Genomic DNA, 144,179 nt, shown 5'->3' on the forward strand with positions numbered 1-144,179 from the left:
CCTTTCTCAGATCACACGGATGGAAGGTGAACATAGAAAAAAGTTCTCTGTTTCCGTCAACAAGAGTTCCCTTCTTGGGAACAATAATAGATTCCTTAGAAATGAGGATTTTTCTGACAGAGGTCAGAAAGTCAAAACTTCTCAGCACTTGTCAAGTTCTTCATTCTGTTCCACGTCCTTCCATAGCGCAGTGCATGGAAGTAGTAGGGTTGATGGTTGCAGCAATGGACATAGTTCCTTTTGCACGAATTCATCTAAGACCATTACAACTGTGCATGCTCAAACAGTGGAATGGGGACTATACAGACTTGTCTCCAATGATTCAAGTAGATCAGAAGACCAGAGATTCACTCCGTTGGTGGCTGAACCTGGACCATCTATCCCAGGGAATGAGCTTCCGCAGACCAGAGTGGGTCATTGTCACGACCGACGCCAGTCTATGGGCTGGGGCGCGGTCTGGGAATCCCTGAAAGCTCAGGGACTATGGTCTCGGGAAGAGTCTCTTCTCCCGATAAACATTCTGGAACTAAGAGCGATCTTCAATGCTCTCAGGGCTTGGCCTCAGCTAGCAAAGGCCAGATTCATAAGATTCCAATCAGACAACATGACGACCGTTGCGTATATCAATCATCAGGGGGGAACAAGGAGTTCCCTGGCGATGAAAGAAGTGACCAAAATAATTCAATGGGCGGAGGATCACTCCTGCCACCTATCTGCGATCCACATCCCAGGTGTGGAAAACTGGGAAGCGGATTATCTGAGTCGTCAGACATTCCATCCGGGGGAGTGGGAACTCCACCCGGAGATCTTTGCCCAACTAACTCAATTATGGGGCATTCCAGACATGGATCTGATGGCGTCTCGTCAGAACTTCAAGGTTCCTTGCTACGTGTCCAGATCCAGGGATCCTAAGGCGACTCTAGTAGATGCACTAGTAGCACCTTGGACCTTCAACCTAGCTTATGTATTTCCACCGTTTCCTCTCATTCCCAGGCTGGTAGCCAGGATCAAACAGGAGAGGGCCTCGGTGATCTTGATAGCTCCTGCGTGGCCACGCAGGACTTGGTATGCAGACCTGGTGAATATGTCATCGGTTCCACCATGGAAGCTACCTTTGAGACAGGACCTTCTTGTTCAGGGTCCATTCGAACATCCAAATCTGGTCTCCCTCCAGCTGACGGCTTGGAGATTGAACGCTTGATTCTATCAAAGCCTGGGTTTTCAGATTCTGTGATAGATACTCTGGTTCAAGCCAGAAAACCGGTAACTAGAAAGAGTTACCATAAAATATGGAAAATATATATCTGTTGGTGTGAATCCAAAGGATTCCCATGGAATAAGATAAAAATTCAGAAGATTCTCTCCTTTCTACAAGAAGGTTTGGAGAAAGGATTATCTGCAAGTTCTCTAAAGGGACAGATCTCTGCTTTATCTGTCTTACTACACAAAAGACTGGCAGCTGTGCCAGATGTTCAAGCATTTGTTCAGGCTCTGGTTAGGATCAAGCCTGTTTACAGACCTTTGACTCCTCCCTGGAGTCTAAATCTAGTTCTTTCAGTTCTTCAAGGGGTTCCGTTTGAACCTTTACATTCCATAGATATTAAGTTACTATCTTGGAAAGTTTTGTTTTTGGTTGCTATTTCTTCTGCTAGAAGAGTTTCAGAGTTATCTGCTCTGCAGTGTTCTCCGCCCTATCTGGTGTTCCATGCAGATAAGGTGGTTTTGCGTACTAAGCCTGGTTTTCTTCCAAAGGTTGTTTCTAACAAGAATATTAACCAGGAGATAGTTGTACCTTCTTTATGTCTGAATCCAGTTTCAAAGAAGGAACGTTTGTTACACAATTTGGACATAGTCCGTGCTCTAAAATTCTATTTAGAGGCTACAAAAGATTTTAGACAAACATCTTCTTTGTTTGTTGTCTATTCTGGTAAAAGGAGAGGTCAAAAAGCGACTTCTACCTCTCTTTCCTTGTGGCTTAAAAGCATCATCCGATTGGCTTATGAGACTGCCGGACGGCAGCCTCCTGAAAGAATCACAGCTCACTCCACTAGGGCTGTGGCTTCCACATGGGCCTTCAAGAACGAGGCTTCTGTTGACCAGATATGTAAGGCAGCGACTTGGTCTTCACTGCACTCTTTTGCCAAATTTTACAAATTTGATACTTTTGCTTCTTCGGAGGCTATTTTTGGGAGAAAGGTTTTGCAAGCTGTGGTGCCTTCCGTTTAGGTAACCTGATTTGCTCCCTCCCTTCATCCGTGTCCTAAAGCTTTGGTATTGGTTCCCACAAGTAAGGATGACGCAGTGGACCGGACACACCAATGTTGGAGAAAACAGAATTTATGCTTACCTGATAAATTACTTTCTCCAACGGTGTGTCCGGTCCACGGCCCGCCCTGGTTTTTTAATCAGGTCTGATGAATTATTTTCTCTAACTACAGTCACCACGGTACCATATGGTTTCTCCTATATTTTTCCTCCTGTCCGTCGGTCGAATGACTGGGGTGGGCGTAGCCTAGGAGGGACTATATGGCCAGCTTTGCTGGGACTCTTTGCCATTTCCTGTTGGGGAAGAGATATTCCCACAAGTAAGGATGACGCCGTGGACCGGACACACCGTTGGAGAAAGTAATTTATCAGGTAAGCATAAATTCTGTTTTCTAAGAAATACCAAGCAGAATATCCCTAGATTAATGGAAACTATAGAAATATACCGTTCATTTTTGGGTAACAGAGTAAATATCAATAAAACAAAATTGTTATGGTTAAATAGGCAGGGGGAATCTATTAGGAAAAGCCAGTTTAAAGTCGTAGATCAAATCATGTATCTTGGTATTATTCTAAGTAAGAATTCAAAACTATGGTATGATTTGAATTTTAAGCCAATCCTCTAAAAAGCTATATGATCAGCTTACTGTTTGGAAACACTTACCAGGAAAAATTGGATTAATAAAGATGATCTTATTTCCAAAAATATTATATAAACTACAGAATCTTCCTTTATTAATAAAGAAAGCAGACATCAAAATATTTAATAATAAGATGACAGAGTTTATATGGGGAAAAAAGGAGGAGAATATCACTTAAAATATTATCATATTCGAAAGAATATGGAGGACTTGCACTTCCAGATTTAGGTAAATACAATATAGCGTGCCTAGTTAAAATTGCAGCCGAATGGTTATAGATAAAGAATATTATACAGCTAAATCTTTAGAAGAGGAGATAGTGAAACCATACTCATTAAAAGCGTTACTGCATACACAAGGAAAATATATGTCAAAGGAGATTAAAAACTTCAGTACAGTTATGGGTATTATTAAAGGCTGGCAACAATATTGAAAAAAACTTAAAGTAGAGTATGCAGTGTCTAATCAATTAACAATAGTAAGCTACCCCCCATTTCCTGAGGCATTAAAATCAGCAGTGTTTCATAGCTGGAAAAGGAAGGGACTGATATATATTAACCAAATGATACATTTTAATATGGATATACCACAGATTAAAACCTTTGAAGTAGTAAGACGTGAATTTGATTTACCTAGTCAGGATTTTTACGCCTATCTACAACTAAGGAATCTAGTTAATAAGTTGTTACAAATTCAGAGGAAGGAGTGGAGCTGGTCTACAATTACGGCTAATTTTGAATTATGTAAGATGGGAGATTTTTCCATCAAAAAATGGTATAAGGATTTAGCACTTCAAGAGGGTGAATTAAATCTGCAAATGATTGTTAAAAAATTGCATATAAAGGGGTTAACAGAATGTAGTGAGAAATATATTCAGAACAGCATCAGTAAAATAAACAAGATATTTATCTCTACCAACTATAGAGAAGCACATATACTAAATCAAACATATTTGACACCTTCAATAATAGCAAGATGAAACAGTAAAGTCAAAGATAAATGTGTTAAATGTGGTAGCAGTGGTGCTGATATTCTCCATTATTTCTGGGGATGTACAATAGTTAGACAATATTGGAACAAAATAAGCTATTGGCTATCCAGAATATTAAAAGCAGAAATAACTATATGTCGCGACTTAGTGTTTTTTTTTATTTCCCTTAGATGATAGAATTAAAGATAAAATATTTATTGAAACGGTGATTGGAGTAGCCAGGTTTCTGTTGTTGAAAACCTGGATTATGAAGAAACCACCGTCCATAGCCGAATTAAACAATCAGATATTTAAGTAAATGACGATGGAGCAATGTATGATAGTTCAAATAAAGTCAAAGAAGTTGATAGATTTTTAAAAAAATGGGAAATATTTATCCACTCTCAAACAATTGAAGTGCAAAAGAAAATTATATATCCTTTTAGATCCACGGATTATGTCTTAAATGCTATATTGAGAAATGAACTACCGCAGATTTATTCGTTTTTTTTCTTGCGTAAGAGGAGGGCAAGTTGAAGTGAATTTATTTTCTACTTCAGTACAGGAATAGGATGAAGGGGTACTAAAAGGAAATTGTTTAACTTAGGTTTAAGTAGTTGTTATACCCGGAAGAAAATATAGACTGGGAGAAAATATAGACTGGGAGATGGCTGAATTGGAACATTTTTATTTTTTTCTCCCCCTCCCTTAAATTTAGGCAGGAAAAGGTACCCATTTAGGGGATGATAGAAAGTTACTTGGTCTCAAAAGGAATAATATTATAAAAAAGGATGATGCACTCTTAATGATAACTATATGGACGCCATGTATTATCCGATGGTTTATTTTTTTGTATTTTTGTCAGTTTTTAGTAAAAGCATGCTCAATTTAAGGAGCTTCAATTTTGTTCTGATATTCTATTTTTCTTTTTTTCTTAGTGTGTACTTATTCGAGATGTATTTATTCCCCAAATATGTGAACATTGTGTTTATATCCTTAAAAAAAAAAACTATAAATGGTTTACTCACTTTATGTAATATATATGCACCTAATGATTTTAATCCATTATTTTGGAATTTCCTACAAATTAGGATATTAAAAATGGATGATGGCCATCTCATTTTAGGAGGAAATTTCAATATGATCCCACAGTTTCCCTTAGATAGGATCAGACAGGGTAAAAACTGCTCTAAGACCAGCAGAGACAAACAAGAGAATAAACAATTTAGGAAACTTTTCTGTAACCTGGGGTCAGGGATGTTTGGAGAGAACAAAACCCTGACATTAAAAATACTTGTATATCAAAAAATACAACTCTCTCTCCAGGATAGATATGTTTCTGATTAGTAATAGCTTAATAAATTCAGGAGTAAACACACTGATTTCCCCCTTCTGCCTTTCGGATCATGCACCTATTATATTGGAAATCTCTCGTTTCCATTTTCCTACCTATCTCTTTAATGACCTTAAATATAGAAATTATCTTGTTAAAAAATGGGAGGATTATTACCTTTTCAATCAAGCACATATAGATAACCCCGAGTTGTTCTGGCAGACGACTGCTAAAGCAGTCTTGACCGGAGATATCTCTTTCATGATAAATCTGAAGAAGAGGCTTCGGAAGAGAGAGAAAGAAACCATAAATTGTTTAGTTAATACATACAATGCCTATCTTTTAGATTTCTGTAATGAAATTTGGGCCAAATACCTGAATGCTAAGAAAGAAAGGGATACTTTACTTCTTCAATCTACAATGTTGATTGAATAAAAAAATGCAGGTTAAATATTATAGTTACGGCAACAAGTCGGGCAAACTTTTGGCCAGGATTATTAAAAATTCCTCTAGCTTTCAAGGTATTGAAGCGATTCAAGGAAATAATAAGATTCATAAAGACTCGAAACAGATCCTATCTTCTTTTACCTTATACTACTCAGATTTGTATTCATATAACGAGCCTAATCTAGACTATAAAGCAGAATTTTGGGACAGCATTTTGGTGCAGAGATGTCCAGAACATTTATTACATGTGATTAATGTCCCTATTACTGATAAAGATATTGTGGACAGAATAGAATCTATATCTTTACATAAAACTCCAGGACCAGACTTACTCCCCAATGAATTTTATAAATTGTTGAAACCCAATACTATCCCTTATCTTAAAAATGTGTTTAATTATTATTTCATAAATAAATCACCATGTTCGGCCACCTTCTCTACATCCTGGACTACTCTGATCTTAAAGAAAGTTAAAAATCCTCTGGAAATGGGTTCTTATAGACCAATAGCCTTATTAAACTCTGATTATAAAATTTTAACTACTATTCTTGCTAACAGATTGCAGAGCCCTTTAAGCCAAATAATCCACTATGATCAGGTTGGTTTTCTTACAGGCAAGAATGCTGGTCTTAAATAAAGATTTTTTTTTAAAAAAAGACCAGAAAAGAGGGCACTATATTTCCAATATTATTACCCTATATGCATGGAATTGGAACTGGGCAAAATTAGACTCCTGGATTAAATTTGTCTAACATGGTCTCTTCTCTATCTCCCCCTGGTACAGGTTGTTAGTGGGACGCAGAGGAGAAGATAACTTAACCTACATTTTCAATAAATGGCAACCTCTACTTGGAAATCTCCATACTCATGATATAAAATATTCTATTACTAGGGTACATGAAACCCCACTATCGGCTTCCTGGAGAGAATCTCATCTTAAACTTTTATATATGAGATATTATACTCCGGGTAAGGGATATAAGTGGCACAACTTAGATTTTAATAAATGCCCCAAATATTAGGAGCTGACTTAACTCATATGTTATGGGATTGTCCAAAAATAAAGCAAATTGTGGCTATTAAAAAGCAATGTATAATTGAACAGAAAGATACAGATACTTATGTAGATTTACAAGTGTGCTCTTTTTTGGGAAATGGTCAGTCTTTATTAAATCACTTTCTAAGGAAGAACAGGACTTTATGATTTTTCCATTTAGAAATACAGACCTAGTCTTACTCGGAGTATGGTAGGTCTCATGATTGGTATATTGAGGAGGAGAGAGAGGGGAGGACCAAAATAGTATTGGACCAATAAGATCCTATAATCTCTACAAATTTTTTTTGTTTGTTTTGTCTTGTTTTGTTGTGTTCTGTTTTGTTTAGTATTGTCTTGCGATATTATCACATATTGCTGGCAAAGCCCTGTTTGTAATTGTATATTTTAACTAACTATCAGGAAATTTCCAGTAGTGGAAAATGGTCTTTGCATTGTAATTATTATTTGACAATGTGGTATTCTTATGTATTTTATTTCTTATGTAAAATATAAAATCCCAACAATGTGCAGGTTAAAATGAAAAGATACTTATCCTAGCTCAACTGAAAATGAATGGTGCATTTTTACATGCTCTGTATTTCTCTAATGCGCCCTGTGTGGTGGCAAGTTTATTTTTTTATTTATTTTTTCTCTCTACTTTTCTGTATGCTGTACACACTGTTGGTCTTAAATAAAGATTTAAAAAAAAAAAAAAAGGACCAGAAAAGAGGGCACTATATTTCCAATATTATTACCCTATAAGGATGGAATTGGAACTGGGCAAAATTAGAATCCTGGATTAAATTTGTCCAACATGGTCTCTTCTCTATCTCCTCCTGGTACTGGTTGTTAGCGGGACGCAGAGGAGAAGATAACTTAACCTACAGACTCCTGGATTAAATTTGTCTAACATGGTCTCTTCTCCATCTCCCCCTGGTACAGGTTGTTAGCGGGACGCAGAGGAGAAGATAACTTAACCTATATTTTCAATAAATGGCAACCTCTACTTGCAAATCTCCATACTCGTGATATAAAATATTCTATTAATAGGGTATGTGAAACCACACTATCAGCTTCCTGGAGAGAATCTCATCTTAAACTTTTATATATGACATATTATACTCCACGTAAGGGATATAAGTGGCACAATAAATTTTAATAAATGCCCCAAATGTCAACTATTAGGAGATGACCTAACTCATATGTTATGGTATTATCCAAAAATAAAGCAATTGTGGCTAAAGGTATAATATTGGATTAACACGGTTCTCACAATGTCTCCTTTTACTTTTTCCAAGCATAGTATAGTCCTTCTCTTTCCCTACAACACCGCCCTTCCCAATAATAAACTTAACAACTCTTTCATTTTGTGCATAAATGGAAAGATAAGGCAAAACCTAAATTCACAGAAATTATGAGTTTTATTAAAAAGCAATGTATAATTGAACAGAAAGATACAGATAATAATGTAGATTTACAAGTGCGCTCTTTTTTGGGGAAATGGTCAATCTTTATTAAATCACTTTCTAAGGAAGAACAGGACATTATGATTTTTCCATTTTGAAATACAGACCTAGTCTTACTCGGAGTATGGTAGGTCTCATGGATGGTATATTGAGGAGGAGAGAACCAAAATAGTATTGTACTAATACGATCCTATAATCTCTACAATTTAAATTTTTTTTTTGTTTTGTTTTGTGTTGTCTTGTGATATTATCACATATTGCTGGCAAACCTGTTTGTAATTGTATATTTTAACTATCAGGAAATTTACAGTAGTGGAAAATGGTCTTTGCATTGTAATTATTATTTGACAATGTGGTATTCTTATGTATTTTATTTGTGAAAAAAAAATTTTTCCTAACAATGTGCAGGTTAAAAGGAAAAGATACTTATATCCTAGCTCAACTGAAAATGAATTTGGTGCATTTTTTCATGCTCTGTATTTCACTAATGCGCCCTGTGTGGCGGCAAATTTATTTATTTATTCCCTTTCTAATTTTCTGTATGCTGTACACACTGTTGGTCTTAATTAAAGATTACAAAAAAAAAAGACCAGAAAAGAGGGCTGCCTTCTTAGGTTGCGTACAGGATCTTTCCTCTCTAAGAGTAATTGTCCCGGTACCTACAGCAGAAAGAGGTTTGGGGTTTTATTCAAACCTTTTCTTGGTTCCAAAGAAGGAGGGAACTTTTCGTCCAATTCTGGACCTAAAGTGCCTAAACAAGTGTTCCCTCTTTCAAGATGGAGACAATACGGTCAATCCTTCCTCTGTTTCAGAAAGGACAGTTTATGACCACAATAGACCTGAAGGATGCATAACTTCACGTCCCGATACACAGGGAACATTTTCAGTTCCTGAGGTTTGTCTTTCTGGACCAGCATTTCCAGTTCATAGCTCTTCAATTTGGCCTAGCTACTGCTCCAAAGATATTTTTGAAGGTTCTGGGGGCTCTTCTAGCCGTTGCGAGAACACAAGGTATTGCAGTAGCGCCTTACCTGGATGATATCTTGGTACAGGCACCATCTTTTTGTCTAGTGGAAGAACATTCAGAGTCCATTCTCAATCTTCTTCGATCACATGGATGGAAGATAAACTTGGAAAAGGCTTCTCTTGATCCTAATACAAGGGTGAACTTCCTGGGGACAATAATAGACTCCATATCCATGAGGATATTCCTCACAGATCAGAGACGTTGCAAGCTAACTTTTGCATGGCTTGCCCTCCAGACCTCCTTGAGACCCTCAGTGGCTCAGTGTATGGAGGTGATTGGACTCATGGTGTCCTGTATGGACATCATTCCTTTTGCAAGGAGGAGTCCTCACTTCCGATCAATATTTTGGAACTCCGGGCAATCTTCAATGCATTGAAGGCTTGGCCCCTTCTGGGTTCGTCCCAGTTTATCAGATTCTAATCAGACAATATAACCTCGGTTGCCTACATCAACCTTCAGATATGGGTTGAGATATCCTCAGGAGCATTTGATAGATGCCCTATCAGTACCATGGAGGTTCAGACTCATATCTTTTTCCTCCATTACCGCTTCTCCCTCGTGTGGTGGCTCGCATCAAGCAGGAGCGAACATCAGTGATTCTGATTGCTCCATCGTGGCCCTGTCGGTGTTACTGCACAAGACATTGGCTGAGCTTCCGGATGTGCAGTCCTTTGTTAAGGCTCTGACTAGGATCAGACTTGTGTTTAGATCTTGGGCTCCGCCTCGGAGCCTAAATCTTGTTCTTAGTGTTTTGCAGCAGGCTCCGTTTGAGCCTATGCATACTGTTGACATTAAATTGTTATCTTGGAATGTTTTTTTCTTTTACAAGATACGAAGAGTCCACGGATTTCATCCTTACTTGTGGGATATCGCCTCCTGGTCAGCAGGAGGAGGCAAAGAGCACCACAGCAGAGCTGTATATATAGCTCCTCCCTTCCCTCCCACCCCAGCCATTTTCTTTGCCTGTGTTAGTGATAGGAAGAGGCAAAGTGAGGTGTTAGTTATAGATTCTTCAATCAAGAGTTTATTATTTTGAAAGTAGTACCAGAGTGTGCTGCTTTGTTCTAGGGTGTAGCCTAGTCCAGATCAGTCTGTACAGTACAAAGAGAAGCATTTGGTGGCTTTAAAGCAATGGGAACTTGTGGGACATAATTCTCACTGGGCCTCCCATACTGATGCTGCCCTGCTTGTAAAGTCTGAGGGGAGAGTAAAACTCAGTACTTTTTATTTCCACAGGCCAATGTGAGGAGAAAATTAGGACCTCGCAAGCCGGGTGGACTGCCTTTGCTGTCGGGCAGATTGAGGTAAGTGCTGACTTTTATTTCTGGGGTTACAAGAAGAAAAGACTCAGAAGAAGTTGGGCACATGCTTGGTATAGATTTATAAGGAAGCCCTTAATGGAATTGGGCACTTTATTTTATTTGGCATAACTTGTCTCTGATGCATAAGAGACTAAATGCGACAGCTAGTGCAGGCACTGGAGGGCACTCTATGTTTAATACACATAACGATGGTGGTAGTCACATCTCCCGGCGGTTCTTAGAGAAGACATACCGACCGGGAGATGTCTGTACTGATGTCGCCTGTGGCGGGCATAATTGGGAGTTAAAAAGTCTCTGGGGCAATGGATCGCATCTCCCAGCGGTCATTTACATGTTTTTAACTCATTTTATTCATTAAACATGTCGACCATGAGGTATCTGTTGTTAACGCCCACGAAGGGCGGTCCTTGGGAGGCGAGCGCGCCTTTTTTCTTCTCCCGACGTTTGCATAGAAAGAGTGACATGCCGAGAGCTGTCTGTTTTTGTTCCACGACGGCTGATTTATACAGGTCCTATTATGCACTCTCTTAATTGTATGCGTATTTCGGACCGGAGATGTTTTTTCACCTATTGCGGTGGAGTCCCAATCTGATAACTTGATCAGAGGGAGATTGTTTTTCTTAATGCACGACGGCTGTGCTCTAAATTGCCTAGGTTGTCATTCGTTTTCAAACAGTTCATGTTTAAAAATAAAAACAAAAGAAATTTAAATTACCCTTTTAAAATTTAAAGGGAGAGTAATATTTCTGCACTTGTTATAGAATTACAGAATTCTTTGGAAAATCTTGTTTTTTTTGTGAGAAATGGACCAAGAGACCTATGCAGGGACTCTTTCTTTTGTGTTGTTGCACAATATTTTACCCACCAACTCATTTTCCGTTCCTCCTGTATGTGAGGAATTTTTTCCTAGAAATCTAATTACAGATCCAAAATTGTATTGCTCTCACATGCAGTGCCCTGCGTCTCTTCTGTAACAAACTAGACTTCGCTCTCTTCATGAGTTCTGAGGCGTTGTCTGCTTTCCCAATATTGCAGGGAAAACATTAGAGGAAAAACAGAGATTCAGTTTATTTTTTATAAGTGTTTTACAAAAAAAAAAAAAAGTTACCTTTTAAAATTTAAAGAGACAGTAACGTGTTTTATTGTTAACTTTTATTACAAAATTAACTTGTTGATTGGTTTATTTCATCCTTGTAGAGGAGTCTGTTGACATTGATCAATCTCTGACACACACTTCTACTATAGTGTCCCTCTAAACTTTATGGCCACATGCAGTGCTCTGCGGTTACTTTCTCACTCCATATGGAGTTCTTCTGCATTCATACATTATATGTTTTTCCCACGAGAAAGCTTTACTAGAGGTATTATTTTCAATCATTTAGAATTGAAACTTGTTTACCTAGTTTTTATTCTGAATGGTTCTTCCCTATTACCTGAAAGAGGAATATACTTTGGGATTCCCTGAGAGAGAATTATCATGCTCAAATGGAACATTATTTAATTTGATCCTGAGGTTGTTTTTTATTTCAGTTTTTAGCTTGCACACTTCCATTTGTTACCTTAGGAGGTTTTAGCTACCCTGGGCGACTACCGGTGTTTCCGGTGTTAGTGTTCCTAGTGCGTCCAGCAAGTTGTGTAGAATGGACACAGCTAGCTGTAGTAGCCTATTGGTTAGCTTAGCTGTCTAGCTAGCGGAAGGTTTGCAGTTTGCAACCAGCTGCAGCTATTCACCGCATTCCCTATGTTTAAGGAGTTGTTTCCCATAGTCGACTCGGCTATGGAGGCTGGGCAATCATTCCCTAGGGTAGAAGGAGTAGTTTCCAGCTTAGATATGAGAACTACTATACCCTTAGAGGATAGTTGGGTTTTCAAAGATTCTATGAAAGGAACTTAGAATATCCACCAGGGGTTACAATGGTAACCAACGGTGTACTTTGCTAATGTCATTGGTATTATGGCATTTTGGTTTGATGTGTTGTCTGATACTATTCCAACAGAAACTCCCATGGGTAAAAGCCAGGATAGGATGTAGGCTTTCAAAGGGGCTAAATCCTTTCTTTCAACTTTTTGCCTTGAGGTTATCAAGTGGGATGGGTTTCAGGTTTCTCTGTCCCAGATCACTGAGCTTTCTGATTGGAGTCTTGTTAGACAGATGTTTGCTCTAAGTCTAAATTTTTTTCTTTAATGATTTATTATAAGACGGTTTTCTTGGAACCTGGCTTGATGGTGATCAGGCTTGGGTTTGAGATGTTCAGAATCCCTGGATATTGGAAAATAGTGTTTCCGGGATTCAAAGTGGACAGGTGTTTGCTTTCAGTTTTATCTGCAGACCTTATATAAAATAAAAAAAATAAAAAAACTGGCGGTCTTACATTGTATAGGAGACTTCTATTCCATGGGAGTACTTTGTCCTGTTCCTATACAGGGGTAGGATTTTTATTCAACTCTGTTTGTAGTTCCCAATAAGGAGGGAACCTTCAGACCTATCTTAGATCTCTAGAGTCTCTACAGGTTTCTCAGAGTTCCATCTTTTAGGATGGAAATTAGTTGTACCATCCTTCCTTTGATACAGGATGGTCAATTTATGGCGACAGTGGATCTAATGGTTGCATATCTGTATGTTCCTATCCACAGAGATTATCACAAGTTCCTGAGGTTTGTCTTTCTGGACAGACATTTTCAGTTTGTGGCTCTGCCTTTCGGTCTGGCCACGGCACCCAGAATTTTCACAAAGGTTATGGGGACTCTGCTAGCGGTTCTAAGACCACGGGGCATTGCAGTGGTGCCTTATCTGGACGATATTCTGACCCAGGCGTCGTCTTATCAGCTGGCAAAGTCTCATACCGACATTGCTCTATCCTTCCTGAGGACTCATGGGTGGAAGGTAAATCTGGAAAAAAGTTTGCTAGTTCCACAGACAAGGGTTCCTTTCTTGGGAACTCTAATTGACTCTCTATCCATGAAAATCTTTTTGACGGAGGTGAGAAAATTAAAGATTCTGAATACATGCCGAGACCTTCAGACCAATCCTCGGCCGTCAGTGGCTCAGTGCATGGAGGTCATTGGATTGATGGTAACGGCAATGGACATCATTCCGTTTGCTCGGTTTCATGTCAAGCCTCTGCAACTGACCGTCCGTGTGAATGGAGATTATACAAATTTGTCTCCTCAAATAAATCTAGATCAGAAGATGATGGACTCTCTTCTATGGTGGTTGTCACTGGATCATCTATCCCAGGGGACATGCTTCCGCAGACCCTCATGGGAGATAGGGACAACGGATGCCAGCCTGATAGGATGGGGAGCAGTCTGGAACTCCCTGAGGGCCCAGGGTGTATGGACTCGAACAGAGTCTCTCCTTCCCATCAATATCTTAGAGTTGAGAGCAATATTCACTGCGCTTCAGACTTGGCCTCAGTTGGCTTCAGCCAAATTCATCAGATTCCAGTCGGACAAAATTACGACTGTGGCTTCCATCAATCATCAGGGAGGAACGAGGAGTTCCTTGGCGATGATAGAAGTAGCCAAGATAATTCAGTTGGTGGAATCTCACTCTTGTTATCTGTCGGCAATCCACATCCCAGGTGTGGAAAACTGGGAAGCGGACTTTCTGAGCATAAAGACTTTTCATCCGGGAGAATGGGAACTCCATCCGGAGGTATTTGCCAACCCGATTCTGAGATGGGGCAAGCTGGAGTTGGATCTTATGGCATCTCATCAGAATGCCAAGCTTCCGAGATACGGGTCCAGGTCCAGGGATCCCCAGGCCATGCTGATAGATGCCTTGGCAGTACCTTGGTCTTTCAGCCTAGCTTATGTGTTCCCTCCATTTGCTCTCCTTCCCAGGGTGATTGCTCAAGTCAAACAGGAGACGGCATCTGTGATCCTCATCGCTCCTGCGTGGCCTCGCAGGACTTGGTATGCCGACCTGGTGGACATGTCATCTCAGCAACCGTGGAAGCTTTAATTGAGGAAGGACCTTCTCATTCAGGGACCCTTCCTTCATCCGAATCTAGTTTCTCTACAGCTAACTGCTTGGAGATTGAACGCTTGATTTTATTTAAGCGAGGATTTTCTGATTCAGTCATAGATGCCTTGATTCAGGCACGTAAGCCTGTTACTAAAAAAATTTACCATAAGATATGGAGTAAATATCTTTGTTGGTGCGAGTCCAAGGGCTACTCATGGAGTAGGGTTAGGATTCCCAGGATTTTGTCTTTTCTCCAAGACGTATTGGAGAAAGGGTTGTCAGCAAGTTCCTTAAAAGGGACAGATTTATGCTTTATCTGTTTGGTTACACAAACGTCTGGCCGATATTCCAGATGTTCAATCTTTTTGTCAGGCTCTGACTAGAATCAGGCCTGTGTTTAGACCAATTGCTCCTCCTTGGAGTTTGAATTTAGTTCTTACAGTTCTTCAAGGGGTTCCGCTTGATCCTATGCATTCCATAGATATTAAGTTATTGTCTTGGAAAGTTTTATTTTTGGTTGCTATTCCTTCTGCTCACAGAGTATCCGAGCTTTCGGCATTACAATGTGATTCTCCTTATCTTATTTTCCATTCGGATAAGGTGGTGTTACGAACCAAACCTGGTTTTCTTCCTAAGGTTGTTTCAAATAAGAATATTAATCAGGAAATTGTTGTTCCTTCCTTGTGTCCTAATCCTTCTTCTAAGAAGGAGCGTCTGTTACATAATTTGGACGTCGTCCATGCTTTGAAGTTCTACTTACAGACGACTAAGGATTTTCGCCAATCGTCTTCATTGTTTGCTGTTTTTTCTGGGAAACGTAGGAGTCAGAAAGCTATGGTTACCTCTCTTTCTTTTTGGCTGAAGAGTATAATCCGTTTTGCATATGAGACTGCTGGACAGCAGCCCCCTGAACGAATTACGGCTCATTTCACTAGGGCTGTGGCTTCCTCATGGGCATTCAAAAATTATGCTTCTGTTGAACAGATTTGCAAAGCTGCGACTTGGTCTTCTCTTCACACTTTTTCCAAATTTTCCAAATTTGATACTTTTGTCTCGTCTGAGGCTGTTTTTGGGAGAAAAGTTCTTCAAGCAGTGGTGCCTTCCGTTTAGGTTCCCTGTCTTGTCGCTCCCTTTTCATCCGTGTACTATAGCTTTGGTATTGTATCCCACAAGTAAGGATGAAATCCGTGGACTCATCGTATCTTGTAAAAGAAAAAGGAAATTTATTCTTACCTGATAGATTTGTTTCTTTTACGATACGATGGCCTCTATTTAACAAGGTCTGGCGGACCTGATCCGACAGTGCGGATCAGGTCCGCCAGACCTCGCTGAATTCGGAGAGCAATATGCTCTCCGTATTCTGCATTGCACCAGCAGCTCACAAGAGCTGCTGGTGCAACGCCGCCCCCTGCAGACTCGGGTGTCAATCAACCCGATCGTACTCGATCGGGTTGAATGTCGGCGATGTCTGTCCGCCTGCACAGGTTATGGAGCAGCAGTCTTTGTGACCGTTGCTTCATAACTGCTGTTTCTGGCGAGCCTGCAGGCTCGCCAGAAACACGGGGCATCAAGCTCCATTCGGAGCTTGATAGATAGGCCCCAATGAGTCCACAGCCCACCCTGTTTTTGTACGACAGGTCTTTAATTTTGTTAAACTTCAGTCACCTTTGCACCTTGGCTTTTCCTTTCTCTTCCTAACTTCGGTCGAATGACTGGAGTGGGAGGGAAGGGAGGAGCTATATATACAGCTCTGCTGTGGTGCTCTTTGCCTCCTCCTGCTGACCAGGAAGCAATATCCCACAAGTAAGGATGAAATCCGTGGACTCATCGTATCGTAAGAGAAACAAATTTATCAGGTAAGAATAAATTTCCTGTTTTTTTGCTGGCTATTGCCTCTGCACGCAGTTTGAGATTTCTGCTTTACAATGTGACTTACCTTATCTTGTTTTCCATGCTTATATTTCGGTTTTACGTACTAAATTAGGGTTCCTACCTAAGGTGGTGTCGGACCGTAACATTAATCAAGAAATTGTTGTTTCTTCCTTGTGTCCTAATCCTTCTTCAGCGAAGGAACGCTTGCTTCACAATCTGGATGTGGTTCGTGCCTTGAAGTTCTATCTTCAGGCTACTAAGGAATTCAGACAATCTTCCACTTTGTTTGTCGCCTATACGGGGAAGCGTAAGGGGCAGAAGGCTACTACGACTTCCCTATCTTTCTGGTTGAGGAGTGTTATTCGCTTAGCTTATGAGACAGCGGGACGACAGCCTCCTGAGAGGATAACAGCTCATTCCACTAGAGCAGTGGCTTCCTCCTGGCCTTTTAAGAACAAAACCTCAATGGATCAGATTTGTAAGGCGGCTACCTGGTCCTCCTCACACCCTTTTTTAAAAAATGTTACAAGTTTGATGTGTTTGCTTCGGCTGAAGCCACTTTCGGGAGAAAAGTTTTGCAGGCTGTGGTGCCCTCAGAATAGAGTCCGCCGCTTTTTTTGTTCCCTCCCATTATTCATTCAGTGTCCTCTGGAGCTTGGGTATAGTTTTCCCAACAGTAAGGAATGAAGTTGTAGACTCTCCATGCCTTATGGAAGGAAAACATAATTTATGCTTACCAGATAAATTCTTTCCTTCCTGGCAGGGAGAGTCCATGACCCCGCCCGTAATGTATTTTTTGATGGGCGGCTGCCTTTTTTATATTAATTCTTCTGGCACCTTTATACACTGATGTTTCTCCTACTTTTCCTTATTCCCTTGTCAGAATGACTGCGGGATAGGGGAAGTGGGAGGGATATTTAAGCCTTTGGTTGGGGGTCTTTGCCTCCTCCTGGTGGCCAGGTGTTGTATTTCCCAACAGTAAGGAATGAAGGTGCGGACTCTCCCTGCCAGGAAGGAAAGGAATTTATCTGGTAAGCATAAATTATGTTTCTTATTGCCTAAAACTATTTGGATTGTTAAAGTGATTGTAAAGTTTAATGAATAAGTGCCCAGTAACTAAAAGTAATCTTAAAAACAGGGACACTTTCATTCATTAAACTTTACAATGACACTTATTTTATAAAATACTTACCTTTGCGTAATGGTAAGCATAACGCCGATCCTCCAACCGCAGCTTCTGCTTTCTTTAGGAGATCGATGACAAATCCGGCTTCCTCCAATTGTTGTGTGCCCCCTTTGGCATCCAACCCAACTCGTGAGGCACGCAACGATTAGAGGAATCCGGATTCGTCATCGATCTGCTAAAGAAAGCAGGAGCTGCAGGCAGAGGAATGGCGTTATGTTTACCATAACGCAAAGCTAAGTATTTTATAAAATAAGCGTTATTGTAAAGTTTAATGAATGAAAGTGCCCCTGTTTTTAAGATTACATTTAGTTACCGGGCACTTATTCATTAACCCCTTAATGACCAAGGACGTACGCCACACGTCCTCAAAAAAAATACAGTTAATGACCGAGGACGTGTGGCGTATGTCCTTGGTCTGGAAAGCAGCTGGAAGCGATCCTGCTCGCTTCCAGCTGCTTTCCGGTTATTGCAGTGATGCCTCGATATGGAGGCATCCTGCAATAACCCCCCTTGGCCATCCGATGCAGAGAGAGCCACTCTGTGGCCCTCTCTGCACCGGACATAGGTGGCCGGTATCGTTGGTGGGTGGGAGCAAGTCTGGGAGGCGGGTGGGCGGCCATCGATGTGCCGAGTGGGGGGAAGGGGGGCGGGATCGGGGGCGGAACCGTCGGGAGCGCGCACAGGAGCGCGCGCGTGCACGAGGGGCGGCGGGCGGGTGCGTGCACGGGGCAGGAGCGGGAGGGAACCGCTACACTACAGAAAAATAAAGCTGCTAAAAGTTAAAATAAAATGTTTTAAAAAGTTAGAAATAAACAGCTAAGGGATCTGGAAGGGGTGGGGGGATAGTCTTGGGGGGGGGGAAAGCTACACTACAGAAAAGGGCATTTTTTTTTTAAAAAAAAGGCACATTTGTTACTAAACTGGGTACTGGCAGACAGCTGCCAGTACCCAAGATGGCGCCCATTAAGGCAGAGGGGGAGGGTTAGAGAGCTGTTTGGTGGGGGATCAGTGAGGTTGGGGACTAAGGGGGGATCCTACACAGCAGCATATGTAAATATGCCAAAAAAAAAACAAAAAAAAGCCCAAGTATAGCTTTTATTTTAGTACTGGCAGAGTTTCTGCCAGTACTTAAGATGGCGGGGACAATTGGGGGGTGGGGGAGGGAAGAGAGCTGTTTGGGAGGGATCAGGGGGTCTCATGTTTCAGGTGGGAGGCTGAGCTCTACACTAAAGCTAAAATTAACCCTGCAAGCTACATAATTAACCCCTTCACTGCTAGCCATAATACAAGTGTGAAATGCAGCGGCATTTGGCGGCCTTCTAATTACCAAAAAGCAACGCCAAAGCCATATATGTCTGCTATTTCTGAACAAAGGGGATCCCAGAGAAGCATTTACAACCATTTGTGCCATAATTGCACAAGCTGTTTGTAAATGATTTCAGTGAGAAACCTAAAATTGTGAAAAATGTAACGTTTTTTTTAATTTGATCGCATTTGGCGGTGAAATGGTGGCATGAAATATACCAAAATTGGCCTAGATCAATACTTGGGGTTGTCTACTACACTACACTAAAGCTAAAAGTATCCCTAAAAGCTCCCTACATGCTCCATAATTAACCCCTTCACTGCTGGGCATAATACACGTGTAGTGCGCAGTGGCATTTAGCAGCCTTCTAATTACTAAAAAGCAACGCCAAAGCCATATATGTCTGCTATTTCTGAACAAAGGGGATCCCAGAGAAGCATTTACAACCATTTAAGCCATAATTGCACGAGCTGTTTGTAAATAATTTCAGTGAGAAACCAAAAGTTTGTGAAAAAATTTGTAAAAAAGTGAACGAGTTTTTGTATTTAATCGCATTTGGCAGTGAAATGGTGGCATGAAATATACCAAAATGGGCCTAGATGAATACTTTGGGATGTCTACTAAAAAAATATATATACATGTCAATAGATATTCAGAGATTCCTGAAAGATATTAGTGTTCTAATGTAACTAGCGCTAATTTTGAAAAATAATGGTTTGGAAATAGCAAAGTGCTACTTGTATTTATGGCCCTATAACTTACAAAAAAAGCAAAGAACATGTAAACATTGGGTATTTCTAAACTCAGGACAAAATTTAGAAACTATTTAGCATGGGTGTTTTTTGGTGGTTGTAGATGTGTAACAGATTTTGGGGGTCAAAGTTAGAAAAAGTGTGTTTTTTTCAATTTTTTCCTCATATTTTATAAAAATTTTTTATAGTAAATTATAAGATATGATGAAAATAATGGTATCTTTAGAAAGTCCATTTAATGGCGAGAAAAACGGTATATATGTGTGGGTACAGTAAATGAGTAAGAGGAAAATTACAACTAAACACAAACACCGCAGAAATGTAAAAATAGCCTTGGTCCCAAACGGACAGAAAATGGAAAAGTGCTGTGGTCATTAAGGGGTTAAAGGGATACTAAACCCAATTTTTTTTATTTCATGATTCAGACAGAGCATTCAATTTTAAGCAACTTTCTTATTTACTCCTTTTATCAATTTTTCTTTGTTCTCTTGCTATCTTTATTTAAAAAGCAGGATTTTTAACATAGGAGCCGGCCCATTTATGGTTCAGAACCTGAGTTATGTTTGCTAAATATAGCTACCAATAAGCAACCACTATCCAAGGTGCTGAACCACAAATGGTTCAGCTTCTAAGTTTTACATTCCTGCTTTAAAAATAAAGATAGCAAGAGAATGAAGAAAAATTGATAATAGGAGTAAATTGAAAAGTTGCTTAAAATTGCATGCTCTATCTGAATTATTAAAGCACATTTTTGAGTTTAGTATCCCTTTAAACTTTAAAATCACTTTAAAGCACATGATGTCTTTTTTAAACAAAGTTTTTAAATATTCATGATTTTTTTTTCTTCTTTTTAAATAACTGATAAAGGGGATCGTTTGCAGCCACTCCTTAAAAGGACAGTCAACACCAGAATTTTTTTTTTTTAAAAGATAGATAATCCCTTAATTACCCATTCCCCAGTTTTGCATAACCAACACAGTTATAATAATACAAGTTTTACCTCTGTAATTACCTTATATCTAAACCTCTGCAGACTGCCCCCTTATTTCAGTTCTTTTGACAGTCTTGCATTTTAGCCAATCAATGCTCACTCCTCGGTAAATTCATGTGCATGAGCTTAATGATATCTATATGAAACACATGAACTAACTCCCTCTAGTGGTGAAAAACTGTCAAAATGCATTCAGATTAGAGGCGGCCTTCAAGGTCTAATAAATTATCATATGAACCGCCTAGGTTTAGCTTTCAACTAAGAATACCAAGAGAACAAAGCAAAATTGGTGATAAAAGTAAATTGAAAAGTTGTTACATGCCCTATTTGAATCATGAAAGTTTTTTTTGGACTTGAATGTCACTTTAAGCCTGCACGACCTAATTCAGTGCTGATGTTCCTGCTCTAGTCACTACAGTTTTGTTGTGCTTTTGTTACATGTGTATGTTGTTTAATGTGTGTAAGTAGTGTTGTGTGTATGTAGGGTGTGTATGTACGGTGTGTGTTTTAAAGTACAATGAAAGGTACATTACAATGTTGTTTAAAGGGACATGAAACAATTCTTTTCTTTTATGATTGTGATCATGTGATTTTAAATAACTTTTTGATTACCTTCTATTATCGAATTTGATTTGTTCTTTTGATATTCTTTATTGAAAGGGATACCTAGGTAGGTTTAGGAGCGGCTATTTAGTGGCTGCACATATATGCCTATATGTTATTGGCTCACCCAATGCATTCAACTAGATCCCAGTAGTGCATTGCTGCTGCTTCAACATAGGATACTAAGAGAACGAAGCAAATTATATAATAGAAGTAAATTAGAAATTTTTCTAAAATTATATTCTCTATCTGAATCATGAAGAAAATGAGTTTCATACCCAATTAACTAATCACAATAAAACATTTTATGGGAAATAAAATTTTTGCAATCTCTTTTATCCCTGGGCTTGGTGTGTATCTGTAGCATCATACAGATCTAAGTATAACTAGTGTGCGCAACATGCAGTCCTCATTTATCTGGTCCCATTACCTATTTTAAATTAAACCTCTATCAGTCCCCAATTACAACACACATAATTCCATTTTCTTTCTAAATTACAAATAACCGAGAGCACCTGCCAGAGCCAGCACTTGCTTATATAAGTAAAATTAAAACTGCCACAACATTCTACCCATTCACCCACCTGAGTCACTCTTTTGATACCAATCAGCCAGTTTGTGTTCTGTAGATCATGTGTACAATAAGCATCTCTCTCATATTGCACGTTGCCACTGATATTAATATTCACTGGAAATGTTATTTAAAATATGTGCACCCCCCACTGAAAACTTTCTGCAGACGCCCATGCAGATACGGATACCGTTACCTGATGTAATTATTTCTGCAGGTAACAGACAGAACACTAATTTAACCCTGTTTAAGTAAGTGCACACAAACGGTTGTTTAACCCATTATATGCCAGTAGCCCAGAAAATGTATGTATCCTCCCATTTGTGCTAGTAACACGCAACATTGTTTTAAATGAACACACAAAGTACACTGATTTATACGTTTTTTTAAGTCTGGTACATTTAGCATTGCTATTATTTTTTTTGTTTACATAGCACAAACAGATAATTAAATCTGACCCTCAGGCCCAGTAAGACACAAATAACTGTGATTTAACACTTTCGGAAATAATAAAACACGTTCCTTTTTGAATCATAAAATTGGGGCCACTTGCACACACAATGAGTATTAATTATCCAGACATATAACATAAGGCAAGTAATTATCCCCATTAGTATCTACTATATATATATAAAAATATTTATAATGTAGCTGTATTTCTCTGTTCCTCCTTTACCAAACTACCTCACTAAGTTTCCAGACATATGGCGACAACCTTTTCAATCGACACTAAAACAAAGCAACATTGGCATACTGTAGAGGTAGCCATATTGATAACGCTTTTTCTTTCTAATGACACGATGAGTCCACGGATCATCTAACTGCTATTGGGGAATATCACTCCTGCCCAGCAGGAGGCAGCAAAGAGCACCACAGCAAAGCTGTTAAATATCACCTCCCTTCCCTCCCACCCCAGTCATTCTCTTTTCCTTGTTAGAGCAAGGAAGAGGTAAAGTTAGGTGTTAGATAAAGATTCTTCAAGCAAGATTGTATTATATTTTAAGTGCAAGATTTGGCTGCTTTGTTCTAGGGCAGGGGTGTCCAAACTTTGCTCTCCAGAGGTTTTGGAACTACATTTCCCATATTGCTCAGCTAGATAAAATGCTGGCTGAGCATCATCGGAAATGTAGTTCCAAAACCTCTGGAGAGTAAAGTTTGGACACCCCTGTTCTAGGGTGTAGCCGTAATCCACATCAGTCTCTTCAGTAGGGCAGTGGTGGCTTTCAAGCACTGGGAACTTGTGGGACATAATTCTCACTGCGCCTCCCATGTAATTTATGCTGCCCTAACTCTGAAAGTCTGAGTAAAATTACTCAGTCTTTTTTCTTTCCACAGGGCTATGTTAGGGAGAGAACCTCTCAAACCTGGTGAGCTGCCTTGCTGTCGGGCAGATTTGTGAGGTAAATGCTGACTTTATTTATTCTGGGAAGGAGAAGACACTCAGAAAAAGTGGGCACTTTATTTCAAAGACAAAGGTAAAGAAAATAAGGGCCATTTAGGTTAAAGCACTTTATTTTTAATATGGGACACTTAAACTCTCCTATACTGGAGAGAACTCTCAGACAGCAGTTTATGCAGGCACTGGGGTTGAGAATAGTCTGCTTGGTTGTTGAACTTTGGTGGTTCCACTTCTCCCGGCGGTTAAACTTATATATCAATATGCCGACCGGGAGATTGTTATTTTTGAGGACACCCACGAGGGGCGGAGCTAAGTGAGGCGGCAATCTGTATTGCGCGCCACTTTCTTCACTTCCGAGTGCGGAGGAAACAGAATTTCAAGGGTCTGTTTAGAAACACATGATTTTCTGAAAGCATGCGTTTCTAGGAACGGAGAACGGCTCATCTCGTCTGCTGCTGGAGTCCGGATCGTTCATCTACTTAGAAGGACTAAACTCCGGTGTTGCAGGGCAGGTAGGCACCTCAGCAAAGAAGCTGAGGTGTACAGGTGTTTTTCCTTATGTTATTTAGCTTAATACCGCATTCTGCAGATTTAAGTAAAAAATTGCGGTTTAAAATTTAAAGGGACAGTGACGTTTTTTACAATTTTAATTTTTATTAAAAAATTGAAGTTATTATTTGTTTATTTGATCCATTGTGAGTCAGTATGGACCAAGAGGTTTTGCAAAATGTCACTTGTTCTTTGTGTTTTGATGCCAATGTGGAACCACCAATCCTTTTCTGTTCCTCATGTATTGAGAGGACTTTAAACTATAGGGATACACTTTTTTCTGAGCCAACATTTTCCAAGGCAGATGCTGTTCAGGAGTCTAATGACAATGTTCAATATATACCGCAGCTTTCTCCTCAGGCGTCCCAACTTGTATCGCCCTCACATGCAGTGCCCTGCGCTTCATCTCTAACTCCTCCTGGGGTTACGTTGCAAGACATCGCTTCTCTCATGTCCTCTGCGGTTTCTGATGCATTGTCTACTTTTCCCATGCTGCAGTGAAAGCGCAAGAGGAAAAGTAAACATTCAGTGGGGGTTACTGACGCAGTTGTGGCTATTTCAGATGCCCCTTCCCAGAAGCCTGAGGAGGAGGATCTTTCGGTAGCATCTGAGGGGGAGATCTCAGATTCTGACAGTGTAATTCCTCCTGCTGATACTGAAGTTGTTTCCTTCAGGTTTAAGCTAGAACACCTTGGTCTGTTACTTAAAGTGAATGTAAATTTTGATGCTAAAGTGCCCGTTTTTTAAAACTTTGATTAAAAACAGGAGCACTTTAATTCATCAAAATTTACATTTCACTCCTGTTGTGACAAATAACTTACCTTTTAAACTTCACAGCAGCTCCAGCTTCCTCCGGTCTCACAAGCCATTTCTGATGTCAGAAATGATTGATAGGTCATTCTCCAATCACAGTCCCCCCCCCCCCCCCCCCCGGGGGATTCAGTGTCTGAATCATTGCTGTAATTGGAGGAAGCCGGATGCCTCATTTTAGACCCAGGAAGAGGCTTTGAAACGGGTGGAGGAAGCTGGAGCTGCTGTGAAGATTAAAAGGTAAGTTTTTTTCACAACACAAGTGAAATTAACATTTTGATGAATTAAAATGCCCCTGTTTTTAATCTAAGTTTTAAAAACCGGGCACTTTAGCATCAAAATTTACATGCACTTTAAGGAGGTTTTAGCTACATTGGATGACAGCGACACTATGGTAGTTATTCATCCTAAGAAATCCAGTAAGCTTAATAACATCTAAGTCTAAACTTTTAGTGATTCCTTACAAGGGAAAGACCTTGTTTGGACCAGGTTTGGCGGAAATAATCTCTGATATTACGGGAGGAAAGGGTCATCTTCTCCCTCAAGATAAGAGAAGCAAACAAAAGGGATGTCAGAGTAATTTTCGTTCCTTTCAAAGTTTCAAAGGAAGTTCTTCCTCTTCTAAGCAAGAACAGTCTAAACCTTCCTGGAGATCCAATCAGTCTTGGAACAAGGGAAAACATTCCAAAAAGCCTGCTATTGAATCAAAGACAGCATGAAGGGCCTGCCCTGATCCGAGCCTTCGCTCAGGCTTGGGTTCGAGACGTTCAGGATCCCTGGGCAGTGGATATAGTGTCCCAGGGATACAAACTAGAGTTCAAGAATTTTCCTCCCAGAGGCAGGTTTCTGCTTTCAAGATTATCTGTAGACCAGACAAGAGGAGAGGCGTTCTTACACTGTGTACAGGACCTCTCCGAGCTAGGAGTGATAGTTCCTGTTCCAACGCAGGAACGGGGTCTGGGGTTTTATTCCAATCTGTTTGTGGTACCCAAAAAGGGAGGAACCTTCAGACCAATTTTAGATCTCAAGAGTCTAAACAAATTCCTAAGAGTACTGTCCTTCAAGATGGAAACTATTTGTTCCATTCTTCCTTTGGTCCAAGAGGGTCAATTTATGACAACAGTGGATTTAAAGGACGCGTACCTGCATGTTCCCATTCACAAGAATCATCACACATTTCTAAGGTTTGCATTTCTAGACAAACACTCCAATTCGTGGCTCTTCCTTTCGGCCTTGCGACAGCAAGGTTCTGGGATCCCTGTTGGCGGTGCTCCAATTACGGGGCATTGCAGTGGTGCCTTATCTGGACGAAATCCTGGTCCAGGCGCCATCCTTTCAACAAGCAAGGTCCCACATGGAAATGTTGTTATTTTTCCTCCGCTCTCATTGATGGAAGGTACATTTGGAAAAGAGCTCCTTAGTTCCAAATACAAGGGTAACTTTCTTGGGAACCATAATAGATTTCCTATTAATGAAGATTTTTCTGACAGAAGTCAGGAAATCAAAGATTTTCGATTCTTGCCTAGCACTTCAGTCCGCTCCTCGGCTATCTGTGGCTCAGTGCATGGAGGTAATCGGGCTGATGGTGACGGCAATGGACATCATCCCGTTTGCTCGTTTCCACCTCAGACCTTTGCAGTTAAACATGCTCAGTCAGTGGAACGGTGATTATACGGATTTGTCTCCACGAATACAGCTGGAACAGGAGACAATGGATTCTCTTCTTTGTTGGTTGTCTCAGGTTCATCTCTCCTAGGGAACCTGCTTTCGCAGACCCTCCTGGGTGATTGTGACAACAGACGCCAGTCTTCTTGGTTGGGGAGCAGTCTGGGACTCTAATAGCTCAGGGAACTTGGACTCAGTCAGAGTCTGTTCTACCCATAAACATTCTGGAGCTGAGAGCAATCTTCAATGCTCTTCTGATCTGGCCCCAGTTAACCTCAGCCCGGTTCATCAGGTTCCAGTCGGACAACATAACTTCAGTGGCTTACATCAATCATCAGGGAGGAAGGTGGAGTTCCTTCGCCATGACAGAGGTAGCCAAGATAATTTGGTGGGTTGAGACTCACAATTGCTATCGGCGATCCACATCCCAGGGGTGGATAACTGGGAGGCGGACTTCCTGAGCAGACAGACCTTCCACCCGGGGGAGTGGGAACTCCATCTGGAAGTGTTTTCCAGTCTGATTTTCAGATGGGGTCAGCCAGAATTGGATCTCATGGCATCTCGGCAGGATGCCAAGCTTCCGAGGTACGGATCGAAGTCAAGGGACCCTAATGCGGTACTAATAGACACCCTGGCGGTACCTTGGAATTTCATTCTGGCAAACAGACAGAACACTAATATAACCCTGTTTGAGTAAGTGCACACAAACAATTGTTTAACCCATTTTATGCCAGTATCCCAGACAATTTATGTATCATCCCATTTGTGCTAGTAACATGCAACATTGTTTTGAACACACAAAGTACACTGATTTATAAGTTTTTTTTTTAAGTCTGGTACATTTAGCATTGCTATTATTTTTTGTTTTGTTTACATGGCACAGATAATTAAATCTGACCCTCAGACCCAGTAACACACAAATAACTGTTAACACTTTCGGAAATAGTAAAACACGTTCCTTTTTGCATTATAAAATTGGGGACACTTGCACACACAATCAATGAGTATTGATTATCCAGATATATAACATAAAGCAAGTAATTATCCCCATTAGTATCTGCTTACCAAACTACCTCACTAAGTTACAAGACATATGGCAACAACCTTTTCAATCGACACTAAAACAAAGCAACACTGGCATACTGTAGAGGTAGCCATATTTATTTGATAACGCTTTTTTTTTTTGGGAGATTGATAGCCCCACCCCTACTACAGCTTTGTTTACGTATGGAGGATACTTGCGTTTCAATCCTCGTATTCGTACATTCATCAACCAGCTCATTGATTGGTTTGTTTTTTTAACTTGCACTCTGTCTCCATTAGTCCATCGCTGTTAGCCTACCTTTGTCTCTGACGTTACATCTTCTGATTGGCTCTTAACAGAACCCCTGTGAAGGTGAAGGAAAGAGGAAGGTTCGAGAAATAAGGGTTTGGCCTCCATCTTATTTTACAACGGACTGAACGGTAGGGATACTGGGGTGAGATAAAGGCAGTAAGGAATGGTGGGGATATATAGAAAAAATGTTTGTCGTGTAAATATCGATATAGTGATGATGGCAGTGTTATGATGTTGTGCAGTATACGTGGTTAAATATAACCGGGTTCACCAAGTTCTCCTTTTATATGTACTTAGGGTCGTTTGCTGTAGTCATGTTGCACAATATTCTAAACGAGTGAATCTAATTAAACACCAAACCCTAGATAACTGCACAAAATCTTTTTAAATATGTGACGAAGCAACTCCCAAGCTAGTTTAGTTGACCACCTACCTGTATGCGAGTTCTGTACACAAGGCTCACTCCCAGCCTTCGTTTCCCAGTACTTGGTTCTTAAAAAATATGCTTTTGCATATAATTCTATTAATTAAACACCATTCTCTGATAAATACATCGTATGGTTAGCAACATTCAAGCACGGTAAACTTATTTGTTTTCTAAATTATTGTTTGTACCGTTTTATTCTACTATGGAAACTGTACGTTGGTCCGAATACACTGATGGGGTCGATTTATGAGTGTTTTAGTTATTTAGGAGCAATACCACTTTTTTTCATCACATACTTTGATCGGTTATCTGTGTACAGATTTTGCAACATTATTAGCAACGATAATACATTACTTGTGACATCAGAACAAACTGCAGTTTATTGTTATGAAATGTGCGTGCAGAAGTGAGGCAAATATTAGGTCGTATCAGGAACCATTAATTCATGGAAATAAAACATTGTCATATACAACTTTGCTTAATTCGACTGTCAAATACCTATGCTAAACAAATTATGTAACAACCTATGTTGCAAAATACCTGTCCTGTCTGTGCTACAAATTGGTTACTTAGCGCAGTGTTCATTTATAATTGGCCACAACCAAGGAAAATAACGTAAACCTGCTCACCATAGTAGCAGAGTTCTGCAAGTTTGAAATGCTTTTAAAACTTTAAGATATTTTTAAAGGCACATATCTACTATAATTTTATTGTTAAAGGGATATTAAACCGAATAAATTCTAGCTATAAGGATGTATTTAAAACAAATATTAATTTGTTTTGTTTATTGAAAATACTAGGAAAAATAAGTGTACAGTTTTAATTCCCATAAAGCAATTGGCATTGCCACATTGTAACCTAGAATTCCTTCTCTGTTGAGGTTAGTAAGGTATGATTTATACATTGTTTACTAGAGTGCAGCCAATTAAAGGGACACTATACACACACTTTTTTTTTCTTTCATGATTCAGATAGAACATGACATTTTAAGTAACTTTCTAATTTACTCCTATTATCAATTTTTCTTCGTTCTCTTGCTATCTTTTTATTTTAAAACCAGGAATGTTAATCTTAGCACCCAGCCCATTTTAGGTTCAGCACCATGGGTTACACTTGCTATTCGGAGGCTTACATTTACCCACCAATAAACAAGGTTCTCAACCAAAAATGGTCCGGCTCCTATGCATCACATTCCTGCTTTTTTAAATAAAAGATAGCAAGAGAACAAAGAAAAATAAGAGTAAATTAGAAAGTTGCTTAAAATTGCATGCTATATCTGAATCCTGAAAGAAAAATAAAATTGGATTTAGTGTCCCTTTAATGTGTAGACTATAGCAATGTTACATCTTGAGTCTGCACTTTCAATTTTAACAGTAATTGTAAAGCCCACAATGTTCAGAATTAAATTACAGGAAATGGAGACAAAATAAATCGGTATATTGCTACGGTTGTTTTACTACACCTAATTAAATATAAAATCTAATAGCGTCAAATGATATACAGCTCTGAAAAAAAATTAAGACCACTGTCCATGTCTCCTAACCATTCGACAACCAGGTTTTGGGCAAAGATGAACATTGCACTTGTCAGAGAAGATGACCATACTCTAGTGCTCTACAGTCTAATCCTTATCCTGTCCCTGCTTTGATTCTAATTGATGAAGGGATTTATGCATAATACCTTAGCACAAATATATTTTAAGATTAACAATTACAAGTATAATAAAAGCATGGTGCAATTGCATACGATAAGGGCACATGCTAGACCCCCTTCCTCCCCTGTGTGTCTCTCCCTCCCTTCCTCCCCTGTGTGTCTCTCCCTCTCATGGACCCATAAAGTAAAAAACTATATCTAATGGGGACTTTTAAGGGACATATGAAAATATGAATCCCCTAGTAAAATTATAGTTGTTACTATTGTAGGGGAATAATAAAACTAGGGAATGTATAATTAATTGCCAAAAACTGGAAGCTAATTTTGTTTATATGGGTAGTTTCTAAGCCCAAATATATAGCCAAGAGTTGCACCTGTAATGGAACATTTTTATATGCTCTTCTTAGAGCTAAACAAACATTACATTTAAATCACTTAAAATTATACCCATGTAGCTATATTATCTGGCTATCCAGATCAAATAGTATACATAGCATATATCACAAGTGCCCAGTAATCCTAGAATACTTTGTTTCCAATCAAAGTAATTTTACCAACTACAGAGTTTTTGTGTATATTAAATAGCTGATTTTGTTTTTTGAAGCCACAACCTAATAATATGGGTTGAGCTTGTAGATATAATCGGATCTCATTATTTTATCACATTATGTACATATACATGCTTCTTTATCTTATATCTGTCCTTAAACCAAAGACCAATACTTGGAGAGAACAATGGAAAAATATAATTTTATTACCTTATCTCATCTATACCCCACTAAGAGTGTTATTTCTTCTGCTGTCTGTATTTACACCACTTATCTATAGCTAGGTCCTAAGCCCAGATACTTTCAGAATAGGTGGGGATACCACAGGCTAAATAAATTATTTAAAATGCCAATATACGGGTAAAGGAAATACTTGTAAACCATTTAATACAATCCAGCAGGTAAAGTGGATCATTGGGAACACATTAAAGTGGAGAAGTTTTGAGTAAACAGACCTTGAGAGCAGCAGGAGCTGTGGTCTTTGCATATACATCCACTGGCTATTGTTTAGTTCTACATGCCTCCTATGAGTAAGTTCACTTCGAATCGCGTGGCCCGTTTCCTCTATGTAACAGTAGATGAGGTTGAAAAAAGACAGAGGTCCATCAAGTTCAACCTATACTAATCTTAAAGGGATAATCTAGTCAGAAATAAACTGTTATGATTCAGATAGAGCATGCAATTTTAAGCACATTTCTAATTTACTCCTATTATCAATGTTTCTTTGTTCTCCTAGTATCTTTAGTAAAAAAAGCTGGAAAGTAATATTAGGAGCCGGCACATTTTTGACTCAGCACCAGGGTATCGCTTGCTGATTGGATGGCTACATTTAGCAACCAATCAGCAAGTGCTACCCAGGTGCTGAACCAAAAATTGGCCAGCTTCTAAGGTTAGATTCCTGCTTTTTAAAATGAAGATACCAAGAGAATGAAGAAAAATTTATGATAGGAGTAAATTAGAAAGTTGTTTAAAATTACATGCTCTATCTGAATCACAAAAGTTTATTTTTGACTATACTATCCCTTTTTAATATATTTACAAAACAACTCTAGTTGAGCTTAAATTAATCCCATTAAAAAAGGTGACCCATTTAACACAAGCAATCATATACCGGAATTCTGTTTCTAGCCAGAAATGTATCTAAGGTATTGGCATTCACCACCTGTTTAGGCAATGAGTTCCACAATTTGATTGCTCTTACAGTGAAAAAACTTTTCTGTTGCAGGAGATCAAATCTCCTTTCCTCCAGCCTTAAATTGTGACCTCTTGTCACAAATAATTTCTTGAAATAAACAGATCTTCTGCCATCTCTATATATGGGCATTGAATACATTTTATTTAAAGTAATCGTGTCACCTCTCAAGCTCTTTTTTTTTTTTTTTTTTTTTTCTCTAGAGAAAACAGACCGTTTGGCCGACCTCTCCTCATAGCCTAAATTCCTATTATTTTGACTGTAGAGTACTTCTGTTTTTTAAAAAAAAAAAAATTAATTAAATCAAAGCTTTATTAGACAAATTTTGAATTCCCTTGCTGTATCAGAAATAAAATTGCATTCTTGTTTTGTTTGATGTATATTGTTTTTTAGGGTCTGCACCGATTATTTACTCATGATATTATAATTATTAAGTCTCTCCTTTTTGGAACTTATATTTGAAAATTATCCTCATTAACTACAAAATATAGCACTGCAATACATACAGCTGATACTTTTGCAAAACGTATATGAGACATAAGATGAATTAAAAACGTATATAAGATAGAAGAGTAAGTTTTTGATAGGCTCAGACTGTAGGCAGTCATCATAAATGAAATGATCAAACTTCCCGAAGCAGTTTTAAATCCTGCATATCAGATGAGACAGGACAAAAAGGTCAGTAAAACGACTCAGCTGAAAGACTTTAAAGCAGTAGACCCTGTAAATTGCAGAATAAGTGAAACAGGGTGAGCTATCAAAATAGCACTTAACATACAGCAAATATTCACCCGATTCCCCTGCGAGCATGATCTATTCCAAATGTTTTAAAATGAAGCACCTTTAGGATGGTGACCTTTTACTCTCCTGGTCAAACAGGAAATACCAGGGGTTAGTAGCAAGTTCAGGATCCACAATAAATAAGCAGAGTCTCGGAATCATAGGAGTAAAAGTCCTTAGCAACTTGAATTGATCAGTTGTCTTCAGTATCTATGCTGTTAGACAGAATGCTAGTTGCATTTGTTTCCTCAAAGTGCTCCCATAGATCATATAGAACATTTTGACATGTCTCTTTAAGAACTCTGTCTGCAGACAAGCCTGGTAATTTGTGCGGCACTGAAGAATTTATAACCTAGTCTTCCCATCCATACAAATATTCAGATTCTGTCTTATCTCCTCTTAAAGAAGCTGTCTCGCTGTTAGCCTGATTGCAGAGCTCTTACTAATCATCGGCAGGCAATTTAGTTTGTGGTAGGGCTGTGCGATAAATCGTATCGTTCGATTAATCGCGATTTTAGGGCTATGCGATTTTGGAATCCACAAGGTCGTATTTTTTTTTTAATTTTTTTTTTTAATGTAAACCAAAACTTCCAGAGGCGCGTATTAGAAGAGCATAGTTCATGGCAGGCGTCACGGCGATCCTGACTATGTCAGCATGGGATACAGAATCAGTGAGTGAAATGCAGAACCTCAGCTGGCTCCTACTGCATTGTCATAGTCCAGTAAAGTACTTACTCATTTTTAAAGCCATCGCAAAGAGAAGGGAAACTTCCCAGGAATGGTTATGGCTGCCAGGATGACTAATCACTTGAGAAATGGTGCTGGGGACGCGCACACTGTTGTCGGGTAAATATATTTATCATGAAAGCACGTTCGTAAAGCTCTTTGACATGGGCACATAAGGGCAGGTAATTGTGGGCAGCCGAGCTCAGTGAGTGGGAAGGCATGGAGAGAGAAGATAGGGTAACAGGCATAGAACAATAGGCTGAGAGTGCACATGGGTGTGGAACCGCTGTGTATGAGTGTAACCGGCCACATCATGGGCAGGGTACAGGGGCCATCGGTAATTACATGGGTGAGGAGATTGAAGAGTGCCAGGTCATTGTACTTAATGCACAATAGTAAATACAACTACATTTACTAGGAACTGGTTGGCACAGTTAGGGTTACTCCTTTATTGGAGCAGACACATGTTCCGTGGGCAGTACTGCCAATGCCATGATTTAGGCTTTGTATGCAATGACGGGATAGAGACTTATATGCATAACCACATTCAAAGAGAGATGTATGGTGCCACTGACCTGTGTGCTGAGGCACAGTGACCCAGGATAGAGTGAGGTATGGTGTCACCAGTATCTGTATGGTAAGGCTGGATGCATTGCATTGTCATAGGCTTACTGATGTGTGCTAGATCCTTCTACAAAGGATATTTGAGAATGAAGCAAAAATGTTAATAGAATTATGGTGTAAATAGAAAAAAGTTGTTTAAATTGTAAATATAATAGCAGCATGAGAAAAATGTTATTTTGTATGTCCCTTCAAGTAAGCATTCTCTCATTTTCAATCAACAGCAAAGCATGTTTTCTACATCAGCATAGCCATGTCCTATTATAGTACAGTTTACAGTACATAAAAATACAAACCCACTAATATAAATGAAATTAGCTGTCTGTGCAGTGGTTACATAGTAGCCTTTTAGCCAGTTCTTACCACATTGGCCATGGTTTCTTGGACAGTCAGTCAAGCTGTGGCTATGGGTAACATATGCAGCTGTGTGCATACATTTACTGTACTTAGAAACATAAATAATTCTTCTGGAAGTCAGCACTATTCATGTATCTCCATGCATACACTGCTGTATATGTTACTCATAGCCACAGCTTGACTGACTGGCCAAGAAACCATGGCCAATGTGGTAAGAACTGGCTACTATGTAACCACAGCACAGGCAGCTCATTGCATTTAAAATAGTTGTGGTGTTTGTATTTTAATGCTCTCAGCCTCTATTAAACAATGAGAAACATGTCCTTTTAGATTCTGTATGGTTTACTGCATTTTTTTAATTGAGAAATGTATGTTTTAACAGTTTTTAAAAAAAATGTGATTAAAATTGCAATATTTCATGGCCAAAATCGCATATTCATTTTTTTCCCATATCACACAGCCCTAGTTTGTGGGCTTTGCAGCTCCCAGAAGTGTACATAGCCTGTTTTCTAATTCCATAAAGTGGTCTTCTAATAGTTATAAGATTTGAGATTCCCGTTCATCAAGGGACTCCATATTGTACTACAGGCAGTATAGCACAAGGTCAAGTGTAAAACTAAGTCTCTGAGGTTTATAACAAATTATGCTATTTAAGTGAAGCTTCAGTAGTTATTTATCTTAAACAACCAGCTTTATAATATCCAAAATGTCCTGTGTGGGCACATGTACAGCGGCTCAAACAATACAGACGAACAGTCTCGGTGTAGGCCACGTGGCTGATCGGTGCATAGTTTAGCTGAAGAGCATAGGCAGATCCTGCTAAATGAACTCATAGATTATCCCAGATTATCATTTTTTTTTAGATAAATCCCTTAAAGACATTGGAATCAGGAGCCCCACATAAACACGTCATGCCGCAACAGCTGTAGGCTCCGCCCCCCCCCATTTGCCATTGTTTTTGTAGGTCACTTGATGTCATACTACAGTCAAGTGACTTTCCAAGGAGTTTGTGGTAATCCCTGGCAGTGGTCTCACTGGAATGTGATCAAAAGGAAGATGAATGGCTACAAGCCATCAAACAAAGCCAAGCTGCTTGAATTTTTGCGTCCGGAGTGGCATAAAGTCACCTAACAGCAATGTGGAGAGCATGCCAAGATGCATGAAAGCTGTGATTGAAAATCAAGTTATTCCACCACATATTGATTACTGAACTCTTAAGTTAAAACCGTTTAATATTGTTTCAAAATGAATATGAACTTGTTTTGACCAGTTGTCATTTTCTGCAAATATGCTCTAAATGACTTTTGATTTTGGGAGATTTTACAATTTATAGATTAAAACATTTTACTCACACATACCTAATAAATAGTAAAACTGATAATTTTGCAGTGGTCTCAATGTTTTCCAAAGCTGTAGTTGCTGTGGTGTAATATGTAAACCACTTGGTTGTCACAAATCTTACTCTCTCTCTGTTGCTGAATATGTCAAGAGTAACTACACAAATTATCCAGGTCAAACTTTAAGTTAAATGTGCAATGATGGGAGAACTACTTTATGTTCTGATAAGGTTAGCAATCAGCATATGTACGGTAGCGATTTATGGAATTATTTGAAGTTTAGGAGGCAGGTGATTTAGCTTTTATTTTTTTCCCTCCAATATGTGAACAATGATCAAAATGTTGTTCTAAACCAGAAGAAAGAAACAAAAGCCTGGGTTTGTCAAGATCAGATATGTACAAATGTATTGTTTCACAATTTACATCTATCAAAATATCTTCTCCAGAAGCTTTCTGTGTATTGTTACTCGTGCTTTCGATCCCAAAGTATTTACTTACACTTCTTTGAAATAGGCTAACAATGTAAGATTGCAGCATTGGCTTGTACATAGACTATTTCATGAAAGCTATAGTGGGAAAAACAGGTTGGTCTCCAATTACTCTTGGGTAGGAGGAAAAACAATTTGCTAAAGTTATTTACCGAAAGCTATCTATATATAGTACATTGCAATTTGTTTACTATGCATAAATATTTTAGTATGGAGCTACACACATTCTTGGAGCCAGGAAGCCACGACACCAACATTTTTACTTCCGTTTCAACAGTCCATGTCTACACTTGCAGGATTTGACGCAACCCCCCCCCCCCACACACACACACACAGACTATTTACTGTTATATTTCAGAGGGCAACCCCGTTCTCAGACAAGCAGATTGTTAGTGAACAGTAAATAAACTTAAATACCCTCTAAATTGGCCAAACAAGTTAGCATGGTAAAGTTTGGTTTTCAATGCAAATGTATAATGTTTAAAATGTAAATTGTACCAGTATGAAACTATATGGAATGGTATAAAAATGGTAATAAATACTTATATAGATAGGCATAACTGCATTCTCTATCTGACTTATACATTTAATGTTAAATTTAAGGGGCAGTATACTTTAAAATCTTTTCCCTTAATGTATTTTCAATGACTTGTTATACCAGCTGCAGAGTATAAAACGTATGAGAAACTGCATTTCTCCAACATTGGTGTGTCCGGTCCACGGCGTCATCCTTACTTGTGGAAATATCTCTTCCCCAACAGGAAATGGCAAAGAGTCCCAGCAAAGCTGGCCATATAGTCCCTCCTAGGCTCCGCCCACCCCAGTCATTCTCTTTGCCGTTGCATAGGCAACATCTCCACGGAGATGGTTAAGAGTATGTGGTGTTTAGTTGTAGTTTTTTTTTATTCTACTATCAAGAGTTTGTTATTTTAAAATAGTGCTGGTATGTACTATTTACTCTGAAACAGAAAAAGATGAAGATTTCTGTTTGTGAGAGGAAGATGATTTTAGCAGACAGTAACTAAAATCGATTGCTGTTTCCACATAGGACTGTTGAGATGAAGTAACTTCAGTTGGGGGAAACAGTTAGACTTTTCTGCTTAAGGTATGACTAGCCATATTTCTAACAAGACCATGTAATGCTGGAAGGCTGTCATTTCCCCTCATGGGGACCGGTAAGCCATTTTCTTAGTCTCAAACAGAATAAAGGGCTTAATATGGGCTATAAAACTGGTAGACACTTTTATGGGCTAAATCGATTGCTTTATTTGGACATTTTATACATGTTTATGCTGATAATTCACACTTATAAACTTGGGGAACGTTTTTTAACGTCAGGCACTATGTTAGACACCTTTTCCAGTCAGGAAGGGCCTTCCCAGTTGTAGGCTGAGCCTCATTTTCGCGCCTTTACTGCGCAGTTGTTTTTGAGTACAAGACATGCAGATGCATGTGTGAGGACCTGAGAGTAGTTGGAAAAGTTCCTAGAAGGCTTCATTTGGTATCGTATTCCCCTCTGGGCTTGGTAAAGTCACAGCAAAGGCGGTAGCTGGGACTGTATAGGGGTTAAATCTTATTTTAAGGGTTAAAGCTCTGAAAATTGGTGTGCAATACTTTTAATGCTTTAAGACACTGTGGTGAAATTTTGGTAAATTTTGAACAATTCCTTCATATATTTTCACATATTCAGTAATAAAGTGTGCTCTGTTTAAAATTTAAAGAGACAGTAACGGTTTTGTTTTAAAACGGTTTTTGTGCTTTATTGACAAGTTTAAGCCTGTTTAACATGTCTGTGCCTTCAGATAAGCTATGTTCTATATGTATGAAAGCCAATGTGTCTCCCCCTTCAAAATTGTGTGATAATTGTGCCATAGCGTCCAAACAAAGTAAGGACAGTACTGCCACAAATAATGAAATTGCCCAAGATGATTCCTCAGATGAAGGGAGTAGACATGGTTCTACATCATCTCCTTCTGTGTCTACGCCAGTTTTGCCCACGCAGGAGGCCCCTAGTACTTCTAGCGCGCCAATGCTTATTACCATGCAACAATTGACGGCTGTAATGGATAACTCCATAGCAAATATTTTATCCAAAATGCCTGCATATCAGAGAAAGCGCGATTGCTCTGTTTTAAACACTGAAGAGCAGGAGGGCGCTGATGATAATTGTTCTGTCATACCCTCACACCAATCTGAAGGGGCCATGAGGGAGGTTTTGTCAGATGGGGAAATTTCAGATTCAGGAAAAATTTCTCAACAGGCTGAACCTGATGTTGTGACATTTAAATTTAAATTAGAACATCTCCGCGCACTGCTTAAGGAGGTGTTATCTACTCTGGATGATTGACAACTTGGTCATTCCAGAAAAATTATGCAAGATGGACAAGTTCCTAGAGGTTCCGGTGCACCCCGACGCTTTTCCTATACCCAAGCGGGTGGCGGACATAGTGAATAAGGAGTGGGAGAAGCCCGGCATACCTTTTGTTCCCCCTCCTATATTTAAGAAATTATTTCCTATGGTCGACCCCAGAAAGGACTTATGGCAGACAGTCCCTAAGGTCGAGGGGGCAGTTTCTACTCTAAACAAGCGCACTACTATTCCTATCGAAGATAGTTGTGCTTTCAAAGATCCTATGGATAAAAAATTGGAAGGTTTGCTTAAAAAGATTTTTGTACAGCAAGGTTACCTTCTACAACCCATTTCGTGCATTGTTCCCGTCACTACAGCAGCGTGGTTCTGGTTCGAGGAACTAGAAAAGTCGCTCAGTAGAGAGACTCCATATGAGGAGGTTATGGACAGAGTTCACGCACTTAAGTTGGCTAACTCTTTAATTTTAGATGCCGCTTTGCAATTAGCTAGATTAGCGGCGAAAAATTCAGGGTTTGCAATTGTGGCATGCAGTCTTGGTCAGCGGATGTATCATCCAAGACAAAATTGCTTAACATCCCCTTCAAGGGTAAAACTCTCTTTGGACCAGAATTAAAAGAGATTATCTCAGACATCACTGGGGGAAAGGGCCACTCCCTCCCACAAGATAGGCCTTTCAAGGCCAAGAATAAGTCTAATTTTCGTTCCTTTCGTAATTTCAGGAACGGACCGGCCTCTAATTCTGCATCCTCTAAGCAAGAGGGTAATGCCTCACAGTCCAAACCAGCCTGGAAACCGATGCAAGGCTGGAACAAGGGTAAGCAGACCAAGAAGCCTGCTACCGCTAACAAAACAGCATGAAGGAGTAGCCCCCGATCCGGGACCGGATCTAGTGGGGAGCAGACTCTCTCTCTTTGCTCAGGCTTGGGCAAGAGATGTTCAGGATCCCTGGACGCTAGAAATAGTTTCTCAGGGTTATCTCCTGGAATTCAAGGAACTACCCCCAAGGGGAAGGTTCCACATGTCTCACTTATCCTCAAACCAAATAAAGAGACAGACGTTCTTACATTGTGTAGAAGACCTGCTAAAGATGGGAGTGATACACCCAGTTCCAATGAAGGAACAAGGAATGGGATTTTACTCAAATCTGTTCGTAGTTCCCAAAAAAGAGGGAACCTTCAGACCAATTCTGGATTTAAAGATCCTAAACAAATTTCTCAGGGTACCATCGTTCAAAATGGAAACCATTCGAACGATTCTACCCACTATCCAGGAAGGTCAATTTATGACTACCGTGGAACTAAAGGATGCGTACCTACATATTCCTATCCACAAAGAACATCATCAGTTCCTAAGGTTCGCCTTTCTGGACAAACATTACCAGTTTGTGGCCCTCCCATTCGGATTAGCCACTGCTCCAAGGATTTTCACAAAGGTACTCGGGTCCCTTCTAGCGGTTCTAAGACCGAGTGGCATTGCAGTAGTACCATTCTAATACAAGCGTCGTCCCTTTCAAAAGCAAAGGCTCATACAGACATCGTTCTGGCCTTTCTCAGATATTCAATGCTCTCAGGGCTTGGCCTCAGCTTGCAAAGGCCAGATTCATAAGATTCCAATCAGACAACATGACGACTGTTGCGTATATCAATCATCAGGGGGGAACAAGGAGTTCCCTGGCGATGAAAGAAGTAACCAAAATAATTCAATGGGCGGAGAATCACTCCTGCCATCTATCTGCGATCCACATCCCAGGTGTGGAAAACTGGGAAGCGGATTATCTGAGTCGTCAGACATTCCATCCGGGGGAGTGGGAACTCCACCCGGAGATTTTTGCCCAGTTGACTCAATTATGGGGCATTCCAGACATGGATCTGATGGCGTCTCGTCAGAACTTCAAGGTTCCTTGCTACGGGTCCAGATCCAGGGATCCCAAGGCGACTCTCGTGGATGCACTAGTAGCGCCTTGGACCTTCAACCTAGCCTATGTGTTCCCACCGTTTCCTCTCATTCCCAGGCTGGTAGCCAGGATCAAACAGGAGAGGGTCTCGGTGATCTTGATAGCTCCTGCGTGGCCACGCAGGACTTGGTATGCAGACCTGGTGAATATGTCATCGGTTCCACCATGGAAGCTACCTTTGAGACAGGACCTTCTTGTTCAGGGTCCATTCGAACATCCAAATCTGGTCTCCCTCCAGCTGACGGCTTGGAGATTGAACGCTTGATTCTATCAAAGCGTGGGTTTTCTGATTCGGTGATTGATACTCTGGTTCAGGCCAGAAAACCGGTAACTAGAAAGATTTACCATAGGATATGGAAAAGATATATCTGCTGGTGTGAATCCAAGGGATTCCCTTGGAATAAGGTAAAAATTCCTAAGATTCTTTCCTTTCTACAAGAAGGTTTGGATAAAGGATTATCTGCGAGTTCTCTAAAGGGACAGATTTCTGCTTTATCTGTCTTACTACACAAACGACTGGCAGCTATGCCAGATGTTCAAGCATTTGTTCAGGCTCTGGTTAGGATCAAGCCTGTTTACAGACCTTTGACTCCTCCCTGGAGTTTAAATCTAGTTCTTTCAGTTCTTCAAGGGGTTCCTCCTGTCCGTCGGTCGAATGAGGGACTATATGGCCAGCTTTGCTGGGACTCTTTGCCATTTCCTGTTGGGGAAGAGATATTTCCACAAGTAAGGATGATGCCGTGGACCGGACACACCGTTGGAGAAAGTAATTTATCAGGTAAGCATAAATTCTGTTTTTCAGGTTTTTGTAGATTAATTAGCTGGTTTTGTGCTTTTAAACCACAGTCTATTGAAATGCGTTGAGCTTGTCAGTAATATCAGATCTTAGTATGTTATAACTTGTGTATGCACACTTGCTTACTTATCTTATATCTGTTTGTTAACCTTAAAGAAATAATAAAATGTTAATTTTCCATTGCTCTAACTATCCTGCAGCCCATTGGGAGTGTAATTTCTTCTGCTGGATGCGTTTAGTTAAGCTTGTCAATAACCTAGATTGCAGAATAGAAACTTACAGTGCAGGTTGGGATCCCACAGGCTAAATCAGCTATTTGAAATGCTGGAAAAAGGTAAACCAGCTACTTGTAAACAATTTAATACACCAGCAGGTAAAATGGATAATTAGGAACAATTTAAAGGGGAGAAACGTTTGGGTAAACTGCCCCTTTAATAATCCCTTTAAAATAAAAGTAGAAGGAATGAGGTTTCCAAAAGCAGCTCTAATTTTTAGGTTGTTACTATGTTAAAGGGACAGTCAACACCAGAATTTTTGTTGTTTAAAAATAAATATAATCCCTTTTATTACCAATTCCCCAGTTTTGCATAACCAACAGTTATAATAATATACACTTTACCTCTGTAATTAACTTGTATCTAAGCTTCTGCTGACTGCCCCCTTATTTCAGTTCTTTTGACAGACTTGCATTTTAGCCAATCAGTGCTCACTCCTAGGTAACTTCACGTACATGAGCTTAATGTTATCTTTATGAAACACATGAACTTATGCCCTCTAGTGGTCAAAATGCATTCAGATAAGAGGCAGTCTTCAAGGTCTAAGAAATTAGCATATGAACCTCCTAGGTTCAGCTTTCAACTAAGAATACCAAGAGAACAAAGCAAAATTGGTGATAAAAGTAAATTGGGAAGTTGTCTAAAATGACATGCCCTATTTAAATCATCGTTTGTTTTTTTTTTTTGTTTTTTTGACTGTCCCTTTTTAATGATCACACTTTTTAAAGTGATGGTAAACTTTAGCTAATGAAATGCCATATATGAAACCATTACTTATTAACCCTTTGAGTGCTAAGCACTTTCCCACCTGGGTGCTAAGGTTTTTTAAATGTATTTTTTATTTTATATTTTTTTAAAATATATTTTTTTATTATTTATTTCAGACTTACACTGTTGGGAAGATTAGGCGATTACCTTTCCAACGGTGGGTCTTGGGGGTCTGTAGCTGCTTAGATGTCTGAGATACAGGCTTCTAAGCAGCATATGCCCCCTGTTCCTATATTTAACATTGTTAATGTTAAATAAAGTTGTGCGGTGACGTCATCACGCGTGACATCACCGCACGTAAGGTGAAGCCCCGGTGATGCCTGTCACTATGCAGGCCCGATCGCCGGGGTAGGAGCGGTTGGGAGCCCCCAGATCGCCCTCAAAGTGGGAGAGTGCTAGTGAGCCGTCATTAGCACTCAAGGGGTTAAAGTATAAGCATATTTCTCCAACATAGGTGTGTCCGGTCCACGGCGTCATCCTTACTTGTGGGATATTCTCTTCCCCAACAGGAAATGGCAAAGAGCCCAGCAAAGCTGGTCACATGATCCCTCCTAGGCTCCGCCTACCCCAGTCATTCTCTTTGCCGTTGTACAGGCAACATCTCCACGGAGATGGCTTAGAGTTTTTTAGTGTTTAACTGTAGTTTTTATTATTCAATCAAGAGTTTGTTATTTTAAAATAGTGCTGGTATGTACTATTTACTCTGAAACAGAAAAGAGATGAAGATTTCTGTTTGTAAGAGGAAAATGATTTTAGCAACCGTAACTAAAATCGATGGCTGTTCCACACAGGACTGTTGAGAGGAATTAACTTCAGTTGGGGGAACAGTGAGCAGACTTTTGCTGCTTGAGGTATGACACATTCTAACAAGACGATGTAATGCTGGAAGCTGTCATTTTCCCTATGGGATCCGGTAAGCCATTTTTATTACAGACAGTAAATAAGGGCTTCACAAGGGCTTGTTAAGACTGTAGACATTTTCTGGGCTAAATCGATTCATATATAAACATATTTAGCCTTGAGGAATCATTTAATCTGGGTATTTTGTTAAAATAATATCGGCAGGCACTGTTTTGGACACCTTATTCTCTAGGGGCTTTCCCTAATCATAGGCAGAGCCTCATTTTCGCGCCGGTATTGCGCACTTGTTTTTGAGAAGCATGACATGCAGTCGCATGTGTGAGGAGCTCTGATACATAGAAAGGACTTTCTGAAGGCGTCATTTGGTATCGTATTCCCCTTTGGGCTTGGTTGGGTCTCAGCAAAGCAGATACCAGGGACTGTAGAGGGGTTAAAGATAAAAACGGCTCCGGTTCCGTTATTTTAAGGGTTAAAGCTTCCAAATTTGGTGTGCAATACTTTTAAGGCTTTAAGACACTGTGGTGAAATTTTGGTGAATTTTGAACAATTCCTTCATACTTTTTCGCAATTGCAGTAATAAAGTGTGTTCAGTTTAAAATTTAAAGTGACAGTAACGGTTTTATTTTAAAACGTTTTTTGTACTTTGTTATCAAGTTTATGCCTGTTTAACATGTCTGAACTACCAGATAGACTGTGTTCTGAATGTGGGGAAGCCAAGGTTCCTTATCATTTAAATAGATGTGATTTATGTGACACAGAAAATGATGCCCAAGATGATTCCTCAAGTGAGGGGAGTAAGCATGGTACTGCATCATTCCCTCCTTCGTCTACACCAGTCTTGCCCACTCAGGAGGCCCCTAGTACATCTAGCGCGCCAATACTCCTTACTATGCAACAATTAACGGCTGTAATGGATAATTCTATCAAAAACATTTTAGCCAAAATGCCCACTTATCAGCGTAAGCGCGACTGCTCTGTTTTAGATACTGAAGTGCATGAGGACGCTGATGATAATGGTTCTGAAATGCCCCTACACCAGTCTGAGGGGGCCAGGGAGGTTTTGTCTGAGGGAGAAATTTCAGATTCAGGGAAAATTTCTCAACAAGCTGAACCCGATGTGATTACATTTAAATTTAAGTTGGAACATCTCCGCGCTTTGCTTAAGGAGGTATTATCCACTCTGGATGATTGTGAGAATTTGATCATCCCAGAGAAACTATGTAAAATGGACAAGTTCCTAGAGGTCCCGGGGCTCCCAGAAGCTTTTCCTATACCCAAGCGGGTGGCGGACATTGTAAATAAAGAATGGGAAAGGCCCGGTATACCTTTCGTCCCTCCCCCCATATTTAAAAAATTGTTTCCTATGGTCGACCCCAGAAAGGACTTATGGCAGACAGTCCCCAAGGTCGAGGGGGCGGTTTCTACTCTAAACAAACGCACCACTATACCCATAGAAGATAGTTGTGCTTTCAAAGATCCTATGGATAAAAAATTAGAAGGTTTGCTTAAAAAGATGTTTGTTCAGCAAGGTTACCTTCTACAACCAATTTCATGCATTGTCCCTGTCACTACAGCCGCGTGTTTCTGGTTCGATGAGCTAGTAAAGGCGATCGATAGTGATTCTCCTCCTTATGAGGAGATTATGGACAGAATCCGTGCTCTCAAATTGGCTAATTCTTTCATCCTAGACGCCACTTTGCAATTGGCTAGGTTAGCGGCGAAAAATTCTGGGTTTGCTATTGTGGCGCGCAGAGCGCTTTGGTTGAAATCTTGGTCAGCGGATGCGTCTTCCAAGAACAAATTGCTTAACATTCCTTTCAAAGGGAAAACGCTGTTTGGCCCTGACTTGAAAGAGATTATCTCTGATATCACTGGGGGTAAGGGCCACGCCCTTCCTCAGGATAGGTCTTTCAAGGCCAAAAATAAACCTAATTTTCGTCCCTTTCGTAGAAACGGACCAGCCCCAAGTGCTACGTCCTCTAAGCAAGAGGGTAATACTTCTCAAGCCAAGCCAGCCTGGAGACCAATGCAAGGCTGGAACAAGGGAAAGCAGGCCAAGAAACCTGCCACTGCTACCAAGACAGCATGAAATGTTGGCCCCCGATCCGGGACCGGATCTGGTGGGGGGCAGACTCTCTCTCTTCGCTCAGGCTTGGGCAAGAGATGTTCTGGATCCTTGGGCACTAGAAATAGTCTCCCAAGGTTATCTTCTGGAATTCAAGGGGCTTCCCCCAAGGGGGAGGTTCCACAGGTCTCAATTGTCTTCAGACCACATAAAGAGACAGGCATTCTTACATTGTGTAGAGGACCTGTTAAAAATGGGAGTGATTCATCCTGTTCCATTAGGAGAACAAGGGATGGGGTTCTACTCCAATCTGTTCGTAGTTCCCAAAAAAGAGGGAACGTTCAGACCAATCTTAGATCTCAAGATCCTAAACAAGTTTCTCAAGGTTCCATCGTTCAAAATGGAAACCATTCGAACAATTCTTCCTTCCATCCAGGAAGGTCAATTCATGACCACGGTGGATTTAAAGGATGCGTATCTACATATTCCTATCCACAAGGAACATCATCGGTTCCTAAGGTTCGCATTCCTGGACAAGCATTACCAGTTCGTGGCACTTCCTTTCGGATTAGCCACTGCTCCAAGGATTTTCACAAAGGTACTAGGGTCCCTTCTAGCGGTACTAAGACCAAGGGGCATTGCAGTAGTTCCTTACTTGGACGACATTCTGATTCAAGCGTCGTCCCTTCCTCAAGCAAAGGCTCACACGGACATAGTCCTGGCCTTTCTCAGATCTCACGGATGGAAAGTGAACGTAGAAAAGAGTTCTCTATCTCCGTCGACAAGGGTTCCCTTCTTGGGAACAATAATAGACTCCCTAGAAATGAGGATTTTTCTGACAGAGGCCAGAAAAACAAAACTTCTAAACTCTTGTCAAACACTTCATTCCGTTCCTCTTCCTTCCATAGCGCAGTGCATGGAAGTAATAGGTTTGATGGTAGCGGCAATGGACATAGTTCCTTTTGCGCGCATTCATCTAAGACCATTACAACTGTGCATGCTCAGTCAGTGGAATGGGGACTATACAGACTTGTCTCCGACGATACAAGTAAATCAGAGGACCAGAGACTCACTCCGTTGGTGGCTGTCCCTGGACAACCTGTCACAAGGGATGACCTTCCGCAGACCAGAGTGGGTCATTGTCACGACCGACGGCAGTCTGATGGGCTGGGGCGCGGTCTGGGGACCCCTGAAAGCTCAGGGTCTTTGGTCTCGGGAAGAATCTCTTCTACCGATAAATATTCTGGAACTGAGAGCGATATTCAATGCTCTCAAGGCTTGGCCTCAGCTAGCAAAGGCCAAGTTCATACGGTTTCAGTCAGACAACATGACGACTGTTGCGTACATCAACCATCAGGGGGGAACAAGGAGTTCCCTGGCGATGGAAGAAGTGACCAAAATCATTCAATGGGCGGAGACTCACTCCTGCCACCTGTCTGCAATCCACATCCCAGGAGTGGAAAATTGGGAAGTGGATTTTCTGAGTCGTCAGACATTACATCCGGGGGAGTGGGAACTCCATCCGGAAATCTTTGCCCAAATTACTCAACTGTGGGGCATTCCAGACATGGATCTGATGGCCTCTCGTCAGAACTTCAAGGTTCTTTGCTACGGGTCCAGATCCAGGGATCCCAAGGCGACTCTAGTAGATGCACTAGTAGCACCTTGGACCTTCAAACTAGCTTATGTATTCCCGCCGTTTCCTCTCATCCCCAGGCTGGTAGCCAGGATCAATCAGGAGAGGGCGTCGGTGATCTTGATAGCTCCTGCGTGGCCACGCAGGACTTGGTATGCAGATCTGGTGAATATGTCATCGGCTCCACCATGGAAGCTACCTTTGAGACGAGACCTTCTTGTTCAAGGTCCGTTCGAACATCCGAATCTGGTCTCACTCCAGCTGACTGCTTGGAGATTGAACGCTTGATCTTATCAAAACGAGGGTTCTCAGATTCTGTTATTGATACTCTTGTTCAGGCCAGAAAGCCTGTAACTAGAAAAATTTACCACAAAATATGGAAAAAATATATCTGTTGGTGTGAATCTAGAGGATTCCCTTGGGACAAGGTAAAAATTCCTAAGATTCTATCCTTTCTTCAAGAAGGATTGGAGAAAGGATTATCTGCAAGTTCCTTGAAGGGACAGATTTCTGCCTTGTCTGTGTTGCTTCACAAAAAGCTGGCAGCTGTGCCAGATGTTCAAGCCTTTGTTCAGGCTCTGGTTAGAATCAAGCCTGTTTACAAACCTTTGACTCCTCCTTGGAGTCTCAACTTAGTTCTTTCAGTTCTTCAGGGGGTTCCGTTTGAACCCTTACATTCCGTTGATATTAAGTTATTATCTTGGAAAGTTTTGTTTTTGGTTGCAATTTCTTCTGCTAGAAGAGTTTCAGAATTATCTGCTCTGCAGTGTTCTCCTCCTTATCTGGTGTTCCATGCAGATAAGGTGGTTTTACGTACTAAACCTGGTTTTCTTCCGAAAGTTGTTTCTAACAAAAACATTAACCAGGAGATAGTCGTGCCTTCTTTGTGTCCGAAACCAGTTTCAAAGAAGGAACGTTTGTTGCACAATTTGGATGTTGTTCGCGCTCTAAAATTCTATTTAGATGCTACAAAGGATTTTAGACAAACATCTTCCTTGTTTGTTGTTTATTCTGGTAAAAGGAGAGGTCAAAAAGCAACTTCTACCTCTCTCTCTTTTTGGATTAAAAGCATCATCAGATTGGCTTATGAGACTGCCGGACGGCAGCCTCCTGAAAGAATCACAGCTCATTCCACTAGGGCTGTGGCTTCCACATGGGCCTTCAAGAACGAGGCTTCTGTTGATCAGATATGTAGGGCAGCGACTTGGTCTTCACTGCACACTTTTACCAAATTTTACAAGTTTGATACTTTTGCTTCTTCTGAGGCTATTTTTGGGAGAAAGGTTTTGCAAGCCGTGGTGCCTTCCATTTAGGTGACCTGATTTGCTCCCTCCCTTCATCCGTGTCCTAAAGCTTTGGTATTGGTTCCCACAAGTAAGGATGACGCTGTGGACCGGACACACCTATGTTGGAGAAAACAGAATTTATGTTTACCTGATAAATTACTTTCTCCAACGGTGTGTCCGGTCCACGGCCCGCCCTGGTTTTTTAATCAGGTCTGATAATTTATTTTCTTTAACTACAGTCACCACGGTATCATATGGTTTCTCCTATGCAAATATTCCTCCTTTACGTCGGTCGAATGACTGGGGTAGGCGGAGCCTAGGAGGGATCATGTGACCAGCTTTGCTGGGCTCTTTGCCATTTCCTGTTGGGGAAGAGAATATCCCACAAGTAAGGATGACGCCGTGGACCGGACACACCGTTGGAGAAAGTAATTTATCAGGTAAACATAAATTCTGTTTTTTATTTTTTGACAATTCCAATGAACATCCAATCGATGTGCGTGTCATGACACTAGTCCAGCCCTTTGAACACCCTTAGGAAGCCAATGTAGTAAGTGCGTGGGACTGCTTGTCACAGACCAGCCAAAATAGGAAATGAAGGGGGCCGGAGGAACAGAAGATATCAAGAAGAATTATAAATCTTGTATTGCTAAATAGATATAATTTAAAAAAAAATAAAAAAATATCATTGCAACATGAGAGAGAGAGAGAAATAAACACAAGCCTGGACTACATACATATATTTTATTGTTTTTACTATTAATAATCTTTTATCTGTTAAGTCTGTTTTAAAGAAGTTTATAATTTATGTTCTCTTATTTCTTAGACTTTCTGACCACTCAACAGGGATGGCTTCAGATGACTTTGATATTGTGATAGAAGCAATGCTAGAAGCCCCTTACAAGAACAAGGAGAAAGAGGTATGCCCAGCAAGCAGCAGAGGTTACTTTCATTCTGGTGTAATAATGTATTGGAAAAGATCAGTCACTGACTAGTAGAAAGTTACCACTTTAAAGGGACAGTATACACCCATTGTCATTTAACTGTATGTAATAGACACCAATGTAAAGAATAATATGCACAGATACTGATATAAAAATCCAGTATCAAACCATTTAAAAACTTACTTAGAAGCTCCCATTTAAGCTCTGTTGAAAAGGATAGCTGGAACACTCACTGAAAGTAGTTCTATAGCAAAAAGCAGACACTCCTCCTTCCTCTGCGTATGAAAATACTTTTTACACAAACAGGAGCAAGCTGGAGTAGGTATACATCAGTATTCTTCTAAAACTTTTGGGCTTGGTTAGGAGTCTGAAAATCAGCGCAAAATTTAAAAATAAGCAAAACTATACTTAAATAAAATAAAATAAAAGCTGTATATGCTATTTAAATGATCATCTACAAAACATTTATGAAAAGAAAAATCTAGTATGTATAATGTCCCTTTAAAGCATTTTTAGTTCTTTTCTACCCATCTGTGAATGATTTTTGCTGTATCAACTGAACAGATTTAGTAAAGTGCCTGTTTTTTTTTTTGTCAACTTCAAAAGAGGTGATCGTATAGTAAATTCCAAAACTTTCATTCCTTTTATTGTGTTGAGTGAGTCGTTGCCCCTACTAGTCTCCTGCTTAACAAGTTTGCAAAGTTTGAGTCCCTTCTTTCACAAGTAACCTAAACCTATTGAAAGTTGGGTATCCGTTTCAACACAAGCCTCAGTTTGTGTTGTGATTTCTTATTCTAGTTAGTGATGTTTAACTTGGTTTTGTGGGTGGGTTTCTAGTGGTTCTTCAACCATTTATCTGCTTGCCAAATAACAAAACACTCCCTTTCTCTTCATAGAATCTAGTTCTGTACTTCTCAATGCCCAGCTCTTCTGACGAAGGGCCTTGGATGCTGATTGGAGACAATACTACCACAGACACGAAGCAAAGATTTGTTTGTGAGTGGGAGGGTTAGTTCCTCTTCACTTAGATCATGGTTCGTCCTATTTAAATCTAATGCAAATTTTAAAATAACTAAAACTGACTGAAATTTAAATAAAAAGAGAGAAATTGTAGATCAGGATGATATCTGTCCCACATTTAAGGTTATATTTGATAGACGGCTCAATTTTTTTTTATTAATGATAGTATTTGTGACTTCAAATTCAAAAGTTTTTATTAAACTGTAAGAAAAAGCCTAAATATTCAATATATAGTAGTGCCTTGCATAGTATATATATATATATATATATATATATATATATATATATATATATTATTTTATTTAAACCAGTTTTTATATAGTAAGTAGCGGTTGAATTGATTCTCCATTAAGTTAAAGTCCCCCAGCTCTTCTGAGTGACATGAACGAACACACTTCCACAAATCTCAGAAAAAAATATTTGATCTTCTTCTAAGTCAGTTTTGTTAAAATGTATACTTTTATAACAAATACTGCTTTAAATAAACCCTCTCATGAGCAACACATGCAAATAGCCCCTTAACTTGCTGAGCTGTTTTCTGTAAGTAAATTCCCTTTATATATCTAAGCACATACATACCCTAGGGAAATGTCCTGTATTGATTCCCTTGAGATTGCTGAAGACCCCACCACTGCCCCATCTTTTTTCACTGCTTTTAGTAAAATCATAAATTCCACCCATATTGAGTGGCTGAAAACCTTCTCACATCCAGTCAAGAGGCAATGCAAGAGTTGTAAATGGATTTTGAGAGCAGTGGATAATGAGGCAGACATGGAGTTTTTAGCACTTTCCAGAGGATCAATAGAGGACATTTTCCTTTTTTATATTTTCTGTTTAGACATAAAGGCAATTTTAGTTATAGAGAACAACTTGGCAATGTAGTGACATTAAGGTTCCTCAAAAGTTCAGTGTCCCTTTAAACCAAGGCACAGATGAATGATGTGTTGGCTAATATTAATTTGATAAAATCTCCCTTAACCCCACTTTACTTGGTCTCTATAGTGGAGACAGGCTTCTTGTTGTGTGTTTGTGTATCTGCCACGTTACTATGCGTTCTACCTGTGTTTAACTGCTTAGATTATGAAGCAATGTCCCCTCCGTATGTTTGCTTGAGGCCGAGGAGTATGAGCACCAAGACAAGGTGGGAAATAATAAACCCATAGTAACTTATTTATAAATCATCCTCTGCTGTGCAGGTAAGGTCATTATTGGTTGATACATTCTGGAGATGTTTCTTGTGTTTATCTTTTTGTTTAGGGTCGCCAGTGGCCAATGTAGGATTGTAAGGTATGCAGTCTTCTTGTTTAAGGAGTTGTGATACAGATGGGAGACCCTTTCATTCACTGAACAGCAGAAAATGTCCCTAACATTACCAAACTTATGTTATAATATTTTATCTGTCTTTCTGTTACTTCCCGCTCCCTATTTCCCTCCCTCCCTTTTTTTATTTCGGATTTTCCCTGATGCTCTTCTTGTGTTGGGATGACTTTTTGGGCGTGGTGAACAGGAGGAAAGCCAAAGCAAGGAAACCAAGAAAGAAGGCGAAAATTGTAGCAGTAGTAGCAGCACAGGAAACCATAGAATTAGGTGAGTGCACAAAGGATATTGATGTCCTTATGTCAAGATGATGTGCATGGGTAAAACCAGTGTTTTTTATGATGCTTGCACAGCTGTCAATATGTTCGTTTGATTTTTCCTTATACAGTAAGAAGAGAAGTCGCAGTAGAAGCCGTGATCGCCGCCGAAGGTATTGCGTACAGTTATTCTGTAACAATTTGTACTTTCCTGTGTCAGAATTTAGAGATACACAGGAATATATACTCGCTCTCTAAAATCCCATATAATGAGAGAAAAGCTTTATAGTAGTGTATATCGTATATTTGACAATTAGCAAACTCAAAGCAAAATCACAGTCCTGGGGATCTTCAAAATAATTTTATAATTGATATTAACAAAAACTTGGCAATGTACTTATTTTGCCTACTTTTCCTGTTATTGCAATCTGAAAAGTATGGATTTCTTTCCTAAGACATGGAGAGTCCATGATGTCATTCAAATTACTAGTGGGATATTCAACTCCAGGCCAGCAGGAGGCAAAGCGCACCCCAGCAAAGCTGTTAAGTGTAACTGCCTTACCCATAACCCCTAGTCATTCGCTTTGCCTTTGTCATTGGAGGTTGTGCGAAGTTGGTGTCTGAAGATTTTAATCCTTTTATGGGTACTTTTCTCTGCAAGCAAGGATTGGGGTCTAGCTGTGTCCATGTCAATCTCTTTGCTTTACTTTTTTTTTACTTTGCTTCCCCTTTGCAGAAAGCCAGAGTTAGTTACTTTGTTCTTTCTTTTCCTATGACCGGGATTGAAGTGCACCATTTATCACAGGATCTAAGGTAAGTGCTTTTTGCTTTCTAGGTACAGAAGGATAGCAGCACTTAGGAGGTTAATCCTCTATTTAGATCCTTTATTTGGGACCTAATACTCTCTTTATTAATTAAGGAGTCATTTTATGGACATGGCACTTGGATTTTTTTTTATTGTATGTGGGGCAGTTTATAGGAGCGTTTTACTTGGCCAGGGGAGGTTAGGGGTTAAAGGGACAGTCTACACCAGAATTAATATTGTTTTTAAAAGATAGCTAATCCTTTTATTACCCATTTCCCAGTTTTGCATAACCAACAGTTATAATATACTTTTAACCTCTGTGATTATCTTGTATCTAAGCCTCTGCAAACTGCCCCTTTTTTCAGTTCTTTTGACAGACTTGCAGTCTAGCCAATCAGTGCCTGCTCACAGATAACTTCTCGTGCACGAGCACAGTGTTATCTATATGAAATACGTGAACTAACACACTCTAGTGGTGAAAAACTGTTAAAATGCAATCTGAAAGAGGTGGGCTTCAAGGTCTAAGAAATTAGCATATGAACCTCCTAGGTTAAGCTTTCAACTAAGAATGCCAAGAGAACAAAGTAAAATTGGTGATAAAAGTAAATTGGAAAATTGTTTAAAATTACATGCTCTATCTGAACCATGAAAGTTTATTTTGGCCTAGACTGTCTCTTTAACAAATAAGAGTTCTTTATTGGTTACCTCCCTTTTTATTTGCGCTTCTTGTTTAGAGGCTTACATCTTTATTGGTAATTATTGGGCTACCGGATAATATTATTCCCACTTTCTGTCATACATTCAAATTATCATTGGTTTGAAACGGCAAAATTTTGTGCTCTTTTTAGAGCGGTGTAAATGTGTTGCAGTTTATTTTCTGTGATCACGTGTGGACCGCACTTCCACTTTTATGGAGCGGAGCAGTTATAGTGTTCGTGCAGCCGTCTTGGATTCTGCAGTGTCATTTCTGAATCGGCTCCTGTTAATCTACTCTTGAGCCGGTAGGAGCCTCAGGCATCTGTGACAGTTTGTTTACGTTAACCTTATAATCGATTGTAGTTTTTTAATTTTATCTAATTCAAATTTACTTTTTTTTTCTGAAAAATTCAAATTTTTATTGTTGCATTACAATTTCTATATTTGCACATTACTTGTGGGACCGTTATTCCAGACTATGGATACAGATAAGGATCAATCTATCTCTATAGATGGATGTTTACTTTGTTTAGGTAACCAGATTGCCCTACCTATGCAGTTTTGTTCATCCTGTTTAGCAAATACTTTAAAATGCAAAGAAAAAATTCACCCTTCCGTGCCAAGAGTGTCTCAGTATTCTGCTGTGTGTGACAAGCCTCGGCTTTCTCCTCAGATGTCCCAAGCCTTAGTTGTTTCTCATACTGTGCCTTCTGTGTCCTCTCATCCACCTGGGGGTGTTTATTTCCCTGGGGATTTTGCTGCTCAAGTTTCTTCTGCAGTAACTGTGACTTTGTCTACTTTCCCTGCATTGGGAAAACATAAGAGAAAATCTAAACATTTGCCTGATACTAAGGTTTCTGTCTCTACTACATTAGCCACTCTTGCTCAGATGTCTGAGGAGAATACTTCAGTAGCTTCTGAAGGTGAGATCTCAGACTCTTGACACTTTAGCAGAGAAATCTTCAGAATCTGAAGAGGTTACTTTTAGATTTAAGCTTGAGCACCTCTGGTTACTATTGAAGGAGGTTCTAGTTACTTTAGATGACTCTGAACCTTCGATTGCTGCCAACCCTTCAAAGTCTTCTAAATTGGATACAGTCTGATTCCCCATTTTCTGAGGAGATTTTTCCTGTCCCAAGCAAGATGTCTGAAATTATTGCTCAGGAATGGGATAAGCCATAGGTTCTTTTTTCCCCTTCCCCTGTTCTTAAGAAGTTTCCTGTTGCTGACTCTATTCGTGACTTTTGTTGCATGGTTCCTAAAGTAGAAGGGGCTATTTCTACTCTTGCCAAAAGAACTACCATTCCTATAGAGGATAGTTGCTCTTTTAAGGACTTAATGGACAAGAACCTAGAGGCTTACTTAAAAAAAAAATGTATATCCATCAAGGGTTACAGTGGCAACCAGCAGCAAGTATTGCTACGGTTGCTGGAGCTGCATCTTATTGTGGTGATGCATTATCTGATCTTATTACACAGGAAACTACAGTAGAGGAGATCCAAGATAGGATCAAAGCTCTCAAACTGGCCAATACCTTTATCTGCAATGCCAATATGCAGATAATTTGTCTGGGAGCTAAGATATCTAGCTTCGCTGTACTAGCCCGCAGGGCTCTGTGGTTAAAATATTGGTCAGCCGATGTCTCTCAAGACCAAGCTTTTGGCTTTACCCTACAAGGGAAAGACTCTGCTTGGACCTGGTCTGGCAGAGATAATTTCTGAGGTTACAGGTGGAAAGGGATCTTTCCTACCTCAGGACAAGAAAAATAGACCTAGAGGTCGTCAGACCTCTAATTTTTGTTCCTTTCTTAACTTTAAGGGACAGAAGTCCTCCTCCTTCCTCTTCCAAGCAAGATCAAACCAGCTCTTCTTGGAAATCCAACCAGCCCTGTAACAAGAGAAAACAAAACAAGAAGCATGAAGGTTCCGCCCCCGATTCCAGTGTGGATCTGGTGGGGGGCAGGCTTTCCTTTTTTTTGTAAAACCTGGATACGCGATGTCCCAGACCCTTGGGCGGTAGACATAGTATCCAAGGGTTACAGAATGGGGTTCAAGTCTTGCCTTTCAAGAAGCAGATTTCTCCTGTTAAGACTGTCCTCAAACCAAGTAAAGAAGTCCTTCTTAAAATGTGTAAAAGACCTATTCCTTTTGGGAGTTATTGTTCCTGTCCCTCCAGCAGAACAGGGTCTAGGATTCTATTCAAATATTTTTGTGGTCCCCAAAAGGAGGGAACTTTTCGGCCCCTTCTAGACCTCAAGAGTGTCAACAAATTCCTCAGGGTTCTGTCCTTCAAGATGGAAACTATTTGTTCCATTCTTCCTTTGGTACAGGAAGGTCAGTCTGACTACCATAGACCTGAAGGACGCATACCTTCATGTTCCCATTCACAGGGAACACCATCAGTATCTGAGGTTTGCATTTCTGGACAAGCACTTCCAATTTGTTGCACTTCCATTTGGTCTGGCCACGGCTCCTAGAATATTCACAAAGGTTCTGGGGGCGCTTTTGGCTGTGATCAGATCCCAGGGAATTGCTGTAGCGCCTTATCTAGACGACATCTTGGTTCAGGCGTCCTCTTTTCAACTAGCCCAGGGAATTGCTGTAGCGCCTTATCTAGACGACATCTTGGTTCAGGCGTCCTCTTTTCAACTAGCCCAATCTCATACAGAGATGCTGTTTGTCTTTTCTACTTTCCCATGGGTGGAAGGTGAATTTGGAGAAAAGTTCTCTTGTTCCATCTATCAAGGTGTGTTTCCTAGGGACTATCGTAGATTCTCTGTCCATGAAATTTTTTCTAACGGAGGTCAGAAAATATTTTTGCTTCCTGCCTTTCTCTCCAGTCTGTATTTCATCCATCTGTAGCCCAATGCATGGAGGTGATTGGCCTGAAGGTGGCATTGATGGACATCATTCCTTTTGCTCGGTTCCATCTACGACCGATGCAGCTTTGTATGCTCCATCAATGGAACTGAGATCACTCGGGTTTATCTCAGAGGATAAATCTGGACCCTCTAACAATGGACTCTCATGGTGGGTGTCACAGGAACATCTGTCTCGAGGCACTTGCTTTCGGAGACCTTCCCAGGAAATTGTGACTACGGAAGCCAGTAATGCTGGATTGCGGTTTGGTGCCCTCTAAAGGCTCAGGTCCTGTGGTCTTGGGAAGAGTCCTCTCTTTCCATAAACATCTTGGAGTTGAGAGCTATCTTCAATGCTCTATCAGCGTGGCCTCAGCTGTCGTTAGTTCGGTTTATCCGATTTCAATCGGACATTACGTCAGTGGCTTACATCAACCACCAGGGAGGGACTCAGACTTCCTTAGCCATGAAGGAGGTGACTTGCATTCTGCAGTGTGCGGAAGCGCACGATTAAATCTCCTATCTGCCATCCACATTCCGGGAGTGGACAACTGGGAGGCAGATTTTTTTTTGAGCAGACAGACCTTTCACCCCGGGGAGTGTGCTCTTCATCTGTCACACCAAGGTTCCTAAAGGTTCCAGGCATCACACCAAGGTTCCAAAGTATGGTTCAAGGTCAAGAGATCTCATGCTGTTCTGATAGATGCTCTGGCGATTCCTTGGAGGTTTTCTCTGGCTTACCCGTTTCCTCCATTTGCTCTCCTTCTTCCACTAGTTATTTCTCGTATCAAACAGGAGAGAGCATCAGTGATCCTAATAGCTCCTGCATGACCTGGTTCACAGATCTGGTAAGGATTTCATCTCTACCGCCTTGGAGGTTACCTCAGAGGAAGGACCTTCTACTTCAGGGTCCTTTCCTTCACCCAAACCTAGAATCTCTGAAGCTAACTGCCTAGTTCTGTCTAAACGTGGTTTTTCTGAAGCAGTCATTGAAACAATGATTCAGGCTCGAAAACCGGTTACTCGCAGGATTTACCATAAGATATGGTGTAAGTATCTTTCTTAGTGTGAATCTAAGGGTTTCTCCTGGAGGATTCCCCGGATTTTGTCTTAGGGTTTATCGGTCAGTACTCTGAAGGGTCAAATTTCTGCATTATCTATCCTTTGGCACAAACGTCTGGCAGACCTACCAGAGGTTCAAGCCTTTGTTCAGGTCCTGGTTAGAATTAAGCCTGTGTTTAAACCTGTGGAGCCTTAATTTAGTTCTCAAAGTTTTGCAGCAGGCTCTGTTTGAGCCCATGCATGTGGTTGATATAAAACTGTTATCCTGGAAAGTTTTTTGTTTCTTGTTGCCATTTCCTCCGCTCGCAGAGTGTCTGAACTTTCAGCTTTGCAATGTGATTCCCCTACCTTATTTTTCATGCAGATAAGGTGGTTCTTTGTACTAAATTGGGGTTCCTCCCCAAGGTGGTATCGGATCGAAATATTAATCAGGAAATTGTTGTTACTACTTTGTCCTAGTCCTAATCCTCCTTCTCATAAGGAACGTCTTTTGCATAACTTAGATGTTGTGCGTGCTGTAAAGTTTTACTTTCAAGTTACTAAAGATTTAACGCAATCTTCTGCCCTATTTGTTTTCTCTGGAAAACGTAAGCGTCAGAAGGCCACTTCTACTACTGTCTCTCTGATTGAGAAGTTTGATTCGTTTGGCTTATGAGACTGCTGGACAGCAGCCTCCTGAGAGAGAATTACAGCTCATTCCACTAGGGCTGCCTCCTTCTTGGGCTTTCAAAAATGAAGCTTCTGTGGAACAGATTTGCAAGGCGGCAACATGGTTCTCTCTGCATTCTTTTTCCAAATTCTACAGATTTGATACTTTTTCCTCGGCTGAAGCTTCTTTAGGGAGAAAGGTTCTTCAAGCGGTGGTGCCTTCTGTTTAGGTCCTCCTGCCTTTTTCTCCATGCCTGTTCATTCCGTGTCTTCTAGCTTGGGTATTGGTTCCCACTAGTAATTGGAATGATGTTGCGGTCTCTCCATGTCTTAGGAAAAAAATAATAATTTATGCTTACCTGATCAATTTATTTCTTTACGGACATGGAGTCCCCATGACCCCACCATCTTTATTTTTAATTCGGCAGTTTTGAGTACACCTCAGGCACCTTTTCACCCTTGTGTTTTCTTCCTTTTCATTTCCTTTGGCTGAATGACTGAGGGTTATGGGTAAGGCAGTTACACTTTCTGGGGTGCTCTTTGCCTCCTCCTGCTGGCCAGGAGTTGAATATCCCACTAGTAATTGGAATGACAACGTGGACTCTTCATGTCCGGAAAAAAATAAATTTATCAGGTAAGCATACATTTTTTGTTTTTTCGTAACCTTCATCCTCTTACAAGCTGTTCTGTGATTGCTTATACAAAGCAAAAAACTGTACACTTAAAATTACTTAAATACACACCCTAACAATTATACACAGTGAAAATATATCTACAGTATTTATTTTATTTTTTTTAAACCTCTTATATAAAATAAAAAAATGCAACACTGCCACTGTTCTGTTCTACTGTCTACTACTGCAGTTAACTTATTTTTCCATTACATCCTTCAGCCGGAGCAGAGATCGCCTTCGGCGACGAAGCAGAGACAGACACCGCAGCCGTGAACGTCGACACAGGAGCAGGAGCCGAGGGAGACGTCACAGCTCCCGCAGTCGTGATAGACGCAGAGATGACCGTTCTCGATACCGTAGCCCTGCGTTAGTATTTGAACATTGATTGCAATCAATATAAGGCAAAAACAATCATTTAAATTTAACTCTCCTCTTTTCACTAACAGACGTCGTTACACACGTAGTAGGAGCCACAGTCCTAGACACAAAGACAAGAGCCCTCTCAGGTATTTTATATTTTTATATAGGAAAAGATTCTTTTGACACATTTTGGGTGCTAAGCTCCTTCTTTTAGACCAACAAGTGCTACAATTTCATTTCTAAATTGTCCTGGACACTGTAAATAAAGCAAAAGCAGTTGGGAGCACCCCACCACAAGCTGCAAGAAAACATGTTGCTTTTTTATTCAGAGCAAGATATAGGAAATCTATGTGAGACATCAGTATTATGTTTCCTCAGAGTGGTAGTCGTGCTTTTAAAGTGAATGTAAATTTTGATGCTAAAGTGCCCGGTTTTTAAAAATTTGATTAAAAACAGGGGCACTTTAATTCATCAAAATTTACATTTCACAAACTTACCTTTTAATCTTGACAGCAGATCCAGCTTGCTCCACCTGTCGCAAAGCCTCTTCCTGGGTCTAAAATGAGGAATCCAGCTTCCTCCAATCACGGCATTGAATCAGACACTGATTCCCCCGGGGAGGGAGCCGTGATTGAAGGATGACCCATCCGTCATTTCTGACATCAGAAATGGCTTGCGACGACCGGAGGAAGCTGGAGCAGCTGTCAAGTTTAAAAGGTAAAGGGTTTTTTTGTTTTGTTTTTCACAACAGGAGTGAAATGTAAATTTTGATGAATTAAAGTGCCCGTTTTTAATCAAATTTTTAAAAACCGGGCACTTTAGCATCAACATTTAAATTCACTTTAAACTCTTCCACCATTTACCTAAATTGTAACAAAGCTAGCTGCTATTATACAACTCCCTATAGTGGCCCTAAACACTTTTTTCTTTCTAATGACATGAGTCCACAGATTAATTAAAGGGACAGTCTAGGCCAAAATAAACTTTCATGATTCAGATAGAGCATGTAATTTTAAACAATTTTCCAATATCTTTTATCACCAATTTTGCTTTGTCCTCTTGGTATTCTTAGTTGAAAGCTTAACCTAGGAGGTTCATATGCTAATTTCTTAGACCTTGAAGGCCACCTCTTTTTTTCAGAATTCATTTTAACAGTTTTTCACCACTAGATGGTGTTATCTATATTTCATATAGATAACACTGTGCTCGTGCACGTGAAGTTATCTGGGAGCAGGCACTGATTGGCTAGACTGCAAGTCTGTCAAAAGAACTGAAATAAAGGGTCAGTTTGCAGAGGCTTAGATACAAGATAATCACAGAGGTTAAAAGTATATTTTTATAGCTGTGTTGGTTATGCAAAACTGGGGAATGGGTAATAAAGTGATTTATCTTTTAAAACAATAAAAATTCTAGTTTAGACTGTCCCTTTAATCTAATTACTATTGGGAATATCATTCCTGCCCAGCAGGAGGCGGCAAAGACCACCACTGCAAAGCTGTTAAATATCACCTCCCTTCTATCCAACCCCATGTCATTCTCTTTGCCTACGTTAGTGTAAGGAAGTGGTAAAGTTAGGTGTCTAGAAAGATTCTTCAAACAAGAGTTTATTATTTTATTTGCAGTACTAGTATGTACTGTTTTTACTCCACGGTGTAGCTGTAGTCCATTTCAGTCTCTTCAGTAGAGAATTGGTGGCTTTTAAGCAAAGGGAACTTGTGGGACATAATTCTCACTGCGCCTCCCTCATATTTTAAATAAGTTGCTGCCCTTATTATTTTCCACAGGTCAATGTGAGGGAAAGGACCTCTCCAAACCTAGTGAGCTGCCTTGCTGCCAGGCAGATTTGAGGTAAATGCTAATTTTATTTTCTTAGGGAAATAGTAAAGTGCCATGTATTTTCCTTAACAGGGATATTTAATACATTACTCCTAGTGTTGTAAGGGGATTATGTATGGCAAGCACTGGGGACTTGAGGAGAACTTGGCTCATTTTGGTGGTTTTATTAACGTTTTTGCATTAAGATGTCTGCTGAGACGTTATTTTTGACACGCTTGTGTGAGGTAAAAATTTATCTCTTGTGCACTTGTTGTTCTCTCACTTCCTGTGTATGGAGGAGAGATATCTGCATCTTATTGTTTTTCAAGTTTAACTGTCATTTGTTAGCCTGTCATTACTGAAAAAGCTCCAGTTTGGATTCAGGTTTTAAAAAAATAAAGCAGTTTCTTTTTAAATAGGCACCTCAGCAAAGCTATTGCTGAGGTGTAGAGGCTGTTTGAGGTGTTAAGATGTTTTTATTACTCTATCTTGTAAAATAAAGCATTTTCATTTTTGTGTATTTGTTCAAAAAATAAAGCAGTTTCGTTTTTGCATTGCATCAAAAATAAAGCAGTTTCATTTTTAAAATTGAAAGAAACTGTTGGAACCTTGCTGCCTGATAACAGTTCTACCAAAGCTAAGTGCATTTGTTGTAAACTTGTGGAGGTTTTATCTCCTGCTGTGGTTTGTAATAGTTGTCATGATAAACTTTTACATGCAGAGAATGTATCCATCAGTAGTAGTTCATTACCTGTTGCTGTTCCCTCAACATCTAATGCACAAGATATACCTGTGAATTTAAAATAATTTATTTCTGATTCCATTCAGAAGGCTTTGTCTGCCATCCCGCCTTCTAATAAACGTAAAAGGTCTTTTAAAACTTCTCATAAAGTTGATGACATTTCAAATGACTGGCAACATGCTGAATTATCCTTCTCTGATGGGGATCTATCTGGTTCAGAAGATCCTGCCTCAGATATTGACACTGACAAATCTTCTTATTTATTTAAAATGGAGTATATTCGTTCTTTGTTAAAAGGAATGTTGATTACATTGGATATGGAGGAAACTAGTCCTCTTGATATTAAAACTAGTAAACATTTAAATTCTGTTTATTAACCTCCTGTGGTTATTCCAGAGGTGTTTCCAGTTCCTGATGCTATTTCTGATAGGATTTCTAAGAAATGGAATAGGCTTGGTACTTTTATTCCTTCTTCAAGGTTTAAAAAATTGTATCCTTTGCCAGCAGTTACTTTAGAGTTTTGGGAAAAGATCCCCAAAGTTGATGGGGCTATCTCTACTCTTGCTAAACGTACTACTTTTCCTACGGAAGATAGTACTTCTTTTAAAGATCCTTAAGATAGGAAGCTTGAATCTTATCTTAGGACAGCCTATTTATATTCAGGGCATCTTCTCAGGCCTGCAATTTCTTTGGCTGATGTTGCAGCTGCTTCAACTTTTTGGTTGGAAACTTTAGCACAACAAGTATTGGATCATGATTTGTCTAGCATTGTTAACTTGATTCAACATGCTAATAATTTTATTTGTGATGCCATTTTTGATATTATCAAAATTGATGTTAAATCTGTCTTTTAGCTAGAAGAGCTTTGTGGCTTAAATCTTGGAATGCTGATATGGCTTCTAAGTCCAGATTGCTATATCTTTCTTTCCAAGGTAATAAGTTATTTGGTTCTCAGTTGGATTCAATAATTTTAACTGTCACTGGGGGGAAGGGAGTTTTTTTTGCCTCAGGGTAAATGTAAAGCTTCTAACCATTTTCGTTCCTTTTGACAAAATAAGGAACAGAAACCTATTCCCTCCCCCAAGGAATCTGTTTCCAATTGGAAGCCTTCCTCGAATTGGAATAAATTCAATCCATTAAAGAGATCAAAGCCAGCCCCCAAGTCTGCATGATTCCAGCTCAGCTGGTAGAGCGCAGATTAAGATTTTTCAAAGATGTTTGGACCAATTCGGTCCAAAATCAATGGATTCAGAGTATTGTCTCTCAGGGGTAAAGAAAAGAATTCAGAGTTAGACCGCCTGTGAGAAGATTTTTTTTTTTTTCTCTCACGCATCCCTGCAATCCCAGTAAAGGCTCAGGCTTTTTTTTGGATCTAAAAATTTTGAATCTATATGTAAGAATACCAACATTAAAAAATGGTGACTATAAGGGCTATTCTGCCTTTTGTTCAGCAAGGGCATTATATGTCCACAATAGACTTACAGGATGCATATCTTTATATTCCGATTCATCCAGATCACTTTCAGTTCCTGAGATTCTCTTTTCTAGACGAGCATTACCAATTTTTTGCTCTTCCTTTTGGCCTAGCAACAGCTCCAAGAATCTTTTCAAAGGTTCTCGGTGCCCTACTCTCTGTAATTAGAGAGCGGGGTATTGCTGTGTTTCCTTATTTGGACGATATCTTGGTACTAGCTCAGTCTTTACGTTCTGCAGAATCTCACACGAATCAACTAGTGTTTCGTCAAAAACATGGTTGGAGGATCAATTTACCAAAAAGTTCTTTGATTCCTCAGACAAGGGTAACCTTTTTCAGTTTCCAGATAGATTTAAGGGACAAGAGACGTTTGAAATTGGTTGCAGCCTGTCGGAACCTTCAGTCTGTCATTCCCTTCAGTAGCTATGTGCATGGAAGTTTTAGGTCTCGTGACTGCAGCATCGGACACGATCCCCTTTGCTCGTTTTCATATGAGACCTCTCCAGCTTTGTATGCTGAACCAATGGTGCAAGGATTATACAAGGATATCACAATTAATATCCTTAAATCCCAATGTTTGACTATCTCTGACTTGGTGGTTAGATCACCATTGTATTGTCCTAGGGGCCTCTTTCGTTCGTCCAACCAGGACTGTGATCACAACAGATGCGAGTCTTTCAGGTTGGGGAGCTGTCTGGGGATCTTTGACAGCATAAGGGGTTTGGAAATCTCAAGAGGCGAGATTACCAATAAATATTTTGGAACTCTGTGTGATTCTCAGGGCTCTTCAGTTTTGGCCTCTATTGAAGAGAGAACTGTTCATTTGTTTTCAGACAGACAATATCACAACTGTGGCATATGTCAATCATCATGGTGGGGCTCACAGTCCTCAAGCTATGAAAGAAGTATCTTGGATACTTGTTTGGGCGGAATCCAGTTCCTGTCTAATTTCTGCGGTTCATATCCCAGGTATAGACAATTGGGAAGCAGATTATCTCAGTCGTCAGACTTAACATCCGGGAGAGTGGTCTCTCCACCCAGATGTGTTTTCTCAAATTGTTCAGATGTGGGGTCTTCCAGAAATAGATCTGATGGCATCTCATCTAAACAAGAAACTTCCCAGGTACCTGTCCAGGTCCAGGGATCCTCAGGCGGAAGCAGTGGATGCGTTGACACTTCCTTGGCGTTATCAACCTGCTTATATTTTCCTGCCTCTAGTTCTTCTTCCAAGAGTGATCTCCAAAATCATCATGGAGCAATCGTTTGTGTTGCTGGTTGCTCCAGCATGGCCTCACAGGTTTTGGTATGCGGATCTTGTTCAAATGTCCAGTTGCCAACCTTGGCTACTTCCATTAAGACTGGACCTTCTGTCTCAAGGTCTGTTTTTCTATCAGGATCTTAAATTATTAAATTTGAAGGTATGGAAATTGAACGCCTAGTGCTTAGTCATAGAGGTTTCTCTGATTCAGTGAATAATACTATGTTAAGGGCTCGTAAATCTGTTTCTAGAAAGATTTATTATCGAGTTTGGAAGACTTACATTTCATGGTGTTCCCCTCATAAATTTTCTTGGCATTCTTTTAGAATTCCTAGAATTTTACAGTTTCTTCAGGATAGTGTGGATAAAGGTTTGGCTGCAAGTTCCTTGTAAAAAACAAATCTCTGCTCTTTCTGTTTTATTCCTCAGAAAAATTGCTAAACTTCCTGATATTCACTGTTTTCTACAGGCTTTGGTTCGTATCAAGCCTGTCGTTAAATCAATCTCTCCTCCTTTCTAGTCTTAATTTGGTTTTGAAGGCTTTACAGGCTCCTCCATTTGAGCATATGCATTCTTTTGACATTAAACTACTTCCTTGGAAAGTGTTGTTCTTTTTGGCCATCTCTTCTGCTAGAAGAGTTTCTGAATTATCTGCTCTCTTGTGAATCTCCTTTTCTGGTTTTCATCAGGACAAGGCAGTTTTGTGGACTTCATTTAAATTCTTACCTAAGGTTGTGAATTCTAACAACATTTAATAGAGAAATTGTTGTCCCCCCTTTGTGTCCTAATCCTAAGAATTCTTTGGAGAGATCTTTACATTCTTTGGATGTGGTGAGAGCTCTGAAATATTATGTTGAAGCTACTAAAGATTTCAGGAAGACTTCTAGTCTATTTGTTATCTTTTCTGGTTCCAGGAAAGGTCAGAAGGCTTCTGCCATTTCTTTGGCATCATGGTTAAATCTTTTGATTCATCAAGCTTATTTGGAGGCGGGTAAAGCCCCGCCTCAGAATTACAGCTCATTCTACTAGATCAGTTTCCACTTCATGGGCTTTTAAGAATGAAGCTTCAGTCGATCAGATTTGCAAAGCAGCAACTTGGTCTTCTTTGCATACATTTACTAAATTCTACCATTTTGATGTATTTGCTTCTTCGGAGGCAGTTTTTGGTAGAAAAGTTCTTCAGGCAGCTGTTTCAGTTTGATTCTTCTGCTTATGCTTTAAGTTTTTCCTTTTATTTATGAGAATAAAATTATATTTGGGTTGTGGATTAATTTATTTCAGCAAAATGGCTGTTTTTATTTTGTCCCTCCTTCTCTAGTGACTCTTGCGTGGAGTTCCACTTCTTGGGTATTTCTATCCCATACGTCACTAGCTCATGGACTCTTGCCAATTACATGAAAGAAAACATAATTTATGTAAGAACTTACCTGATAAATTCATTTCTTTCATATTAGCAAGAGTCCATGAGGCCCACCCTTTTTGTGGTGGTTATGATTTTTTTTGTATAAAGCACAATTATTTCCAAATTCCTTTGATGTTTTTTACGCCTTTCTTTTTCACCCCACTGCTTGGCTATTCGTTAAACTGAATTGTGGGTGTGATGAGGGGTGTATTTATAGGCATTTTGAAGTTTGGGAAACTTTGCTCCTCCTGGTAGGATTGTATATCCCATACGTCACTAGCTCATGGACTCTTGCCAATATGAAATAAATGAATGTATCAGGTAAGTTCTTACATAAATTATGTTTTTTTCTGCTCGTAGAGTCTCAGAGCTTTTGGCTCTGCAGTGTGATCATGTGGATAAGGCTATCTTTCATACTGAGTTGGGATTTCTTCCTGAGGTGGTGGAATACTGCTATATCAATCTGGAAATTGTCGTTCCTTCTTTTTGTCCTATTCCTTCCCAGAAGGAATGTCTGTGGCATAACCTGATTGTTGTGTATTTTTTGAAGTTCTATCTGCAGGCGACTAGAGACTTTCGACAATCTTCTGATCTTTTTTGTTGTGTTCCCTGGCAGATGTAAGGGCCGGTAGGCCACTTCTTCTATTCTTTCCTTCTTCTTTTTTTTTTTTTTTTTTTGGGTTATGGGAAGTTGTTGTCAATTGACTTATGAGACAGCTGGACAACAGCCTCCTGAGAGAATTAAGTCTCATTCCACTAGGGCTGTCTTTTCTTACTGGACTTTCAAAAATGAAGCTTCTGTGGAACAGATTTGCAAGGTGGCAACATGGTCCTCTTTGCATACTTTTTCCAAATTCTAAAAATTTGATACTTTTGCCTCGGCTGAGGGAAAAAAGTTCTTCAAGGTGTGTTGCCTTCTGTTTAGGTCTGCCTGTCTTGTTCTCCCTAACTGTTCATTCTGTGTCCTCTAGCTTGGGTTTTGGTTCCCACTAGTAATTGAATGATGTCGTGGACTCTCCATGCCATAGGAAAGGGGAAAAAAAATATGCTTACCTGATTTATTTATTTCCAGATATGGAGAGTTCACAACCCCACCCTTTATTAAGACAGTTATCTTTTGACTAAACTTCAGACATCTCTTCGCCTTTTGTGTTATTCCTTTTCCATTTCCCTTCGGTCGAATGACTGGGGATTATGGGTAGGGGAGTTACACTTAACAGCTTTGTTGTGGTGCTCTTTGCCTTCTCCTGCTGGCCAGGAGTGATATTCCCACTAGTAATTGAATGACGTCGTGGACTCTCCATATCCGGAAAGAAATTTATCAGGTAAGCATAAATTTTTGTTTTTGTGTTTTTTAGAACGTTGTTTCAATTTCGGGAATACACTGTACATTGTTTTTCTGCTTAGTAAAAATAGTTTTGCCTCTAAGTTTTATATGTACATGAAATATTTAATATTAAAGGGACATGAAACCCAGCATTTTTCTTTCATCATACTTATATTATCAAAGTTGTTTAACAATTGCTCTATATGTAACTTAGAAATGTGTTTCATACTCTTGGTATCCTTAGTCCCTACTCTGCAGACAAATTAGTGTTGAGGGAAGGGATGCTACACTGCAAAAAAATATATCAATTCGGGTGGGGGAGGATCCTACACTAGAGATTGGAGAGGGGTGGTTGGACCACTACACAAAAAAATATATATAACCTAGGTACTGGCAGACACCTTCAGGATGGGACAATTAGAGAGCTGTTTGGGAGGAATCAGAGAGGTGGGAGGGTAAATGGGAGGGGGGATTCTGCACTGCAGGAAGAAACGAACAATAACAAAAAACAGGAGCGTGGGAGGGATCAGGGAGGTCAGAAGTGTCTATTTTAATTACACTCCCACCTATTACGCTTGCAAGCTTAACTAATTAATCCCTTCCATGAATTTCAGAAGTGTGGTGCACTGCTGCAATTATCGGACTTCTAATTGCTAAACACTAATTTTGAAAACCATGCATGCAGGGTCTTATTAAGGCCTAGGCCAACAAGGCCAGTGCCTAGGGCAGCAGATTTGGGAGGGCCAGCACATCTGCCCTATCCTCTCTAAAAGCCAGCACACAGTACAGTGAGCAATAAAGTGCAGGCTTTTAAGGTCACTCTTCACAGGCAGTTCTCCTTTAAACCATTGCTTCATTTAGAGCCACCATTATTTTTGCAGTGAAAGCGTTCTTGGTGAGAAACTTGCCCGGGGATATGCTTACAAGGTGAGGCTGGAGGAGAAGACCTTGTGCCGACATGCTGCCTCCCCTTGTCTGCTGTGGTGGGTCTGCTAGTGCAGTGCTTATTGCAGGTCTTAGTAACAGACTGGATGCCTCTGCACTGCTTAGATCAGCTTGTGATGTCTAATCATAAACTCTCAGCATTTATGTATGTTAGCTACTAATGGCTAGCTTTCTCTGCATTCATGAGCCCATGGAGTAAATAGTAAAAACAGACACTTAAAAAGTTTCATTACTTGAATGATGGTAATTACTGTATGTTGTTGCATGTAAAGGGCAGTGATTGTTTCAAAGTGTATTCTTCTTTCCCTCCCTTCCTCTCCCCCTTCTTTCCCTTTCTCTCTCCCTCACTTCCTCAACTCAATCCTTCCCTTCTTTCTCTCAACTCTTTTCATTCCTTTCTTTCCCTCCCCCCTTCTCCTCTCCCCACTTTTCTCTCTCTCCCTTCCTTCCCCTCCCTTTTCTCCCCTCCCTTTTCTCCCCTCCCCTTCTTTCCTCTCCCTTCTCTCAGGGAGAAAATGGTATGAGATGCATGCAATTCAACCCACCTGTATGCAAATGCTAGCCTATTTTCTTTTGAATTGTTATGAAAAAAAATAAATAAAAATAAAACATTTTACACACTGATCCCAAAAAAATATTAAGGGGAAAAAAAGACCTAAAATCTTTGGAGGGGGGCAGCAAAATTTTGAGTGCCTAGGGCAGCACAAAACCTAAATACGCCACTGCATGCATGTGTATTTCTGAACAAAGTGGAACCCAAGAGAGAACCTTTTGTCTTAACTGATTGTGTGTGTGTATCATAGGTAAATAAAAAAAGCTCTATTTCTGTTTAAATTAAGTGAAAGCAAAAATGCTAAAAATTGTTCTGCATTTTGAGCAAGTTTTTCTCTAAAATTCCCAGTAACAAAGGGATTGAACCCAGTGTAAGGGTTAATGTGTAGCTTTTTGGGTGTGTGCTAGAATAGTTTTGTCTTCTCATATTATCTTGATTCATAATTTTGGCTTTAGCTTTAGAATTGGCTGACATTTTGTGTGGTATGAATACAGGTGTACTTCATGCTTTTTAATGTAATGCTGTTTCCTCAGAGAACCTGACACAGTCTTGACTCCAGAAGAACGCGATGCCCGCACAGTATTTTGTATGCAGCTGGCTGCAAGGATACGGTCACGAGATCTTGAAGACTTCTTCTCAGCTGTGGGCAAGGTGCGGAAAAACCCCAAACATTTATCTGAGAATGTGACCGTTCTATTTCAGCACTTTCTTTCCTTTTGACTTATTTTACTATTCTGATTTCCCTCTATTGGCAGTGAGAGTCCACTAGAACATTTATAACCTATGGGAAATACTATTCCTGGCCACCAGGAGGAGGCAAAGACACCCCAAACAAGACTATAAATATCCCTCCCACTTCCCCTACCCCCTAGTAGTTCTTTCTCATGGAGGTAGGCAGAGAGATGTGCTCTGTAAAGAAGAAAATAAGTCAACATGGCTTGGCTCTCAATAGAGCCGGGGGTCATGTATCTATATAAATCTCAATATAGTATTGGTATATATAATAACGGTCGACGCTGGGTATCCCATGCTTCTTTCCAGTCTAATCTAAATCCCCCATCTGATAATGTGGTGTGTTTCACACTAAATTACAGACTCATTGGTAAGTCCCCTCTTTCTTTAATGTAATTGCCAAGAGTCCATGAGCTAGTGACGTATGGGATATACATTCCTACCAGGATGGGCAAAGTTTCCCAAACCTCAAAATGCCTATAAATACACCCCTCACCACACCCACAATTCAGTTTTACAAACGTTGCCTCCCTATGGAGGTGGTGAAGTAAGTTTGTGCTTGATTTTCTTCTGTGATATATGCGCTTCTCTGCATTTTGAAGCCCGATTCTTCTGAGTACAGTGGATGTGGATTTAATTTTTTCAGCAGAAAATGGCTGTTTTTATTTTTATCCCTCCCTCTGACTCTTCTGTGGAGTTCCACATCTTGGGTATTACTATCCCATACGTCACTAGCTCATGGACTCTTGCCAATTACATGAAAGAAAACATAATTTATGTAAGAACTTACCTGATAAATTCATGTTCTTTCATATTGGCAAGAGTCCATGAGACCCACCCTTTTTATGGTGGTTATGATTTTTTGTATAAAGCACAATTATATTTCCAGTTCAATTTTTTTATGCTTTTTACTCCTTTTTCTATCACCCCACTACTTGGCTATTCGTCAAACTGAATTGTGGGTGTGGTGAGGGGTGTATTTATATAGGCATTTTGAGGTTTGGTAAACTTTGCCCCTCCTGGTAGGATTGTATATCCCATACGTCACTAGCTCATGGACTCTTGCCAATATGAAAGAAATGAATTTATCAGGTAAGTTCTTACATAAATTGTTTTCATAGCAACTTGTTTAATAAGAGGCTAGTGTAAAATTGTTGTCCTTGCGCTTAGAATGCGTGTACAGTGCACATGCTTATCCCCTTTGACAGGCAGCAGCTTACAAAAAGCTAACCAGAGTATCGGTGATACACTGATAAGCATTTGTCCTACTGTGGACCTTATAACACCCAGTCATAATCACGGTTAGGTGATTGTATACGGCCGCACTTTAGTTTATATCATGCAGGCCGCCTATAGTGGGCTAATGGGTTTACTACAGACCGCAGGATATGTTCTGATACATCCCGCAGAGGTGGGCGGAAAATGATTCCTGCCATAGGCAGCGCTTTTGCTTCATTTACGCTTTAGATCCATTGCGCAATAATCCTGTGGGAGAGCGGAAACTATGTGGCTCAGCCAGACCAGAGGTGGTAAGACACCCTAAACTGGGCTTGCAAGGAGTTAGTTGTTTTGGTGCCTGGGAACAGATACCCCGCTGTGCTGTTCGGGATTATCTCATTCTAGTACAATGGACGACTCCATGGAGAGTCTGTGAGATCTTTCTCAGTAGATTCCATTGTTAATAGTAAATGCATGCTCTGCATATTATCTCTGTGAACCCTCCGACACAACTCTGCAATTGCTGCCTCACATGTCCTGAGGTCTTACTCAGGAGGCATAATGGAAGAGCTACCATGTGCCTAGTCTACAGTAGGCCCTACTACGGCTTCTCACGCCTTTATTGATGTGGACATCTCTGTCCAATAGCCCATGCGGGTGACTTCTGTTGCACCAGAGCGTGGCACAGAGAGGTTGGGCCCTGCCTTTTTATTGATGACTTTACGGCCTGCATATGAGCTGCTGTGTTGGATGCCCTAAGCGATAGCCATCTCTCAGGGAATAGGATGAGAGAGATTTAAATATTGTTCTCCAGTACGTAGTCTGGGTGTACTGGAGGAGGCCACGATTGATAGTTATGGGCGGCTATAGTCTATAGGAGAACTTCTTCTTTCATCCGTCCCTTCTGAGGGAGCGTCGGAAGTGTTTCCAAGGAGGGGATACACTCAGGTTAGAAGCGGAGCACTTCAGGCTCCTGTTGGAAAGGGTCCTATTTACCCTGAAGGTTTTGGCGGCTTGACCGCCTAAGGAGCAGGTTCAGAGACTGGAATATCAGGGTTTAGGCCTAGGGCCTCGGATGGGTTTCCTGTAACCCCCATTATTGTTGAGATCATCTCTAAGGAATGAGAAAGGCCTGGGTACCCTTTTGTCTATTCAGAGGCATTTAAGAGATTATTCCCTGTTCTAGATAACCATTCAGAGGTTTGGAACAGTGTCTCTACTGTGGATAGTACTATATTTGCACTAGCCAAGCGTACTATCCCGCTTAAGGACAATTCTTTCTTTAAGGACCACTTAGAGCACCATATTGGAGAAACAGTACTCTGAGGTATCCCTCCAGACCTCTGTTTCAACCAGCAGTGGGGAATAGCTGCAGCCAGGTCCTGGTGTGGAGGCTTACCTTGCGGAAATCCAGGATCATGTTCAATTACTAGGGCTGGCAAAAGCCTACATCAGGGATGCCATCCTGCAAATTCTCATTAATGCTAAGAACTCTAGCTTTACTGTCCTGTCTATGCGTGCCTTGTGGCTTACGTCGTGGTCAGTGGATAAACATGCCTGAGTTTAGTCTTAACTTTGCCCTTTTGAGTGCAAGTCTTTTGGCTTTTTATGGGTGGAAATGAAGCTTTTCTAGATCAGGATAAGAGATCTAAGTCTAGAGAGAGGAGCGTGAGGCGCCAAAAACGCAGTTCCCTAGGGCAACCTGGAAGCCTCCTGGGGGTGGAATAAGGCTAAGCAGTCCAATAAGTCACAAGACAAGTCAGCATTATATAATCGTCCCTGACCTTTCTCCAGGTCGTGTGGGAGGCAGACTTGCTTTGTTTCAGAAGGATTGGTATCGGTGTGTCCAGGACCCCTGGGTACTGGAAATCAACTCCCAGTGTTACATAATCAGTTCTCAGCCTCATCTCCCAAGGGATTGTCTCTTTCTTTGACGTCAAGGGTCTCAGAAAACTCTGTAAAGTGGGTGGCTTTTCTTCGTTGCGCAGACTATCTCAGCTCCATGGGAGCAATAGTTTGTTTCCCCATCTGAGGGTAAGAGGGTTCTACTCTGTTCTCTTTGTGGTTCCCGAGGAGGGCAAGTTTCATCCTCATTTGGATTTGAAGGAATTAAACAGATTCGTAAAGGTTCCTATCTTTTATGATAGAATCATTAAGGTCCATTCTTCTTGTGGCACAGGAATGTCAATTCACACAGATTATTTTCCTTTGGTTCGCCTTACTAGACAAGCACTACCAGTTTGTTGCACTTCCAGTTGAACTGGCTGAGGCACCCAAGTGTTCACCAAGGTGCTGGGAGCTCTGCTGGCTGTGGTGCGCTTTCAGGGCATTGCAGTGGCTTCTTACCTGGACAACGTTTTGCTCCATCCTTGTCAGTGGCTCAGGACCACATGGTATGGTTGGAAGGTCAACTTGGAGAAGAGTGCCCTCATCCTGGCTACGAGGGGAAGCTTTTTGGGATTCGATGATAGATTCGGTTAGTAAGCACATTTATCTCTCCGATCAGTGCAGGTAGACAATTCCCTGCTTCAGTCCAATGCCCATTCTTCTGTGGCACAATGTATAGAGGTGGTAGATCTTTTGGTTGCAGCATTAGATGCTATAGTGTTTCCATCTTAATATGGGAAGAGTCCACAGCTGCATTCCTTGTGGGAAATGCTGAACCTGGCCACCAGGAGGAGGCAAAGACACCCCAGCCAAAGGCTTAAATACCTCCGCCACTTCCTCATAACCCCAGTCATTCTTCGCCTTTCGTCACAGGAGGTTGGCAGAGAAGTGTTAGAAGGTTTCGGAGTAGTCTCTTATGGAGGGTAGTACTCTTTGAGATGGGACTGGAGTTCTAAGTAGTCCTGTCAGCCTCTCAGTGAGAGCATGGATGAAAGAGTCCGGAGATGCAGGGAGAGTCTTTATGCTAAACCATCCCGACTCATATTAACAGCTCCATAGGCAATCAGCATTGACGAGTTGCTGCCTGCTTTCTTCACTCAAGTCCATGTCAGAAGCGATGCTACTATCTGTCACACTTAAAGGGCTGTGTTCCTGTTCCACGGCGTAGATTCTGGTAAGACCGTTTCATATTTTATACATGTATGATAACGCAAGAAGACTGTATAGAATCAAGGGTTAATATCTCCTTAGGGGGATTATTGAACAGGGGGGGGAATAATCTTATAATATATGGCAATCACTAATTAAGTTTGGAAAACTATATAGAAAACTATTAAGAAAAACTGTTAGAACAAAAAATGATAGTAATAATATAAAAATAATAGTAATAATATAAAAAAAGGAGCACATGCAAATTGCTATACTGAAAAAATATATTTACGTTTATTAGATTATCAGGATTTTTAAAACTGTATAAAACAATCATTCATTGCGGACTAGATAATAAAAAGTATCTCCAAATTTAATAACACCGGTGTTAGACTAAAAAATAGAAAAATGTCTTCAAAATCACATCTAATCACATTCAATAATAATGCCAGTACAATTTCAATCAGTTAAAACTCTAAAATAGTAGAATAATAAAGTGGACCTCTCTAGATCACTCTGATATACTAATATGCAAATAGGCCATATACAGATGTATTTTATCAGATGGCTGGTAATTTATCCAACAATATAATGATCACTGAAGAATTAAACAAAGTCTTTAATTGTAAGCCGGTTCTTGCAATTCATATATCGACCACAGTGGTAATAATCCTTATTTTAAAACTTCAATTTGTTGTGAATGTGAGTCTTCTTGGATATTTGGGTTAAACAAAAGTCTCAATATGTCTGGTAAAAGAAAAGCCTCAAGCGGTGCCTCACACTTGCCCAATAAATTAGCTGTGGGAGCGGAGTCTCTATTTCTGCCGCTTGTGTTTGAAAAAGATCCAATTTAATTGAAATGTAAGGCTTTTAACAACGTCTCTCTTTTTTAGTGTGCACACTTACCATGATTTCCTATGCTCCTTCAATCTACTCCTACCGTTTTTCCTGCTTGTGAAGGACGATTTTGATCACAAGTGGCGTAGCGGTTCTAGGAGTTGAAGCATGTAGCAAACAGTCAGCTGAGTGTCTTCCTTCTAATAGTGTCGGGTAACAGGTTCTACGCGTTTCAGCTCTCCAGGGAGGCAATTACGTTAGCCAACGCCTCTGTCAGATGCTCCATTTCAAGGTTTTTAAACTGGGAGCTAGGATTTCAGGCTTTGCCATAAGGCCCGCAGAACGTTAACACTGCAAATGCCTCACCGGAGTATACATTTTTGGCGATTCCCTAAAAGGGGGGAAGACCTTGTTTGGTTCTGTTTTAACGGAAATTCTCTCTTTTACGTGAGGAAAGGGTAATTCCTTCCCTCAGAATAAGAAAGCAGTTGTCAGTATAGTTTACTTCCTTTCGATCTTTCAAAGGAAGTCTTTCAAAGGAAGTCGTTCAACTCTTTCTTCCAAGCAGGAGTCGTCCAAACTTTACTGTTGACACAGTCAATCTTGGAATAGGGGAAAGCAATCCGAAGATCCTGCAGATGAATCAAAGTCAGCATGACAGGCCTGTCCCCAATCCGGGAGGATTCTGTATCCCAGGGATACAATATAGAGTTCAGGACTTTTTCTCCCGGGGCAGGTCTTTGTTTTCAAGATTATCTGCAGTAGAAGAGAGGCGTTCTTACTCTGCGTAGGAGACCTCTCTGACTTGGGAGTATTATTCCAACTTGTTCGTGGTTCCCAAATAAGAGGGAACCTTCAGACCTATTTTAGATCTCAAGGGTCTAAACAATTTTCTCAGAGTACTGTCCTCAGATGGAAGCTGTTCGTTCCATTATTCCTTTGATCCAAGAGGGTCAATTTATGACAACCGTGGAGTTAAAGGACGCATATCTGTATGTTCCCGTTCCCAGGGATCATCACAAGTTCCTAAGGTTTACCTTCCTGGACAGACTCTGCCAATTTGTGGCTCTTCCCTTTGGTCTTGCCACAGCTTCCAGGATTTTATCAAGGGTTCTGGGATCACTGTTGACGGTGCTTCGGTTAAGGGGCATTGCATTGGCGCCCTATCTGGACGACATCCTAGTCCAGGCGCCATCCTTATATCAAGCAAGATCCCACACGGACACAGTGTTATCCTTCCTGTGGTTTCACAAGTGGAAGGTAAATTTGGGAAAGAGTTCCTTAGTTCCAAATACAAGGGTGACTTTCTTAGGAACCATAATAGACTCCCTGTCTATGAAGATTTTTCTGACAGTAGTCAGGAAATTAAATATTATTGATGTTTGTCTAGTCCACTTCTCGGCCATCAGTGGCTCAGTGCATGAAGTTAATCGGGCTGATGGTGGCGACAATGGACATCGTCCTGTTTGCTCGCTTCCATCTCAGACCTCAACAGTTAAGCATGCTCGGACAATGGAATGGAGATTATGCGGACTTATCTCCTCGATTACTACTGGAGCAGGAGACAAGGGATTCTCTACAATGGTGGTTGTCTCTGGATCATCTCTCCCAGGGAACCTGCTTTCACAGACCACCTTGGGTGATTGTGGCAACAGATGCCAGCCTTCTAGGGTGGGGAGTAGTCTGGGGCTCTCTAAAGGTTCAGGGAACATGGACTCGGTCGGAGTCTGTTCTACCCATAAACATTCTGGAACTGAGAGCGATCTACAATGCTCTTCTGGCCTGGCCCCAGTTAGCCTCGGTACAGTTTATCAGGTTCCAGTCGGACAACATAACGTCAGTGGCTTACATCAATCATCAGGAAGGAGTTCCTTAGCGATGACAGAGGTATCCAAAATAATTCAGTGGGTGGAGGCCCATTCTTGCTGCCTGTCGGCGATCCACATCCCAGGGGTTGACAACTGGGAGGTGGATTTCCTGAGCAGGCAGACCTTTTATCTGGGGGAGTGGGAACTTCATCCGGAAGTGTTCTCCAGCCTGATTCTCAAGTGCGGTCAGCCGGAATTGGATCTCATGGCATCGCAACAGAATGCCAAGCTCCTGAGATACGGTTCGAGGTCCAGTGACCCCCAGGCGGAACTGATAGATGCTCTGGTGGCCCCTTGGACCTTCAATCTAGCATACCTGTTTCCTCCGTTTGCTCTTCTTCCTCGAGTAATTGCTCAAATCAAACAGGAAAGGGCCTCAGTGATCCTCATAGCAACAGCCTGGCCTCGCAGGATTTGGTATGCAGATCTGGTAGAGATGACATCTCTACCACCTTGGAGACTTCCGTTGAGGAAAGACCTTTTGATTCAGGGGCCCTTCATCTAGTTTCTCTGAAGGAACGCTTAATTTTATCCAAGCGGGGATTTTATGACTCGGTCATAGAGACCATGATTCAGGCTCGTAAGCCTGTAACTAGAAAGATTTACCATAAGATTTGGCGTAAATATCTCTATTGGTGTGAATCCAAGGGCTACTCATGGAGTAGAGTTAGGATTCCTAGAATTTTTTCCTTTCTACAAGAGGGTTTGGAGTAAGGTTTATCGACTAGTTCCCTAAAGGGGCAAATCTCAGCATTATCTATTCTGTTACACAAACGTCTCGTGGATGTTCCAGATGTACAATCATTCTGTCAGGCCTTGGTCAGGATCAGGCCTGTGTTCAAACCAGTTATTCCTCCATGGAGTCTTAATTTAGTTCTCAAAGTTCTTCAAGGGGCTCCGTTTGAGCCTATGCATTGCTTAGATATTAAGTTATCTTGAAAAGTTTTATTTCTTGTTGCTATTTTTTCTGCTCGGTGAGTGTCAGAGCTCTCTGCATTACAGTATGAGTCACCTTACCTTATTTTTCATTCAGATAAGGTAGTTTTACGTACTAAATTAGGATTTCTTCCTAAGGTTGTTTCTGATCGGAACATTAATCAGGAGATTGTTGTTCCTTCCTTGTGTTCTAATCCTTCTCAGAAGAAAAGACTTCTGCACATTTTGGACGTGGTCCGTGCTTTAAAGTTTTACCTGTAGGCGACTAAGGACTTTAGTCAGTCTTTTTCTTCGTTTGTGGTTTTCTCGGGAAAACGTAAGGGACAGAAAGCTACGGCTACTTCTTTCTTTTTGGCTGAAGAGTATCATACGTTTTGCATATGAGACTGCTGGACAGCAGCCTTCCGAGAGAGTTACGGCTCATTCCACGAGGGCTGTTGCGTCCTCATGGGCATTCAAAAATGAAGCATGCAACTTTGTCCTCTCTTTACACTTTTTCAAAGTTCTACAAATTTGACACTTTTGCCTCGGCTGAGTCAGCTTTTGGGAGAAAGGTTCTTCAAGCAGTGGTGCCTTCCATTTAGGTTCCCTGTCTTGTCCCTACTGTATCATCTGTGTACTCTAGCTTGGGTATTGAATCCCATTAGTAATTAAGATGATCCGTGGACTTATTGTGTCTTAAAAAAGAAAAGAAAATTTATGCTTACCTGATAAATGTATTTCTTTTTTGACACAATGAGTCCACGGCCCGCCCTGTTCTTTTAGACAGGTTGTGAGTTATTGTAAACTTCAGACACCTCTGCACCTTGGCTTTTCCTTTCTCTTCTTAACTTCGGTCGAATGACTGGAGTGGGAGGGAAGAGAGGAGCTATTTAACAGCTCTGCTGTGGTGCTCTTTGCCTCCTCCTGCTGACCAGGAGGTGAATATCCCATTAGTATTTAAGATGATCCGTGGACTCATCGTGTCAAAGAAATACATTTATCAGGTAAGCATAAATTTTCTTTTTTCTAAAGTTTTACAAGTTTTGATGTTTTTGCTTCTGCTGAAGCAGCCTTCGGGAGAGAGGTTTTGCAGGCTGTGGTGCCCTCAGATTAGGGTCCGCCTCTCTTTTTTCCCCTTCCGTTGGCATTCTGTGTACTCTAGAGCTTGGGTATATGTTTCCCACAAGTAAGAAATGCAGCTGTGGACTCTTCCCATATTAAGATGTAAAACTTAAATTATGCTTACCTGATAATTTGGATGCCAGGATGAGGGTCTTGCTTGGTGGCAATCCTCAACGTCAGTTCTACTAGGGATGAGTTTTCGTAGCCCCTCATGGGTTGTAATTTCAACAGACGCGAGTCTTCCGGCTGGTTTGGGATATGTGGTTCTGTTGATGCACAAGGAACCTGGAATCAGGAGGAAGTGTCCCTCCAATTACATTCAGATAACATCACGACCATGGCCTACATCAACCTTTAGGGAGCCCACTGAGCCCTTTGGCAATGAAGGAGGTGTCTTGAATCCTGCAGTGGCCACTAATCAATGTCAAGTTTCAGCTTTGCGCATCACAAGTGTGGAGTATTGGTAAGTGGATTTACTGAACAGACAGACTCTCCACTTAGGAGTGAGCCCTGAATTAGGTATTTTGGAAATAACTCGCAGATGGGGGGGGGGGGTCCAGACACAGATCCTGATGGCTTCCCAGTTCAATGCCAAGGTATGGATCTAAGGCGGAGCTAGTGGACGCTTTAGTGGTCTCATGGAACTTCAAACTGTTCATCTGTTTCCACCAATTGTTCTGCTCAGAGTGGTTGCCCAGATCAAGCAGGAGGGAATTCCAACTTTTCTGATAGCCGCTGCGTGGCTACGCAGGATTTGGTACACTGGCCTAGTGAGCATGTCATCTGATCATCCTTGACAATTGCCTCTTCACTACGATTCTACTGTCTCAATGACAGTTGTTTTACCAAGTCCTAGATGAACTGAAGCTGACTGCATGGAGATTGAATGGTTGAATTTAGTTCAGAGAGGCTTCTCTGACAGTGTGATGATCTTTTATTCAGACTTGCTAGCCTCTACTGCTGGGTCTGGAGGACTTAATTACACTGTTGTGTTCAGTGATTTTAAAATATCATATATTACCAGCTATGGAATATCTAAAATAGTGACCGGTCACATAAACATCAAATCTAAGAATGGATATAAAGAGTCTTAAAATATATATAGATGTTCATATAAAAGCCACCTTAAAATAGGATATCATACCAGAGTATAAATTTTCCAAAGGTAGTATGTATATTTGATTCTGTATTCCCACTGATATTCAAATAATACCTGAATCTGTTAGCCATATAGTGTTACCTTACACCTCAAATTCTTCACCCCAGTCCTGACTAGGCTTGTGTTCCACGCTCCCTAGGATTTCCACACTTGCAGTAGGAGAAGATCAGTTAGACCAAAACCTCTTTCCGGTGTTTTCGGGCTTCCACTGAATCCAGTAGTTTCCAGAGTAGCTGTAGACATTTCCGCGTCACGTGTGTGGAACAGCCAATCACCGCTTTCAAAAGTCGGTTCAAGTTTACTCACACAGGGGGGTAAAAAAATAAAAATTCTTTCTACACAGAGAATTTCCAAGGATATTTGTGCCTTGTCTTCACAGTGTAGTTATGCAGATCTAGATGGGCATAACTACACTGAATACTAGAAAAACATAAGTCAGACTTCTGAGTTATGTCAAAAAGGTTTGCTTCTATGCACTGAATATGTGTAAACGTTTGGATTTCTTAAATAACAACTCAGTTATAAAATGTAACTTTCTCTTACATTGGTGTATCCAGTCCACGGATTCATCCTTACTTGTGGGATATTCTCAATCCCTACAGGAAGTGGCAAAGAGAGCACACAGCAGAGCTATCCATATAGCTCCCCTCAGGCTCCGCCCCCCCAGTCATTCTCTTTGCCGCTCTAACAAGTAGCATCTCCACGGGAGTGTAAAGGGAATGTGGTGTTAGTTTGTAGTTTTTTATTTCTTCAATCAAAAGTTTGTTATTTTAAAATAGTGCCGAAGATTTAAAATAGTGATAAAGATTTCTGCTGAGAGGAAAATGATTTTAGCACCTTGTAACTAAAATCCTTTGCTGTTCCCACGCAGGATTGTTGAGTACAGGAAAACTTCAGTTGGGGGGGAACAGTTTGCAGGCTTAACTGCTTTAAGGTATGTTTCAGTCATTTTTTCTAGTCAAGACTTGGTAATGCTAGAAGACTGACAGGAATCCCCATGTGAGAAAGGTAAGCCATATTCTGAGACTTAGTATAGAAGGAAGGCTTATTGAAAGGGCTCAATACACTGGTGGACACTGTTAAGGGGCAATCGATTATTTTGTAAGATAATCTGACGACATGCAAGTTTTATATTGCATTTAAAACACTTTTTGGGGTTTTATTCCGCATGGCATATACTTAGGCACCTATTTTGGCTTGGGAAGGCCCCACAAACTCCTGAGGGAAGATGGAGGGGGCCTGAATTTCGCGCCTCAGTTGCGCAGTTGATTTTACAAACAGCTTCATGCAGATACATGTGAAGGGTCCAAAGATTACTTGAGGACTTCAGAGAGGCTTATTTTCGATTAAAACTAATCCCCAAGGAAGGTAGGACCACAGCAAAGGCTGTGGCATGGTTAATTTGCTCCGGTTTGGGCAGTAGGGGGTTAATTGACTTGAAATTTACTGTGCAATAATTTCAAAGCATTAGGATCATATGGTGAAAATTTCATAAAGATTGGATGATTTTTGAAGGTTTAGTAAAAAAGTATGCGCTTTTTATTATTTAAAGGCACAGTACTGTTTTTTCAAAAATTGTATTTTACTGTATTTGAGTGCTGTCTAAGTCTGTTTAAGATGTCTGAGCCTACAGATAGACCTTGTTCTATGTGTTTAAAAGCCATGGCGGTCCCCCCTTTTACATTTGTGTTTAAAGTGTGCTAACATATCCAAACATTTTAAAGACCATGTAGTGACACTTAAAAATGTGGCCCAAGATGATTCTTTAACGGAAGTTAATGAGGATAGCCCTCCTTACTCTCCCCATGTGTCGACACCAGTTACGCCCGCGCAAGTGATGCCTAGTACCTCTAGCGCATTGGCCCCTATTACATTGCAACAATTAGCAGCAGTCATGGATAATTCCCTTGCAGCATTTCTATCCAAACTGCCTGTTTTTCCTAAAAAGCGTGATAGCTCAGTTTTAAGAACAGAGGATGAGCAATCAGAAGTTTTGGATAATTTATCTGTTGTACCCTCACAACCCTCTGACGTGGCGGTGAGGGATGTACTGTCTGAGGGAGAAATTTGTGACGCAGGTAAAATTTCTCAGCGGGCAGAATCAGATTTCTTAGCGTTTAAATTTAAGCTGGAACACCTCCGCGTACTGCTTAAGGAGGTTTTAGCTACGCTGGTTGATTGTGACCCTATGGTGGTCCCAGAAAAAATTGTGTAAAATTGACAAGTTTTTAGAAGTCCCTGTATACACTGATGCATTTCCAATCCCTAAGAGGGTGGCGGATATTGTGACTAGGGAGTGGGAGAGACCAGGCGTACCTTTTGTTCCCCCCCCCTATCTTTAAGAAAATGTTCCCCATAACTGACCCCAGGCGGGACACGTGGCAGGCGGTCCCTAAGGTAGAGGGAGCAGTTTCAACACTAGCTAAGCGCACAACTATACCAATAGAAGACAGTTGTGTTTTCAAAGATCCTATGGATAACAAATTAGAAGGGTTACTAAAGAAAATATTTGTTCAACAAGGTATCCTTCTTCAACCAATTGCCTGCGTTATTCCTGTAACTACTGCAGCAGCTTTTTGGTTGAGGCGCTGGAGGAGTCGCTCCAGAGGGAGACTTCATATGACGAAGTCATGGATAGAATTCATGATCTAAAGCTGGTTAATTCTTTCATTACAGATGCCGCTTTACAATTAACTAAATTAGCGGCGAAAAATTCTGGTTTTGCCATTGTGGCGCGAAGAGCGCTCTGACTCAAATCATGGTCGGCTGACGTGTCGTCCAAAACAAAATTACTTAATATCAGGAAAGGGCCATGCCCTTCCACAAGATAGACCTTTTAAGGCTTAAAACAAGGCTAATTTGCACTCCTTTCGCAACTTCAGGAGCGGACCTGCTTCAACCTCTGCAACCGCAAAGCAAGAGGGTAACGTTTCCCAGCCCAAAGCAGCATGAAAGTCTTTGCAGGGCTGGAACAAGGGTAAACAGACCAAGAAGCCTGCTGCTGCTACCAAGACAGCATGAAAGGGTAGCCCCCCCGCTCCAGGACCGAATCTAGTAGGGGGCAGACTTTCTCTCTTGCTCACGCTTGGGCAAGAGATGTTCCAGATCCCTGGGCATTACAAATTGTTGCTCAAGGTTATCTTCTAGAATTCGAAGACTCTCCCCCAAGGGGAAGGTTCCACGTTTCTCGTTTGTCTTCAGACCAGACAAAGAAACAGGCGTTCTTACGCTGTGTAGAAGATCTTCTAAAGATGGGAGTGATACACCCAGTTCCAACTGCAGAGCAAGGACTGGGTTTTTACTCAAACCTGTTTGTAGTTCCCAAAAAGGAAGGAACTTTCAGGCCAATCCTGGATTTAAAAATTCTAAACAAATTCCTCAGAGTTCCATCTTTCAAAATGGAAACCATTCAGACAATCTTACCATTGATCCAGGAAGATCAATATATGACTACCGTGGATTTAAAGGATGCGTACCTACATATTCCTATCCACAAAGATCACCATCAGTTCCTAAGGTTCGTCTTTCTGGACAAGAATTTTCACAAAGGTGCTAGGGTCCATTCTAGCGGTACTAAGACCGCGGGGCATTGCAGTAGCACCTTATCTGGACGACATATTAATTCAGGCGTCGTCTTTTCAAAGAGCCAAGGCTCATACAGAAATAGTTCTGGCCTTTCTAAGGTCTCACGGGTGGAAGGTGAACGTCGAAAAAAGTTCTTTGTCCCCGCTCACAAGGGTTCCCTTCCTGGGAACGCTAATAGACTCGGTAGAAATGAAAATATTTCTGACGGAGGTCAGGAAGTTAAAACTTTTAACTACTTGCCGAGTTCTTCATTCTGTTCCTCGGCCTTCTGTGGCTCAGTGCATGGAGGTAATCGGGTTAATGGTTGCGGCAATGGACGTTGTTCCCTTTGCCAGAATTCATCTCAGACCACTGCAGCTGTGCATGCTCAAACTGTGGAATGGGGATTATGCAGATTGTCTCCTTAGATACAAATGGACGAGAAAACTAGAGATTATCTTCTCTGGTGGTTGTCTCAGGATCACCTGTCTCAGGGAATGTGCTTCCGCAGACCAGAGTGGATCATTGTCACAACCGATTCCAGTCTGTTAGGCTGGGGTGCGGTCTGGGACTCCCTGAAAGCTCAGGGCCTATGGTCTCGGGAAGAGAACTGAGAGCGATATTCAACACGCTCCAGGCATAGCCTCAACTAGCGGAGGCCAGGTTCATCAGGTTTCAGTCGGACAACATCACGACTGTAGCGTACATCAATCATCAGGGAGGAACAAAGAGTTCCCTAGCGATGAAGGAAGTATCAAAGATCATCAAATGGGCGGAGGATCACTCCTACCATCTATCTGCAATTCACATCCCAGGAATAGACAACTGGGAGGCGGATTTTCTGAGTCGTCAGACCTTTCACCTGGGGGAGTGGGAACTCCTTCCGGAGGTTTTTGCTCAGCTTACCCAGCTATGGGGTATTCCAGAGTTGGATCTGATGGCGTCCCGTCAGAACTCCAAACTTTCTCTTTACGGATCCAGGTCAAGGGACCCCAAGGCGGCATTGATAGATGCTCTAGTAGCGCCTTGGTCCTTCAATCTGGCTTATGTTTTTTCCACCGTTTCCCCTTCTCCCTCGTCTGGTAGCCAGAATCAAACAGGAGAAGGCTTCGGTAATTTTGATAGCGCCTGCGTGGCCACGCAGGACTTGGTATGCAGACCTAGTGGACATGTCGTCTGTTCCACTATGGACACTGCCATCAAGGCAGGATCTTCTAAATCAAGGTCCATTCAAGCATCCAAATCTAGTTCTCTGCAGCTGACTTCTTGGAGATTGAACGCTTAATTCTATCTAAGCGTGGGTTCTCTGGATCAGTTATAGATACTTTGATCCAGGCTAGAAAACCTGTCACCAGGAACATTTACCATAAGATATGGTGGAAATATATTTGTTGGTGTGAATCCAAGGGTTTAGGATTCCTAGGCTTTTGTCATTTCTCCAAGAAGGATTGGAGAAAGGATTGTCAGCTAGTTCCTTAAAGGGACAGATATCTGCTCTATCTATTCTGTTTCACAGGCGTCTGGCGGAAGTACCAGACGTTCAAGCGTTTGCATAGGCTTTAGTCAGAATCAAGCCTGTCTATAAACCTGTGGCTCCTCCATGGAGTCTAAATTTAGTTCTTTCTATCCTTCAAGGGGTTCCGTTTGAACCTTTACATTCCTTAGATATTAAGAGATTATCTTGGAAAGTTTTGTTTTTGGTAACTATTTCTTCTGCTCGAAGAGTTACAGAATTGTCTGCTTTGCAGTGTAATTCACCCTATCTGGTGTTTCATGCAGATAAGGTTGTTTTGCGTACATAACCTGGTTTCCTTCCGAAAGTGGTTTCTAATAAGAATATTAACCAGGAAATCATTGTTCCTTCTCTGTGTCCTAATTCAGTTTCTAAGAAGGAACGGCTGTTACACGATCTTGATGTGGTTCGTGCTTTAAAATTATATTTAAAAGCAACTAAAGATTTCAGACACACGTCATCCTTGTTTGTTGTCTATTCTGGTAAGAGGAGAGGTCAAAAAGCTATCGCTTCCTCTCTTTCCTTTTGGCTGAAAAGCATTATCCGATTGACTTATGAGACTGCTGGACAGCAGCCTCCTGAACGAATTACAGCTCTTTCCACCAGAGCTGTGGCTTCCACATGGGCTTTCAAGAATGAGGCTTCTGTTGAACAGATTTGTAAAGCAGCGACTTGGTCTTCACTGCATACTTTTGCCAAATTTTACAAATTCGATACTTTTGCTTCTTCGGAGGCTATTTTTTTGGGAGAAAGGTTTTGCAAGTAGTGGTGCCTTCCGTTTAGGTTACCTGACTTGTTCCCTCCCTTCATCCGTGTCCTAAAGCTTTGGTATTGGTTCCCACAAGTAAGGATGAATCCATGGACTGGATACACCAATGTAAGAGAAAACAGAATTTATGCTTACCTGATAAATTTCTTTCTCTTACGGTGTATCCAGTCCACGGCCCGCCCTGGCAATTAAGTCAGGTTCAAATTTATTTCTTCTGTTAAGTGTGATCAGTCCACGGGTCATCATTACTTCTGGGATATTACTCCTCCCCAACAGGAAGTGCAAGAGGATTCACCCAGCAGAGCTGCATATAGCTCCTCCCCTCTACGTCACTCCCAGTCATTCTCTTGCACCCAACGACTAGATAGGATGTGTGAGAGGACTATGGTGATTATACTTAGTTTTATATCTTCAATCAAAAGTTTGTTATTTTAAAATAGCACCGGAGTGTGTTATTACCTCTCTGGCAGAGTTTGAAGAAGAATCTACCAGAGTTTTACTATGATTTTAGCCGGAGTAGTTAAGATCATATTGCTGTTTCTCGGCCATCTGAGGAGAGGTAAACTTCAGATCAGGGGACAGCGGGCAGATGAATCTGCATAGAGGTATGTAGCAGCTTTTATTTTCTGACAATGGAATTGATGAGAAAATCCTGCCATACCGATATGTCATGTATGTATACTTTACACTTCAGTATTCTGTCACTGGAATTACACTGTAAGAAGTACATGAAACTTTTTAATAACTAAGAAATTATGTTTAACGTTTTTGCTGGAATGTAAAACCGTTTTCATTTGCTGAGGTACTGAGTGAATAAATGTTTGGGCACTATTTTTCCACTTGGCAGTTGCTTGATCTTTTTTCTGACAGTTTCTGTTCTCTCTCACTGCTGTGTGTGAGGGGGAGGGGCCGTTTTTTGGCGCTTTTGCTACGCATCAAATATTTCAGTCAGCAGCTCATTGTATTTCCTGCATGATCCGGTTCATCTCTACAGAACTCAGGGGTCTTCAAACTTGTTTTGAGGGAGGTAATTTCTCTCAGCAGAGCTGTGAGATTATAGTTGACTGAGATAAAAAACGTTTATTCTGTAATTTTTTTCTGCTTTCAGAATTAGTTGTCTTTTGCTAATGGGATCAAACCTTTGCTAAAGTTGTGTTGTTTACAAGGATTGAGGCTATAACTGTTTCAGTTTATTAATTTTCAACTGTCATAAATCTTCTGTGCTTCTTAAAGGCACAGTACGTTTTTAATAATATTATAATAGAATTGTATTCCAAGTTGCAAGTTTATTTGCTAGTGTGTTAAACATGTCTGATTCAGAGGAAGATACCTGTGTCATTTGTTGCAATGCCAAAGTGGAGCCCAATAGAAATTTATGTACTAACTGTATTGATGCTACTTTAAATAAAAGTCAATCTGTACAAATTGAACAAATTTCACCAAACAACGAGGGGAGAGTTATGCCGACTAACTCGCCTCACGTGTCAGTACCTGCATCTCCCGCTCGGGAGGTGCGCGATATGGTAGCGCCCAGTACAGCTGGGCGGCCATTACAGATAACTTTACAAGATATGGCCACTGTTATGACTGAAGTTTTGGCTAAATTACCAGAACTAAGAGGCAAGCGTGATCACTCTGGGGTGAGAACAGAGTGCGCTGATAATATTAGGGCCATGTCAGACACTGCGTCACAGGTGGCAGAACATGAGGACGGAGAACTTCATTCTGTGGGTGACGGTTCTGATCCAAACAGATTGGATTCAGATATTTCAAATTTTAAATTTAAGCTGGAAAACCTCCGTGTATTACTAGGGGAGGTGTTAGCGGCTCTGAATGATTGTAACACTGTTGCAATACCAGAGAAAATGTGTAGGTTGGATAAATATTTTGCGGTACCGGCGAGTACTGATGTTTTTCCTATACCTAAGAGACTTACTGAAATTGTTACTAAGGAGTGGGATAGACCCGGTGTGCCGTTCTCACCCCCTCCGATATTTAGAAAAATGTTTCCGATAGACGCCGCCACACGGGACTTATGGCAAACGGTCCCTAAGGTGGAGGGAGCAGTTTCTACTTTAGCTAAGCGTACCACTATCCCGGTAGAGGATAGCTGTGCTTTTTCAGATCCAATGGATAAAAAATTAGAGGGTTACCTTAAGAAAATGTTTGTTCAACAAGGTTTTATATTGCAACCCCTTGCATGCATTGCGCCGGTCACGGCTGCAGCGGCATTCTGGATTGAGTCTCTGGAAGAGAACATTAGTTCAGCTACTCTGGACGACATTACGGACAGGCTTAGAGTCCTTAAACTAGCTAATTCATTCATTTCGGAGGCCGTAGTACATTTAACTAAACTTGCGGCTAAGAATTCAGGATTCGCCATTCAGGCACGCAGGGCGCTGTGGCTAAAATCCTGGTCAGCTGATGTTACTTCTAAATCTAAATTGCTTAATATACCTTTCAAAGGGCAGACCTTATTCGGGCCCGGGTTGAAAGAAATTATCGCTGACATTACAGGAGGTAAAGGCCACGCCCTGCCTCAAGACAGGGCCAAACCTAAGGCCAAACAGTCTAATTTTCGTTCCTTTCGGAATTTCAAAGCAGGAGCAGCATCAACTTCCTCTGCCCCAAAGCAAGAAGGATCTGTTGCTCGCTACAGACAAAACTGGAGACCTAACCAGTCTTGGAACAAGGGCAAGCAGGCCAGGAAACCTGCTGCTGCCCCTAAAACAGCATGAATTGAGGGCCCCCGATCCGGGATCGGATCTAGTGGGGGGCAGACTTTCTCTCTTCGCCCAGGCTTGGGCAAGAGATGTCCAGGATCCCTGGGCGCTAGAGATAATATCTCAGGGATACCTTCTGGACTTCAAATACTCTCCTCCAAGAGAGAGATTTCATCTGTCAAGGTTGTCAACAATCCAGACAAAGAAAGAGGCGTTTCTACGCTGCGTACAAGAGCTCTTGTTAATGGGAGTAATCCATCCAGTTCCACGGTCGGAACAGGGACAAGGGTTTTACTCAAATCTGTTTGTGGTTCCCAAAAAAGAGGGAACTTTCAGACCAATCCTGGACTTAAAGATCCTAAACAAATTCCTAAGAGTTCCATCGTTCAAGATGGAGACTATTCGGACAATTTTACCTATGATCCAAGATGGTCAGTACATGACCACTGTAGATTTAAAAGATGCTTACCTTCACATACCGATTCACAAAGATCATTACCGGTACCTAAGGTTTGCCTTCCTAGACAGGCATTACCAGTTTGTGGCTCTTCCATTTGGATTGGCTACAGCTCCAAGAATCTTCACAAAGGTTCTGGGTGCTCTTCTGGCGGTACTAAGACCGCGGGGAATCTCGGTAGCTCCATACCTAGACGACATTCTGATACAAGCTTCAAGCTTTCAAACTGCCAAGTTTCATACAGAGTTAGTACTGGCATTTCTAAGGTCACATGGATGGAAGGTGAACGAAAAGTAAAGTTCACTCGTTCCACTCACCAGAGTTCCCTTCCTGGGGACTCTTATAGATTCTGTAGAAATGAAGATTTACCTGACAGAGGACAGGCTAACAAGACTTCAAAGTGCTTGCCGCACCCTTCATTCCATTCAACACCCGTCAGTGGCTTAATGCATGGAGGTGATCGGCTTAATGGTAGCGGCAATGGACATAGTACCTTTTGCACGCTTACACCTCAGACCACTGCAACTGTGCATGCTAAGTCAGTGGAATGGGGATTACTCAGACTTGTCCCCTTCTCTGAATCTGGATCAAGAGACCAGAAATTCTCTTCTATGGTGGCTTTCTCGGCCACATCTGTCCAGGGGGATGCCATTCAGCAGACCAGACTGGACAATTGTAACAACAGACGCCAGCCTTCTAGGTTGGGGTGCCGTCTGGAATTCTCTGAAGGCTCAGGGACAATGGAGTCAGGAGGAGAGTCTCCTGCCAATAAACATTCTGGAATTGAGAGCAGTTCTCAATGCCCTTCTGGCTTGGCCCCAGTTAACAACTCGGGGGTTCATCAGGTTTCAGTCGGACAACATCACGACTGTAGCTTACATCAACCATCAGGGAGGCACAAGAAGCTCCCTAGCAATGATGGAAGTATCAAAAATAATTCGCTGGGCAGAGTCTCACTCTTGCCACCTGTCAGCAATCCACATCCCGGGAGTGGAGAACTGGGAGGCGGATTTCTTAAGTCGTCAGACTTTTCATCCGGGGGAGTGGGAACTTCATCCAGAGGTCTTTGCCCAAATACTTCGACGTTGGGGCAAACCAGAGATAGATCTCATGGCGTCTCGACAGAACGCCAAGCTTCCTCGTTACGGGTCCAGATCCAGGAGCAGTCCTGATAGATGCCCTGACAGCACCTTGGGACTTCAGGATGGCTTACGTGTTTCCACCTTTCCCGATGCTTCCTCGATTGATTGCCAGAATCAAACAGGAGAGAGCATCAGTGATTCTAATAGCACCTGCATGGCCACGCAGGACTTGGTATGCAGACCTGGTGGACATGTCATCCTGTCCACCTTGGTCTCTACCTCTGAAACAGGACCTTCTGATACAGGGTCCTTTCAAACATCAAAAAAGAAGGTTTAGAAAAGGGTTTATCTGCTAGTTCATTAAAGGGACAGATCTCAGCTCTGTCCATTCTGTTACATAAACGTCTGTCAGAAGTTCCTGACGTCCAGGCTTTTTGTCAGGCTTTGGCCAGGATTAAGCCTGTGTTTAAAACTGTTGCTCCACCATGGAGTTTAAACCTTGTTCTTAATGTTTTACAGGGCGTTCCGTTTGAACCCCTTCATTCCATTGATATAAAGTTGTTATCTTGGAAAGTTCTATTTTTAATGGCTATTTCCTCGGCTCGAAGAGTCTCTGAATTATCAGCCTTACATTGTGATTCTCCTTATTTGATTTTTCATTCGGATAAGGTAGTTCTGCGTACTAAACCTGGGTTCTTACCTAAGGTCACTAACAGGAATATCAATCAAGAGATTGTTGTTCCTTCTTTGTGCCCAAATCCTTCTTCGAAGAAGGAACGTCTACTGCACAACCTGGACGTAGTCCGTGCTCTAAAATTTTACTTACAGGCAACTAAGGAATTTCGACAAACGTCTTCTCTGTTTGTCGTTTACTCTGGTCAGAGGAGAGGTCAAAAGGCTTCGGCTACCTCTCTTTCTTTTTGGCTTCGTAGCATAATTCGTTTAGCTTATGAGACTGCTGGACAGCAGCCTCCTGAAAGAATTACAGCTCATTCTACTAGAGCTGTGGCTTCCACTTGGGCCTTCAAGAATGAGGCCTCTGTTGAGCAGATTTGCAAGGCTGCAACTTGGTCTTCGCTTCATACTTTTTCCAAATTTTCCAAATTTGACACTTTTGCTTCCTCGGAGGCTATTTTTGGGAGAAAGGTTCTTCAGGCAGTGGTTCCTTCTGTATAAAGAGCCTGCCTATCCCTCCCGTCATCCGTGTACTTTTGCTTTGGTATTGGTATCCCAGAAGTAATGATGACCCGTGGACTGATCACACTTAACAGAAGAAAACATAATTTATGCTTACCTGATAAATTCCTTTCTTCTGTAGTGTGATCAGTCCACGGCCCGCCCTGTTTTTAAGGCAGGTAAATATTTTTTAAGTTATACTCCAGTCACCACTACACCCTTGGCTTCTCCTTTCTCGTTGGTCCTTGGTCGAATGACTGGGAGTGACGTAGAGGGGAGGAGCTATATGCAGCTCTGCTGGGTGAATCCTCTTGCACTTCCTGTTGGGGAGGAGTAATATCCCAGAAGTAATGATGACCCGTGGACTGATCACACTACAGAAGAAAGGAATTTATCAGGTAAGCATAAATTATGTTTTTTTGTAAAACTACAGCCACCACTGCACACTATGGTTCTCCTTTTTCTCCTAACCGTCGGTCGTATGACTGGGGGGGCGGAGCCTGAGGGGAGCTATATGGAAAGCTCTGCTGTGTGCTCTCTTTGCCACTTCCTGTAGGGATTGAGAATATCCCACAAGTAAGGATGAATCCGTGGACTGGATACACCGTAAGAGAGAGAAATTTATCAGGTAAGCATAAATTCTGTTTTTATTAATATAGATTAAAAGGACAGCATTTATAGATGCAAATTCTTGCTGACCTCACACATTAAAAACACATCTCCTTTGGATTGATGTACATTGTTTTCTGTATAATTCGTTGGATTAAACAATAAGATCTGTAAGAAGATATATATATATATATATATATATATATATATATATATATATATATATATATATATTGGAGCCTTTTGGGACAAACGAACTTTGGCAAATACCCATTGAAAAAGACACCAATTGGTGTCGAAACGTTTGGGAATGCTGTAATTTAATTGCTTGTGAATATTAAATATTGATGATAAAGACCGGAGAGTGAAGCGTTTGTTTTTCTCCTTTGGGGTTGAACGTTAAATCTATATATATGTGTGTATATATGTGTATGACTATATGTGCGCTACAGATCTCATTTAGCATGTATTAGATCGGATACATTTTGGGGGCTATCAGATGCACTTACACTTTACACTTACAGAGTCACGTATGTATTTATATACATTTACATATTTTACATAATTTTCCACTATGTTATGATTGATTTTACCCTAATTACAGGGATCTATGCCTGTTTTGCACACGGCTCATTTTGTTTTGCACACGGCACATTCTGATTGGCAGTTCACCGAGGGGAGTGATTTATGGGTCTATAAATGTTTGTTTTTTCACTAGTTGTTTGTCAGAGGAAGGGACGTTGTTGGTCCCGAATCGTCACAATAAATTCAATTTGATTCACATTGCTGTCTACAGTCCAGTGAGTGCTTTCAACTTTTGTTTTCTATATATATATATATATATATCTCTTTATGAATAAAGAATAGATATTTAGCTATGTAATTAGCTGATGCCTAATAGTGGCTTGTGATACTTTCAAGTTTTTTTTTCGCTATATATGTTTTGTCTGATAGGCTTTATTTGCCTGTATATTGCTTATAGTCTCAGTTGATAATACGCTCTTACTTATTGAATGTAACTGTGACACTTTGTTAGCTTAGTTAGCTAATATGGTTATAAATTGTGCGCATTACTATTGAGTATCAAAATGATATAGTAATAAGAATATATCAATGATATTATTAGTACGCTGTTTGTATGTTATTGATTGTGTGTCCCAGTGTTTTTGCTTTTATGGCAGCCTTTTGGAGCTCTTGCTATACACTGAACCATACTTTGTATTTGGCTTTAATACTTCTTCAGTTATGGTTAATTGTAGTACAGACTTAGTTCTTTAACTTGTTGGTTACATGTGTGCTATGATAATCAATTGCTCGATTCGTTATTATAGCGCTTTGTCTGGCTTGTATTGAGTCTGATACTGTTATACAACCTTTAATGCTATCGCTCTGAAGTTTTTAATAACCAGCTGTTATATTTGTAACAAAAAGTTTTCTCTATCTACATCTCTATCTCTATCTATATCTCTATCTCTATCTATATCTATATCTCTATCTACATCTCTATCTCTATCTACATCTCTATCTCTATCTACATCTCTATCTCTATCTACATCTCTATCTACATCTCTATCTACATCTCTATCTACATCTCTATCTACATCTCTATCTACATCTCTATCTACATCTCTATCTACATCTCTATCTACATCTCTATCTACATCTCTATCTACATCTCTATCTACATCTCTATCTACATCTCTATCTACATCTCTATCTACATCTCTATCTACATCTCTATCTACATCTCTATCTACATCTCTATCTACATCTCTATCTACATCTCTATCTCTATCTACATCTCTATCTCTATCTACATCTCTATCTATATCTACATCTCTATCTACATCTACATCTCTATCTACATCTACATCTCTATCTACATCTACATCTCTATCTCTATCTACATCTCTATCTCTATCTACATCTCTATCTCTATCTACATCTCTATCTCTATCTACATCTCTATCTCTATCTACATCTCTATCTCTATCTACATCTCTATCTCTATCTACATCTCTATCTCTATCTACATCTCTATCTACATCTCTATCTACATCTCTATCTACATCTCTATCTACATCTCTATCTACATCTCTATCTACATCTCTATCTACATCTCTATCTACATCTCTATCTACATCTCTATCTCTATCTACATCTCTATCTCTATCTACATCTCTATCTCTATCTACATCTCTATCTACATCTACATCTCTATCTACATCTACATCTCTATCTACATCTACATCTCTATCTCTATCTACATCTCTATCTCTATCTACATCTCTATCTCTATCTACATCTCTATCTCTATCTACATCTCTATCTCTATCTACATCTCTATCTCTCTTGTAAGGTGTATCCAGTCCACGGATCATCTGTTACTTGTGGGATATTCTCATTCCCAACAGGAAGTTGCAAGAGGACACCCACAGCAGAGCTGTAATATAGCTCCTCCCCTAACTGTCATACCCAGTCATTCTCTTGCAACTCTCAACAAGCTAGGATGTTGTAGGAGAGAGTGGTTAAATATAGCTAGTTTATTTTCTTCAATCAAAAGTTTGTTATTTTTAAATAGTACCGGAGTTGTGCTATTTTATCTCAGGCAGTAAATAGAAGAAGAATCTGCCTGAGGTTTCTATGATTTTAGCAAGTTGTAACTAAGATCCATTGCTGTTCTCACATATGTCTGAGGGGATTACACAGATGAGGTAACTTCAGCGAGAGAATGGCGTGCAGTTTATTCTGCTATCAGGTATGTGCAGTTATAATTTTTTCTAGAGATGGAAAACACTAGAAAATGCTGCTAATACCGGATTAATGTAAGTTAAGCCTGAATACAGTGATTTAATAACGACTGGTATCATGCTTACTCCCAGGGGTAATACCCTTATGATATTTACAATATAAAATGTTTGCTGGCATGTTTAATCGTTTTTATATATGCTTTGGTGATAAAACTTTATTGGGGCCTAGTTTTTTTCAACATGGCTGGCTTAAATTTTGACTAGAAACAATTTCCACTGTTGTAGTATAAAAGTTACAGTTGGTGCAGTTAAAATTACAAACTCTGACATCCAGCTTCCCTCAAAGGCCCTCTGAATGCTATAGGACATCTCTAAAGGGCCCAAAGGCTTTCCAAAGTCGTTTATTGGGGAAGGTAGGGCCACAGCTTGCTGTGGCAGTTGGTTGTGACTGTTAAAAAATGTCTATTTCTCTTGTTAAGTGTGTTCAGTCCACGGGTCATCCATTACTTATGGGATATATTCTCCTTCCCAACAGGAAGTTGCAAGAGGATCACCCAAGCAGAGCTGCTATATAGCTCCTCCCCTCACATGTCATACCCAGTCATTCTCTTGCAACCCTCAACAAAGAAGGAGGTCGCGAGAGGAGTTGGAGTTTTTACTTAATTATTCTTCAATCAAAAGTTTATTTTAAATGGCACCGGAGTGTGCTGTTTTTCTATCTCAGGCAGTATTTGGAAGAAGAATCTGCCTGCGTTTTCTATGATCTTAGCAGGCGTAACTAAGATCCACTGGCTGTTCTCGACATTCTGAGGAGTGGGGTAACTTCAGAAAATGGGAATAGCATGCGGGGTCCCCCGCAAATGAGGTATGTGCAGTACAATATTTTCTGGGAATGGAATTGACTAAGAAAACACTGCTGTTACCCGTATGATGCAAGTACAGCCTTAAATGCAGTAGTAGCGACTGGTATCAAGCTAGTAAATGTATGCACAGTAGAGTTATTTTCTAGGGACTAGAATTTGACTGAGAAAATACTGTTAATACTGAAATAATGCTTAAGCCTTATCTGCAGTGGAAGCGACTGGTAGCAGGCTTAGTGATAACTTTGCATGACATTAAAAAAAGTTTGTTTTTAAAACGTTTACTGGCATGTTATTCGTTTTGTGAGGTACTTTGGTGATAAATCCTTTTGGGCATGAATTTTTTCCACATGGCTAACGTATATTTCTGCATAGAAACCGTTATATCAGGTCTCCCACTGTTGTAAATGAGTGGGAGGGGCCTTTTTTAGCGCCTTGTTGCGCAGTTAAAATTCTAGCACAGTCTTCCTGCTTCTTCCTCCTTGATCCAGGACGTCTCTAGAGAGCTCAGGGGTCTTCAAAATTCGTTTTTGAGGGAGGTAATCAGTCACAGCAGACCTGTGACAGTGTGTTTGACTGTGATAAAAGCGTTAAATCTTAATTTGATATCCGTTTTTTGGGTACTGAGGGGTTAATCATCCTTTTGCTAATGGGTGCAATCCTCTAATACATTTAAAGAATTGTTGACTATAACTGAATTAGTTCTTTGTTATTCAACTGTGTTTTTTAAAAGCGCTGCAGCGTTTTTTATATTGCTTGTAAACTTATTGAAAGTAATTTCCAAGCTTGCTAGCTTCATTGCTGGTCTGTTTAAACATGTCTGATACAGAGGAATCTGCTTGTTCATTATGTTTAAAAGCCGATGTGGAGCCCAATAGAAATATGTGTACCAATTGTATTGATATTACTTTGAATAAAAGTCAATCTGTACCGATAAAGAAATTATCACCAGACAACGAGGGGGAAGTTATGCCGTCTAACTCTCCTCACGTGTCAGTACCTTCGTCTCCCGCTCAGGAAGTGCGTGAGATTGAGGCGCCAAGTACATCAAGGCCCTTACAAATCACTTTACATGATATGGCTAATGTTATGAAAGAAGTATTATACAATATGCCCGAGTTAAGAGGCAAGCGCGACAGCTCTGGGTTAAGGACAGAGCGCGCCGATGACACGAGAGCCATGTCTGATACTGCGTCACAATTTGCAGAACATGAGGACGGAGAGCTTCATTCTGTGGGTGACGGTTCTGATTCGGGGAGACCGGATTCAGAAATTTTAAATTTAAGCTTGAGAACCTCCGCGTGTTGCTAGGGGAGGTGTTAGCGGCTCTGAATGATTGTGACACGGTGGCAATCCCAGAGAAATTATGTAGGTTGGATAAATACTATGCGGTACCGGTGTGTACTGACGTTTTTCCTATACCAAAGAGGCTTACAGAGATTATTAGCAAGGAGTGGGATAGACCCGGTGTGCCTTTCTCCCCTCCTCCGATATTTAGAAAAATGTTCTCTATAGACGCCACCACACGAGACTTATGGCAGACGGTCCCTAAGGTGGAGGGAGCAGTTTCTACTTTAGCCAAGCGTACCACTATCCCGGTGGAGGATAGCTGTGCTTTCTCAGATCCAATGGATAAAAAATTAGAGGGTTATCTTAAGAAAATGTTTGTTGAACAAGGTTTTATATTACAGCCTCTTGCATGCATTGCGCCTGTCACTGCTGCAGCGGCATTCTGGTTTGAGTCTCTGGAAGAGGCGATTCGCACAGCACCATTGGATGAGTCTTTGAGCAAGATTAGAACCCTTAAGCTGGCTAATGCGTTTGTTTCGGATGCCGTAGTGCATTTAACCAAACCTTACGGCTAAGAATTCCGGATTCGCCATACAGGCGCGCAGAGCGCTATGGCTTAAATCCTGGTCAGCAGATGTAACTTCTAAGTCTAAACTACTGAACATTCCTTTCAAAGGGCAGACCTTATTCGGGCCCGGCTTGAAGGAAATTATTGCTGACATTACTGGAGGTAAGGGCCACTCCCTTCCTCAGGACAGGGCCAAATCAAAGGCCAAACAGTCTAATTTTCGTGCCTTTCGTAATTTCAAGGCAGGAGCAGCATCAACTTCCTCCACTCCAAAACAGGAAGGAACTACTGCTCATTACAGACAGGGTTGGAAAGGCAACCAGTCATGGAACAAGGGCAAGCAGGCCAGAAAGCCTACTAAGACAGCATGAAGACAGGGCCCCCTTTCTGGAGACGGATCTAGTGGGGGGCAGACTTTCTCTCTTCGTCCAGGCTTGGGCAAGAGATGTACAGGATCCCTGGACGTTGGAGATTATATCTCAGGGATACCTTCTGGATTTCAAAACTTCTCCTCCACAAGGGAGGTTTCATCTGTCAAGGTTATCAACAAACCTAGTAAAGAAAGAGGCATTCCTACAATGTGTACAAGACCTCTTAGTGATGGGAGTGATCCACCCAGTTCCACGAACGGAACAGGGGCAAGGGTTTTATTCAAATCTGTTTGTGGTTCCCAAAAAAGAGGGAACCTTCAGACCAATCTTAGACTTAAAAACCTTAAACAAATTCCTAAGGGTTCCATCGTTCAAGATGGAAACCGTTCGGACCATCCTACCCATGATCCAAGAGGGTCAATATATGACCACAGTGGACTTAAAGGATGCCTACCTTCACATACCGATTCACAAAGATCATTATCGGTACCTAAGGTTTGCCTTTCTAGACAGGCATTACCAGTTTGTAGCTCTTCCCTTCGGGTTAGCTACGGCCCCGAGAATTTTTACAAAGGTTCTGGGCTCACTTCTGGCGGTACTAAGACCACGAGGCATAGCGGTGGCTCCGTACCTAGACGACATTCTGATACAAGCGTCAAGTTTTCAAAATGCAAAGTCTCATACAGAGATAGTTCTAGCATTTCTGAGGTCGCATGGGTGGAAAGTGAACGTGGAAAAGAGTTCTCTGTTACCACTCACAAGGGTCCCTTTTCTAGGGACTCTTATAGATTCTGTAGAGATGAAAATTTTCCTGACGGAGTCCAGGTTATCAAAGATTCTCAATGCTTGCCGTGTCCTTCACTCCATTCCAAGCCCATCAGTAGCTCAGTGCATGGAAGTAATTGGCTTAATGGTCGCGGCAATGGACATAGTGCCATTTGCGCGCCTACATCTCAGACCGCTGCAACTATGCATGCTAAATCAATGGAACGGGGATTACTCAGATCTGTCCCCTTTGCTAAATCTGGACCAGGAGACCAGAGATTCTCTTCTCTGGTGGTTGTCACGGGTTCATCTGTCCAAAGGAATGACTTTTCGCAGACCAGATTGGACGATTGTAACAACAGATGCCAGCCTACTAGGCTGGGGAGCAGTCTGGAACTCCCTGAAGGCTCAGGGATCGTGGACTCAGGAGGAGAAACTCCTCCAGATAAACATTCTAGAATTAAGAGCAATATTCAATGCTCTTCTAGCTTGGCCTCAGTTAGCAACACTGAGGTTCATCAGATTTCAGTCGGACAACATCACGACTGTGGCTTACATCAATCATCAAGGGGGAACCAGGAGTTCCCTAGCGATGTTGGAAGTCTCGAAGATAATTCGCTGGGCAGAGTCTCACTCTTGCCACCTGTCAGCGATCTACATCCCAGGCGTGGAGAACTGGGAGGCGGATTTTCTAAGTCGCCAGACTTTTCATCCGGGGGAGTGGGAACTTCACCCGGAGGTATTTGCTCAACTGATTCGTCGTTGGGGCAAACCGGATCTGGATCTCATGGCATCTCGCCAGAACGCCGAGCTTCCTTGTTACGGATCCAGGTCCAGGGACCCGGGAGCGGTGCTGGTAGATGCACTAGCAGCCCCTTGGGTTTTCAACATAGCTTATGTGTTTCCACCTTTTCCGTTGCTACCTCGACTGATTGCTAGGATCAAACAGGAGAGAGCATCAGTGATTCTGATAGCGCCTGCGTGGCCACGCAGGACCTGGTATGCAGACCTAGTGTACATGTTGTCCTGTCCACCATGGTCTCTACCCCTGAGGCAGGACCTTCTAATTCAGGGTCCTTTCAACCATCCAAACCTAATTTCTCTGAGGCTGACTGCTTGGAAATTGAACGCTTGATTCTATCAAAGCGTGGGTTTTCGGATTCGGTTATTGATACATTAATACAGGCTCGGAAACCTGTTACCAGAAAAATTTACCATAAGATATGGCGTAAATATTTATATTGGTGTGAATCCAAGAGTTACTCATGGAGTAAGGTTAGGATTCCTAGGATATTGTCTTTTCTACAAGAGGGTTTAGAAAAGGGCTTATCCGCTAGTTCACTAAAGGGACAGATTTCTGCTCTGTCTATTCTTTTACACAAGCGTCTGGCAGAGAATCCAGACGTCCAGGCTTTTTGTCAGGCTTTGGCTAGGATTAAGCCTGTGTTTAAAGCTGTTGCTCCTCCGTGGAGCTTAAACTTGGTTCTTAAAGTTCTTCAGGGTGTTCCGTTTGAACCCCTTCATTCCATTGATATTAAGCTTTTATCTTGGAAAGTTCTGTTTTTGATGGCTATTTCCTCGGCTCGAAGAGTCTCTGAGTTATCTGCCTTACATTGTGATTCTCCTTATCTGATCTTTCATTCAGACAAGGTAGTCCTGCGTACTAAACCTGGGTTTTTACCTAAGGTTGTTTCTAACAGGAATATCAATCAAGAGATTGTTGTTCCATCATTATGTCCTAATCCTTCTTCAAAGAAGGAACGTCTTTTGCATAATCTAGACGTGGTCCGTGCTCTGAAGTTCTACTTACAGGCAACTAAAGATTTTCGTCAAACTTCTTCCCTGTTTGTCGTTTACTCTGGACAGAGGAGAGGTCAAAAGGCTTCGGCTACCTCTCTCTCTTTTTGGCTTCGTAGCATAATACGCTTAGCCTATGAGACTGCTGGACAGCAGCCTCCTGAAAAAATTACAGCTCATTCCACTAGAGCTGTGGCTTCCACCTGGGCCTTTAAGAATGAGGCCTCTGTTGAACAGATTTGCAAGGCTGCAACTTGGTCTTCACTTCATACTTTTTCCAAATTTTCCAAATTTGACACTTTTGCTTCTTCGGAGGCTGTTTTTGGGAGAAAGGTTCTACAGGCAGTGGTTCCTTCTGTTTAATGTTCCTGCCTTGTCCCTCCCATCATCCGTGTACTTTAGCTTTGGTATTGGTATCCCATAAGTAATGGATGACCTGTGGACTGAACACACTTAACAAGAGAAAACATAATTTATGCTTACCTGATAAATTTATTTCTCTTGTAGTGTGTTCAGTCCACGGCCCGCCCTGTCTTTTTTTTTGAGGCAGGTTCTAAATTTTAAAATTATAACTCCAGTCACCACTGCACCTTATAGTTTCTCCTTTCTCGTCTTGTTTCGGTCGAATGACTGGATATGACATGTGAGGGGAGGAGCTATATAGCAGCTCTGCTTGGGTGATCCTCTTGCAACTTCCTGTTGGGAAGGAGAATATATCCCATAAGTAATGGATGACCCGTGGACTGAACACACTACAAGAGAAATAAATTTATCAGGTAAGCATAAATTATGTTTTCGTTTTTTTGATCCGTTTTTTGAACTAAGGGGTTAATCATCCATTTGCAAGTGGGTGCAATGCTCTGTTAGCCTATTATACACACTGTAAAAATTTCGTTTGATTTACTGCATTTTTTCACTGTTTTTCAAATTCTGACAAAATTTGTTTCTCTTAAAGGCACAGTACCGTTTTTTATATTTGCTTGTTAACTTGATTTAAAGTGTTTTCCAAGCTTGCTAGTCTCATTGCTATTCTGTATAAACATGTCTGACATAGAAGAAACTCCTTGTTTATTATGTTTAAAAGCCATGGTGGAACCCCCTCTTAGAATGTGTACCAAATGTACTGATTTCATTTTATGCAATAAAGATCATTTTCTGTCTTTAAAAAATTTATCACCAGAGGAATCTGAGGGGGAAGTTATCCCGACTAACTTTCCCCACGTGTCAGACCCTTTGACTCCCGCTTAAGGGACTCACGCTCAAATGGCGCCAAGTACATCTAGGGCGCCCATAGCGTTTACTTTACAAGACATGGCGGCAGTCATGGATAATACACTGTCAGCGGTATTAGCCAGACTACCTGAACTTAGAGGTAAGCGAGATAGCTCTGGGGTGAGACAAAATGCAGAGCATACTGACGCTTTAAGAACCATGTCTGATACTGCCTCACAATATGCAGAAGCTGAGGAAAGAGAGCTTCAGTCAGTGGGTGATGTTAATGACTCAGGAAAGATACCTGATTCTAATATTTCTACATTTAAATTTAAGCTTGAACACCTCCGCGTGTTGCTTAGGGAGGTTTTAGCTGCTCTGAATGACTGTGATACCATTGCAGTGCCAGAGAAATTGTGTAGACTGGATAAATACTTTGCAGTGCCAGTGTGTACTGATGTTTTTCCAAATACCTAAAAGGTTTACAGAAATTATTAATAAAGAATGGGATAGACCAGGTGTGCCGTTCTCTTCCCCTCCTATTTTTAGAAAAATGTTTCCAATAGACGCCACCACATGGGACTTATGGCAGACAGTCCCTAAGGTGGAGGAGCAGTTTCTACTCTAGTAAAGCGTACTACTATCCCTGTCGAGGACAGTTGTGGTTTTTTTTTTTTTATTTTTTTTTTTTAGATCCAATGGATAAAAAATTAGAGGTTACCTTAAGAAAATATTTATTCAACAAGGTTTTATCCTACAGCCCCTTGCATGCATTGCCCCTGTCACTGCTGCTGCTGCGGCGTACTGGTTTGAGTCTCTGGAAGAGGCTTTACAGGTAGCGACTCCATTGGATGACATACTTGGCAAACTTAGAGCACTTAAGCTAGCCAATTCTTTTATTCTGATGCCATTGTTCATTTGACTAAACTAACGGCTAAGAATTCTGGTTTTGCTATACAGGCGCGCAGAGCGCTATGGCTTAGATCATGGTCAGCTGACGTGACTTCAAAATCTAAGCTACTTAACATTTCCTTCAAGGGGCAGACCCTATTCGGGCCTGGTTGAAGGAGATTATTGCTGATATCACTGGAGGAAAAGGTCATGCCCTTCCTCAGGACAGGTCCAAATCTAGGGCCAAACAGTCTAATTTTCGTGCCTTTCAAAACTTCAAGGCAGGTGCGGCATCAACTTCCTCTAATAATAAACAAGAGGGAACTTTTGCTCAATCCAAGACGGTCTAGAGACCAAACCTGACATGGAAAAAAGGTAAGCAGGTAAAAAAGCCTGCTGCTGCCTCTAAGACAGCATGAAGGAACGGCCCCCTATCCGGGAACGGATCTAGTAGGGGCCAGACTTTCACTCTTTGCCCAGGCGTGGGCAAGAGATGTTCAGGATCCCTGGGCGTTGGAAATTTTATCCCAGAGATATCTTCTGGACTTCAAAGCTTCCCCCCCAAAATGGAGATTTCACCTTTCACAATTATCTGCACACCAGATAAAGAGAGAGGCATTCTTACACTGTGTACGAGTCCTCCTAGTTATGGGAGTGACCCATCCAGTTCCAAAGGAGGAACAGGGACAGGGTTTTTACTCAAATCTGTTTGTGGTTCCCAAAAAAGAGGGAACCTCTATCTTAAACAAATTCCTCAAAGTTCCGTCGTTCAAGATGGAAACTATTCGTACCATCCTACCACTGATCCAGGAGGGTCAATATATGACTACAGTGGATCTAAAGGATGCTTATCTTCACATTCCGATACACAAAGATCATCATCGGTTTCTCAGGTTTGCCTTTTAAGACAGGCATTACCAGTTGTAGCTCTTCCCTTGGGATTAGCTACAGCCCCAAGAATCTTTACAAAGGTTCTAGGGTCACTTATGGCGGTCCTAAGGCAGTGGGGCATAGCAGTAGCCCCTTAGACGACATCCACCGCCCTTCGGTGGTTCAGTGTATGGAAGTAATCGGCTTAATGGTAGCGGCAATGGACATAGTGCCGTTTGCAAGCTTACATCTCAGACCGCTGCAACTATGCATGCTCAGTCAGTGGAGCGGGGATTACACAGATTTGTCCGCTCAACTGAATCTGGACCAAGAGACCAGGGATTCTCTTCTCTGGTGGCTATCTTGGGTCCATCTGTCCAAAGGTATGACCTTTCGCAGGCCAGATTGGACAATTGTTACGACAGATGCCAGCCTTCTAGGTTGGGGTGCAGTCTGGAACTCCCTGAAGGCTCAGGGATCGTGGACTCAGGAGGAGTCTCTCCTTCCATTAAATATTCTGGAACTAAGAGCGATATTCAAGGCTCTTCAGGCTTGGCCTCAGTTAGCAACTCTGAGGTACATCAGATTTCAGTCGGACAACATCACGACTGTAGCTTACATCAACCATCAAGGGGGAACGAGAAGTTCCCTAGAGATGTTAGAAGTTTCAAAAATAATTCGCTGGGCAGAGATTCACTCTTGTCACCTATCAGCTATCCATATCCCAGGTGTAGAGCACTGGGAGGCGGATTTTCTAAGTCGTCAGACTTTTCATCCGGGAGAGTGGGAACTCCATCCGGAGGCATTTGCACAACTGATTCATCGTTGGGGCAAACCAGAACTGGATCTCATGGCGTCTCGCCAGAACGCCAAGCTTTCGTGTTACGGATCCAGGTCCAGGGATCCAAAGGCGATACTGATAGATGCCCTAGCAGCGCCCTGGTCTTTCAACCGGGCTTATGTGTTTCCACCGTTTCCTCTGCTCCCTCGACTGATTGCCAAGATCAAGCAGGAGAGAGCATCTGTGATTCTGATAGCACCTGTGTGGCCACGCAGGACCTGGTATGCAGATCTAGTGGACATGTCATCCTTTCCACCATGGTCTCTGCCTCTGAAACAGGACCTTCTACTTCAGGGTCTTTTCAACCATCAAAATCTAATTTCTCTGAGGCTGACTGCCTGGAGATTGAACGCTTGATTTTATCAAAGCGTGGCTTCTCTGAGTCAGTTATTGATACCTTAAGACAGGCACGAAAGCCTGTCACCAGGAAAATTTTCCATAAGGTATGGCGTAAATATCTTTATTGGTGTGAATCCAAGGGTTACTCATGGAGTAAGGTCAGGATTGCTAGGATATTATCTTTTCTCCAAGAAGGTTTGGAAAAAGGATTGTCAGCTAGTTAAGCGTCTGGCAGATGTTCCAGACGTTCAGGCATTTTGTCAGGCTTTAGTTAGAATCAAGCCTGTGTTTAAACCTGTTGCTCCACCATGGAGCTTAAACTTGGTTCTTAAGGTTCTTCAAGGAGTTCCGTTTGAACCTCTTCATTCCATAGATATCAAGCTTTTATCTTGGAAAGTTCTTTTTTTTTTTGTAGCTATTTCCTCGGCTCGTAGAGTCTCTGAGCTATCTGCCTTACAATGTGATTCTCCTTATCTGATTTTTCATACGGATAAGGTAGTCCTGCGTACCAAACCTGGGTTCTTACCTAAGGTGGTATCTAACAAGAATATCAATCAAGAGATTGTTGTTCCATCCTTGTGTTACACAATTTGGACGTGGTCCGTGCTTTAAAGTTTTACTTACAAGCTACTAAAGATTTTCGTCAAACATCTGCTTTGTTTGTTATCTACTCTGGACAGAGGAGAGGTCAAAAGGCTTCGGCAACCTCTTTTTCTTTTTGACTAAGAAGCTTAATCCGCTTAGCCTATGAGACTGCTGGACAGCAACCTCCTGAAAGGATTACAGCTCATTCCACTAGAGCTGTGGCTTCCACTTGGGCCTTTAAAAATGAGGCTTCTTTTGATCAGATTTGGTCTTCGCTTCATATTTTTTCAAAATTTTACAAATTTGATACTTTTGCTTCTTCGGAGGCTATATTTGGGAGAGAGGTTTTACGGGCAGTGGTTCCTGCCTTGTCACTCCCTTCATCCGTGTACTTTAGCTTTGGTATTGGTATCCCACAAGTAATGGATGATCCGTGGACTGGATACACCTTACAAGAGAAAACACAATTTATGCTTACCTGATAAATTTATTTCTCTTGTGGTGTATCCAGTCCACGGCCCGCCCTGTCATTTTAAGGCAGGTAATTTTTAAATTTAAGCTACAGTAACCACTGCACCCTATGGTTCCTCCTTTCTCGGCTTGTTTTCGGTCGAATGACTGGCTATGACAGTTAGGGGAGGAGCTATATTACAGCTCTGCTGTGGGTGTCCTCTTGCAACTTCCTGTTGGGAATGAGAATATCCCACATGTAATGGATGATCCGTGGACTGGATACACCACAAGAGAAATAAATTTATCAGGTAAGCATAAATTGTGTTATATCTATCTTCTTATAGATCTTATTGTTTAATCCAACGAATTATACAGAAAACAATGTACATCAATCCAAAGGAGATGTGTTTTTAATGTGAGGTCAGCAAGAATTTGCATCTATAAATGCTGTCCTTTTAATATATATTACTAAAAGTTACATTTTATAACTGAGTTATTTAAGAAATCCAAACGTTTACACATATTCAGTGCATAGAAGCATACCTTTTTGACATAACTCACAAGTCTGTGACTTATGTTTTTCTAGTATCAGTTGTTACTTATGCTTAAGCACTGCTCCTAGGTGTGACCCACAAATTATTCTAATAATCTAGACAAGGTACCCAAGGAGAAAATAAGTTTTCATTGTAATAACAATACTACATTTCTCTTGTAAGGTGTATCCAGTCCACGGATTCATCCATTACTTGTGGGATATTCTCCTTCCCAACAGGAAGCTGCAAGAGGACACCCACAGCAGAGCTGTCTATATAGCTCCTCCCCTAACTGCCACTCCCAGTCATTCTCTTGCAGCTCTCGACAAGAAAGGAAGTATCAAGAGATATGTGGTGATTTAGTGTAGTTTATCTTCAATCAAAAGTTTGTTATTTTTAAATGGTACCGGCGTTGTACTGTTTTTGCCTCAGGCAGAAATTAGAAGAGTTCTGCCTGAGGTTTTTGATGATCTTAGTGGTTTGTAACCAAGGTCCACTGCTGTTCTCACACATAACTGACGAGTATGGGAAAACTTCAGCTGGGGGAATGGCCTGCAGAATTACCTGCTCTGAGGTATGTTCAGTATATTTTTTTCTAGAGAGATAAAGTCTATAAAATGCTGACAGTGCCTGATATATTTAAGGTAAGCCTGATTACAGTGATTTAACAAATGACTGGGATCATGCTTGCAGTAAAGGGTAATATTCATGTTAATTGCTCTTATTACTTAGTATGTAAAACGTTTGCATGATATATAAAAAACGTTTTTTACAGAAGGTGATAAATCTTTATTGGGGGCCTAGTTTTCCACATGGCTGTTTAGATTTCTCCTAGGAGTAGTTATTTATGGCCCTTTTACTTTGAGTGCATGGTGGGAGGGGCCTATTTTCGCGCTATAATTGCGCAGTAGTTTTTGCAGTCTGAGACATCCAGCTTCCCTGAAGGAATCCCCTGACATATAGGACCTCTGTAAAGGGTTTTTGTTCCTACAAAAGTCGTTTTAAGGGCAGGTAGGAGCCACAGTAGAGCTGTGGCAGTTTGCTTGTGACTGTTTATAACGGTTTTATCGTTTTTCTGATCCGTTTTTGAGCCTGAGGGGTTAATCATCCATTTGCAAGTGGGTGCAATGCTATTTTAGTCTATTATACACACTGTAAAAATTTCGTAGAGTTTACTGCTTTTTTTCACTGTTTTGCAGTTTATGTGATTGTTGTTTTTTTTTTCCCTTAAAGGCACAGTACCGTTTTTTTATATTCTGCTTTTTCACATTAATTAAAGTGTTTTCCAAGCTTGCTGGTCTCATTACTAGTCTGTTAAACATGTCTGACATAGAGGAAACTCCTTGTTCATTATGTTTAGAAGCCATTGTGGAACCCCCTCTTAGAATGTGTACCAAATGCACTGATCTTACTATAAATTATAAAGACCATATTCTGGCTTTAAAAGATTTATCACCAGAGGACATTGACAAGGGGGAAGTTATGCCGACTAACTCTCCCCACGTGTCAGAACCTATAACTCCTGCTCAAGGGACGCCAAGTACATCTAGCGCGCCCATTGCGTATACCTTACAAGACATGGCGGCAGTTATGAATCATACCCTTACAGAGGTATTGTCCAAACTGCCAGGGTTACAAGGAAAGCGAGACAGCTCTGGGGCTAGAACAAATACAGAGCTCTCTGACGCTTTAGTAGCTGTCTAATATACCCTCACAATGTGCAGAAGCCGAAGCAGGAGAGCTTCTATCTGTGGGTGATTCAGGGAAGACACTTCAACCTGATTCTGATATGTCTACATTTAAATTTAAGCTTGAACACCTCCGCGTGTTGCTCAGGGAGGTTTTAGCAACTCTGGATGACTGTGACGCCATTGTAGTCCCAGAGAAATTGTGTAAGTTGGATAAATACTATGCAGTGCCTGTTTACACTGATGTTTTTCCAATCCCTAAGAGGTTTTCAGAAATTATTACTAAGGAATGGGATAGACCAGGTGTACCGTTCTCTCCCCCTCCTGTTTTTAAAAAGATGTTTCCTATAGATGCCGCTACACGGGACTTGTGGCAGACGGTCCCTAAGGTGGAGGGAGCAGTCTCTACCCTAGCGAAGCGTACAACTATCCCTGTCGAGGACAGTTGTGCTTTTCTAGATCCAATGGACAAAAAATTAGAGGGTTACCTTAAGAAAATTTTTATTCAACAAGGTTTTATTCTCCAGCCTCTTGCATGCATTGCCCCAGTCACTGCTGCTGCGGCCTTCTGGTTTGAGTCTCTAGAAGAGGCTTTACAGGTAGAAACCCCTTTGGATGATATCCTTGACAAGCTTAAAGCTCTTAAGCTAGCCATTTCATTTGTTTCTGACGCCGTTGTTCATTTAACCAAGCTAACGTCTAAAAATTCAGGTTTTGCTATTCAGGCGCTATGGCTTAAATCCTGGTCAGCTGACGTTACTTCAAAGTCTAAGCTTCTCAACATTCCCTTCAAGGGGCAGACCCTATTCAGGCCTGGACTGAAGGAGATCATTTCTGATATTACTGGAGGAAAAGGTCATGCCCTTCCTCAGGATAGGTCCAACAAATTAAGGACCAAACAGACTAATTTTCGTTCCTTTCGAAACTTCAAGAGTAGCGCAGCTTCAACTTCCTCTAATACAAAAAAAGAGGGAAATTTTGCCCAGTCTAAGCCGGTCTGGAGACCTAACCAGGCTTGGAACAAGGGAAAGCAGGCCAAAAAACCTGCTGCTGCCTCTAAGACAGCATGAAGGATCAGCCCCGGAAACGGATCTAGTAGGGGGCAGACTTTCTCTCTTCGCCCAGGCTTGGGCAAGAGATGTCCAGGATCCCTGGGCGTTGGAAATTGTGTCCCAGGGATATCTTCTTGATTTCAAAGCTTCTTCACCAAAAGGGAGATTTCATCTCTCACAATTATCTGCAAACCAGATAAAGAGAGAGGCATTCTTACATTGTGTTCAAGACCTCCTAGTTATGGGAGTGATCCACCCTGTTCCAAAGGAGGAACAGGGGCAAGGCTTCTATTCAAATCTGTTTGTAGTTCCCAAGAAAGAGGGAACCTTCAGACCAATCTTAGATCTCAAGATCTTAAACAAATTTCTCAGGGTCCCATCCTTCAAGATGGAGACTATTCGAACCATCCTACCTATGATCCAGGAGGGTCAATATATGACTACCGTGGACTTGAATGATGCTTATCTTCACATTCCAATACACAGAGATCGTCATCGGTTTCTCAGGTTTGCCTTCCTAGACGGGCATTACCAGTTTGTGGCTCTTCCCTTTGGGTTAGCCACGGCACCAAGAATCTTTACGAAGGTTCTAGGGTCACTCCTAGCGGTCCTAAGGCCGCGGGGTATAGCAGTAGCCCCTTACCTAGACGACATTCTGATACAGGCGTCAAATTTTCAAATCGCCAGGTCCCATACGGACATTGTTCTGGCATTCCTGGGGTCTCATGGGTGGAAGGTAAACGAAGAAAAGAGTTCTCTATCCCCTCTCACAAGAGTTTCCTTCCTAGGAACTCTGATAGATTCTGTAGAAATGAAGATTTACCTGACAGAGGCCAGGTTGTCAAAACTTCTAAATTCCTGCCGTGTTCTTTATTCTACTTTCCGCCCTTCAGTGGCCGTTTGCCCGCCTACATCTCAGACCGCTGCAACTTTGCATGCTCAGTCAGTGGAATGGGGATTACACAGATTTGTCCCCTCTACTAAATCTGGATCAAGAGACCAGGGATTCTCTTCTCTGGTGGCTATCTCGGGTCCATCTGTCCAAGGGTATGACCTTCCGCAGGCCAGATTGGACAATAGTAATGACAGATGCCAGCCTTCTGGGCTGGGGTGCAGTCTGGAACTCCCTGAAGGCTCAGGGTTCGTGGACTCAGGAGGAGGCCCTCCTTCCGATAAACATTCTGGAACTAAGAGCGATATTCAATGCTCTTCAGGCTTGGCCTCAGCTTGCTGCGGTCAGGTTCATCAGATTTCAGTCGGACAATATCACGACTGTAGCCTACATCAACCATCAAGGGGGAACAAGGAGTTCCCTAGCAATGTTGGAGGTTTCAAAAATAATTCTATGGGCAGAGGTTCACTCTTGCCATCTATCAGCTATCCATATCCCAGGAGTAGAGAACTGGGAGGCGGATTTTCTAAGTCGGCAGACTTTTTATCCGGGGGAGTGGGAACTCCATCCGGAGGTATTTGCACAGTTGATTCAACTTTAGGGCAAACCAGAACTGGATCTCATGGCGTCTCGTCATAACGCCAAGCTTCCTTGTTACGGATCCAGGTCCAGGGATGCCAAGGCAGCGCTGATAGATGCTCTAGCAGCGCCTTGGTCCTTCAACCTGGCTTATGTGTTTCCACCGTTTCCTCTGCTCCCTCGTCTGATTGCCAAGATCAAGCAGGAGAGAGCTTCAGTGATTTTGATAGCACCTGCGTGGCCACGCAGGACTTGGTATGCAGATCTGGTGGACATCTCATCCCTTCCACCATGGACTCTGCCGTTGAGGCAGGACCTTCTACTTCAGGGTCCTTTCAACCATCCAAATCTAATTTCTCTGCGTCTGACTGCTTGGAGATTGAACGCTTGATTTTATCAAAGCGTGGTTTCTCTGAGTCGGTCATTGATACCTTAATTCAGGCTCGAAAGCCGGTCACCAGGAAAATCTATCATAAGATATGGTGTAGATATCTTCATTGGTGTGAATCCAAAGGTTACTCATGGAGTAAGGTCAGGATTCCTAGGATATTATCTTTTCTCCAAGAAGGATTGGAGAAGGGATTGTCAGCTAGTTCCTTAAAGGGACAGATTTCTGCTCTGTCTATTCTTTTGCACAAGCGTCTGGCTGATACTCCAGATGTTCAGGCATTTTGTCAGGCTTTAGTTAGAATCAAGCCTGTGTTTAAACCTGTTGCTCCGCCATGGAGTTTAAATTTAGTTCTTAAGGTTCTGCAAGGGGTTCCGTTTGAACCTTTGCATTCCATAGATATTAAACCTTTATCTTGGAAAGTTCTGTTTTTAGTAGCTATCTCCTCGGCTCGAAGAGTTTCAGAGTTATCTGCTTTACAATGTGATTCCCCTTATCTAATTTTCCATGCAGATAAGGTTATGTACCAAAACCTGGTTTCTCCAACATAGGTGTGTCCGGTCCACGGCGTCATCCTTACTTGTGGGATATTCTCTTCCCCAACAGGAAATGGCAAAGAGCCCAGCAAAGCTGGTCACATGATCCCTCCTAGGCTCCGCCTACCCCAGTCATTCTCTTTGCCGTTGTACAGGCAACATCTCCACGGAGATGGCTTAGAGTTTTTTAGTGTTTAACTGTAGTTTTTATTATTCAATCAAGAGTTTGTTATTTTAAAATAGTGCTGGTATGTACTATTTACTCAGAAACAGAAAAGAGATGAAGATTTCTGTTTGTATGAGGAAAATGATTTTAGCAACCGTTACTAAAATCCATGGCTGTTCCACACAGGACTGTTGAGAGGAATTAACTTCAGTTGGGGGAACAGTGAGCAGTCTCTTGCTGCTTGAGGTATGACACATTCTAACAAGACGATGTAATGCTGGAAGCTGTCATTTTCCCTATGGGATCCGGTAAGCCATGTTTATTAAGTTGTAAATAAGGGCTTCACAAGGGCTTATTAAGACTGTAGACTTTTTCTGGGCTAAATCGATTCATTATTAACACATATTTAGCCTTGAGGAATCATTTAATCTGGGTATTTTGATAAGATTATATCGGCAGGCACTTTTTTAGACACCTTTCTCTTTAGGGGCTTTCCCAAATCATAGGCAGAGCCTCATTTTCGCGCCGGTGTTGCGCACTTGTTTTTGAGAGGCATGACATGCAGTCGCATGTGTGAGGAGCTCTGATACATAGAAAAGACTTTCTGAAGGCGTCATTTGGTATCGTATTCCCCTTTGGGCTTGGTTGGGTCTCAGCAAAGCAGACACCAGGGACTGTAAAGGGGTTAAAGTTAAAAACGGCTCCGGTTCCGTTATTTTAAGGGTTAAAGCTTCCAAATTTGGTGTGCAATACTTTTAAGGTTTTAAGACACTGTGGTGAAATTTTGGTGAATTTTGAACAATTCCTTCATATTTTTTCGCAATTGCAGTAATAAAGTGTGTTCAGTTTAAAATTTAAAGTGACAGTAACGGTTTTATTTTAAAACGTTTTTTTTGTACTTTGTTATCAAGTTTATGCCTGTTTAACATGTCTGAACTACCAGATAGACTGTGTTCTGAATGTGGGGAAGCCAGAGTTCCTTCTCATTTAAATAAATGTGATTTATGTGACAATGACAATGATGCCCAAGATGATTCCTCAAGTGAGGGGAGTAAGCATGGTACTGCATCATTCCCTCCTTCGTCTACACGAGTCTTGCCCACTCAGGAGGCCCCTAGTACATCTAGCGCGCCAATACTCCTTACTATGCAACAATTAACGGCTGTAATGGATAATTCTGTCAAAAACATTTTAGCCAAAATGCACACTTATCAGCGTAAGCGCGACTGCTCTGTTTTAGATACTGAAGAGCATGACGACGCTGATAATAATGGTTCTGAAGGGCCCCTAAACCAGTCTGATGGGGCCAGGGAGTTTTTGTCTGAGGGAGAAATTACTGATTCAGGGAACATTTCTCAACAAGCTGAACCTGATGTGATTACGTTTAAATTTAAGTTGGAACATCTCCGCATTCTGCTTAAGGAGGTATTATCCACTCTGGATGATTGTGACAAGTTGGTCATCCCAGAGAAACTATGTAAAATGGACAAGTTCCTAGAGGTCCCGGGGCTCCCAGAAGCTTTTCCTATACCCAAGCGGGTGGCGGACATTGTGAATAAAGAATGGGAAAGGCCCGGTATTCCTTTCGTCCCTCCCCCCATATTTAAAAAATTGTTTCCTATGGTCGACCCCAGAAAGGACTTATGGCAGACAGTCCCCAAGGTCGAGGGAGCGGTTTCCACTTTAAACAAACGCACCACTATACCCATAGAAGATAGTTGTGCTTTCAAAGATCCTATGGATAAAAAATTAGAAGGTTTACTTAAAAAGATGTTTGTTCAGCAGGGTTACCTTCTACAACCAATTTCATGCATTGTCCCTGTCGCTACAGCCGCGTGTTTCTGGTTCGATGAGCTGGTAAAGGCGGTCGATAGTGATTCTCCTCCTTATGAGGAGATTATGGACAGAATCAATGCTCTCAAATTGGCTAATTCTTTCACCCTAGACGCCACTTTGCAATTGGCTAGGTTAGCGGCTAAGAATTCTGGGTTTGCTATTGTGGCGCGCAGAGCGCTTTGGTTGAAATCTTGGTCAGCTGATGCGTCTTCCAAGAACAAGCTACTTAACATTCCTTTCAAGGGGAAAACGCTGTTTGGCCCTGACTTGAAAGAGATTATCTCTGATATCACTGGGGGTAAGGGCCATGCCCTTCCTCAGGATCGGCCTTTCAAGGCCAAAAATAAACCTAATTTTCGTCCCTTTCGTAGAAACGGACCAGCCCAAAGTGCTACGTCCTCTAAGCAAGAGGGTAATACTTCTCAAGCCAAGCCAGCTTGGAGACCAATGCAAGGCTGGAACAAGGGAAAGCAGGCCAAGAAACCTGCCACTGCTACCAAGACAGCATGAAATGTTGGCCCCCGATCCGGGACCGGATCTGGTGGGGGGCAGACTCTCTCTCTTCGCTCGGGCTTGGGCAAGAGATGTTCTGGATCCTTGGGCGCTAGAAATAGTCTCCCAAGGTTATCTTCTGGAATTCAGGGGGCTTCCCCCAAGGGGGAGGTTCCACAGGTCTCAGTTGTCTTCAGACCACATAAAAAGACAGGCATTCTTACGTTGTGTAGAAGACCTGTTAAAAATGGGAGTGATTCATCCTGTTCCATTAGGAGAACAAGGGATGGGGTTCTACTCCAATCTGTTCATAGTTCCCAAAAAAGAGGGAACGTTCAGACCAATCTTAGATCTCAAGATCTTAAACAAGTTTCTCAAGGTTCCATCGTTCAAAATGGAAACCATTCGAACAATTCTTCCTTCCATCCAGGAAGGTCAATTCATGACCACGGTGGATTTAAAGGATGCGTATCTACATATTCCTATCCACAAGGAACATCATCGGTTCCTAAGGTTCGCATTCCTGGACAAGCATTACCAGTTCGTGGCGCTTCCTTTCGGATTAGCCACTGCTCCAAGGATTTTCACAAAGGTACTAGGGTCCCTTCTAGCTGTGCTAAGACCAAGGGGCATTGCTGTAGTACCTTACTTGGACGACATTCTGATTCAAGCGTCGTCCCTTCCTCAAGCAAAGGCTCACACGGACATTGTCCTGGCCTTTCTCAGATCTCACGGATGGAAAGTGAACGTGGAAAAGAGTTCTCTATCTCCGTCAACAAGGGTTCCCTTCTTGGGGACTATAATAGACTCCTTAGAAATGAGGATTTTTCTGACAGAGGCCAGAAAAACAAAACTTCTAGACTCTTGTCGGATACTTCATTCCGTTCCTCTTCCTTCCATAGCGCAGTGCATGGAAGTGATAGGTTTGATGGTAGCGGCAATGGACATAGTTCCTTTTGCGCGCATTCATCTAAGACCATTACAACTGTGCATGCTCAGTCAGTGGAATGGGGACTATACAAACTTGTCTCCGAGGATACAAGTAAATCAGAGGACCAGAGACTCACTCCGTTGGTGGCTGTCCCTGGACAACCTGTCACAAGGGATGACCTTCCGCAGACCAGAGTGGGTCATTGTCACGACCGACGCCAGTCTGATGGGCTGGGGCGCGGTCTGGGGATCCCTGAAAGCTCAGGGTCTTTGGTCTCGGGAAGAATCTCTTCTACCGATAAATATTCTGGAACTGAGAGCGATATTCAATGCTCTCAAGGCTTGGCCTCAGCTAGCGAGGGCCAAGTTCATACGGTTTCAATCAGACAACATGACAACTGTTGCGTACATCAACCATCAGGGGGGAACAAGGAGTTCCCTGGCGATGGAAGAAGTGACCAAAATCATTCTATGGGCGGAGTCTCACTCCTGCCACCTGTCTGCTATCCACATCCCAGGAGTGGAAAATTGGGAAGCGGATTTTCTGAGTCGTCAGACATTGCATCCGGGGGAGTGGGAACTCCATCCGGAAATCTTTGCCCAAGTCACTCAACTGTGGGGCATTCCAGACATGGATCTGATGGCCTCTCGTCAGAACTTCAAAGTTCCTTGCTACGGGTCCAGATCCAGGGATCCCAAGGCGACTCTAGTAGATGCACTAGTAGCACCTTGGACCTTCAAACTAGCTTATGTATTCCCGCCGTTTCCTCTCATCCCCAGGCTGGTAGCCAGGATCAATCAGGAAAGGGCGTCGGTGATCTTGATAGCTCCTGCGTGGCCACGCAGGACTTGGTATGCAGATCTGGTGAATATGTCATCGGCTCCACCATGGAAGCTACCTTTGAGACGAGACCTTCTTGTTCAAGGTCCGTTCGAACATCCGAATCTGGTCTCACTCCAGCTGACTGCTTGGAGATTGAACGCTTGATCTTATCGAAGCGAGGGTTCTCAGATTCTGTTATCGATACTCTTGTTCAGGCCAGAAAGCCTGTAACTAGAAAGATTTACCACAAAATTTGGAAAAAATATATCTGTTGGTGTGAATCTAAAGGATTCCCTTGGGACAAGGTTAAGATTCCTAAGATTCTATCCTTCCTTCAAGAAGGATTGGAAAAAGGATTATCTGCAAGTTCCCTGAAGGGACAGATTTCTGCCTTGTCTGTGTTACTTCACAAAAAGCTGGCAGCTGTGCCAGATGTTCAAGCCTTTGTTCAGGCTCTGGTTAGAATCAAGCCTGTTTACAAACCTTTGACTCCTCCTTGGAGTCTCAACTTAGTTCTTTCAGTTCTTCAGGGGGTTCCGTTTGAACCCTTACATTCCGTTGATATTAAGTTATTATCTTGGAAAGTTTTGTTTTTGGTTGCAATTTCTTCTGCTAGAAGAGTTTCAGAATTATCTGCTCTGCAGTGTTCTCCTCCTTATCTGGTGTTCCATGCAGATAAGGTGGTTTTACGTACTAAACCTGGTTTTCTTCCAAAAGTTGTTTCTAACCAAAACATTAACCAGGAGATTATCGTACCTTCTCTGTGTCCGAAACCAGTTTCGAAGAAGGAACGTTTGTTGCACAATTTGGATGTTGTTCGCGCTCTAAAATTCTATTTAGATGCTACAAAGGATTTTAGACAAACATCTTCCTTGTTTGTTGTTTATTCCGGTAAAAGGAGAGGTCAAAAAGCAACTTCTACCTCTCTCTCTTTTTGGATTAAAAGCATCATCAGATTGGCTTACGAGACTGCCGGACGGCAGCCTCCCGAAAGAATCACAGCTCATTCCACTAGGGCTGTGGCTTCCACATGGGCCTTCAAGAACGAGGCTTCTGTCGATCAGATATGTAGGGCAGCGACTTGGTCTTCACTGCACACTTTTACCAAATTTTACAAGTTTGATACTTTTGCTTCTTCTGAGGCTATTTTTGGGAGAAAGGTTTTGCAAGCCGTGGTGCCTTCCATCTAGGTGACCTGATTTGCTCCCTCCCATCATCCGTGTCCTAAAGCTTTGGTATTGGTTCCCACAAGTAAGGATGACGCCGTGGACCGGACACACCTATGTTGGAGAAAACAGAATTTATGTTTACCTGATAAATTACTTTCTCCAACGGTGTGTCCGGTCCACGGCCCGCCCTGGTTTTTTAATCAGGTCTGATCATTTATTTTCTTTAACTACAGTCACCACGGTATCATATGGTTTCTCCTATGCAAATATTCCTCCTTAACGTCGGTCGAATGACTGGGGTAGGCGGAGCCTAGGAGGGATCATGTGACCAGCTTTGCTGGGCTCTTTGCCATTTCCTGTTGGGGAAGAGAATATCCAACAAGTAAGGATGACGCCGTGGACCGGACACACCGTTGGAGAAAGTAATTTATCAGGTAAACATAAATTCTGTTTTTCTTCCTAAGGTGGTATCTAATAAAAATATCAATCGGGAGATTGTTGTTCCTTCACTATGTCCTAATCCTTCTTCAAAGAAGGAACGTCTATTACACAATCTTGATGTGGTTCGTGCTTTAAAATTTTATTTACAAGCTACGAAGGATTTTCGTCAAACATCTGCTTTGTTTGTGGTCTACTCTGGACAGAGGAGATGCCAAAAGGCTTCGGCAACTTCTCTTTCTTTTTGGCTAAGAAGTATAATCCGCTTAGCTTATGAGACTGCTGGCCAGCAGCCTCCTGAAAGAATTACAGCTCATTCCACTAGAGCGGTAGCTTCCACATGGGCTTTTAAGAATGAGGCTTCTGTTGAATTTGTAAGGCGGCGACTTGGTCTTCGCTTCATACTTTTTCTAAATTCTACAAATTTGATACTTTTTGCTTCTTCGGAGGCTATTTTTGGGAGAAAGGTCTTACAGGCAGTGGTGCCTTCCATTTAAGCGCCTGCCTTGTCCCTCCCTTCATCCGTGTCCTATAGCTTTGGTATTGGTATCCCACAAGTAATGGATGAATCCGTGGACTGGATACACCTTACAAGAGAAAACAAAATTTATGCTTACCTGATAAATTTATTTCTCTTGTGGTGTATCCAGTCCACGGCCCGCCCTGTCATTTTAAGGCAGGTGTTTTTTATTTTTAAACTACAGTCACCACTGCACCCTATAGTTTCTCCTTTCTCTTGCTTGTCTTTGGTCGAATGACTGGGAGTTGCAGTTAGGGGAGGAGCTATATAGACAGCTCTGCTGTGGGTGTCCTCTTGCAGCTTCCTGTTGGGAAGGAGAATATCCCACAAGTAATGGATGAATCCGTGGACTGGATACACCACAAGAGAAATAAATTTATCAGGTAAGCATCATTTTAGTTTTTCTGTTTTTTGTTCCTAATCAACTGCTTACATAACTACACTGAAGACAAGTGTTCTCTGCAAACTGCTGGATTCAGTGGAAGCCAGTAAGCACCGGAAATAGTATTTCCTATAGGTTATGAATGTTCTTGTGGACTCTCACTGCCAAGAAGGAAATTTATCAGGTATGCATACATTTTCTTTTTCTTGTTTACTATTCTTAGGTGCGAGATGTTAGGATCATTTCTGACAGAAACTCTCGCCGATCCAAGGGCATTGCATACGTGGAATTTGTTGACATTCAGTCTGTACCACTGGCCATTGGTCTGACTGGACAGAGGCTGCTGGGAGTTCCAATCATAGTACAAGCCTCACAGGTATACTCATTTCTTCTGTACCTGCCCCACCTCAAATTTTGCATGTTAAAGCTGGATCCTTTCTGTGTCTTGCAGTGTTAGTTTGTTTTTTAATGAGTTTGTGTTTGTAAAATATATGTATTTATTTTTATAATCTGATGTATGTATATGTGATATAGATAGATAGATATCAAAAGGACTCTGCAGTCTGCACTGCTGGCAACTTTAATGTGACATTTCTGGTAGTAACCTTCTCTTTCTCAACATCACATTAAAGTTTCCTGCAGAACGTTCAGCGTCCTTTGATAGAAAAATGGTCATCTAGGGGTGGGGGGATAATAAAAGAAAAAAATGCATTCCAATGGTTGTCATAGAGAGATTTTCAACATATATGTTGAGCCCTGCTCTGAGGTTTGAGTTGGAGCATTAGTAGGTTACTCATTCATTGGATAGTGTGATTTAAACACTGCTGCATAATTTGAGGGTTCAGTAACATTTTCTAACCATATTATCCAAAGTGTATACAGGCACCTCAATTTAATTCTTATTTTAATTTGATTTTGTTGCAGGCAGAGAAGAATCGTCTGGCAGCAATGGCTAATAATCTGCAGAAAGGAAATTCCGGGCCAATGCGTCTGTATGTGGGCTCCCTACACTTTAATATCACTGAAGACATGCTTAGAGGCATTTTTGAGCCATTTGGAAAGGTGATTTTATAACCTCTTATAATACACATCAGTCTGTCGAGCATGCAAATAAATGCACACAACACTTCTTGTTCCTGATACATCTGAACCACAATTCACATTCATATGGAAAGGGTTGTGATTAGTAAGCAGGGATCCTTTTGCTTTAGGGCAATCCGTGAAAACAAAAACCTTAAAGGGACATTAAACACTAAATACATGCTAGATAGAATGATGCATTCAAAGAAAAGATTAGTCCATGACTAACATGTAGATGTATTTTTTAAAGTTTCATTAGTTGTTCAAAAAGGGACATAATTAGTGTAAAGTTTTAGTGTCTATAAAATACTGGGAGCTGCCATGTTGTAACTTGTTACCTTCTCTGCTGTGGCCAATTAGGGTCAGTTATAAATAGGTCATTAGAGTGTGCAGCCAATGGTTGTGCTGGATTTAACAGTGTTCTGCACTTCCATTTCTAACAGGAACTGAAAAGCTCACAATTTCAGAATGGAATTACAGACAAAGAGGACAAAATAAATAATGAAAGTATATTGCAGAGTTGTTTTATTATATACAATTTATCATTTTATATTACCATCTCAAAGTGTTTAATGTCCCTTTAATGAATAGACTCATTTGACAAAGCAGAACTGCCTTTATTGCAAATTGCTTCTCGGCTATCAACTGCAGATTTTATATTTATTTTTTTACCCTTGCAGATTGAGAATATTCAACTTCTGAAAGAGCCAGATACAGGAAGGTCCAAGGGATTTGGCTTCATAACAGTAAGTTTGAGAGCAAGGAATTTGTGGATGTTTAGCTTTTTAATTGTGTATGTAATACATCTTTTTTCCTGTTTAGTTTTCAGATGCAGAATGTGCTCGTCGTGCACTTGAGCAGCTTAATGGTTTTGAGTTAGCAGGAAGGCCTATGAAGGTTGGTCATGTAACTGACAGAGCAGATGGGGGCTATGATGTTTCCATTCTAGATAGTGAAGAGCTGGAAAAAAGTGGTGTGGACCTGGGAGCTACTGGGCGTTTGCAGCTCATGGCAAAACTTGTAGAAGGTGAGTGCTTTGTGTGTATTTATTTGTTCTCCCTTTTTATAATAAATATATATAAATATGTATGTATATATGTGTGTGTGTATGTGTGTATATATATATATATATATATATATATATATATATATATATATATATATATATATATATATATATATATATATATATATATATAATCAGTAGTTTTAGTTTCACCAGGCAAAATGTTACTTATCTGTATGTTTAACATCTGTTCTTCCTATGTTTGTTTTTTCTTCTTCCTTTCACTCTCTTCATATAAAGTGATTTTGCCTTACCTTTTTGTATTAGGAACTGGTCTGCAGATGCCCCTTGCTGCTCTGCAGCTAAATGGAGCAATTCCTCTGACTGCTCTTAACCCTACACTGTCAGGTATGGGAGGTTGTAAAATTATACTATACAATGTCCTTTTTTGCATTTCGTGAATCCCTGCAGTATATTTTAATGTTTGTTTGTCTTCTACAGCTCTCAACCCAGCTCTCAATCTTGCAACACAATCTATCTCCACACAGTGCTTCCAGTTTTCACATCTTTTCAACTCTCAAACAATGTAAGTGTTACTGTGCTTTCTACATAATCTGTTCTGTGACATTAATTGCTTACAAGTCTGAATTTATTGGTGTTTGCATGGGAGTATAGTCACAAATAGACTAGATACCTACATTTAAAAGTAATTTTAGAAACTTGGAGAGAAGGTATTGTCTTTTTTTCCCATCATTTGTGTGTGTGAAAGAATATGCATCCTTCATATTTATTAGTGTAATTGTATTGATTCTATTTTGGCACATGCATCTCATCTGCAAACTCACTCTCATTTTAGGTAACACAGGCCTACCGTTCTTCAAATCCATTCTGGATACAACTCCAGGATACCAAATGGTGCCATTCCTCATCCTCCTGTTTCGTGTCATGCCAGTCGCTCCTGTCTCACCGAAATACCTGTGAAATTTCCTAGATGGGGGGCCTTAATTGTACGGTGTGGCCACTGCACCAGAGACTTTGAGAGAAGCATATTGTAAATCTCTTAACTAATTCTGTGACTCTTGAACTTCTGTTCCCATACATTACACTTTATAGTATGGGATCCCACAGACCATGTTTGTATGTCCTTTTTATGTTGTGTACATGAAGCTCATCTCTTGTGTAAATTTCATAAAGTTCCTTTTTTTTGCTGGCGAATGCAAGGACTGGTATGAAAGGCTTCTCAGATTTGGGGTTATATGTAGATTACACAGACTGCAGCACAATATATAGTATATATGAAACCTAGAGTAAGTTTATGGAAGACATTTAGTTTTTGTTTTTTAATTCTTTAAACTCCCATTACATTGTACTCCATAATTCTTTTGACTTCTGCCTATCTCTATCAGTCATAGTGGAGGCACTAAAATGTGTCATGGGCTAAGTAGAAGCCAGCAAGTTTGCAAGCAAATATATTACTTTTTATCTCTCTTGGTGTTGGGAGAAAGTGAGAAGCAACATAAAAAAAAAATCCCTTTTTTTTGTGTCCGTAACCCTGCCGTAAAAGTTGGCTGATCTTTGTCTTCTGTTATAGAGATGTTCATAATTAAGATTAGTTCAGGTAAGTATCAATATAAACTACCCTTATTCGCCATGGACTGTTATTGAGGACTTAATTTGTTTTGTCCCTAAATCTCCGTTGCTGCAATAAAAATTTCAGATTTTTAACATAATGTCTGGATAGCGAATGGTCAGGAATGCTAGCAGAGATTTGAAGGTCACATGAAGAGGACTGTTTTGAGGAGTATGGATTTGAAGAACCTTTTAGCTACCACCCCCAAGGGGTTATATTCACAACTTTTGTACTGATGTCTTGTTGTTGCTGTCACTTTAATATTTATATCCATTCACCTTACTGCATTAAGGGTTTCATGACAGATCTAAACAGATTTTTCTATTGTCAGATACTTTGTTTTTTTTTATTATTATTTAACAGAAAATGTAAATAAAATTGATTTAACAAGGTACAGGACTGGTATAATTATATTCTGTCTAAGGTTGCTGTTAAATATGAACAATTTTGTGTTTACCAGCATTGGAAGAAAGCAGCCAGAAGTGATCTAAAAATGTGCATCTCAATTAAAGAGCGATATAGCTCTTCAAAATTGTAGCATTCTGTGCTGAAACATGTTAGCAGGCTTTATGTAAAGCATGTTTGAATATATTGTAAGAGTAGATAAATTATTTACCAAAGTTTGCAAGCTTCTTTATATCAAGTTGTAGTCTCAAACCAAATAGTCCAAATGTTAAAGAACTTCCAGGTTTCAAATGTATGTAAATATTACTCGTCACCACTAAAGAAACAAAATTTAAACAACAATAAAATTACTCCATCTCATGCTTACACCATCTCATAAATTAAATAAGAGACTTTCTTTCCTAAGATATGGTCCACAACGTCATCAATTACTAGTGGGAATATCTCTCCTGTCCAACAGGAGGCAGCAAAGAGCACCACAGCAAAGCTGTTAAATATCAGTCCCCTTCCCATAATCCCCATTCATTCTCTTTGCCTCTATCAATGGAGGAGGTGAAGTTTGGCGTCTGAAGAAATTAAATCCTTTATGGGGATAGTTTAACCTGCAAGCAAGGCTTTGGGTATAGCTGTAGTCCATGTCAATCTCTGCTGCAGAGTAGTGGTGGCTTTTAAGCAGTTAGGAAACAAAGTAAGCACCACCTTACAACTTCCTAACATATTGCTGGCCTAAGTGTAGAAAGCCAGAGTTGGTTACTCTGTTCTTTCTTTTTTCCCACGGGTCTCTGTTAGGAGTTTGTGTCGTTTCACGCCTTGTTAATTGTCTTCCTGCCGGACAGCTAGACTGCAGGTAAGTACTTTTTCATCGAAAGAGGAGGAGAGTCCACAGCTTCATTCATTACTGTTGTTAATTAAGAACCTGGCCACCAGGAGGAGGCAAAGACACCCCAGCCAAAGGCTTTTAAATACCTCCCCCGCTTCCCTCATCCCCCAGTCATTCTTTGCCATCCTCCTGTGACGAAAGACAGAGGAGTTTCGGAGTAGTACTCTCTCTATTGGGACTGGAGTTTTAAGTAGTCCTGTCGGCCTCTCAGTGAGAGCCTGGGCGAAATTTAGAGTCCGGAGATGCAGGGAGAGTCTTTCTGCGAAACCATCCCGACTCATATTAACAGCTCCATAAGCAATCAGCACTTGAAGGGCCGTGTTCCTGTTCCATGGCGTAGATTCTGGTAAGATTGTTTCATTTTTTTTATTAATAATAACATAGAAGACAGGGTCACAGTGTGGTGCCTTTTTATCTTTACAGAATCAAGGGTTAATATTCCTGTAAGGGGGATTATTGAACAGGGGGGTTTTATACATGATATTGTTTGTGTCATCACTGCGTTATGTGCGAGATGAGGCTCTGGCAATGTGTGGTTCTTTCAGGTTACTTGCGGAAATTTTGCCCGGCCATTTTTTGGCACGTTTTTCCCTAGTGCAGGGGTGGTCCTGCCAGGCATTCCATGTGACTGGGTGTGGCTATCCTCTGTTGATTTGTGGCGCAGGAGACGTAGCGTTTTTTGTAGTCCAGGTCCTAGGAGGTGGTAAGTGCCCCGGCCATTGGTGGTATAAAGGTGCCTTTTTTTTTTTTTTATATATATATATAAATAAAGTCTCATTCCTGTGTTTATTGTGAGGAGGTTCTGGTAGATCAGCCTGCTCATCTATGTTCCACATGCCTTGATAAAGTTACAACATCTAAATGTTAACGGATGTCTAGTACTACTGAGCCGTCCACCTCTGAGGGCTCTTCATCCCGGGAGGTGCGTTCCTTACATTCATCTCTGATTGCACATGCAGCGCCCCGGGGTCCAACTGTTACTCCTTCGGGAGAGATTCGTTGGCCGTCAGACTTTGCGGACCAACTGGAATCAGCGGTTTTCGAAAGTGATCCATGCCTTACCATGTTCTGCTAAGCGCAAGAGTAGGGTTAATCCTAGTGGACAGACCCAGGGTTTGTCCATGCCGATGGCTGGTCCAGAGGCTCTATACGATGATGACCACTCCGACTCTTCAGAGGAGGCTCCTTCTGGGTCGGAGTTAGTGTCATCTAAACCTTCGGCGGCGGAGGAGCCTGGTTATAGGTTTAGGATGGAGAATTTGCACTTTCTGCTACAGCAGGTGCTTGCTACTCCTTTGTCCCCATATCCAATCGCTTTCTACATCCTGCCGCAACCATCTACGCAATATTTCCAAAATTCGCCCTTTTTTGAGCGCTGACACCACAAAGCAAATAATCCACTCCCTTATCTCCCGACTTGACTACTGCAATAACCTTCTCGCTGCCCTTCCTCTTTTCCGCCTCTCCCCCCTTCAATCCATCCTAAATGCCTCTGCCAGGCTGGTCCACCTTTCCCGTCAATCTGCATCTGCTGCACCTCTCTGCGAGTCCCTTCATTGGCTCCCCATTCACTGCAGAATTAAATTCAAAATTCTCACCCTTACATACAAAGCTCTCACCAACGCCGCTCCCCTCTACCTATCCTCTCTAATACACAAGTATACTCCAGCCCGTCCACTAAGATCCAACAATGACCTGCTCCTTGCATCCGCAACTATCACCTCCTCTCATGCTAGACTGCAGGACTTCTGTTGTGCAGCACCTACCCTCTGGAACACTCTCCCTCGTGCTGTCAGGCTTTGCCCTAATGTCTTCCTTTAAATGTTCCCTGAAGACTTTTCTGTTCAGGGAAGCCTACCACCCAACTCAATAATAAATTAACTTCACTTACCTAACATTTCCCTCATCTAACTCTGTATTAACATCTTTCCAAATCTTGCAGTCCTGACCTCCTGTTTCTCAACCTCCTACCCTTCTAGATTGTAAATTTCCATGGGAATAGGTCCCTCAATCCCCCCTCTGTGTTTGTAAATTTTGTCCTGTCTCTTACAAGTCTTGTACTGTTTTATTTAAATGAATTGTATCCATGGACAGCGCTGCGGAATATGTTGGCGCTTCATAACTAAAGTATAATAACCTAAGATATCAGAGGAACCTGCGATTCCTAAGCTTGACAGGGTATACGAGGACAGGGTAGTGCCTCATTCTTTCCCGGTTCCAGTTAAGATGGCAAATATTAAGAATGAATGGGAGCGATTAGGGTCGTCTTTTTCCCTTTCTTCTTTTAAAAAGCTTTTCTCTGTTCCGGACTCTCAGCTTGAGCTGTGGGGGACCATCCCTAAGGTGGATGGGGCCATTTCTACGCTCGCAAAGCGGACAACTATTCCCCTCAAGGATAGTTCGTCATTTAAAGAGCCCATGGATATAAAGCTGGAAAACATGTTGAGAAAGATGTTTAAGCACACACAGTTTGTTTTTCAGCCAGCGGCGGGCGCTGGAGCTGCGACATATTATTGTGAATCCCTGTGTGAAATTGTCTAGGGGGAGACATCCATCAATGAGATACTGGAGAAGAGTAAGACGCTGAAGGTCACCATTATTTATCATCTGTGATGCCAATATGCAAATTATTCACCTGACTGCTAAGGTGTCAGGTTTTTCTGTTTTAGCGTTTAGGGCTCTGTGGCTAAAATCTTGGTCTGCGGACATGATCTCTAAATCGAGGCTGTTGTCCCTGCCTTTTCAAGGGAAGATCCTGTTCGGTCCTGGATTGGATTTGATTATATCCACGGTTACAGGAGGCAAGGTAGCTTTCCTACTGCAGGATAAGAAGGCTAAGCCTAAGGGATCTACTTTTCGTCCCTTTCATGCGGACAAGGCCCAGCACCAGCAACCCATCGTGAAAGCGGACCAGTCCAAGGGATCTTGGAAGCCAGCTCAATCTTTGAATAAGTCCAAGCAGAGCAAAGAAGCCTGCCGAGACGAAAACGCTACGTGACCGGTCTCTGAATCATGTAGCGGGCAGATTATCTCTATTCTCAGACGCATGGTTACAGGACTTTCTGGACCCTTGGGTTCTAGAAGTGGTCTCCCAGGGTTACAGGATAGGGTTCAGATCCCATCCGCCTGAGGGCAGATTCCTCCTGTCAAATCTGTCTTCAAGACCGGAGAAGAGAGGCCTTTCTAGAGTAAGAGATCTCGCCTCTCTGGGTTATCGTACCAATACCCCTAGCCAAAAGGGGTCTAGGGTACTATTCCAACCTTTTTGTGGCTCTAAAGGAGGGCACGTTCCGCCCGATTCTGGACCTAAAGTGTTTAAACAAGTTTCTGAGTGTTCCATTGTTCAAAATGGAAACAATCAGATCTATTCTGCCTTTAGTTCAAGAGTGATAGTTCATGACGACTATAGACTTGAAGGGCGCTTACCTTCATGTGCCAATCCACAGAGACCACTTCAGGTTCCTAAGATTTGCATTTCTGGACCACTTCCAGTTTGTGGTCCTTCCTTTTTGGTCTGGCGAATGGCCCTGAGAGTCTTCACGAAGGTTCTGGGGCGCTGCTTGCAGTGGTCAGATCTAGGGGCATTGCGGTGGTGCCTTACCTGGACAACATCCTGGTTCAGGCCCCGTCGCTCAACCTCGCAGAGGATCATTCGAGGTCTCTTCTCCAATCTCACGGTTGGAATATCAACTCGGTAAAGAGTTCCCTGGTTCCTAGCAACAGGGTGGAGTTCCTGGGCATGATAATAGACTCTGTCCATGAAGATATTTCTCACAGATCAGCGGTGCAGGAAACTTGCGTCCACCTGTCTTGCCCTTCAGTCCTCCTCAAGCCCACCGGTGGCTTAATGTATGGAGGTGATAGGCCTCATGAAGGCAAGCATAGATGTCATCCCATTCGCCAGGTTCCAACTCAGACCTCTTCAATTGTGCATGTTGAGACAGTGGAACGGCGATCATTCAGATCTATCACAGCTGATATCCCTGGATGCTCGTACTCTGAACTCTCTCTCTTGGTGGATTCGTCCGGAGCAACTGTCCATGGGGACATCCTTCTTGAGGCCGTCCTGGGAAATTGTGACCACAGACGCTAGTCTGTCAGGATGGGGAGTCGTTTGGGGTGCCAGGATGGCACAGGGAAAGTGGTCCAGGGAGGAGTCTCCTTCCGATCAACATTCTTTAACTACGAGCAATCTACAATGCTCTGAAGGCCTGGCCTTCTCTGGGGTCGGTCAGTTTCATCAGATTCTAGTTTCTGACATTACCTCGGTGGCTTACATCAACCATCAGGGGGGTACGAGGAGCCCCCTCGCGATGTGGGAGGTGTCTTGGATTCTGGAGTGGGCGGAGTCCCACAACTGCTCGCTCTCAGCGATTCACATTCTGGGTTTGGACAACTGGGAAACGGACTTTCTTAGCAGACAGTCCTTCAATCTGGTGAATGGTCTCTTCACCCCTATGGGTTTTGCAGAGATTTGTCACATATGGGGAACGCTGGAGATAGATCTCATGGCGTCCAGACTCAATTGCAAACCACCTCGATACGGGTCGAGGTCCAGGGATCACCAGGCAGAGCTAATAGATGCCTTAGTGGTTCCTTGGGGATTCAGCCTAGCTTTTTCACCCCCCCCCCCCCCGCCCCCTCTCTGCCGTGGAGGTTACCCTGTCGCAGAGCCCCTTTCAGTCTCAAAATCTAGAATCTCTGAGGCTGACTGCGTGGAGATTGAACGCCTAGTCTTAGCCAAGAGAGGCTTTTCTGAAAGTGTGATTGATACTCTAATTCAGGCAAGGAAGCCAGTCACTTGTCGCATCTACCATCAGGTGTGGAGGACTTGTCCTGGTGTGAGAAGCATGGCTATCCTTGGCATAAGGTGAAGGTATCCAGGATTCTGTCCTTTCTCCAGGATGGTTTGGAGAAGGGTCTTGCCGCTAGTTTCTTAAAGCAAATACTACACAGTCACTAAAGAAGACTATAGATAGGGGGTGCTAAAGATAATAGCAATTCAACTGTAACATTAAACCTATTTATTGTTATTAATAATGTGTGAGTGCTACCTATAGATAAATTTAAGTGTCATTCATATTAAAGTTGAGCATAAACAAGTGCATTAATAGTAAAAAAAAAAGTATTTGTGTAATTTTACACTTGTATTAATCAGTCCACCTTATAGGACGCCTATTAAACCGGTATTTGATAGAAGGCTGTTCTATCCTCACAAGTAAATGTTGTAAAATCTGGAGAAATATAGAGAACAGGAGAGAGGCGCATGTGTGTACCAATAACAGAATGGAAATAGGCTGATAAATGCCCTAATCAGGGTACTCACATTTATTGGAGGCAGGCTGGATGTTTAGCAGCGACCCAGCTCACTGTTCTTGATATACCGGAACACAGGATCCCAATATCTATATATGCAATGGGAAACAGAAGAGGCACCTGTGTGTACCAGTAATGTAATATTTTGAAAAACCCTAATCAGGGTACTCACATTTAGGAAGATCACTCAGACAGTGCTATTAAGAATAGGCTGGGTGGTTAGCAGCAAAGCCTGTACTAAAGCAGTTACTATAGAAAAAACAAAGCCTGTCCTGTAAAAGGAAGTGTTTATTTAAGCAAACAGCTCAGAAACTTCACCATGCAAAATAGATCAGACAGTTAAGTACAAGTTTACTTTTACTCCAGTGTCTGAGCTATTTCCCATGCTGCATGTCCTGAACCATTTGCTTAAATAAACACTTGCTTTTAAAGGACAAGCTTGCTTTGTTTTTTTAAATATTTATATATATGTGTTCTGATTTATGCAGGGCTGTTGAATAATATATGTTAATGTTCTAAAATGGACAATTTTGATTGGGGAGCGCTGTGTTTTAAACCTTAGTGCCATGATTTGTGGGAGTATCTGCTTAATGCAGTGCAAGCTCCGTGCAGAGAGATGCCGTTCTATGTTAAACAACATGATTAATACGCCAGGGATCTGTTCCTGCAGAGGGAGGTCACAATTTAACTGGGAAATCGGACACAAGCCCCTCACAGTAAGCAGAGGGTAGGCAAACAGGAGAGGGGGATGTGTAGGGAGACAGTTTTGCTCGGCTGTGTCTGTAGTGTTCACTGAACTGAAGTGTTTGCTGGTTCAGCTCAACTTTGGGATATAATATGTGATTTCAATAAGTGATATGACACTTATGATGCTCTAAACATGTATGTATGTATGTATGTGTAAATATGTGTGTATGTATGTGTATGTATGTGTAAATGTGTGTGTATGTATGTGTAAATATGTGTGTATGTGTAAATATGTATGTGTATGCATGTGTAAATATGTGTGTGTATGTGTAAATGTGTGTGCATGTATGTGTAAATGTGTGTGCATGTATGTGTAAATGTGTGTGCATGTAATGTGTGTGTATGTATGTGTAAATATGTGTGTGTGTATGTATGTGTAAATATGTGTGTATGCATGTGTAAATATGTATGTGTGTATGCATGTGTAAATATGTGTGTATGTGTAAATGTGTATGTGTAAATGTGTGTGTGTGTGTGTAAATGTGTGTATGTGTGTGTATGTGTAAATATGTGTGTGTGTATGTATGTGTAAATGTGTGTGCATGTATGTGTAAATGTGTGTGCATGTATGTGTAAATGTGTGTGTATGTATGTGTAAATGTGTTTGTATATGTGTGTGTGTGTAAATGTGTTTGTATGTGTGTGTGTAAATGTGTGTGTGTATGTATGTGTAAATGTGTGTGTATGTATGTGTAAATGTGTGTGTATGTGTAAATGTGTGTGCATGTATGTGTGTATGTGTGTAAATATGTGTAAGAGTGTGTGTGTATGTGTGTGTATGTATGTGTAAATGTATGTGTGTGAAAATATGTATGCATGTGTAAAATTGTGTGTGTAGGTAAATGTTGTTACCTGCACATTATTCCATGCAGAAATAGCTACTACACATTACTAGAACATTTTGTTAAGTAGCAGGGTATAGCTTTTTTTTTTGGGGGGGGGGGGGGGCGGCAAAATGTGTCTTTGCCTGTGTAGCCAAAAATCCTAGCACCGGCCCTGGTTCTTTGGGGTTGTTTATAACCCACATGGCTTTCAGGCAGGCTTTGTTAGTTTTGTGTAGGCCCCAGCAACATCGAGTGAGGTGGGCGGGCCTACATCAGCAAGCAACTTCTCCTGAGGTCCTGAGATTCTTTTGAGGGACTAATTGAAGCTTTAAACCCCATATTATCGTTCCTAAGGGCAGGTAGGGCCACAGCAGAGCTCTGGCAAGGTGATAATAGGGTTTTTTAAACGGTTTTAGACATATTTCAATCCGTTTTTTTCATTTGGGGGTTTATTGCTTATTAACTTGTGGTGCAATCCTTCTAAAGCTTAGTGGGTACACTGTTAAAATTTCAGAAAAATTTAAGAAATTTTAACCTGTTTTGCAGTTTGTGTATGCCTTTTTTTCTCTTAAGGCACAGTACCGTTTTTGCAAATTGTGTTTTTTTTTAATTAAATAAAGTGTTTTCCAAGCTTGCTTGTTTTATTACTAGTCTGTTAAACATGTCTGACACTGAGGAAACTCATTGTTCAATTTGTTTAGAAGCCATTGTGGAACCCCCTCATAGAATGTGTCCCACTTGTACTAATATGTCTATAAATTGCAAACAGCATATTTTGACTTATAAAAGTTTGGCATTAGATGATTCTCAGACAGAAGGAAATCAGGTTTTGCCATCTAGTTCTCCCCAAGTGTCACAACCAGTAACGCCTGCACAAGCGACGCCAAGTACTTCTAGTGCGTCTAATTCTTTCACCTTGCAAGATATGGCTTCAGTTATGAATACTACCCTCACAGAGGTTTTATCTAAGCTGCCTGGGTTGCAAGGGAAGCGCAGTAGCTCTGGGTTAAGAACAAATGCTGAGCCTTCTGACGCTTTAGTAGCCGTATCCGATATTCCCTCACAATGTTCTGAAGTAGGGATGAGGGATTTGCTGTCTGAGGGAGAGATTTCGGATTCTGGAAAGATGTTCTCTCAGACAGATTTAGATATGACAGCATTTAAATTTAAGCTAGAGCACCTCCGCTTATTGCTCAGGGAGGTTTTAGCTGCTCTGGATGATTGTGACCCTATTGTAGTTCCAGAGAAATTGTGTAAAATGGACAACTATTTAGAGGTTCCTGTGTACACTGATATGTTTCCCTAAGAGGATTTCGGAAATTGTTACTAAGGAGTGGAGTAAACCAGGTATTCCGTTCTCTCCCCCTCCTGTTTTTAAGAAAATGTTTCCCATTTCTGACACCATAAAGGACTCATGGCAGACGGTCCCTAAGGTGGAGGGAGCTATTTCTACCCTGGCTAAGCGTACAACTATACCTATTGAAGACAGTTGTGCTTTCATTGATCCTATGGATAAAAAATTAGAGGGTCTCCTAAAGAAAATTTTTGTTCATCAAGGTTTTCTTCTTCAACCTATAGCATGCATTGTTCCTGTAACCACTGCAGCTGCCTTTTGGTTTGAGGCTCTAGAAGAGGCTCTTCAAATGGAGACCCCACTAGATGATATTTTGGACAGAATTAAGGCTCTTAAGTTGGCTAATTCTTTTATTACAGACGCCGCTTTTCATCTTATTAAATTAGCGACTAAGAATCCAGGTTTTGCCATTTTAGCGCGTAGAGCGTTATGGCTTAAGTCCTTGTCAGCTGATGTGTCATCTAAATCTAAGCTTTTGTCCATCCCTTTCAAAGGTAAGACCCTATTCGGGCCTGCATTGAAAGAGATCATTTCAGACATTACTGGAGGGAAGGGTCATACCCTCCCTCAAGATAAGTCAAATAAAACAAGGACCAAACAAAATAATTTTCGTTCCTTTCGAAACTTCAAGAGTGGTCCCTCTACCTCTTCCCCTGCTGCAAAGCAAGTGGGGAACTTTGCTCAATCCAAGCCAACCTGGAGACCTAATCAGGCTTGGAACAAGGGTAAACAGGCCAAAAATCCTGCTGCTGCCACTAAGTCAGCATGAAGGGGTAGCCCCCGATCCGGGACCGGATCTAGTAGGGGGCAGACTCTCTCTCTTTGCTCAGGCCTGGGCAAGAGACGTTCAGGATTCCAGGGCAGTAGAAATTGTAACCCAGGGGTACCTTCTCCAAGGGGGAGGTTCCATCTTTCTCAATTGTCTGTAAACCCAACAAAAAGAGAGACGTTCTTACGCTGTGTAGAAGACCTTTTTACCTTGGGAGTGATCTACCCAGTTCCAAAGCAGAACAGGGGCAGGGGTTCTACTCCAATCTGTTTATAGTTCCCAAAAAGGAGGGAACCTTCAGACCAATTCTGGATCTCAAGATCCTAAACCAATTCCTAAGAGTTCCATCTTTCAAGATGGAGACCATTCGGACTATCTTACCATTGATCCAGGAGGGTCAATATATGACCACCGTGGACTTAAAGGATGCGTATCTGCACATTCCTATCCACAAAGATCATCACCAGTTCCTCAGGTTCACCTTTCTGGACAAGCATTATCAGTTTGTGGCTCTTCCTTTCGGGTTGGCCACGGCGCCGTGAATCTTCACGAAGGTGCTAGGGTCCCTTCTGGCGGTTCTAAGGCCACGGGGCATAGCAGTGGCGTCTTATCTAGACGACATTCTAATTCAAGCTTCGTCCTTCCAACTAGCCAAGTCTCACACGGACTTAGTGTTGGCCCTTCTAAGGTCTCACGGGTGAAAAGTGAACGTAAAAAAAGAGTTCTCTTCCCCCCTCACAAGAGTTTCATTTCTAGGGACTCTGATAGACTCGGTGGACATGAAAATATTTCTGATGGAGGTCAGGAAATCAAAGATTTTATCCACCTGCCGAGCTCTTCATTCCATTCCTCGGCCGTCAGTGGCTCAGTGTATGGAGGTAATCGGACTAATGGTAGCGGCAATGGACATAGTTCCGTTTGCTCGCTTGCATCTCAGACCCCTGCAACTATGCATGCTCAATCAGTGGAATGGGGATTATGTGGATTTATCTCCTCAGATAAATCTGGATCAAGAGACCAGAGACTCTCTTCTTTGGTGGTTGTCACAGGATCATCTGTCCCAGGGAATGTGTTTCCGCAGGCCAGAATGGGTTATAGTGACGACAGACGCCAGTCTTCTGGGCTGGGGTGCAGTCTGGAATTCCCTGAAAGCTCAGGGTTTGTGGACCCGGGAGGAGGCTCTCCTACCGATAAATATTCTGGAATTAAGAGAGATATTTAATGCTCTCTAGGCATGGCCTCAGCTGGCTTCGGCCAGATTAATCAGGTTTCAGTCAGACAACATCACGACTGTGGCTTATATCAATCATCAGGGCGGAACAAAGAGTTCCTTAGCGATGATAGAGATCTCAAGGATAATCCAATGGGCAGAGGCTCACTCTTGCCATCTGTCAGCGATCTATATCCCAGATGTAGAGAACTGGGAGGCAGATTTTCTAAGTCATCAGACTTTTCATCCGGGGGAGTGGGTACTCCATCCGGAGGTGTTTGCTCAGCTGGTTTGGCTATGGGGCACACCAGAGTTGGATCTGATGGCGTCTCGCCAGAACGCCAAACTTCCTCGTTATGGCTCCAGGTCAAAGGATCTTCAGGCTGTACTGATAGATGCTCTAGCAGTACCCTGGTCATTCAACCTGGCTTATGTGTTTCCACCTTTCCCTCTCCTTCCACGTCTGATTGCCAGAATCAAACAGGAGAGAGCATCAGAGCATCAGACTTGGTATGCAGACCTGGTGGACATGTCATCCCTTCCACCATGGTCTCTGCCATTGAGACAGGACCTTCTGATTCAAGGTCCATTCAAGCATCCAAATCTAATTTCTCTGCAACTAACTGCTTGGAGATTGAACGCTTGATTCTATCAAAGCGGGGTTTCTCTGAGTCAGTCATAAATACCTTGATTCAGGCTCGAAAGCCTGTTACCAGGAAAATTTATCATAAGATATGGCGTAAATATCTTTTTTGGTGCGAATCCAAAGGCTTCTCCTGGAGTAAAATCAGGATTCCTAGGATTTTGTCTTTTCTCCAAGAGGGATTGGAGAAAGGATTATCAGCTAGTTCCCTAAAGGGACAGATATCTGCTCTGTCTATTTTGTTGCACAAGCGTCTGGCAGATGTTCCAGACATTCAGGATTTTTGTCAGGCTTTAGTTCGAATTAAGCCTGTGTTTAAACCTATTGCTCCGCCATGGAGTCTAAATTTAGTTCTTAGAGTTCTTCAGAGGGTTCCGTTTGAACCCATGCATTCCATAGATATTAAGCTTTTATCTTGGAAAGTTTTGTTCCTAGTTGCTATCTCTTCAGTTCAAAGAGTTTCTGAACTATCTGCATTACAATGTGACTCTCCTTATCTTGTGTTCCATGCTGATAAGGTGGTTTTGCATACCAAGCCTGGGTTCCTACCTAAGGTTGTTACTAACAGAAATATCAATCAAGAAATTGTTGTTCCTTCTCTGTGTCCTAATCCTTCTTGTAAGAAGGAACGTCTGTTGCACAACTTGGACGTGGTTCGTGCTTTGAAATTTTTTTTTTTTTTTTTTTTTTTTTTTTAAATAAAAATGTTTTATTAAAGTGATTTGCAATTTTTACAATTAAACAGAGGAACATAGACAAAGGAAATTTTACATTGAGAGGACATGAGAGGCAACCGCCACATCGTATTGTATTACATTTTACAATCAAGGATGTCTCACTCTATACAACATATTACAGCTGTTACCTCTATATTCTCGTAGCTCGGGCATTTGCCCTAGTTGTATGTGTAAATCAAGATCAAGAGTCATTGCTATACCATACTAATTGAGGCTATGTATTTCGCCACTCAATGCGGTGGCGTTCACCTGGACTTACTCGTTGGGTTTGCTGCTGTCTGTCCTATAAGTGAAACAAAGTTAAGTGATACAAAGAAAAGGAATTTACAAGTAGTAGAGGGGGGAGGGAAGGAAAGAGGTGAGAGGGGCATCTGTCCACGAGTGTGGGCTGGTCAAGTAGGGCGCTATCTACCCGTCAAATTTCTGCCTCCACATATGAAGCATGTTTTCATGGACCTCCACCGACCCGGACCTGATATAGTAATAATGTTCCAGCTGCAAGAGGGTGTGTACCTGGTTTTTCCATTCCTCGTAGGAGGGGCATTGAGTGGATTTCCAGTGCCTGGGTATTAATATTTTAGCACCGCTGATCAGAGTCAGCAACAGCTTATGTTTTGCCCTATCTTGTAGTCTAGGAAGATCCGAGGAAAGAAGTATTTTAGGATCCATTGGGATCTCCACCTCCAGCACCCTGTTAATATGTTTTATGACCTCTGCCCAGAAAAGTTGAAGTCTGGGACAGTCCCACCATATGTGTAGGACTGTGCCTTCCTCTTGGTAGCCCCTCCAGCATTTATCTGAAGAGGACGGGTAGATGGTTTTTAGTCTGCTCGGGGTGAGATACCACCTGGTCAAGAATTTAAAATTACTCTCCTGCACCTGCGCAGAAATCGATGCTGTTTTGTTATGAACAAAGATATTTCTCCAATTTTCTACTGTCAATTCCTGGCCTAGATCTCTGCCCCATGTCCCGGTATAAGTCGGTAAATGTTTTGCGTCAGGTGTGAGAAGTGTTCTATATACTTTGGATATTAGTCGACGATGTGCTTGTTTAGCTGTGCATAATTTCTCGTAGTCTGTCAGCTGTCTCAAAAGGGAGGTCTTGTCTTTATGAGTAGAAATGTAGTGAGAAATCTGAGCGTGTGCTAGCCATGTCAGATGTATATCTGTGTCTTCTGACTCATTCTGTGTTTCCCTTCTTTGTTGTTGTATTAGATGTAAAATAGTGTTTCTTTCTAGGGGCTGTCCATGTGGGTTGTACTTTTCCTGTGTATTCAATGAGAGGGCAGGATTGCCTATAAAAGGTGTCAAGGGGGAGACTGGTGTGGAAACATGTGTGGAAGTGTGGATGGTCTTGTCCCACACTGCAAAGAACTCCCAGAGGAGAGGGTAATTTTCTATAGTCTTTGGTCTGTCTCTCTTCCCTATAAAAAGCTAAGTGGCCTGGATTATTCGTGTGCAGGATAGCTCTATCGATCTGTATCCAATGTTTTGTTTTATCATTGGTACTCCAGTCAATCAGTCTTTGCAAAATTATGGCCTGTCTGTACAGTTTGATGTTTGGGATGCCCAGTCCTCCTCTCTCTTTTGGTAGATAAAGAGTTTGTTTTTTGACCCTGGGTCGTACGCCATTCCAAATGAAAGTCTCTAAGGAGGATTGTATCTTTGCTACGTGGTCTACTGGCAGTGGTATCGGTAAGGTTTGCATTAGGTAGAGGATTCTGGGCAGAACATTCATCTTTATGATGCTTATCATACCCAGCCAGGAAAAACTTCTGTTCTTCCAGTTCGAAAGGTCATTTATCACCGCCTTCTCTAACTGTTTATAATTAGCTTCAAACATCACGTCTATACTTGCCGACAGCTGCACCCCTAGGTATTTCATGGAGTTTTGCTTTCTTCGTAGAGGGCAGTTCCTCATTAGATTAGTTACTTCCTCCTCTGTATGATTTATATTCATGACCTCCGACTTACCGACGTTTAGGAGGAAATTAGAGTATTGACCAAATTCCGTTATCAATTCTAAAGCCCGTGGGAGAGATGACTCCGAATCTGCAAGTGTCAGCAGAATGTCATCCGCGAACATCGCGATTTTGTGTTCTGTGTTATCCAGTTTGATCCCCTTGACCCGATTGTCCGCTCGTAATCTAAGTGCAAGCACCTCTATTGACAGCGCAAACAAAATCGGCGAGAGGGGGCACCCCTGCCTGGTACCGTTTGATATCCCAAATCTCTCCGACAGGAGACCGTTTACCTTTACCTTGGCAGAGGGCGAGGAGTAGAGCGCGAAGATCATGTTCACAAATGCCTCGCCGAAGCCCATCCTCGTCAGGGCGAGCCTTAGGAAAGGCCAGCTCACCCTGTCGAAGGCTTTCTCCACGTCAGTAGATGTCAGGGTTAATGATATCCCATTACATTTTGCAAATTAAATTAATTGTATAACCTTCAGGGTGTTATCCCTGGCTTCTCTTCCCGGCACGAACCCAACTTGGTCGGGGTTAATTAGCATTGGTAAGATCTTGTTAATACGTGAGGCTAGTATTTTCGCATACATTTTCACGTCTGCGTTAAGCAGAGAGATCGGACGCAGGTTTTCTGGTTTATTTGGGATCTTGCCCGGTTTGGACAGGACCGTGATGTGTGCCTCTAACAAGGTCTGTGAGAACCCCCCTCTTTTATCACTGTGTTGTATAACCCTAGTAAATGTGGAACTAAGATTTTCATGAATTTTTTGTAGTATCCTATCCCTAGTCCGTCAGGGCCGGGACTTTTCCCTGTGGGGGTGTCTCTTATTGATTTAGTCACCTCTTCATTTGTTATGGGTGCTTCTAATTGTCGCGCCTCCTCACTGGTGATCTGGGGGGTCTCTATGTTTTCAAAATACATTTCCAGATCTGTAGCTTCCCTATCGTCCCTGCCCCCCTCCCCAGGTGGCTCTGCGGTGGGTTCAGATTGTATAGGGTAGAGTAATATGCCCTCAATGTCTCGGCTATACCTCCACTATCCTTGTGTAATTGTCCCTGTCTGTCTATCATTCCAGAAATATACGCCTTATGGCGTTTCCTCTTTAAGGCTCTAGCCAATAGGGATCCTGGTTTGTTGCCATGTTCAAAGTATGTCTGGTTCATATACAGGGCCTGTTGTTGTGCCTCTCTGGTTTGTAGTATGTGAAGTTCTTTCCTAACTGTTTGTAGTGACTCAAGTATGTCTGTGGAGGTGGTGTTTTTCTGGTGCAGCCCTTCCCAGTATGCGATCTGCGCCTGGAGAGAATTGTTATATTGTCTTTTCTGTTTGCGTTGTTGCGCTTTTAGTTTTATCATCACTCCCCTTATGACTGGTTTATGTGCCTCCCAGAGTATTGAGGGTTTTGTCTGGTCAGTTTTATTAATTTTAAAATAGTCCTCTAAAGCTATAGCTATCTCCATCAAGGTCGGTGCGTCATTTAACATTGTCTCATCTAGTCGCCAAGTGTATGTGAGGATTGTTTTTTCCGGCCACTTAAAATCACAGATCACCGGTGCGTGATCCGACCAAGTGATCTGCAGGATGTCTGTGTGCAAAACATGTGATAGTAAGGCCTGGTCGACAAGAATATAATCTATTCTGGAGTATGTGAGGTGTGGGTGAGAAAAGAAGGTGTATTTTCTGTCTTTAGGGTATTGTATCCTCCATGCGTCTCTCAACAAGACCTGCCGCAGCTGTGAACCGACTGATCTCATCAACTTTTTTGGGACGCTGGAGGTGCCACCCGAAGTGTCTACTTTAGGTTCTAGGGACAGATTGAAGTCTCCTCCCATTATTACCTCACCCCTGCTATTCTCCAGGATCTTATGTGTAATTATCTTCAAAGTGGTGTGCTGTTGTTGGTTTGGTAGATATATATTTATCAACGTGATGTATCTGTTATATAACAATCCAATAACTATAATATATCTCCCTGCTTTATCCTTATCAACATATGTCGGGTGGAATTGTATGTTGTTATTAATTAGTATTCCCACTCCTCCTGTTTTTGTTTGACCTGAGGCGAGGAAAATTTGATGGCATCTGGTGCTGAGTAATTTTGGCTCTCTACCCCTCCTAAAATGGGTTTCTTGCAAAAATATAATATCTCCGTCCTGCCGGTGGAGATCCCTGAAAGCTATTGACCTTTTTTCAGGGCTGTTGAGGCCTTTAGCGTTTATGGTTATCAGCCTAATTTGGCAGTTTTCCCTCCCTGTCCGTTGGACTGACATTTTATTGGCCCTGTGTGATGTCTTGGAGTTAGGGGAGGGTGTGGGGGAAAGAAGGGAAGGCGGGGGTGAGTTTGAAAGTAGAGTTGTGAGTAAGGTTAAGTGGATAAAGAGGAAAGGACAACAGTCTCCTAACATGCTATGCTATATCAGTATAGAGTAGAGTCCAGTTGAATTAATTTGTGTCAGTTGTACACTAAATGTTTGTGTAACAGAGTAGGGTGTTATCCCCTACCCCCTGAAATTCTGATTTAATGTATCTATTTGTAAGCAAATTCCTATGCAGATAATAATGTAAATAAGTGTGCCCTACAGTCAGTCTCAGGAGCACGGCGGCCCTGTTGATGAAAATAGAGTTGGCAGCCAGTGACGCTGCAAAAGTGGTGATTTCAGCATTTAATAACGTGTATTCTAGATCTGCGGTTGTATGTAGGTGTGATTATTGCAGAATTAGACATTCCTCAGTTTTGCTTTATACAGTTCTATGACATGCTCAAAGAAAAGAGATAAGAAAATCGTAACCTCCATAACATGAATCTGCTAAACATTGAACAAATATTAAACATTGCATAACGTCCTACTAGGGTCAATGAGCTGATATCTTTGGTTAGACCTACAAGGATCTCAGATTATAAAAGATAAATAATATATTACATTTAGTTAGTGTCCGGACCCTTCCAATATCTTTGTATCTGACACTCAGTGCTTGGGTGCCGAACGTGCATTATACTACTTATGATGTGAAAATAAACATATGATAATCCATTTCTTTACAACATTGTTAACTTTATTAACTTATAAGAAACCATCCTCTTTTAGAGCTTTTTAGCCTTATGCGGCTTAGCGTCTCCCTCAAGAGGGAGGATCCGTTACTTGAACCTATGTAATAATAACTTACTCAACTGTGGGACTGTGAAATATAACACATAGGCAGCAACTGGGCTCTTACACCTATTATGTTACTGCTAGAGTATATTCTAGTATATGCTTCCCTATCAAAGAAAAGTCTGTGTGACATTTGTTAACTGTTATTAAACTGCATTTTTTTCAACTTTGTTTACTTTACCCTCTTGCAGTCAGCCAGTTCATATGAGAATGTTCCTTGCGTCTGTGAGCCAGCGAGCAATTAGGATAAGTTCATGATGGCAAACAGTTCGCTATGTCTCTTTTCTAGTGTCGTTGGCTTTTGTAGCATTCTCTGGCAAGTTGCTCCTGTTAGATGGGGGTTGTTCTGTAGGGGGGGTGATTTGTATGTGAAGAGTTTCGCAGAAGCGGTCCAAGTCCTCCGGGCTCCGGAATGTAGCCGATTTCTCTCCTTTAGTGGCTGTTATGCTAACTGGGAATCCCCATCTGTATGGTATGTTTTTCGCACGCAGAGTCGACGTGATAAATTGTAGGTCTCTCCTCTTCTGAAGGGTGGCCGGGCTGAGGTCTGAAAAGATCTGGATAGGTACCCCTGCGTGTGTAAATTGCGGCTTCAGGCGTGCATGGCGCAGGATTTCTTCTTTTTCCTGGTAGTTTAAGAATTTAATAATAACATCTCTTGGAGGCGCTTTTGGTGAGGGTTTAGCCCTGAGGGCTCTATGTGCCCTTTCCAGGATTACTTCTGCGGACGTGCTGGTACCTTTAAGCGTCCTGAACATATCTTGTAGATAACCTGAGAGAGCCGTGGGTAATATACTCTCTGGGACACCTCTTATACGCAGGTTGTTTCTGCGCCCTCTATTGTCGAGATCCTCAACTTTTTCTAATAAGTTCTGTATTGTGTCTTCTTGGTTGTATACTAATTGTGACAAGTGCTGGACATCTTGGTTAGTTATGTTGTGGCTTTCTTCTAATGTTGTCACTTTATTATCTATGCGCCGTATGTCTCTTTTCATCTCCTGAAACATATTGCGCATATCAGTCATTGCTGATTTAATGTCTTCTTTGGAGGCTAGTAGTTTAAGGTCCTCTCTGGTAATTTCTGAGTGTCTCACCTGTGATAATGGGGTCTCAGAGTTGTCTGACATGTTCAGTGAGGTTTGAGCATCTTGTGAATGATCTGCTGCAGATGTCAGAGGGCCCTCTGCCTGTTTCATATATTGACTGATCATTTTTGATTTGGGCTGGGGATCTAATTTCACAGCTTTTTTAGCAGGCATTACCCCTTTAAGTGATTGAAGGGAGAGCTTTTGGTTATGCTGTGTTTATTTTCTATTTTTTATATGCTATCTGTATGTGCACTTGTATTAGTCCTTCTTCCCCTCTGCGCCCTTATTAAGTCAGGCCTCTCTTAGTTAGCCCACGCTGTAAGGGTATTGTGACACTCCTATCACCTTGTTAGATAATGGGTCAGGGGCAACTTTAGCTGTGATTCTGATGCTGCTGGTTTTAACCTGCCTGGTTTTTTTTTTTCTGTTGTACTCTGCGTGCTGTCTATTTGTGAGTATGACTCACCTCCGGTCTGATGACCGATGTCGGCTCTGGTCCCTGTTTCTTGGCGGGGCCCAGGAGAGCCGCTCCTCCGCTGCGGGTAATTGCCCCCTCGTTTCCCCTGACAGCTATCACTGCGGCCTGCTGTGCACCGGGTCTGATTAAAGTGCGCCCGCTCTTACTCTGTGTCTCTATGACCTCTTCAGCGCAGTTGTTCTACAGCGCCTGAGCCGGGACCTTTCTCAGTCTCGTCTTGGGATCTACCGCTGGGCGATCAGAGGTCGGTATAGGGTAGGCTGGGGCTGCTTATTGTGTTGCGCACCGCGGCTTGATTGTGGCCTTCTGTGTGTTCTTGCGGTGTTAGATGCAGCTGTATCTCGGGTGCTTCCTCTGCTTTCCGATCAGGCGCCACTGCTGTTATAAGTGTATTACTGGCCAAATAATCTGCTATTGCTGTTCAAAACATTATGAATTTGTCACACTGGGGGATTAGGGCCTAGGAGCTATTTCTACAGGCAGCCATCTCCCGGCGTGGCCAAGCTCCGCCCCCGTGCTTTGAAATTTTATTTGCAGGCAACCAAAGATTTTCGTCAAACATCTTCTTTGTTTGTTGTCTATTCTGGAAAGCGTAGGGGTCAAAAGGCTACGGCGACTTCTCTTTCCTTTTGGCTGAAAAGCATCATCCGTTTGGCTTATGAGACTGCTGGGCAGCAGCCTCCTGAAAGGATTTCAGCTCATTCTACTAGAGCGGTAGCTTCCACATGGGCTTTTAAAAATTATGCTTCTGTTGAACAGATTTGTAAGGCTGCGACTTTGTCGTCGCTTCATACCTTTTCAAAATTTTATAAATTTGATACTTTCGCTTCTTCGGAGGCTATTTTTGGGAGAAAGGTTTTGCAAGCAGTGGTGCCTTCCGTTTAGGTTCCTGTCTTGTCCCTCCCTTCATCCGTGTCCTAAAGCTTTGCTATTGGTATCCCACAAGTTAGGATGAATCCGTGGACTCGGTACATCATGCAAAAGAAAACAAAATTTATGCTTAGCTGATAAATTTCTTTCTTTTGCGATGTACCGAGTCCACGGCCCGCCCTGTCTATTCAAGACAGAAAGTATTTTTTTTATGTAAACTTCAGTCACCTCTGCACCTTATAGTTTCTCCTTTTCTTCCTTGGCTTTCGGTCGAATGACTGGGGAGTGGAGTTAAGGGGGGAGCTATATAGACAGCTCTGCTGTGGTGCTCTCTTTGCTACTTCCTGTCAGGAAGCACAATATCCCACAAGTTAGGATGAATCCGTGGACTCGGTACATCGCTAAATAAATAAATTTATCAGGTAAGCATAAATTTTGTTTTTTTTGTCTTCTAGTTATAAGAGACTTTGCACTTTTAAAGATTCATTATTTATATTCTGCAGTTTTTCCTTTCTGTGATTTAGTAATCCTTTAAATAGGATTCGTTTGGCAGTATGTGTGATTTGGGGATTGCACGTTGGGACCGGGTGTTGCTAAATTTTTATTTCCTTCTTAATATGAGGATAGTTCACGGCATCATTCCTTACTGTTGGGAAATACTGAACCTAGCCACCAGGAGGAGGCAAAGACACCCCAGCCAAAGGCTTAAATACTCTCCCTACTTCCCTCATATCCCAGTCATTCTTTGCCTTTCATCACAGGAGGTTGGCAGAGAAGTGTCAGAAAGGTTCGGAGTAGTTCCTTATGAAGGGTATCTACTTAAAACTCCAGTCCCATTTCGAAGGGTAGTCTCGTCAGCCTCTCAGTGAGAGCATTAACGAATGTTAGCCTGGAGATGCAGGGAGAGTCTTTCTGCGAACCCATCCAGACTCATATTAACAGCTCCTAAGCAATCAGTGTTGACGAGTTTCACTGCCTGCTTCCATCACTCAAGCCCATGTCAGGAGAGATGCTACAAGACTCTCAAACTTGAAAGACTGTCGGCTAGATTACGAGTTGTTCGTTAGGCTGAAAAAGCAGCGTTAAGAGGTCCTAACGCTGTTTTTTTACGCCCGCTGGTATTACGAGTCTTGAAGGTTTAGGGTCACCGCACACTTCTTTGGCCTTACCGCAAAACGACTTACGTAAACTTCGTAAAGTCTTTTTTCCATGGGACTTCCATAGCGCAGATATTACAAGTCTGTCCTGGGAGGCCAAAAAGTGAGCGGTACACCCTACCCCGTCAAGAGTCCTAACGCATTTAAAAGTCAGTAGTTAAGAGTTTTATGGTACAACGCTGTAGCATAAAACTCATAACTAAAGTGCTAAAAAGTACACTAACACCCATAACTACCTATTAACCCCTAAACCGAGGCCCTCCTGCCTCACAAACACTAAAATAAAATTATTATTATTATTATTATTCAAACTTATTACACCTAATCTAATAGCCCTATCAAAATAAAAAAAAGCTTCCCCCCAAAAAAACTCTAGCCTAAACTAAACTACTAATAGCCCTTAAAAGGGCCTTTTGCAGGGCATTGCCCCAAAGTAATCAGCTCTTTTACCTGAAAAAAAAAATACAAACAACCCCCCCAACAGTAAAACCCACCACCCACACAACCAACCCCCAAATAAAATACCAACTAAAAAAACCTAAGCTCCCCATTGCCCTGAAAAGGGCATTTGGATGGGCATTGCCCTTAAAAGGGCAGTTAGCTCTTTTGCGGCCCAAAGCCCTAACCTAAAAATAAAACCCACCCACTACACCCTTAAAAAAAACTAACAATAACCCCCTGAAGATCGACTTACCGGGAGAAGTCTTAATCTAAGCCGGGCCGAAGTCCTCAACGAAGCCGGGAGAAGTCTTCATCCAAGCTGGGTGAAGTGGTCCTCCAGATGGGCAGAAGTCTTCATCCAGACGGCATCTTCCATCTTCATCCATCCGGCGCGGAGCATCCTCTTCAATCGACGTCTTCTTACTAAATGACGGTTCCTTTAAGTGACGTCATCCAAGATGGCATCCCTTCGGAATTAAGGTAGAAAAAATCCTATTGGCTGATGCAATCAGCCAATAGGATTGAAGTTCAATCCTATTGGCTGATCCAATCAGCCAATAGGATTGAGCTCGCATTCTATTGGCGAACAGCAAGAAGTCAGGGTCATAGTGTGGCTCCTTTTATCTGTATGGAATCAAGGGTTAATATCTCAATAGGGGGATTATTGAACGGGGGATAAATCATTTAAATTTTTTTCTCTAAGGATTTTCGCCAGTCTTCTGCCCTTTTTGTTTGTTTCTTGGGAAAGCATAAGGGTCAGAAGGCTACTGCTACTTCTCTTTCCTTTTGGTTAAGAAGTATGATTTGTTTTGCTTATGAGACTGCTAGACAGCAGCCTCCTGAGAGAGTTACAGCTCATTCCACTAGGGCTCTCTCGTCTTCTTGGGCTTTCAAAAATGAAGCTTCTGTGGAACAGATTTGCAAGGCTGCAACTTTGCCCTCTCTGCACACTTTTTAAAAATTTTATAAATTTGATACTTTTGCCTCAGCTGAGGCCTCTTTTGGGAGGAAGGTTCATCAAGCGGTGGTGCCTTCTGTTTAGGTCCACCTGTCTTTTTCCCTCCCTAGTCATCTGTGTCCTCTAGCTTGGGTTTTGGTTCCCACTAATAATTGATGACGTTGTGGACTCACCATATCTTAAGAAAGAAAACAAAATGTATGCTTACCTGATAAATGTATTTATTTCCGGATATGGTGAGTACACGACCCCACCCTTAAATTTAAGACAGTTAAACCTTTGTGTTATTCCTTTTAACATTTCCCTTCGGTCGTATGACTCGGGATTATTGGAACGGAGTGATATTTAACAGCTTTGCTGTGGTGCTCTTTGCCGCCTCCTGCTGGACAGGAGAGATATTCCTACTAGTAATTGATGACGTTGTGGACTCACCATATCCGTATTTTACAGGCAAGGTGGGTTTTATTTTTAGGTTAGGGCTTTGGGCCGCAAAAGAGCTAACTTCCCTTTTAAGGGCAATGCCCATCCAAATGCCCTTTTCAGGGCAATGGGGAGCTTAGTTTTTTTTAGTTAGTATTTTATTTGGGGGGTTGGTTGTGTGGGTGGTGGGTTTTACTGTTGGGGGGGTTGTTTGTATTTTTTTTTCAGGTAAAAGAGCTGATTACTTTGGGGCAATGCCCCGCAAAAGACCCTTTTAAGGACTATTGGTAGTTTAGTTTAGGCTAGAGTTTTTTTATTTTATTTTGGGGGGCTTTGTACTTTAGCTAATTTAATTTAATTTATTTAATTGTATTTAATTTAGTTAATTTATTTAATTATAGTGTAGTGTTAGGTGTTATTGTAACTTAGGTTAGGT

The 144,179-nt window shown here is 41.5% G+C and overlaps 1 protein-coding gene across 2 annotated transcripts; it reads left to right on the forward strand.

Moving 5' to 3' along the window:
- The first annotated feature begins 27,523 nt into the window (after nucleotides 1-27,523).
- On the forward strand, nucleotides 27,524-120,723 carry RBM23 (RNA binding motif protein 23). 2 transcript variants are annotated; one of them, XM_053702306.1, is made up of 14 exons: nucleotides 27,524-27,645; nucleotides 48,485-48,578; nucleotides 51,130-51,209; nucleotides 51,328-51,369; nucleotides 58,158-58,304; nucleotides 58,385-58,444; nucleotides 68,348-68,465; nucleotides 116,837-116,989; nucleotides 117,538-117,675; nucleotides 118,374-118,439; nucleotides 118,516-118,720; nucleotides 119,027-119,107; nucleotides 119,201-119,285; nucleotides 119,556-120,723. In XM_053702306.1, the coding sequence occupies exons 2-14, from the start codon at nucleotides 48,507-48,509 to the stop codon at nucleotides 119,557-119,559; spliced, it is 1,251 nt and encodes a 416-aa protein (XP_053558281.1). In that variant the 5' UTR covers nucleotides 27,524-27,645; nucleotides 48,485-48,506; the 3' UTR covers nucleotides 119,560-120,723. The 2 variants fall into 2 exon arrangements, with proteins under 2 accessions (XP_053558281.1, XP_053558282.1); XM_053702307.1 differs by lacking the exon at nucleotides 119,556-120,723 and having other exon boundaries at nucleotides 119,201-119,289.
- Nucleotides 120,724-144,179: the final 23,456 nt, after the last annotated feature.

The sequence above is a fragment of the Bombina bombina genome, chromosome 2 (genome assembly GCF_027579735.1).
Source record: "Bombina bombina isolate aBomBom1 chromosome 2, aBomBom1.pri, whole genome shotgun sequence".
In the NCBI taxonomy this organism is placed as follows: Eukaryota; Metazoa; Chordata; class Amphibia; order Anura; family Bombinatoridae; genus Bombina; species Bombina bombina.

Excerpts from the sequence above, each read along its gene's own strand:
- RBM23 (XM_053702306.1), top strand. The coding sequence starts at position 48,507 with ATGGCTTCAGATGACTTTGATATTGTGATAGAAGCAATGCTAGAAGCC. Across the intron at positions 118,721-119,026 it reads CATGGCAAAACTTGTAGAAG|GAACTGGTCTGCAGATGCCC; the intron begins GTGAGTGCTTTG and ends TTTTTGTATTAG. Across the intron at positions 119,108-119,200 it reads TCTTAACCCTACACTGTCAG|CTCTCAACCCAGCTCTCAAT; the intron begins GTATGGGAGGTT and ends TGTCTTCTACAG.